Source organism: Lithobates pipiens, unplaced genomic scaffold, assembly GCF_037356315.1.
Source record: "Lithobates pipiens isolate NorthernLeopardFrog02 unplaced genomic scaffold, aLitPip1_a1.2 Scaffold_18, whole genome shotgun sequence".
NCBI lineage: Eukaryota > Metazoa > Chordata > Amphibia > Anura > Ranidae > Lithobates > Lithobates pipiens.
In genome coordinates this window covers 348,422,730-348,558,261 of record NW_027507758.1, presented here as the reverse complement: position 1 = coordinate 348,558,261, position 135,532 = coordinate 348,422,730, and the positions used below count along the sequence as shown (strand labels likewise).

Sequence of the window (135,532 nt, the reverse complement as noted above, 5' to 3'; positions counted from 1 at the left end):
TACACTAGCCCTGAGGGTTTCAGTTTGCTACCAGTCTGTTTTCTGTGGTAGCCTTTCGTTTTGTAGCATGCCTGTCGTAGCATTTCTGTTAGCTAGGGCTCACATCCAGGATCTGTCACGTCTACGGATCCATATGGGCTGAGGTTTCGTTTTTAATTGATTGTCGTCCCACAATCTTCTCACCCGTATACCATACGTCACACATGCACTTGCACCGTTACACCTTTACTATTAACCACCACGATCTGTGGGTACATCAGCCCTGAGTGTTCGTTTTTAATTACCTGTATTGGCGCTACAGGTTGCTCGGGCTCGCTTACTGCATACATTAGGGTGGTTTCATTAGGTTCACATTCACGCGCTGTTGGTCTGGTCATTTCTGCACCTACATCCTCATACTTGTCAGGTACGAAGGAAGGGGTGTTGTTGTTCATGGGTTGGTTGTCTGTTCTCTTTTCTCTAGTTTGTGTTTCCTTAGGTCAGGGCATGATGGGAGTTCTGGAAGCAGATAAATCCCCTTCATCGCATGGGGGTTCAGTGCATGGTAGCACCCCATCAGGTAGGGGTGGGTATATACCAAACTCATAGCTGAGTTTATCACTGGTGTACTCCTTTCCTGGGCTTAGCTGGGGGGGGGGGATCAGTATTCCTAACTTCGTCCCAACCTCTTCCATCCGCTAGCGCAGAACATGTTTCATGCATGATTCTTAATCCAGTTTCATGCGGTAGTTATGCGCTCTTAAGGTCCTTGCTACAATTGTTAGACAGAATGGAGGGGATCCTAGCCCGTTCGGCTAGAGCAGAGGTGTCAGCTGCGACACCGGCTCCTGCTCTTATCAGTACGCCGGGAGGCGATGTTGGTATTTCTTCACAGTGGCATGTGGAACTAGGGGCTAGTCTTGTCAGGCGATCAATCTGGCCAATGGTTCTTATCCAGAGTATTGTAGGGGCTTCTACCAAGGGTGGGATGGTTTCATAGGTTCATGTCTGGCTTCACTGCATATAGCCTCTGCAATTTGGCCATCTGCCAACATTATCAAGTTTCTAACAGGTGACCAACATTTCAGGCCCCTATAAACTCCTGTCAGTCTGTCCATTTTTTGCAGCTCACCCTCTAAGCTGTGTTAAGGGTAGTCAGGGATGTTCTCTTGGCATGACTACCAGTTAATGTCCAGGTTTTCATGATGTTGACTTCCTGTCTCCTACCCTTGGCACAGTTACCAGTTAGTGCTCTAGGCAATTCCCTTTGCTACGCTTACAACTTCGCCATGATTTTAATAAGGGGATAAGCCAGGGGTTTCGTGGTAGTTACCGTACCACAGGAATGGTATCGCTTTAGTTACGTCCTGTTCTGCAACATTTCTCTGGTCAGCTCTTCTCCCTTTCCCCATGCATCCTCTCACCATGAATAGTTCGTTCTCATGTCCAGGTATACCCTCCATATTAGGCTCATATCCTAGACCCCTTTCTGGATATTCGTTGAGATCGGAGGCATTTTGTGGGTCCCTTCTTTCATCATCGGGTACATGGGGCGCTGGAGTTCCTCCGGTTTTAGCTGTTGCATACATAATCCCCTTTTGTAGTCATCCAGGCTTTCGCTATTTTCTGGTCAGATGGCTATGCTGGCCCCTTCATTGAAGCTTCACATCACACCTACTTTGTGTCTCTTTTGCCCTCTTTTAGGCATACTGACCAGCCAGGTCAAGGCACACCTCAGGTCTTGGTAGTTAGGATTATCGCATTTCCAAGTGAAGACTCTGACTACAAGTTAGAAGGCTGGCCGCACCCACCCGTTCCCCCATACTTTTATTATTTCATTACACATTTCATTCATATTCAATCAGGGTATGCCCTCTTTTAGGCATACTGACCAGCCAGGCTAAGGCACACCTCAGGTCTTGGTAGTTAGGATTATCGCATTTCCAAGTTTGGACTCTGACTACAAATATATATATATATATATATATATATATTTATATATATTTTTTTTTAAATGCTTGTAAACCCTACCCATTCACTAAAAAAATGTGTCAGCGGGGAAGCCCATTGACAACTGACTCATCTGTTCTTAAGGACACCGCAGCCGGCTTCCCGGCCCCCTCCTTGACAACCAACTATTCACTGTGCCCTGGGCTTAGAATGCACTGTGCAGCATGCAGTGCATTGTTAGGTGCTAGACGGTCGAACATCCCGCCGAGCACTCTGCAAATTCTCTGGGTGTAATAGGCGATGTTCGAGCCAAACTTTTGCTCGGCTCTAACTGTTTGTCCAACTCTACTGTATAGCCTGCCAATCAGCTCTCAGCTTTTATGTGATGGGAAAGTGAAACAACATTTGGTTTGATCCCTTACCATAACCATATACCGTATATACTCGAGTATAAGCCGAGATTTTCAGCCTCTTTTTTGAGGCTGAAAGTGCCCCCCTCGGCTTATACTCGAGTCATCGCTGTCTGCCTGCTCGATCAGCGTGTCGAGCAGACAGACAGCGGCCATTCTATTCTAATTCAAAAGCCGCGCCTCCGGCTCCGCCTTCGCCTGTGATAGGCGGAACACTGAATTTCCCAGCAGCCTGTGTTCCGCCTATCACGGACATCCGCTCATCCTCGTACTACGGACGAGGATGAAAGGATGGCCGTGATAGGCGGAACACAGACTGCTGGGAAATTGTGTTCCGCCTATCACAGACAGGGAGGCGCGGCATTTGAACAGGAAAATGGGCGCCGACGAAGAGCGGTGATCCTGGGACGGGACCGGACGGAGGCTCGGCTCGGCTCGGGACGGGACGGGACGGAGTCTCGGGACGGGACGGGACCGGACCGGACGGAGGCTCGGCTCGGGACGGGACGGGACCGGACGGAGGCTCGGGACCGGACGGAGGCTGGGGACACAGGTAGGCTGGACACACAAGGCCTCACACACACACACACACACACACACACACACACACACACACGGATGGACACACACACAGGGATGGATGGATGGATGGACACACACACAGGGATGGACAGGCATATCTCACCCTCGGCTTATACACGAGTCAATAGGTTTCCCAGTTTTTTGGGGGTAAATTGGGGGCCTCGGCTTATACTCGGGTCGGCCTATACTCGAGTATATACGGTAGATGTACATCAGTATCAAAATAATACAAGCTTTATATAAGAAAAGATTAGTAATAATACAATATACATCCAATGTACAAACACGTATTATCAGTAAAGGGCCCCAGTAAAGTCTTGGTGGAATTGTGCACATATACCCTGATATATATATATATATATATATATAGTTATTTAAAGTGGAACTTCACTCTCCCAATCGAAATTGATTATTTTTAATCCTCATGCTACTAGCATTAGTAAATGGATGGGAAAGTATACCATATTTACTTGTTTTAAACTTTTTTTACATTTCTTCAGTTACTTCTTGGTTTCTTGCCTAGGCAAATTATGTTATACAGAGGGGAGTAGAGAAGGAGGAGTTTTCTCAGCCATGGCCATTGTCAGTAATAACAACTATTGTTTGTATTAATATTACAATTCTGATGTTATAAAATGAAAGTGTATGCTGTGACCATAGATTTCCATTAAAAGAGAAGTCCAGGATTCAGACTTTAGATCAGTCCAATGCTGCATCTGTCCCCCTGGCTCTAAGACCAAGAACTGAGTGATCAAACACAGCTAATCGTTCAGCTTTCAGTCTTTAGGCTGCAGAGAGCTGGTGACTGTCAGTCTCTGCCCCTCCAGCGCTCACTGGAGCACTGGATTGCAGAGGGGGCGGGAGCTGCTGGCTCAGGCTCTCAGAGAGGATGAGCTAGCTGCCGATCCAGGATGGATATAGTTTTTTTTTTTTCATATTCTTGACCGTCTCTGTGATGTCAGCCAGGGTCACAGGAGTGCAGAATGAACTACACTTTTGTGAACCATAGGAGAAGTACAGCCAAAAAAGCTTTGGCTATACTTCTCCTTTAAGTAATTACAGCAAGTTATTTTCCCTTTTGGATAAAGGCTTTGTATAAATAAATAGTTTAGTTTAGTTTTGGATAGAGTGGACAGGGATTAGAACACCTTGTTTTTTCGCTGTCTGTCCTCCCCTTATGGAGATTCACGCTCTATTTGTCTTGTTTACCATTATCATTGAAAGTAAAAGTAAAAGAAAATCCCACATTTTGGGTTGTCCCCAGAAAAGTAATGAAGGGAATGAACAGGGATTTGTGTGGTTACACACACACACACACACACACACATGTCCCTGTTCTGGCTCTTGTGCCCGCGATCGCGCATTGCCGGTGGTCATTGCGACTGCCAGGTAAGCGCATCGGTTCCCCTGCAGTGCTATCCCTGCTAACAACGGCTTGCGGGAACGTGCCAATCTGCCACAGTATAATGACGTTGGCTGGTCGGCAAGCAGTTAAGAAAAATTTTACTGGGACTCTGAAGTGGGGTCTATTTGCATTTATGAAGGCAGGTCAGGCCATAAGAAGCTATCTAGCTAGCTAGAGAAGGAGGGCTAGTTGAATCCCAGGAGAGAGTTAACCAACACACCTACAAAACGAATGCAATATCATAGTAGGCAATTGATAAGCATCTTTCAAATGTGTAACTATAACCACAACAGAAACTACTTTATGGAACAGCATCTATGTAAGATTATTATTATTCCTGCAACAAAACGTTGTGTAATCGCCCACTAGTTTCTTCTGTTGCAGGGTTTTCCTTTGGAGGAGTTAAATGCTCCCCTGTGCTTGGCAACTCCTAGCCCTATAATACTTGTTTTTTATAGAGAAGATGCAACCTGCAACACAATTAATGTAAGTATACTGTATGTACCCTAGCAACAATGACATGCCTTTTAAAAGTAATAAAACTACCTTTGAAGTGTATAGCAGTCACCTGCATTACTTTTATATAAGGTTGCATAGTTTGGGTTTGAAATCCTGCGTCCGGGTTTCAGACTGCCTGAAACCCAAACACATTATTTAGACTGGACTATGGCCCCCTAGCAGGGTTGTTGGCTGCAGTTGTCTAAGCTGAGAGTGTGTGTTACCCTCCTTCACACTGCCCAAAGCCAACACTAACAACCCCCCCCCCCCCAACACACACACGCACAGAGGAGAGAGGGCTCGATTTGCACCTCTTCCCCCCACCCCTACTCCTGTGTCTGCCCGCACTCCAATCCCCAGTGCTGATCCTTTAGAAAAGGAGAGTGCGAGACGGAAATTTGAAGACCAGCAGCCTCAGCTAGATCTGTATGAGAGGTGCTGACTGGCAAGGGTTGAGTGAGCTCACCATCCATCCCTGTCTGTGACTGAAGTCCCCCCCTTTTCTCTCCTGCCTCTGAAGTACACTAAGGTAAATTGGGGTTCTCAGAGCACCCCTTACATCAGAGTTGCCCTTTACATCAGAGGTCACAGTGTTTCCCCTTACATCAGAGCCTTCTCCGTACATCAGAATTCTCAGTGTTCCCCCTTAAATCAGGGTTCTCGGAGTACCCCTTACATCAGAGTTCTCCTTTACACCAGAGGTCCCCGTGTTTCCCCTTAAATCAGAGTCTTCTCTGTAAATAATAGTTCTCAGTGTCCCCCCTTAGATTAGGGTTCCCAGAGCATCCCTTATGTTAGAGCTCTCCTGGACATCAGAGTCTACAGAGCCCCCCCATACAGTGAAAGGGAACTCTGCGAGTTCAAAAGTAAAAGGGGAACTCTGATATAAAGGGGGATGCTTGTTATTAACTTCATATGATTAGAAATGTTATTTGAGAGCAAAATATATGTATAGTTTATACAATAAAAAAAAAATTGCCATGTGCCGCTAAAGTGTTTGGGTTTGACTTGAAGAAAAGGTGGCAACCCCACTTCCATACCTTTTCACATCACGGTTGGTCCATTTAATGAGATCTGGAACTCAAGATGCTCAATTTGCAAACCTTATCTTTTGTACAGAATGTCGGGCTCTGGCCTGCCCCCTAATGCACCTCACTACTTGTCATTTAGAGAGACCGACAGCATTAATGACTTCAGTATGGCAAAGCACACAGCAATCTGGTGCTAAACTTTTCATATGGCATTGTTTAAACCTACAGTAGGTGGGGGGGGGGGGAGGGGGGGGGGGTTGGATATGTAAAAACTTGCAGGTGAACCATGCCTTTTATTTGCTGCTGTGATGACTTTCTGTTAGTGGGTGGCTATGTTAATTCTTCATGGTCCCACAGTTGGTAGGAAGGTAGCCACCCTTTCTTGTTACCTGAGATGGACTAGGGACTATGGGCTAGGAACTATGGTATTTGTAGTGTGTATAGAGCAGTACAAATGTTACATATACAGGAGGCAGAAAAACACAGAAGAAACAATGAAAAATAGATTACAGGGCCATTAAGTAGTAGATGTGTATGGATTATATTTGGTGTCACGTTAACCACTTAAAGCAGACCTCCACCATGAAGTGGAAGTTCCGCTCATCTGATCCCTCCCCCCCTCCGGTGCCACAATTGGCACCTTTCAGGGGGGAGGGGGTGCAGATACCTGGATAATCCAGGTATCTGCATCCACTTCCCGAGACAAGCTAGCCGCAGCTAGCCGCAGCTAGCCGCAGATGCCCCATCCCCCCCCCCCGTTGTGTTCTGGGAAACACACAGTTCCCAGACACAGCGGAGACCAGTGGAGACGCGCAGCGCGACTCGCGCATGCGCAGTAGGGAACCGGGCAGTGAAGCCGCAACGCTTCACTTCCCGATTCCCTGACAGAGGATGGGGGGGCAGTGGAGAGACGTGCGATTGCTCGTCATCTGCCGCCGACGTCGCTGGACCCTGGGACAGATAAGTGTCAATTTATTAAAAGTCAACAGCTGCAATATTTGTAGCTGCTGGCTTTTAATATTTTTTTTTAAAGGTGCAGCTCCTCTTTAAGGACCGAGCCTCTTTTTGAAATTTGTTGTTTACAAGTTAAAAAACATTTTTTTTCTAGAAAATTACTTAGAACCCCCAAACATTATAAATTTTTTTCTAACACCCTAGAGAATAAATTAGCGGTCGTAGCAATACTTTCTTTCACACCGTATCTGTGCAGCGGTCTTGCAAGCGCACTTTTTTGAATTAAGACAACAGTAAAGTTGGCCCAATGTTTTTTATATTGTGAAAGATAATGTTATGCCGAGTAAATTGATACCCAACTCGTCACGCTTCAAAATTGCACCCGCTCGTGGAATGGCAACAAACTTATTATATGTATTCCTATTACAAGGAATGTAAACATCCCTTGTAATAGAAAAAAAAAAAGCATGACAGAACCTCTTAAATATGAGATCTGGGGTCAAAAATACCTCAGATCTCATATTTACACTAAAATGCAATAAAAAATAAATAAATAAAAAATTGCCATTTAAAAAAAAAAGAGCTAAGAGCTATTGGCGGAAGTGACATTTTGCTGTTGCTTCCACCCTGCAATGGTATGGAGATGGGTGGACATCTTCCCCTCACTCGTCTCCATACCGCGCCAGCAGAAGTACCCGATCGCCTCCGCTGCTGCCGACGGCTCCAGAGCGCGGCGGAAGGGGTGGCCGCTCTCCCGCCGCCAATAAAAGTGATATTGCTGCGAATCCGCCGCAGAGACCACTATTATCGGAAACCGGACCGCTGACCAAAGCTAGCTGCTGCTATAACAAAGATATCCCTCTTAAAAGTTAGGACGTATATCGGCGTGTGGCAGTCCGGAAGTGGTTAAGTAAAGGGACCTGGAGGTGTCTGCTGTGCCAGTCAGAGTTTAGTTTTATTACTTTATATTAAAAAAGACACCGTTATAACATTTTTCAAGCTAATCACATACATTTATTCAGCTTGGAACAGGTGGTCATGTGGGGCTTCAAAGGACCGGTTATGTGCTGACGTGAGGATGGGCCAGAAAAGGAAAATTACGGTAAGTATTTGATAACAATTTTCCGTTATATGATTTTCCCTGCATGGATTACCTGGAGCTTGCCTGTATGGGACAAAGCCCACCGGATCCATATGAATCAGAGGGGTAAGTAAAGAGTTAAGCCTGGTGGCCACACCTTAGCTATGAGCTTGATATTAATATTAAGCAGGGATACGGGGCTGTCAAAACTATTTCAGTTAACCGCTTCAGCCCCGGGAGATTTTACCCCCTTTCTGACCAGAGCACTTCTTTGCGATTCGCCACTGCGTTGCTTTAACTGACAATTGCACGGTCGTGCGATGTTGCACCCAAACAAAATTGAGCTTTCTTTTTAGTGGTATTTGATCACCTATGCGGTTTTTATTTTTTGCGCTATAAACAAAAAAAGAGCGTCATAAATAACCCCAAAAATATATATAAAAAATATTTTCCTCCTCAGTTTAGGCCGATATGTGTTCTTCTACATATTTTTGGTAAAAACAAAAAATCGCAATAAGCATATATTGATTGGTTTGCGCAAAAGTTATAGCGTCTACAAAATAGGGGATAGTTTTATGGCATTTTTATTATACATTTTTTTTACTAGTAATGGCGGCAATCTGCAATTTTTATCGGGACTGCGACATTATGGTCGACATGGAAAATTTTGACACATTTTTGGGATCATTGGCATTTATACAGCAATCAGTGCTATAAAAATGCATTGATTACTTTAAAAATGTCACTGGCAGGGAAGGGGTTAACACCAGGGAGTAATCAAGGGGTTAACAGTGTTCCCTAGTGTGTGTTCTAACTGAAGGGGGAGTGGACTGTGTAGGGGAAGAGATAGATCGCTGTTCATACTCTGTATGAACAGATGATCAGATGATGATCAGATGATCTGTCTCTTCTCCCCTCAGATAACCAGAAACTGTGCATTTACACACACAGATCCCGATTCTCCGTGTCCCCCGAGCGAGCGCGGGAGCCCGGCGGTGATCGGGACCACCAGGCACTCGCATCAGCTCCGTGGGCAAGCAGGGGGCGCGCCCCTAGTGGACAAATAAGGAAGTGACATAACATGCCGGGGAATTCGTGCAGCCGAGCCATGTTGCCGCAGTACATCTGCGGCGGCTGGTCGGCAAAGGAGCTAAAAGAATTAATCTATAAGGTCTGTTCATGTTACTTTATACATGATACCATGAACATTTTGTGCTGTTTATAAAGAGGTTAAATTAAGTCCACTGTCTTTAAAACAAGAAACCATCATAAGAAGGTTTTAAGGGCCTCACCATACATTCTACCAAGTTGTAAATTCGAAATACCTGACAGCCATATGAGATAAGAGGCAGATTATGGCCAGTGTTTATACTAGAGCGAAACTAGTGACTTACATTTCAAATGAGCTGAAAGACGTATTTTTATTCTCTTAACTTAGAAAAGGGAATGGGGCTCACTGAAAAACTGTTTTACAAAATAAGCCTTGTTAATTAAGAGTAATTTTATTAGCAATGATTTATATTATATTCTCATTACATTATACTGGAGAGATTATATGCTACTTGAGTGAATAATTTTACATATATCTTTAGTTTATGTATTTTTATAATTTTTTTTTTTATATTCATTATATGTTGTTGGATATACTCATAAAATATGAGGCCCAAGAGGTGAGAAAAAAAACTGATGTTGGTGGGAATTGGAAGCAATATAATTAACTTTAATTATCTCCTTATTAAAAACAGAACCTTTTGGAAGCAGACTCAGTCCCCCAATGTAGCCATCTGGTTGGCCAAAGTCGAGCAAGTGAATAGAATTGAGGCCTCATTTCAACTGATCAAGGTACTCAAGACAAATTTCTAAAGAAGAGGTTTTATTGGCATAAATTTACGTTCTCCGAGTACTAATCCATCTTGAAACATTCAGAGACCAGTCTGCTGTCAGAGACAGAGACAGGACGCTAGGGGGAGGAGTACTCTTTCCTTTGTCGTTACCTCCTCCTTTTCCCCTTGCCCCCTTTTCTTACTCTCCCTTCCTGGTATTTTCAAAGCCTCCCAATTACAGTAGGGACAGTTCTCGTTGGCTGTTTTTCGCACTTTTTGAGTCTGTTTTAAAACACAGTAAAGGGTTTGTGGGAGGTACATGCCATTCTCCACGCAATTGTATCTTTACTGCAACATGCTAACTGTTGATTTTACCTAGATAAAAAGTTATGCATATTAAGCATATGCCTTAACTGTACCTATGTTGGTTCCTTGGTTTGTCCCACTAAATAGGCTGTATGTATTCTTATGAGCTGATATTTGCCTGTTACACATTATATGCCTTGGCATGTACTCCCTTTACTTATAGATTAAGAATTTACACAAAAAAAATAAATAGAACATTGACGCAAGATATATCTGCGAGTGGGGTCTGCAAGTTCTAACCTGCATACTATTTTGGCATGATGGGAAGAGAAGTGGTTAAAAGGCATTTCTACATTGTGGGAAATAAGAGTAAAATTAGAAGGTGCCATCATGGGAGTTTGGAGAGTGGCTGATCTAGTGGATCACTGGTGAAAAGTAAGGTAATGGTTAGCAACACTGAACTCTGTCAGCCAGGGGTGAGGGTGGAGAAGGACAAGGGTGGGGTAAGGTAGGTGAATGAGATAAAAAGAAAGAAAAGTAGGGAAGAAAGAGGAATAGACAAAATCACTACATTAAAAATAGTACTTCCAGAAAGCGGTAGTACACCCAGGCATCAACATGTGTGGGGTCGCCGGTGATGCCCGGAAGCAAAGTGTGTATAGAAGGTGAGCTAGTGGTGAGTAAAGAAGTAGTATTAAGAGGAAACCAATATTAAGGACTCAGATGAGAGCGAGCACCAATAAGTAGACATTGGAAATATCAAATAGGATACAAAACATTATGGAAAACTGTAACAATAATCTAGGTGTGGACACGTGAACCAACTAGTGAAAGCTAGACGGATGCTCAGTGAAGATGTCAGGCTGAGTGTCCATACCGAATAAAAGATAGCTAGAACTGAATTCATATAAACCCAAATGGATATATGGGAAGGGGACCGCCATGGGGCCTCCATGGCAGAGTGTGGGATCTCAGCACAGTTAAGGCCACTGATTGGGCAAAATAAGGCTGAACCCACTAAAAGAGGAGAGAAAGGATTTACCCCAATGGTGACCAAAAGAACACTGAAATGCATTTTAGGGAGAGAGATAGGGAAGCATGTAATGAAAATGTATGCAAGATACCCCATATTCCCAAGGACACCCCATCATGTCGATCAGTAAGATTAACATAGTAACTCAAACGAAAAAGTTAAGCAGCTGTAAGAGGGAACAAAACAAGCAGCAGCAACCCCCCCCCATGAAAATCCTAAATTTTGAGGGCAGTAGTGGTAAAGTGAGTGTTAAAGGGGTCGAAAAATCACTGTCTTGCATATATAAAGGCAACAAAAACAAAGCACACCCCATTGAGGCAAGCCACTCAGAAAGAAAAAGGCAGAGGTCATGGAGAGCTCTAAAACTTTGTCGGTCGGATATTCCGATGGAAAAAGTCAGATGGAACCCACACACGGTCGGATTATCCGACAACACGGTCCGATCGGACATTTTCCGACAGAATGTCCGACCGTGGTGTACAAGAGTTCAGATGAAGAGCAGCTTCCTTTTTTAGGAAGTTCAAAGACACATCAGGACAGTTCACATGTACAGAGAGGATACATCAGAACATCCAGGTAGATTCTCATAAAGAGAGAGACCAAATTGGAATAGGGGTAGTGTGAGGGAGAGTGTAGGGGTAGCCCGTTTTCCTGAAAGCTGTGGCTTTGTGCAGGTCATCTTTTCCCATGAAGGGGTCAGGTGAAGAGAGCATTGGGAGCTCGGTGGAGAGCCCAAGGTACCCGCTATGCCAGGAGGTGAAGATTGTTAAAGAAACTATGGGCCTCCTCCAGGAAAGAATGTGCATGGTTTTCGTATACAAATAAGAGTATAAAGGAGAATGAATACCCATTTACATTTTATCCTCTTGTTTTGAAGGATAGTAAGAGAAGGTTTTAGTGCCTTGCATGAGGGTTTGTTTTAATATAAAATTTCTCTTTTGGGTTTGTGATGTGGTGGTTTTCGCTCAGTGTTAGTGCTTCCCAGTGAGTTCAGTACACTCCAGAAATGCTGTTTAAGGGCTTGCTGGCCCTCTTTTATTAACAAAATAAATGCAGGGGTTTCCACCATCAACATGAACATAAATTACATTAAGCCTCCTAGCTCTCTCTAGCAGTGCCACTGCTCAGGCCCTTTGCCCTGGTCCTACAGACAGCCCCTAAAACAGCCCCTTGCTGCTCTGTCACCGACTGCACCTGCACGACATACAAGCTTTGGCTGCCCCATGCAGCCTCTCTGACTCCTGTGGAAGTACTGGAGTCCTCCTGACCCCCTATGCAGAAGCCTCCTGTCTCAAATGGAGCCCCAAATTATTGTTAGGTCTTAGATTATAAAGGCCATGAACACACTCAGCCTGCTCATTTCTGGCAAGACCTGGACACAGAATTGGAGATTCCTTCCCTCCTAAAGTACTTAGAAAGAAAGAAACAGGTCAGAGCTTTTCTTGGTATAACGGCTTATCATAGGATGTTTATCCCAAATTTTGCAACTCCGGCAGCCCTGTTGACTGACCTTACAAACGGGAAAGACTCAGTAATGGTAAAATGGTCCCAGAAAGCAGAAGAGTCTTTCAAAGTCCTAAAGAGGGCCCTCTGTGCACAGCCAGTGCTGTATTCCCCCAACTCTGTTAAGGATTTTGTGGTTCACAGATGCATCTGATGTTGGCATTGGGGCATTATTATCACAGGGACACAGTGGGGGAAGAACACCCTGTAGTATACCTGAGCAGAAAACTTATAGGATTTGTAAATGTTTGTTTAAAAACAAAAAACAAACATGTCATACTTACCTCCTCTGTGCAGTTTGTTTTGCACACAGCGGCCACAATCCTCCTCTTCTGGGGTCCCTCAGCAGTGCTCCTGGCTCCTCCTCTTCTCGAGTGCCCTGTGGGAGAGCCACTCTCCCTTGGGGCACGCGTGCGGACACAGCTACCATGTCCTGCTGCTGCGTCCATTGACAGACAGCAGGACTCGGCCCCGCCCCCAGCTCCCGCATCATTGGATTTGATTGATAGCAGTGTTTAGTGATAAAGTGGGCCTTGGAAGCTCTAAGATACTATGGGTGGGATATACTAAAACTGGAGCGTGCAAAATCTGATGAAACACTGCACAGAAACCAATCAGCTTCCAGGTTTTATTGTCAAAGCTTAACCACTTCAATACAGGGCACTTAAACACCTTCCTGCCCAGACCAATTTTGAGCTTTCAGCGCTGTCGCACTTTGAATGACAATTGCGCGGTCATGCTACACTGTACCCAAATGAAATTTTTATCATTTTTTTCCCACAAATAGAGCTTTCTTTTGGTGGTTTTTGATCACCTCTACGGTTTTTATTTTTTGCGCTACAAATAAAAAAATACCGAAAATTTTGAAAAAAAAAATGTTTTTTTTTGTTTCAGTTTCAAAACTTTGTAAATAAGTACGTTTTCGCCTTCACTGATGGGCACTGATGGGGCTACACTGATGGGCACTGATAAGGTGGCACTGATGGGCACCAATGTGGCACCAATGAAGTGGCACTGATAGGCGGCACTGATGGGCGACACGGATGGGCGACACGGATGGGCGACACGGACGGACACTGATAGGTGGCACAAATTGGCACTGATAGCTGGCACAGATGGGCGGCACGGATGGGCATGGATAGGCGGCACAGGTGGGCATGGATAGGCGGCACAGGTGGGCATGGATAGGTGGCACAGGTGGGCACTCATAGGCGGCACAGGTGGGCACTCATAGGCGGCACAGGTGGGCACTCATAGGCGGCATCGGTGTTATAGTAATGGATGCCAATCAGTGCCAAACAATAATGCATGCCAATCAGTGATGCCCATTGTGGCCACTGATTGGCATCCATTATGGGCACTGATTGGCACCCATTGTGCTGACTGGCACCCTGGTGGTCTAGGGAGGATTATGGATTTTTATTACCTTTTCCCTGGTGGTCTAGTGGTGTCCCTGGTGGTCCAGTGTGGGCATCCTCGGGGGGGCTGTGCTGATAATCGATCAGCACAGACCCCCCCTGTCAGAGGAGCAGCCGATCATCTCTACTCTACTCGCGTCTGAAAGACGCGAGTGAGGGAAAGCCGATCACCGGCTCTTCCCATTTACACTGTGATCAGCCGTGATTGGACACGGCTGATCACATGGTAAAGAGTCTCCGTCGGAGACTCTTTACCGAGATCGTAGTTGCCGGGTGTCAGACTGACACCCCGCAACAACGATCGCCGCGATGCGCGCCCCCGGGGGCGCGCAGCGGCTCATAATCCTAATCACGTCATATGACGTCCGGTTAGGATTATGAAACCACTTTGCCGCCGTCAATTTGTAATAGGGCGGGCGGCAAGTGGTTAAAGTGGTTCTAAAGGCTCAAGGTTTTTTTTACCTTCATGCATTCTATGCCTTTTGTGTGCAGCCCCACTAATACTTATCTGAGTCCCATCTTGATCCAGCGGAGGCAGCGACTCTCTCGGGTCTCTTTCTTTGCCTAAGACAGCACAGAGAACCATTGGCGCCCGCTACTGTCAATCACAGCCAGTGAGCCAATGAGGAGAGAGTGGGGGCAGGGCCAAGCCACAATGGACACATTAAGCAGCGATTTGGGAGTGATCCTGCTTGGGTACCCCCATAGCAAGCAGCTTGCTATGGGGGCACTCGGCAGGGGCCAGGATCGTCAGCAGGGGACCCGAGAAGAGGAGAACCATTACACAGAGCACGTAAGTATGACATGTTTGTTATTAAAAAAAAAAATCTGCCTTGAATATCACTTTAACTGAACAAGCTGAAGTTAGAAGCTGATTAGCTACCATGCACAGATGCACCATATTCTGAGCGCTCCAGATTTAGTAAATCACCTAAAAAGACAGATGGGTGAACCAGTAGTTTCTGGCTCTACAGGATTATTCCTTCATGGTAAAACATGTAAATGCCCTATCCCAGGTTCACTCTTGTTGAGCTCTGTTTGGATCACTGTACAACACAGTAAATAGCACCAATAAACACACCAATGTTTGTCACTGTATCACTGGACTGGTGTCTGTGCCTGAAAGTCTTCTCCCTCCCAGGTAGTATTGTACCCGCTACCTTGCCCCATCTATGCACACACACATACAAATGTTTTGCCTTTCATTTCTGTTTTAAATTGAATTGGTTGCTTTACAAAGTAAGGGTTCACATATACTTTATGTCCTAGATGAGTAATAAAACTAATTCTTTTCCCACTGGCAGGAGAAAGCTCTTTAGGGAAACCTATATGCCTACCCCCCCCCCCCCCCCCCCTCCAAAAAAACAAAACAAAAACAGATTCTGTTCCTTTAAAGCATGTCATACAGCACAGTGCTTGTGCTGTGTCATGTGGCCCCCTGTAAGACCTGTAATAACTGGCTGATCCTGCCTGGCTGTGCCCTCCCCCCCGTAAACTAACCACTATAATCAGGGCTGCTGAGCTGTTTATGCGATTCCGTCATCCACAGCTCTGCTCTTCTGTGTCTGTGTCTCTTCTGTCCTCCTCACCTCTCTGCCTTCTGCGTGTCAGTGCCCACCCCCCACCCGCTCCTGCTGCTCTCATATTTCATATAAAGTAATCCCATCCATGCTGTAATATACCAATAAGTATCCCTGTGCCTGTGTTATGTAAAAAATATACTTATCTGTATATAGATCAACGCAGCTCCCAGCGATCAGCTGAAGCTTGGCTCTCTCTCTGTCCTTATCTCCCTGGCTGACATCAGTGGTGATGTGGAAATTTCCCTATACCCTGCGACTAATCCATGTCTCCTGCGCTAATAAAGCGCCCTTTGAGCCTTTTGGTATAATGCATCTGTGTCTACCCAAATCTTCCCAAGTAACACAGCCATGACCACCATCCTCACATCCTCCACCAACAGCCTTGCTGATAACGGGAGCAATCTTTATTTATATAACAATAGAGCTTGGTTGCTTCACAATCAGCCAATCAAGCACAGGCATTCCTTCAAACAGGAGGAGTTATACAAATCTCAACCAATGAACAGGGGAGTCAATGGGTGCATCTGGGCAACGGCAGTGTGTACGATTTCCTGCCCTCTGTCTCTGTAAGGCCGCGTACACACACGGGGACTGTTCGCCCAACTTTGTCCGCTGAACAGTGTTTCGGCGGACAGTCCGCTCGTGTGTGGGCTTTCAGCGGACAGTTTCAGCGAACAGTCCGCTGAACAAGGTTTTTCGGGAAATTCCGTAAAACTGTCCGCTGAAACTTTGTTTCAGCGAACAGTCCCCTCGTGTGTAGGCTTGTTCGTCAAACTAAGTTCCGCGCATGCTCAGAAAGGATTTACACGCCGAAAGTTATAATGCAGTGTATAGGACGTTGTATTTTTCGTCCCGTCGTACGTGCCGTTCACGTCATCGCGCACGGTTTCAGCAAACTGTTCGTTCGTCGTGTGTGGCCATGTCCGTCCATGCTAATTTTGAGCGGACTGTTTGCCGAAACTGTTTGACGGACAAAGTTGGGCGAACAGTCCCCGCGTGTGTACGCGGCCTTAGCCATCATCTTCAGCTAGACAAAGAAAACCACATGGCTGGCCTTGAAATCATGAACACTACCCCCGACCACAACGCACCCAAAGACTCCCGTTGTTTTCCTTTGGTGTGAATCCTTATTCTGCAATTTTCAGAGAACAACGCATACCCGAATTATACTACCATTCCTGAGGATGGGAGATTATCTGAAGGAACACGCCATAGCCTCCCTACGTGCTGATCAGACACACAGGGCGACACGAGTGCACATCCCCCATAACCGATAATGTCTTGCAGAGTGAACACATCCCCCCCAGACGATAGTCTGTGCATTGCACAGGGGCCCTTCGCTGGCGGACATATCCACTCTCTGCAAATACTTCTTTACATCTTACAGGAAGATTTTCACTACCAAAACAGGTCTCAACTGGCGTCAGATTGCCCCACTCCGCGCTTTAAAGCAGGCTGCAGGAGAACTAACACTGGGAGACACTGTGACATCTTAATAAAATTTCCACAACAGTGGGAGCGCTCAGCCTCGCCCACTGGAACTGTGAGCCGGAAAGGGAAAAGAGCAGATGAGTCAGCTGAGCACTGGGAGCACCGATATAGATAAGAATATTTTTTTTACATAACACGGGCAAAGAGACATTTATTGGTATATCACAGCATGGATGGGAAGTGGGTTAACAACCACTTTAAGCATTTCACATGCTTTCCGTTGATGTTATCGTGATTGGCTGTGATAGTGATCAGGAGCTGGGACTACCAGCTCCCGATTGTAAACAGCGACAGGAAGCCATTATTGACAGAAAAGTCATAGTGAGGGGGACCCTGAGCTAGCATGCTTCCAGCAAAAAAAGACAACACCAGCTGTACACATATATGTGGCAGCTTTGTGTTAAAGCCCAGCGCTGTGCTGCCACATATATGCATACAGCTAACAGGAAAGGGTTAATGCTTGTAAAAAATAAACAGTAACATTTGTGTAATAATAACATATCCACAAATGTGAACTATAGATTTGTCAATGAAAACCCCTCCTTTATTTATGATAAAGCAACAGGTTAACCTAAAGGTAGCCTTTCTGAGGGATGCATCGTTTTCCTTCGCTCCCCTACCTTATCCAATAAGGCACAGCAAGCAGAAGAATATACCTCTCACTTCCAGGTATGCATTGAGAACCATGTGACAGCACTAGGTCAGTCAATCTGGTGACTTAAAGACTTCAAAAAAGGTGAATATTTGCTGCTTGGAAGGGTACCTTGAATCTGATGGTTTGCCCTGCATGGCTAAAACAAAGGTTCACTTTAAGCTGCCAAAGAACTTTTTAAAAATATTTTTAAAGCAACTTTATCCATCCACCAAAAAATGCAATAAGTTTATTTAACATTACATGCAGTTCTATATAATCCTACAGGTCAAATGCACAAGGCGACAGGCATGAACCCGCACAAACGTCTTTGAAATTGTGCGAGTTCAGATGAAGTCACACAATTTCAAAGCCATGTTCAATGTGAACGAGGGCTTAGACTGTGGAAATTATTGGTCAAAGAAAATCTACCCCAGCACTGCCAAAGCCAATAAAGCAAATTACATCTTGACAGTGGCTGAAAATGTTGTTCGAGAGGAATACGCTGTCAGAAATTCTCCCCAATAAGTGAAGCGCCCACTGTTGGAGAATAAAAAGAGATTTAAGTAGGAAGGCATGTTTGCAAGTTGATTTATTCATAACCAGAGCAGTTGGTACAGTTTTTGTACTGACCTTCCTGGAACCCCCCCCCCCCCCCCCCCAAAAAAGGCATATGTGGTATTTAACACAGCACACTTAAACCTGCACACGTAGTTTCATCAGTACTTTCAACATTCTGTCTTTCAACGAACATAAATCCAGTCTGCAATCCCGGCAGGGAGATGGGACATAAGCTGCAGCTTTATCCAGTAATAGGCGTCTACAGGGTTGTACCGTGTATTGGGGTATTTAGAGCATAATGCATGTGTGATTGAATCGAGAACAGCAGTCATATCTTTCTGACCAGAACTAACAAAAGCTTTCATTCTGGCAACCTGCTGAGAAAAATGAACGCTCCCATAATCGGCACGTACAATTTCTGAAGCTTGCTCCCACATCTCTTTTCCACGTCTTTCTACTCCTTCTTTGGTGAATATTCCAGTAGCAGCTATAAAGTTTCCAGGTTCAATAGCAATGACCTTCACCCCCCACTTGTACATCTCTTGTCGTAGACAGTCAGAAAAGCCCTCTACTCCATATTTGGAAATGCAGTAGCTTGACCGGGATGGGCTGCCCATTCTTCCAAGCATACTAGCCATGCATACCACCCGACCTTAAAAGAAAACAAAAAACAAGAACAAGTACGTTTGTAGATGTAGTTTTCAGCAAAAATAATACATAATGGTAAAAGTAAAAGTATTCATAGTATCAGGAGATTGTCACCAGATCCAGTCAGTTTTGGGAGGATGATGCTATTAGACTTCACTAGACTCCAACTAACGTATCTCAGGGGATGGTAATCGGGCATGTTGGGGTATTAAACAATTTATATTATTCCCCCTTACTTATCTGGTGCAAAAGGTATGACTGCACTTTAACCTTCTCACCTACAGTGAAAAAATATACATGCATGGCCAATCTGAACATACGGTTACTCAAAAATCCTCCAAAAAGATCGTCTGGTGGTTGAATAATTCCTAAACATCCAACTATCTTTTGATACGCAAGACCAAGTTGAATAAGCAGGAACCGACATCAGACAGTGGGGTTGATTTACTAAAGGCAAATATACAGTGCAATGCAAGTGCACTTGCTACAGAGCTTAGTAAATTAGTTAACGCTTCACTTCGCAAATAATACTCAATCCCATGCAAGGAAAAAAAAAAAACATTTTTGCTTGCACGTGATTGGATGATATTAATTAGCAGAGCTTCCCCTCATATCTAGAGCAACTGCACTTGCAAAGTGAAAATGCTGGTGCAAATGTGTATGGTAGCCGATTAGCTTCTAACTTCAACTTGTTCAATTAAGCTTTGACAAAAAAATGCAAGCTGATTGGTTTCTATTAAGAGTTGCACCAGATTTTGCACGCTCCAGTTTTAGTAAATCAACCCCAATGTCTTTTGGTCAAGTTTGGGTCATAAAGAACTATTGGTCAAACACACATTCTTGATTATAGCTTTGCAGCAGGTACAAACCACTGGCAGTTTCATGCCAGCTCACCATAAGACAAACAGTACGGAGTGAATGAGGTTTTCTAATCTGTTTCAGTGCTTTCTTCCTGCACAGTTGTTTGCCAGGATTGGCCAAAGCCTCTCCTAGAAACAAGATCATCTCATGATCTGACCAATCACAGCCAAGTTGTAAATTGCATGTAGCTCAAAGAAATTGATAGGCAGAGATACAAATCCATATAAAGGAAATGTTTTACCTAATAGGATTTGTATCTCCATCTGGATTGTTACCTTTGTCTATGGGATTGTTATTGATTGATTGCACCAACATGTATTATAATTCAGTTTACAAGGCACGACTGTTGGTCCTTTGGAAAGGTTAGGGGACAAGAGGAATATGTATGAGGGCTAGTCTAACACAGAGGATAAAATTAGCCATGCTGACTATGTTTTATCAAAATTCTAGCTAAATTCTTATATAAAGCAATAGCTTGATGGGGAAGGGGATTAGAGCTCTTCCAGCTTAATGTTTTTTTTTTTTTCCAAAAAACAAGATGGAGCAATTCCTTTTGTGCTGACCCATGGCTTCATTTTACCAACCAGCACAGTGATGGATAACAAACATTGGACATAGAAAGATTTTCAGAAATAAACTCAGGAGTTTCAGACCAGAAAGATACATTTGGGGGCTCTTCCATTCCATTATGTATAAAATCACCAGCCTTAACTTTGCATTTATGGCATAAGAGAGTCAGTTCTTTCCACGTTAGCCAGCTTATGTAGGGTATTTATATAACAATAGAGCTTAGAGCAATAGTATATATTTTAATTTAAAGCGTAACTCTACTTTTGTTGAGAAAAAAAACATTCCCCCCTGGGTGATCTATGTACATTGCAAGGATTTTAACTAACTTTATTGTAGATTCTTACCTTTTGTTATTCTGAAGAAACCCTTGAGTGTTTCTCTGTGCCCACGTGGGAAAGTGAGTCTAATGCCCATTTCACATGGGCTTTCCGATCAGGTTCACCTGTCAGTTTTTCAAGCGGACCTGATCGGACACTCCTTTCACCTCTATGGAGCGGCGGATGTCAGCGTTGACATGTCCACCAACATCTGGTCCGATCCTGTCTGTGAAATCCAGGCGGATGGTGACCCTATTTTTCATCCATCTGGAGGATCAAATCAGATGAAAACGGACAGACGGTCCATTTTCATCTGATCTCCCCATAGAGGAGAGTGAGGCTGACAGGTCTGTCTCAGCACAGTGAGCCAACTACACAAGCAGGAAATTATGTTTCGGCGGGGCGTTGTGTACACATTCTGTGTACAGAACACATCCAGGTAGCCATATTGCATTGCATTTTCTGAAAATTACGGTGGCTGCAGATTGTAAAGAAAATTACTATTTTTTTTTTTTTATAACATTCAATTTCAATATGATTTGTTTTGCAATTGTACACACTATATACTTTTTCTTTTTATATTTGCTATTTTTTTCCCCCACAAAAGTGGAGTTACCCTGAATCAAGCACTAAAGGAGAGGGCTTGATTCAGATATTAAAGTGTATTCTCCCAGAAGTTGTCATCAGCCCTGGTCAGTAATTCTTACCAAGGATATTCCATTTGTAGAACATTGCACAGACTGAATTATGTTTATCTGTGTACTTAAAGCGGAGTTCCACCCATTTAAAAGTCAGAAGCTACGAAAAGTGTAGCTGCTGACCTTTAATAATCAGACACTCACCTGTCCCATGGTCCAAAGACGCGGGTGCAGGAAGCCTCTCTCCTCTCCCTCTCCTCTCTGAGGCGCCGGCATTCTATCTGTGGGCGCCCGGCTGTGGCTTTACAGCCGGCCGCGCACTGCGCATTTATGAACCGTGCGCTGTGAATGGCCGGGCAATCTTCTGGGATCTGTGACATGTCCCAGAAGAATGCAGGGAGGGAGGGGGGAGAGGTGAACTTCCTTCTGGCGCCGCTGAGCCAGGGGAGGAAGTGGAAGCCGGGTGCCTGTAAAAACAGGGTACTCGCTCCTCCCCCCAAAAAATGGCATGCCAAATGTGGCATGTCAGGGGGTCACCAACAGTTAAAGTGGAAGTTCCATTTTTGGGTGAAACTCTGCTTTAACCATTTGCCTGGCGTACAGCTTTAACTGTAAGGCTAAGGTCAAAGTAAATAATTTGTTTAGAAAACAGGACTTTTAAATATTCTCTGGAAAACTCTTCATTGAAACAAAGACATAAACGTTCCATTAACATATATATGCACAAAGAACCAAGTGTGCTGTACGGTTCTATATTTTGCTCAGTAGTTTTGTAAGTGGCCTCCTGTGGTACTTTAGTTCCATTGACTTTAGAGATACGCCTCGGCAAAAAAATGCAACAACACACGGTGCAGACGTATTTTGCCTGGAGTCCCCACGTCAAACAATTATTTAGGGATAAATTAATCCTTTAAATCCTGTGACATAAGCATTGAAAAAAATATTTTATTTTGGCAAAATTCTATTTTTGTCGATAGTTAGATTTTGATGAAAGCACATACCCTTTACAATGAAATGTCTTACTCCCACTAGCCTTTTATTTCTAACTGGGTTGATTAAATACAACCCTTTCATTCAACTCACAATAGAAACACTTGATCATGTTGTTGGCTGTACTGCACAGAGGTTTTCTCAGAGGCAGTTTTATTTTATACTATGCCACACTATGGTGCCTAAACACATCTTCTAAAATTAAAGCAAGTCATATTATTACTACTATGTTGGCGTCAAATATTTCCCAAGAAAGCCATGTTATATCAATGAGAAAAGCTGAAAAAAGGAGAATAACTGCCATATTCAATTAAATCTTGGAAAACGGAAGGCTCCAATTTGCAAGAGTCCTCTGTGAAATATCAGCATTACTTACCACACGTCTCCTCTGAGAAGGTTGATTCTTTAAAGTGGTTGTAAATGCTCAAGGTTTTTTACCTTCATGCATTCTACTAAACCTTCTGTGTGCAGCAGCGACCCCAGGCCATCTATATCCAGCCAGAAAAGGAGATGAGGGCACTTTGGTTGAGGTGGATAGCTGGTCTAGGGGGGTGATGGTGAATGGCACATCAGGCAGCACTTTGATTGAGAAGAAGCATCTCTGAAGACATATAAAGGAAGAAGGCACCTCTAAGTGCAGTATTAAAAATGTAACTAAGTGCACAAGGGGTTAAAAGCACTTACAAGATAGTTGAGTATTAAAAGCATGTCAACATGGAATCCTCATCTGTTATCTGGGTCCGTCCTCAGTCCGCGGATGGAGAGCAGGGTGGAACCGTCCAGCAGCTGTCAGGTTTCTTCCATACGTGCGGGAGCGAGGAGGCAGTGAGGCGGCCTGTTTTCCGAGTTCACACTGGGACACATGAGGCTGATGGCGTCAGTGAGGAGAGGTGGGGGTAATGCGTTTTGAAGCATGCGCAGCTCCTTCGTCAGACCTCAGTGGTCTGACAAAGGATCCGCGCATGCTCTGAAATGTGGAATGGAAGAAATACTGCACTTAGAGGCGCCTTCTTCCTTTACATCTCTATCCAGCGATGTACATTAGAGCCTTGGTTCTCCCTGGTATTTTCCTCCTCATTGGCTAAGACAGCAGTGGTAGCCATTGGCTCCAGTTACTGTCAATCACAGCCAGTAAGCCAATAAGGAGACAGCATGGGCAGGGCCTAGTCATGCTCTGTGTGTGAATGGACACACAGAGCAGCGGCTATGGGGGCACTAGGCAGGAGGGAAGGGCCAATGGAGGACCCCTGAAAAAAAAGGATTGCGGCTGCTTTGTGCAAAACCACAGCACAGAGCAGGCGAGTATGACATGTTCATTATTTAAAAATAAAAATAAAAAAAACTTTAATGTCACTTTAAGCCATACCTGACAACTTGTGAATATGGCCATTGGTGTGAAGTCTTTAAATACAAGCCAATTTGAATGCAAAATTAGTTTGAAGCAACTCAAAGCAGCTCATATGCAATTTAGAAGCTGGTCAAAGAAGCTCAAGGATTACAAGTAACACAAACCTACCCCTGAGTCTGATCACGTCACATAAACTGGTCAACAAGGTTTACTTGTTAGCGAGTCACTTGCTAGCCACAGCAAGCACACACTAGGAAGATCCACTGTATGACTACATAACAGCAGTTCACAAAGTGTTAGTAGTCTGTTAAGACCACAGTTTGGAAAATGGTTTCTAAATAAGTCTGTGCCTTCCTGTCTTGAGACATATTGGAGTTTACATTGCCTATAAATGCTACTTGCCTGACTGTGATTGGTTTCACTACTTGTTCCAAGTTTCTAAAGCATTGACCGGACTTTGATGGACTTGGTCCGGCGGACAATCCGACGGACTTTGCAGCTGAGGTCTGCTGGACTTGGCCACACACGATCACTTCAAAAATCCGATGGATTCAAACGTGATTACGTAGAATAAGGAAGTTCATAACCAGTAGCCAATAGCTGCCCTAGCATCGGTTTTAATCCGTCGGACTAGCACACAGACGACCGGATTTTTCGACCGGACTCGAGTTCATCGGAAAGATTTGAAGCAAGTTTTATTTCTAGGTCCGCCGGACTTTTGGGAAGAAAAAGTCTGCTGGAGCCCACACATGATCGAATTGTCCGACGGATTCCAATCCGCCGGACCAAGTCCATTGAAAAGTCCGGTCGTGTGTATGTGGCATTAGTGTAACAAAAAGTGTTGTGATTTCTTATCTCTACACTTATTCAAGGTAAGTAAATCAGAAAATGCCTATTACAAATCTTCAGCACAACAGCCAGGGAACTTACTTTCTCAATGGCCAGGTCTGCAATGGCAGGCCTCATACATCTTTCATTGCACCTGTATTTTAAGTAATCATGTGGCTATTTTGGGCACAGGCATCTGCTGCTTTTACGATAGTACAGTAAGCTCCTGATGTACAGCCATTTCATGATGCATTCACTTTAACTTTTTCTGTAAAGTGACTGTGAGCTGTACTAGAGGAGAAAGCATCTATTTTTCTTCCTAGTTGCTGTGTAGTCTACTTCACTTAGCTTACCCCCTATTAGAGTGTGATAGAACTAATAGGGAAGTGGGAGGAGCAGGAAGGACACTGTCACTTTTAACTCTATTACAGTTTCTACTTTTGTTTAAGGTAAGATGGTTGTGCTCATTCACCATGACGTAGGTTGAGGCAGGTATCAGACAGAACAAAATTAGACGCATCAGATCATGGGACAGGTAGTCTTACAATACCCCTGTTGGCTGGGTTTAGGGCTTTCCTCTTAACAGGCAGAGCACATGGAAGCATGCCCTGCACATGTTATCATGAACATTTTTAAAGAGTAATATTGAAACTGCTATTGCTGACCTCCTGAAAATGCTAGTTCCAATCCATTGACTAGAATAAGCATGCATAGCAGAAACATCAGACTAACGTGAAAAATCCTTCTGTATATACTTGTTCCAGGACAGCGATTCAGTTTAGAATATAACTGGGTCAGGATAACAGCCTGGCAACAATCCTTTTCAAAATAAGATCGCAGCTTCAATGTTTTCTCAGGAAAGGTTTCCTTTAAGTAATGGCATAGCAGCAGTCTTAACACATGGAACCATCACTCCACTATGTCTTTTTTTCAAACATGACAGACTCTTACGCCGTGCACCAGCACTCTTTTGTAACAAGGACGTTTTTTCCTGAGTGTGCAGTAGGGATATACGTACAAAATCCAACAATATAAACATATAAAACATTTAAATACACAGCCTTAAAAGAACTCCCACAAAAAAAAAAAAAATCACTGAGCCTTATTGTCCATATAACGAACTATACTGCAATTACTTAAATTAGGGGGCATAAAGTTTAAGGCTAGGCATAAGTAGCTTGACCGCGACCCCATTCTGGGGACTCGATGCAATTAGGCCATTTAGGAATACCATAAGGGGCAATAATGAGCACTTTTGACTACAGAAAGTACTTGTTCTGAAAAGCTAGCACCTCAACGTGTGGATGCTCTCAGCCAAGTCACAAGGTTGACTGTAGTGAGTCTTGGTGCTCCTGAAGACCAGTAGATGTCTCTGCCTATAGTTTTAGGCAGGAGTGGACTCATATGGGCAGTCTAATTTAAAAAAAATTAAGCTTTATGATAAAGTGTATAATTGAAAAAAATAAAGGTCTAATGAGTTTTTATACTTGACTTGTCTTTGTTTCTAGGGTTAACCTGGTATCTCATCTTGTATGTGGTAGGGGTCATGCTACATGGATATTTGTAGGACATGAGGATGCATCTGTGTACTGGCAGTTAAAAATTATTCTTCATAATACATATTATTGCATAATATCCAACTGCCATTGAATTGCAGAGTAATTTATTGCAAAATAATGCTACCCAGCCTGCTACTACTGTAAATTAAAGATTATAGTCCTAACAACTTACCTTTACTGTGACGTATCAGAGGCAAAAAAGCTTTTGTCACTCTAATAGTTCCCCATAAATTCACATCTGCAGTTTCTTTATATGTGTCAATACTTGTAAATTCCACTTCTCCAAATGTAGCAATGCCAGAGTTATTAACCAAGCCCCACAAACCTGAAATGCAAAATAACCACACATAAAAAGAAAAAAAATCGGGCACATGCAATAGACACCTTTAATATTCTAGCCACATTCTTCGCTATCAAAGAAATGTTTCCACACAGATTTACTTCTACTCACTGCACTTAATTTGGCCTAGGTTCAGCTTACTTTACATACATTTCTACCTTAGTAGACCAGGCCCTTTGACTGGATGTTTCTAAATAGTTAGTTTGCTACGACCATCTTGGAAGAACATTTATTTTACACATACTCTATATGTATTGTAGTGCAGTATTTGGAAGGATGCCTACAATTTGGCCCCAATATCTATTTTAGCAGGGCCATATAGTAAGAAAATTTGCACCCATTAACATTGCATAATAGTAAGTGATTGTGTTAATTATGTAACAAACTCACAGGTATACAAGAGGGGCAATGCATGGCACAAAGTTAGCTGTAAGTTGTCATTTTAGAAATACTTTCATAATGTTTATTGCTCTCGGGTTTCCATTAACTTGTTTGCATTATCAATAGTTATTTTCTAAAATTCTAGTTGACTTATTTCTCTCCTTTGTGTCTTGAGTTACTGATTTTACAGTGCATTCTTTCCACTTTGGCAGCGTCACCTTACTGGCTTACCGATTTAGATCCTTACAGTCACATAAGAACTCAGTCTTAAGCACAAGCAGTGACCCTGTGAGCATCTAAAAACAAATCAGAAATGCCAGATTCTTATACAGCAACTGGAACACTAATGATTGCTATTCGCAACATGGTTCTCTTTTTAGATACGTTTTGTGTACGAGGGGAAAAAAAAGCATTGAGTTTTTTCACTCTTACCTTACAAAATTTAGATGTCACTTTTACAATTGCATTATTTCATGACCAGAGCTCATTGATGTGTAGATGCCCAGGCCAAAATTTAGGGGTGTCAGTATCCTAAAGTTAAATTGATTATAATCCTGTAGGCAATAGCTACCTACATAGACTTTTATCTGGCACACTTATAAAAGCACTGTGCTTTGTTATTCTTTGTATAGGCCAATAAATGGACAGGAAAATGGAACTTGCAAATATGCTGTATACTATACAAGTACAAATGTGTGCCAATACAGAGAAGCTTGAGAATGGGTTTATTTTTATGAAAAACATCCACACTGCATGTGCTCACTAGCAGTTCACATAGTGATCACACGATTGGAAACCAGAGATTAGCCTCCAGTTGTTTGTGAGGACTAGAGCTACTAATATTTGGTAGTGCTCCCACTAGATGTAACCTGTTAAAAAAAAGTGGATCAGAATTTGTGCTTAAAAAATCATGTCCCAGGAGAAATACATGGGGTGCCTTTGCTAGCTTCCCAGTTGCCTGGCTGATCCTCTGGCTTTAATTCTTTCTGCATCACAGGTAGAACATAACTACCTGATTAAGGATGAAAGGGACCTACAACACGATGTGGTCAACAGAAAAAAAGAAAAAAAAATATGGGGAAAGCCTCCAAGAAAACCTATGACCTGGTCTTCAAGAAAAAAAACAGCCAGTATACATGGAAGGACCTAAGCCCACAAAGTCAGCCTAAATTAAAGGATAGGGTGCAAGTGGGACACTTCTGAAAGGCTTCGCAGTGATGAAAGCTATAGCACAACCCTAAAATGGTGAGCGGGTACACCAGAAAAAATGCGGGTTAAAAAAAAAAAAAAAGAAAAAAAATCCACTTTAACACTAAGCCCTTGTACACGCGGTTGGACATTCCGACGGAAAATGTCCGATCGGACCGTGTTGTCAGATAATCCGACTGTGTGTAGGCTCCATTGGACTGTTTCCGTCTGAATATCTGACGGACAAAGTTTTAGAGCTGGGCTATAAAACTTTCCGACATCATGATCCGATCGGACTTTGTCCGATTGTGTGTAGAGAATTATGATCGGACAAAGTGCCACACATGCTCAGATCAAATTCCTAGACCAAAGCTATTGGCTACTAGCCTGAACGTAGTCCCGTCGGAACGAAATAATGTCATCACATTATGTACGATCGGATTTTCCGCCAACTTTGTCCGACCGTGTGTATGCAACACAAGTTTCGGACAAAATCCGTTGGACAAAATCTGACGGATTTTGTTGTCGGAATGTCCAACCGTGTGTACAAGGGCTTAGAGGTGTCTCTGTGGTGTGACAGATGAACTGCAGGATCTGCCTAATCTTAAACAGTGAACATGTTTATAAAAAATTTCTAGACCTGCCCGGTCCAGAGAAGTGCCATAAGCACTGAGTGAGGAATAGACTAGGCATTGCTGCTAATGACATTCACATGATTAAGGGCAGAACATGTGATGGCATCTGGAGAAACTTCTTCAAGAAGCTGCTGATCAGCCAGAGCAGGAGGATCCCTAGGTAAATCCAGTCCTGCAAAGGCCTTCAGACGTACCCTATCCCCAACAGAGTGTCCCTTCAGCAGGATTACCAGCATGTTCTTTCTGCTGACAATCCTACGAGACATAGAGCTTCCTGGTAGAGGAGAACTAGATCCCAATGCATTTAAGGAAGACAGTGCAACAAAGCGCAGTACTGTTAGCTTTGTCCAATGTAAGGACAGACTATTTGTCCTGTTGAATACTGAATTCCACACCCTCCTGGAGAAGGCACCACCAACACCCAAGAAACTGACTCTTGGCATTGTCTCCAACAAAGAGAGAACTATCTTGCATGTGACCCTTCAGAATGGTACCAACTGCACTGATCCAAAAGGGTTATCCAAACATTTCTCAATGGGAGACCAGGAAAGGCCACTCGGGTAAACACAAGGGCCACCGCCTCAAGAAGTAGCAGGAATTTGAGGAATGTATGTAGATAAGAGACAACCATAACTGGTTTTAGTCGACCTTGTAGGTTAGGAAGTCCATCAGGAGAGGAGAGATGCTGATGAGTAAAATGTACCATGAGGGGCTTAACAGGACCAAGGGACAGAGGATGCTTCAAGGAAGAGAGTACGTGTCCAGCTGGGGTACAAATACAAAACCCAAATTCCTATGTGGGTAGGGACAAAGGGTCCTGGAATGCTGAGAACCCAGGGAGATTGGGGAGGTTGCATTAATTTGTGCAATGCCAGACTCTTCAGGGTGCTTTCATTCTGCATAGAGGAATGTTTCAAACAGTAAGTGAAGTGGAAAGGTGTTTGCAGCTGTTGAAGTTCTAGAAGGCCCAATGCCTGGAACAGCAGGTTGATCATCTAGTTCTGAAACAACCCCTTGTAAATCGGAGGTGACGTGAAAAGACTGCGGTGCCTCATAGACAGTCTCTTCAAAGATAGACTGCTGGGTTTCTGCGTCAAAGTTAGAGAATAACAGGGGCAGACTTTGCAGTCAAAGGTGCTGGGAGCACATTACAGGCAGGGTACCCCAATAACTGAGCACATACAGCCAAAAAGTACCTTGGCCGGACAGGAAATTACCTCAAAAATACTGCAGGCTGGGAGAAAGCCACAATGCTCACAGGAAGGAGGCTTGAACCACAAGCAAAACAGTTGCCATGACAATGCGTTTTGCGGTCTTGCCTCTTTTTGTCATGGCAACAAGGTCACACCTGGGGCTCCATCTGGGCTCTTGAACAGGGACAAACTCCATTGCTAATTAAAACCATATACTAAGGTATGGAACATGCCACAATAAAGAACCCAATGCCTGAAGGTCACATTCCAGGTTAGCCCCAAAATCTCTGGTCCGGTGGGGTCTAGGTACAGTCTCCAAAGCTAGGCTGAGCAAATACCAATCCAGATAACTTATATGTAGAGACCAGCTCAAGCAGCAGTGTAGCGAGGAATTGTGTTTGAAACCAGAGGAAAAATATACAAAGAGAAAAAAAATGGGTATAGCAGAGGTTATAAGGAGGCTGGCTTCCAATTTTTTCTGTTTGCCACTATCCAAACATTATTCAGGCCGCAGTATAATCAACTGTATCTGAATCTGGGTCCTTTAATGGACAATATAGAAAACACCTTTATAGGCTCCTGTAAACATACTGATAATTAGAATAAAGTCGGGCACATGGCAGATTTTTGGATCTATTGTCCACCTTTCTCAGAGTCCTCAAGGTGCTCCTTCACAAATTCCACAGCATGGGCAACTTCTTCATCACTGCAGACATTCATCTGAAGGACTTTCATGCGCTCGCTTTGCAATTTTTCCAGCTCTTGAGCTCCTTCTCCATTCTTATCCTGGAAGTATTGCAGAAAAGGGTCTACTGACTACAGTAATATATATTGGTAACAATTAAATAAAATTGGAACACACAGCAAGATATTTGCATAAACAGGACACAATGGGATCAGAAACATAGAGATGAATTATACAGATGGAAAGCATGGCAGTTAGCAATGTGTCTAATACATCTTATCCAACTTTTCGAATATGAAGTTGCAAGAAGCCCACCACAACCCATATCAAATTTTAGCTTTCACTGCTTTAAAGAGCCATCATGATGATTTTTTTTACATTGTTCTGCCCCATGGGACAAAGTACATGTAGTACCTTGTCCCCTGTAGCTAAGTGATTCCAAAGTCTACTTATGAGTCCAACTTGCTCCTTCACTCCCCACGCATCAATTCCAACAATAGTTTGAAGACAAATCCATCGTAACGGCAACTTGTCTAAGCTCAGAGCACATTCCTGAGACAAGCTACGGCAAGAGCAATGCAAAGAGATAGGAGGCTGACACATCCCACTCTCCCTCTGAATTCCTCTTGTCTCAGTGCTCGGAGTCAAGACAAGCTGCATGGATCCAATAGATAGTTCCAGTGGATACCGGTTAACATCAAAGCTGTTGTTAGATTTGTCATTCAGGGAGGGGGGCAGGTCGGACTTCATAACTAGACTTAGGAAGAACCTGGCTACATGGGACAAAGTACTACATGTATTTTGTCCCATGAGGAGCAGAACAATGTAAAAATAAAATTATATTTCTTTAATCCAGTCAGAACAAATGGGCTGCTATAGGTTACTGTTCTTTACACCATATTCTTGTCTTTGGCTTCTTGTTATAAATGTTAAAAAAAATAAAAAAGGTAACTTTTGGTGCAATACTCACCTCCTTCTTCAGCGCTGTCTTGCACGATTCTGCTCAATCCTTCACCTGGTGCTGCTCTTCCTGGTTGAATGACATGGGCACACCCCCTGGTGCATGCATGATCAGTGTAACCACCCTTCTCATTATTAGCTGTAGCCTCCTGTCTTCTGCTCACATCCTGCTGCATTGCTCTGTAAGCTGCACCCAGTTTCCACTAGCAGGAACCATTGGGAGACAAAAAGGAAGGAATTGTGCATTAGGCTGAATGAATACTCCTTATTGTCCAAGAACTGCTACTAGGGGCAGCTGGATTTTTCATTACAGCATGGAAATGGAAGGCAATGGGAAGAACACAATTTGAGTAAAGAGAAGAATCCTGCCGGGACAATGACACTTAGGGAGCATTTAAAAGACAACAGTATGGCCACCCGATGTGCATTAATCTTGGGATGAATGAAAAGGATAAACAGTTCTGTGGTTTTCAAATGTGCTTCAGGATTCTGCCACAACTGTGTATTTCGTAAAAAAAAGTCAGGAGAAGGGGTTAATATATGATGCTACTCCTAACATTGAGCGTTCTTTGCAGCTTTACACAGAGAACAATGCATAGAATGTTCCACATTGTGACCTGCATTTTATGAAAGACCCGTAAAATTCAGGCGCAGTGTGCGAAAAGCAGTATCTGGTCTCCATTACAGATGGACAATTATCTGAACATTACATTTCACGAATCGGAAAGCCAACTGTTTACAGGTGTGCACCTTTAGGGTAACATTTAATATGCAATTATCATTGCACCCCAACATTTAGAGGCGAAATGAATTGCACTTTAGAACTTACAAGCTCATGTACTACACATATAATATATATACAGTTGTGCTCATAAGTTTACATACCCTGGCAGAACTTACAATTTCTTGGCCATTTTACAGAGAATATGAATGATGACACAAAAACTTTTCTTTCACTCATGGTTAGTGTTTGGGTGAAGCCATTTATTATCAATCAACTGTGTTTACTCTTTTTAAATCATAATGAAAATAGAAACTACCCAAATGACCCTGATCAAAAAAGTTTACAAACCCCAGTTCTTAATACCGTGTATTGCCCCCTTTAACCACTTCAGCTCCGGAAGGATTTACCCCCTTCCTGACCAGAGCATTTTTTTGCAATTTGGCACTGCGGCGCTTTAGCTGAAAATTGCGTGGACGTGCGATGTTGTACCCAAACAAAATCAACGCCCTTTTTTCCCCCCACAAATAGAGCTTTCTTTTGGTGGTATTTGATCCCTCTGTGGTTTTTATTTTTTGTGCTATAAACAAAAAAAAAAAAGGCTGACAATTTAACTTTTTGCTACAATAAATATCCCCCCAAAAAAAAAATATATATATATATATATATATAAAAAAAAAATTTCTTACAGTTTAGGCTGATATGTATTCTTCTACATATGTTTGGTAAAAAAAAAATAAAAAAAACCTAAAAAAAAAAAAAAAACACGCAATAAGTGTATATTGATTGGTTAGCACGCAAAAGTTATAGCGTCTTCTACAATATAGGGCATAGATTTATGGCATTTTTATTATAATTTTTATTTTTTTTTTACTACGACGGCGATCTGCATTTTTTATCGGGACTGCGACATTATGGCAGACAGATCAGACACTTTTGGGACCATTGACATTTATACAGCGATTAGAGCTACAAATAGCCACCGATTACTGTATCAATGTCACTGGCAGCGAAGGCGTTAAACACTAGGCGACAATCAAGGGGTTAAGTGTGTTCCCTGGATGTGTTCTAACTGTAGGGGGATGGGCTCACTACAACATGACAGAGATCACTGCTCCTGATGAGAGGGAGCAATGTTGCTAGGCAGAACAGGTTCTGCCTCTCCTCCCCACAATTGTGGGCCGCCGGCGAACATAGAGTTCGCGAGACCCGCAGGCATGCTCCCGCAGCGCGTGCCTGCTAGGCAGAAAAATGTAAAAAAGGACGTACAGGTACGCCCCTTTTGTCTGCCCAGGCTATTCTGCCGACGTAAATCGGCGTGCGGCAGTTGGCAAGTGGTTAACATCAATGACAGCTTGAAGTCTTTTGTGGTATTTGTGGATGAGGCTCTTTATCTTCTCAGATGATAAAGCTCCCCATTGGCAAAAAGCCTCCCAGTTCCTGTAAATTCTTGGGCTGTCTTGCATGAAATGCAAATGTTCCTCCAGTATTTTTTGATAACATACTGCATTCATCTTGCCATCAATTCAAAAACATCAGCGATTCACCACTGTGTTTCACAGTAGGAATGGTGTACCTTTCATCATAGGCCTTGTTGACTCCTCTCCAAATGAAGCGTTTAGGGTTGTGGCCAAAAAGCAAAATTTTGGTCTCATCACTCCAAATGACTTTGTGCCAGAAGGTTTGATCCTTCTCCCTGTGCTGTTTGGTGTATTGTAAGTGGTATACTTTTGCATAGCAATGACTTTCTTCTGGTGACTCGACCATGCAGCCCATCTTTCTTCAAGTGCTTTTTTATGGTGCATCACACCACGTTTTCAGAGTCCTGTATTTTACCTGAAGTTATTTGTGGGTTTTTCTTTGCATCCCCAACAATTTTCCTGGCAGTTGTGGCTGAAATTCTAGTTGGTTTACCTGACCGTGGTTTGGTAGACCTAATTTTCCACTTCTTGATTAGAGTTTGAACACTGCTGATTGGCATTCTCAATTCCTTGGATAACCTTTTATATCCCTTTCCTGTTTTATACAGTTCAACTACCTTTTCCCGCAGATCCTTTGACAATTCTTTTGCTTTCCCCATGACTCAGAATCCAGAAACGCCACTGGAGCACTGGATGAAAAATGCAAGGGTCTATCAGGAGTCAAGAAACACACTGACATTTTATACATACACACTAATTACAAGCAAACAGATCACAGGTGAGGATGGTTACCTTGAATAGCCATTCAAACCCCTTTGTGTCAACTTGTGTGCATGTTATCAGGCCAAAATCACCAGGGTATGTAAACTTTTGATCAGGGTCATTTGGGTAGTTTCTGTTGCCATTATGATTTAAAAAGAGTAAACACAGTTGATTGATAATAAATGGCTATAGCCAAACACTAACCATGAGTGAATGAAAAAGTTTTTGTGTTATAATTCATATTCTCTAAAAAAGACAAAAAAAAAATCAAATTCTGCCTGGGTATGTAAACTTATAAGCACAATTGTGTGTATATATAGCTCTTAAAAACTACGGGATAATGGTGTTGTGGTAACTTCCCCAAAAAAGTAAATAAATAATAATATTATTCTTAATATCACTAGAAAAAAAAAAGCCTTTGAAAATTTGTTTGCAATAACTCCATCAATATCACCAGCAAAGCAGCTTCATTATCATCCCATTAAAAAAGAAGAGAATGTGCGCTGCATTTCGAGATTTCATAATTTGCCACATCACGAATGTTAATTCTCCATTATGAACGATAGATTACCAAGACCAACAGCTTCTGGCTCATCCTTGCTTCCGAGCATGTGTGTTTGTACTTTAGACTTTTGTCCGAAGGACTTGTGTACACACACTTGGAAACTCCAACAACAGACATTTTTTAAAACCTGCTATCCAAACATTTGTCTCCGGAAAATCTGACAACAATCGGCTGATGGAGCATACACACAATCGGATTTTCCGCCAACAGCCTGTCATCACACATTTCCCTTCGGAAAATCCAATCGTGTGTACGAGGCTTACATGACATTTTTACAACCTCTCCTGAATGATTTAACTTGACAAATAGTAACCCACGTTTAAAATGTCAGTTTTGCTGCGTTTACATGCCGCGTTTAGCAGCGATTTGCAGTGTTTGTATTTAGAAGAGTTTGAAAAAATATATATATATATATTTTTTTTTTTCAAAATAGCCACAAAACCAAAAACGCCTGTAAACGCAGCTAAACTCGCCAAACACAGCTTCTGAATGCATTTTTTGGGGTTAAAAAAAAAAGCCTCTAAACTCAACTAGAAACACTATAAAGACCCTGTGTACATCTACTGTACATCTACTGATAAGATAACATAGGAGGGTTCAGGAGCAGTTGAAAAAAATGCTCAACTGCTCCTAAACAACCAGCAGCAGTGTATATGAGGACTTAGATCTACAACTTTTTCTATGTACACAAAAGGCCTATTTCTCTCAAATAATGTTCACAAATCTGTGTTAGTGAGAACTTCTCCTTTGCCGAGATAATACATTCCCCTCACAGGTGTGGCATATCAAGATGCATGATTATTGCACAGGTGTGCCTTAGACCCCTTTCACAATGAGTCGCCCCGGGCGTCAGCAGTAAAGCGGCGCTATTTTTACTGGAGTTTCAGCCGCGCTATTCGGCCACTAGTGGGGCGGTTTTAACCCCCCGCCAGAAAGGGGTTAAATCTGCTTGAAAAACGCTGCTACATCGGTGCTTTGCCGGCGGTATCACAGCGCTGCCCCATTTGTTTTCAATGGGCAGGAGCGGTGGAGGAGCGGTGTATTTACCGCTCCTCCATGGCTGCAAAGAAGCTACTGGAAGAACTTTTTGTGACGCCCTGCCAGCGCAGCGCCCCAGTGTGAAAGCACACGGAGGGGAACCAAAAAACAGTCAGTATCTGGTGTGACCACCATTTGCCTCAGACAGTGCAGCACATCTCCTTCGCATAGTGTTGATCAGGTTGTTGATTGTGGCCTGTGGAATGTTTGCTCATTCCTCTTCAATGGCTGTGTGAAGTTGCTGGATATTGGCAGGAACTGGAATACACTGTCATATACGCTGATCCAGAGCATTCCAAACATGCTCAATGGGTGACATATGTGGTGAGTATGCTAGCCATGCAAGAATTGTGATGTTATCAGTTTCCAGGAATTATGTACAGATCCTTGGGGCCGTGCATTATCATGCTGCAACATGAGGTGATAGTCGTGGATGAATGGCACAACAATGGGCCTCAGGATCTCGTCACGGTATCTCTGTGCATTCAAAATGCCATCAATAAAATGCACCTGTGGTCATTGTCCTTAGCATATGCCTGCCCATACCATAACCCCACCACCTACATGGGCCACTCGATCCATGATGTTGGCATCAGCAAACTGCTCACCCAAACTACGCCATACATGATGTCTGCCAACTGCCCTGTACAGTGAAAACCATAACTCATCCGTGAAGAGAACACCTCTCCAAAGTGCCAGACACCATTGAATGTGAGCATTAGCCCACTCAAGTCAGTTACGACAACGAACTGCAGTCAGATCAAAACCCCGATGTGGATGACAAGCATACAGATGAGCTTCCCTGAGATGGTTTCTGACAGTTTGTGGAGAAATTCTTTGGTTATGCAAATCAATTGTTGCAGTAGCTGTCCGGGTGGCTGGTCTCAGACGATCTTGGAAGTGAAGATGCTGAATGTGGAAGTCCTGGGCAGGTGTGGTTACACATCTGAGGCTGGTTGGTTGTACTGCCAAATTTTCTTTGGAGACGGCTTATGGTAGAGAAATGAACATTCAATTCAAAGGCAACCATTCTGGTGGACATTCCTACAGTCAGCATGCCAATTGCACGCTCCCTCAAAACTTGCGACATCTGTGCCATTGTGCTGTGTGATAAAACTGCACATTTTAGAGTGGCCTTTAATTGTGGCCAGCCTAAGGCACACCTGTGCAATAATCATGCTCCTCCACCGCTGCTCCCCATTGAAATCAATGGGGCAGCGCTGCGATACCGCCGGGAAAATGCCGCTCCGGCGACATTTTGCAGGCAGATTTAACCAACCCGCTAGTGGCCGAATAGCACCGCTGAAACAACGGTACAGAGACGCTAAAAATAGCACCGCTTTACTCGGTGTGAAGGCCCTCTAACAAAGATTTTAACAGATTTGTGAAGAATATTTTCTGTACATAGAAAAATTCGTAGATCTTAGAGTTCAGCTCATGATAAAAGGACAAACACAAAAGTGTTGCGTTTATAATTTTGCTTGGTGTATATATATATATATAATACATACACACACAGTATATAATCATAAATAGGCTGCAGTTAATTGCAAACAAATAACCAGTGGGGGAAACAAAAAAGCATGAAAGGTTAATCCAAATCGGTTTAGATATTTACAAGGCAGCTACTGATTAGCAGGCCAGCAGACAAAGCCTTGATTCTCTTTCACTACTCCAGCAGTTATCTGCTTCGACTGAACAAATGTCTACTGCTTTAGTTAATAGGATGAATATTTAAATGCCCATACTATCAAATCAAGTAGAGTGTGGTTATGGGGAGACCAAAACCCAGTATAGAACACTTGTATAGAAGAAAATCAATCAGCAACCCTAGACTTTTAAAAAAGGTACCCACACAGAAAAAAAAATGATATATAACGGAAAATTTATATCAAATACTTACCGTAATTTTCCTTTCCTGATAGGCTCCATGGCAGCATACGTGTGGGTAGCCCCGCCTCCACGATTACCCAATAGGACCCAACTCCCATAAATCTTTGCTCCTGGCCACTATCAGTGTTCCGTAACTAGCCGACTCCAGACATTTGGGAGGGAACTCCTGCTGCCATGGAGCCTATCAGGAAAGGAAAATTACGGTAAGTATTTGATATAAATTTTCAGTTTTCCTGAAAGGCTCCATGGCAGCATACGTGTGGGAAATAACTCGCCAAACACACCCGGGTGGGCAAAATGTCGAGCAAAGAACAAAAGTTTATTTAGCATTGTCAACCGACAAAACTTGCAAACCAAAATTAACAGAAGACAGAGCCGCTGGCTCTACACAGTAATGAGAAATAAAGGTATTAATAGAAGACCAAGAGGCCGCTCTGCAAATAACTTCAGGCGCCACATGGCGAGAAGCTGCCCACGATGTTGAAATACTCCGTGTTGAATGAGCCGTTAATGCCTCAGGAGGAGCCAAGCCCTTTGCTCTGTACGCCCTCTGAATGATCTGAACGATCCAGGTAGAGATAGATCTAGCCGAAGCTCGCAATCCTTTATTCTTGCCATGAGGGAGAACAAAAAGAAATTTTGTTTGTCTAAAGGGAGCTGTGACTTCCAAATATTGTTTCAGCGCGTGTCCTACGTCCAGAGGATGAACATCCTGACTCTCTGAGTTTTTGAAAGTGGGAAGCACAACTTCCTGATTCTCATGGAAGACCGAGGTTACTTTGGGATGCGATCCCAACATGGGAATCAATACTGCCCTATCTGGAAAGAAAGTCAGAAAGGGTTCTTCCGAACCTAGATTCCTAATCTCAGAAACTCTCTTGGCTGAGGTTATAGCTACCAAGAAGATGGTCTTGAGAGTGAGATCCCTTATGGACAGAGGCTCCGTAGAATCCTTTCCAAGGTTTGAGAGAAAATCCAGCACTAAAGGGAGGTCCCATTTAGGAAACCTTGGTTTTCTTTGGGGTCTGAGCCTAGTAGCTCCCTTGAAGAATTGTTGTACCAGTGCATGGTTTGCCCAGGAAATACCCGTAAAGGCTGAAATAGCCGATACTTGGACTCTCAATGAACTGATAGCTAGAGGTAAATCAAGGCCTGTTTGAAGAAAGCTTAGTATGTCTTGTATTGTTGGAGAACTGCAAGAATTTTCTCTGGAGGACATATGGGCCGAAAACTTGGACCATATACGCTCATATACCCCATTAGTACTCCCGCGTCTGGAATTGAGAAGGGTTGGGATGACCTCTTCCGGACAACCAAGAGCTTCTAGCCTTTCCCTCTCAAAAACCATACCTTGAGGTTCAGACATGATGGGCATGGATGTAACCTTGTGCCTTGAGATAGCAAATCCGACCTGAGAGGCAGGGGAACTGGCTCTTGATAACTGAGGAGCAGCAGTAGAGGGAACCAAGGTCTGTTGGGCCAGAAAGGAATTACTGCGAGAATCTCCGCCTTCTCTGACCTGAGTCTCCGAAGGAATTGCAGGATCACCGGAACTGGAGGGAAGGCGTAAGCTGTCTGAAACTTCCAATGTTCTGTGAGGGCATCTATCCCATATGCCTGGGGATCCCTGAACCTTGAGTAATATTTCGGAAGCTTCCGATTGCACGGGGAAGCGAACAAGTCGACTTCCAGGGACAATCCTAAGGTCAGGAGCCAATCGAATACTTCCCGGTGTAGAGACCACTCGTTGTTGTCCAACTCGACACGCGATAGGAAGTCCGCCTGAACATTCTGCACCCCTGGGATGTAGACTGCAGAAAGGTTGGACAAATTCTTCTGAGCCCAATTCATTATTGGCTCCGTCTCCTGTAACAGGGACCAGCTGCGAGTTCCCCCTTGCTTCTTTACGTAAGCCACCGCGGTTGTGTTGTCCAACCTTAGCATGACCGAGGCATTCGCTGTCAGATGATGGAATGACCGAAGCGCCTGGAAGGCCGCTCTTAGCTCCAGAACATTGGAGACGACTCTCTGTGATGGAAACGTCCACCTGCCCTGAGCGACCTCCGAAAGGCAGTGAGCGCCCCATCCTCGGTTGCTGGCATCTGAAGTTACCGTGACCCATGAGATGGGAATGATTGAATGGTGGTTGCGCAGGTTCTTCCCCTGTAGCCAAAGAAGAGACGTCCTCATGGCTGGAGTGAGGAATATGCGCTGTGTCTGGCTGGATAAGTCCCACTGTTGTAGAAACCCCTTCTGAAAGGGACGAGTGTGCCACTGGGCCCACTTTACCATGGGAATGGTGGCTGACATTGTGCCAATCACCCTCAGACATTGGAGAGCCGAGAGATGGGATGCTGCAAGGGCTGCATGAATCCTGTCTCGTATGACTCCAACCTTCTCTTCTGGAAGGGCGATAGTACCTTCTGCTGTGTTGAACTGCGCCCCTAGGAAAACAAGAGACTGAGTTGGATCTAGGTGACTCTTTTCTAAGTTCAGAAGCCACCCGAACTCCTGTAGAGTGGAGATGACTAGGTCTTTGTGCTCCAAGAGCTGATCTTTGTTCTGGGATAGCAGAAGAAGGTCGTCGAGATAGTGATGGAGACGAACACCTTTGACTCTGAGAAAGGCCACAACTGCCAAAAGAACTTTGGAGAAGACCCGTGGGGACGTTGTTAACCCAAAGGGAAGACATGTAAATTGAAGATGTTGAATGCCTACTGCAAAGCGGAGGTATTGTTGAAACTCCTTTGCCACGGGAACATGGAAGTAAGCGTCCTTCAAATCGACTGATATCATCCAGTCCCCCAGATACACGGACTGCTGGATGGTAAGCAGAGATTCCATCTTGAACTTCTCTTTGCGAATGAAGGAATTGAGATGGGTCAAATCTATTACCGGCCTCCATGTGCCGTTTTTCTTTTGAACCAGAAACAAAGGGGAATACATGCCCTCTCCACGTTCTTCTTCTGGAACGGGAACGGCTGCGCCTTGATCCAGTAAAGAGTTCACGTAGGTCAATAGGACTTGTTTCTTCTCTTTTGATTCTGGAAGATTTGTGGGAATAAATCTTAGCTTTGGGGTGCTGATAAAACCCCACTTGTGACCTGAGGAAATTGTTTTTACAGTCCAAAAATCCCGAATTGAGGCCGCCCAAACATGCCTGAAGTGGAGAAGACGAGCCCCCACCTGACAAGTTTGAGCGGGCCCAATTTCAAAAGGATTTCGCGGAATCCTGCTTGCCGGACGAACCCCCTTTTGAGGTATTTTTGAAAGAAGATTGCCTGGATCTCCATGACCTTGAGAATTCTCGACCAGGTCTATAGCTCCGCGCCTCCCTGGCACGATCAGGGCCTTGTCTTCTAGGAAATGGACGCCTTTGATTTTGAAGACGTCTGTCCTGGGGAAGAAACCCAGATTTCCCACCTGTAGCCCAGGATATGGCAGTATCCAGCTTGTTACCAAACAAAGATGATCCCTCAAAGGGAATACGGCACCAGGCCTGTTTGGATGCTGGATCCGCCAGCCATGGACGGAGCCATAACGCACGGCGAGCTGAGACTGCTGCTAACATATCCCGAGATATCAGGCGGATAACATCAATAGATGCCTCCCCCAAAAAGGCAGACGCCATCCTGATTTCTTGAATAGGGGAGTCTTTTGCTGATTCAATAGAAATACCCCTCAGGAATTCCTCTACAGAATCAGCCCATGATTCTATGGCCTTGGATACCGCTGCCATTGCAAGCACTGGTTTGCAAGCCATTCCAGAAGTCAGATATATCCTCTTAAGGTCTGAATCGATCCGCCTTTCCAAAGGATCTTTAAAGGATACCGTATCCTCTAAGGGTAGGGTTACATATCTCACCAAACGCATGAGCGCTGCATCCACCAGTGGTGCTGACTCCAGGTGCTTCACATCCTCTTCTTTAAAGGGATATAATTTCAGGATTTTTGACTGCATGGAACCCTTTTTATCCACCTTGCTCCATTCCTCGGTAATAATGTCACCCAACTCTGAAAGGAAGGGAAAAAATTGTCGCTCCTTATTGAGCTGTTTAAAGAACTTTCTCTGCTTTGGTGGGGAAGTAATAGGGTCTTCCCACTTCAGAGCCTCTCTCACTGCTTTGACCAACGAAGGCACCAGTCCATAGTCAAAACCTAAACTAGGATCCTCACAGTCAGATTCACTATCTGAGATGGGAGCAGATAGGCGGCTTGGCTGAGAGGATTCCCATGTCTCCTGCAATGGGTTCTCTCCAGGTGGAGGAGCCAATAATTCTGACGGGGATTCACACAGCTGTAGAGCATCCCTCTCCTGCAGAGACTCCTTCACAACCCGTCTTACTATTGACTCCAAACGCTGGTCTGCACCATCCCTTTCATCTGCAGCTTTGGAGAAGCAATGATCGCATAAGGATACGTCCGAAGGAACAGGCATCCTGCACCCCCAGCATGATTTTTCCGTACGCTTGCTGGAGTGAGCAGCAGGGGGGTGAGAATAATTCTTATTATGCTGTTCAGATCTTGACCTATGCTGGCTAGATCTTGAGGAGGATTTATGGCGGTGTGATCTTGATGATCCACTGCGTCTAGAAGTGTTAGGTTGTGGATCAGACCCAGAAGGGCTGTAAGGGTAAAACAGACAGAGAGAGAAAAGGATATACAGTCAATCCTACCTATGCCAAACACTCTCTCCAATATATAAAAAGCATAAATACTAAAAGACCTACCTAACATGAGCGGGCTGGCCACTAGGAGGCAGTAAGGCGTCCATATTCACAATAAACCCACAGTTTAAGAAACACTGCAACCAAAGAGAAAAATAAAACACACATTTTTTTTTTTTTTTAAAAAGCATTTCCCCAGCCTAAGGGACACGCTCTTACCTTAAACCGCCGCGCTGACAGCCCCGGGAAGTCGCTGCGACCACTGCAAACATTCCCAGGGTTCTGACAGCTTCCAAAGCCTTTTAAATTTGGCGCCCGTGACGTCATCGCCGACGTCAGACGCGAGGCGCTCGCGCGCATGCGCGGGAACCAAGCCTCGGTCTCATACCGGGTTCGCACATGCGCAGAACGCCTGCATAACCCGGAAGTAGGAGAGAGGTTTGCTGGAACGCGGAAGCGAACGCAAACGGCATGGAGGAGACCGCAAGACAAACAAAAGAAATACACACAAATACAATGCTGCCATGGATAGATAAAAGGCTCACCACTCCACCAACGATCACCTGGCCGAACGGACTGGAACACACACGCCATACCTCCAGCAGATAATGGTCACCCATAACAACGGGACACAGACCGTGCGCACTCAGGTAGGAAATCCTTTCTTCAGCGCTACTCTGCAAATACTCTCCATACCCTGCTTAACAGTCAGGGCCTATCGGAGGAAAATTTCTCAGTCAATCAGCCAATCGATCGTCGTGAAGTTTTATTTCCAGGAAAGAAACCATCTGGTCCTACTGGGGAGGACAAAAAAGGAACACTGATAGTGGCCAGGAGCAAAGATTTATGGGAGTTGGGTCCTATTGGGTAATCGTGGAGGCGGGGCTACCCACACGTATGCTGCCATGGAGCCTTTCAGGAAAATATTTTTTTTCTCTCTACATTTTTTTATAATTATCGCTATAAACATTTCTTACAAATTCATTGCTCATAAGTACATTTTCATAAGTTACAATACTTCAATATACTTTTCCCCAATTCAGTACATCTATGGGGTTTGCATATCTTTCATATAGTCAGAAAACTCACTGCAGTAATGTATATTTTTAGTTATCATTAAAAGAGTGATGGAGTAGAGACCTCTCTCAAGATGCTTCTCAAAAATAAACTCTGCATGATTGAGGCTATTTTTTCGTACATGTAACTGTTTCCGAATATAGTTCTTAACCACTGGAGATCCGCGCTATAGCCGAATGACGGCTACAGTGCGGACCTGCTTTGCCGGGACGACGTCTATTGACGTTGTCCCGTGCACGAGCGGCCTGCGCGCCCCCTGAGTCTGAGACTCGCCTGATCACAGAACGGAGCAAGGGGTCGATCCCGACCCCTTAACACATGATCAGCTGTCAGCCAATGACAGCTGATCATGTGATCACAACAGAGCCGGTTATCGGCTATAAGAAAGCCGGTCACCGGCGGCCATGAGAGGGACTTCAGTCCCTCTCACGGCCAGCTCATCAGTGCCCACCTGCCAGTGCCACCTAAATATTAAAAAAGTGCCACCCATCAGTGCCCACAGTGCCACCTATCAGTGCCCACAATCTGCCTCAACAACAGTGCTGCACCTCAGTGCCACATATCTGTGCCCATCAGTGCCGCCCATCAGTGCCACCTATCACAGCCACCTATCAGTGCCCATCAGTCCCATCTATCAGTGGTACCTATTAGTGCCCCTTAGTGCCACCCATCCGTGCCACCCATCCATGCCATCTTATCTGTGCCCATCTTTGCCCATCAGTGCCACCTTATCTGTGCCCATCAGTACTGCCTTATTTGTGCCTATCTGTGCCACCTTATCTGTGCCTATTAGTGCCGCCTTAACTATTAAACATTATTTTTTATTTTTATTTTAGTTGCATCTTTTTTTGTTTGTTTAGCAAAAAATAAAACTCCGAGCTGTAATTAAATACCACCAAAAGAAAGCTCTATTTGTGGGAAAAAAATGATAAAAATTTCATTTGGGTACAGTGTTGTATGACCACACAATTGTCATTCAAAGTGCATCAGCGCTGAAAGCTGAAAATTGGTCTGGGCAGGAGGGGGGTTTAAGTGCCCAGTAAGCAAGTGGTTAAAAAGTATCTCCTGGGCAAGCATAAGGACATAAGTTAAAGAACCTCAACACTTGAGGTCAACTGCAGACCCTGAAATACATAGGACTCTAATGGTCATCATACAGCATTTGCACTCTATAATGCCCTGTGCACACGATCAGAAATTCCAATGCAAAAGGACCAATCGGATTATATTGTCGGAAAATCCGATCATGTGTGGGCTCTATTGGACCTTTTCGGTCGGAAATTCTGACGGAAAAAAATTTGAGAGCAGGATCTAAAATTTTCAGACAAAAAAATCCGATCAGACTTTTTCCCATCGTTTGTAGAGAATTCCGACAGACAAAATGCCAAGCATGCTCAGATTAAATTACGAGACCAAAGCTATTGGTTACTAGCCTCTACGTAGTCCCGTCACCTCGTTCCGAACGATCGGACTTTCCGACAACTTTGTCTAACCGTGTGTATGCAACACCAGTTTCGGCCAGAATCCATATGAAAAAATCTGACGGATTTTGTGGTCGGAATGTCTGACCGTGTGTACAGGGCATTAAGATCAAGAGTTCTAATGTGGAGCGTCCCTGGCAGTAAATACCTTTTAAAGAAATGTTACTAACATTCTGACAGTACTAATGTCCTATGGGAGAAAAATATTACTAATGTGGGAAGTGTAGGGGTGAGGAGGTATTCAAACAATACTGTGTGTTTTAATAGACTCTAGCCAGGATGGTATGCTACATCCACGGCAATGTCATCAATATAGTACAGGAAGAAAGACTATGCGACCTTGAAAGAAAGTGCAAGGAGAGTAGTGTAAATGTAGTGGAAACTCTAAATACACTACACTTCCTAGTAAAATACATTCTACTATACTCACAGGGGCGTTTCTTAATGAATAGCAAAGTCTTTGTGTAATATGTGAATCAGTATCCCTTCTCCTAAAGGGTGTGTAGCGGAGATATGCATGTCTTCATCCAAGGCCGCATTTGCTACGTATTTTCAGGAGTAGAAATTGAAGAATCCTTCGTTCGTTCAATAGTTGGTTTATTTTTCAGAAAGATAAGCAAAGATAAGATTGACATCTGGTAACATATGGCATGGTTTTGGCTTCTAAGGTGGTACTTCTGGTGTTACATTTTCCAAAGTGTAGAGTTCCTTCTCTTCCCACCGATCTACCCTACTCTAATAATCTTACTCCATTCTTATACTGTTTCATGATGTTATGTCAGCATATCCTAATAACTCCCATATTTGCATATATACCTAATATGGTTCAGTCTATAGATAAGTAGCATAACTCCACCCATTGTCCTGACATAGTAACTCAAAAATAGAAATACCTACTCAGCAAAACCACTCCTCCCTGTACTCTGTTGTTCTGTGACCTTCAGAAACCATACTTATTACCGTATATATAACTTAAATATATTTTCAGAAACTTTTATCACTTAAAATATTAATTAACTCAAAAACTTCTAACAGACCTCCTCACTCCCTCTCGCAAGTCTACTGCATTGGATATAAGTACATTGTGGTGCTGTAGTATGAGAATTTACACTATATTGTCAAAACTATTGGGATGCCTGCCTTTACACGCACATGAACTTTAAAGGCATCCCAGTCTTAGTCCATGGGGTTCAATATTGAGTGAGGTCAGGCACTGATTTTGGACGAAAAAGCCTGGCTCCCAGTCTCCGCTCTAATTCATCCCAAAGGTGCAGGCCAGTCAAGTTCCTCCACCCCAAACTCGCTCATCCGTGTCTTTTTGGACCTTGCTTTATGCACTGGTCCAAATCATTTGGTGGAGGGGGGGGGGGGATTATGGTGTAGGGTTGTTTTTCAGGGGTTGGACTTGGCCCTACTTAGTTCCAGTGAAGGCCCCTTTCACACTGAGGCGTTTTTCAGGCACTACAGCGCTAAAAATACCACCTGTATAGCGCCTGAAAAAAAAAAAAAACGGGCCCTTTCACTCCAGTGTGAAGGCCCGAGGGCTTTCACACTGGAGCAGTGCGCTAGCAGGACGGTAAAAAAAAGTCCTGCTAGCAGCATCTTTGGAGCAGTGAAGGAGTGTGTATTCACTGCTCCTACCCATTGAAATCAATGGGGCAGCAACGCTTTGCGGGCGGTTTTAACCCTTTTTTAACCTTTTTTTTAACCCCCGCTAGCAGCCAAATACCGCTGCTAAAACGAAGGTAAAGCACCGCCGACGCCCGCACCGCCCCAATATAAAAGGGGCCTTAAGGCATCAGAATACCAAGACCTTTTGGACAATTTCATGCTCCCAAATTTTGTGGAAACAGTTTGGGGATGGCCTCTTCATGTTCCAACATGACTGCACACCAGTGCACAAAGCCAGGTTCATAAAGACATGGATGAGCGAGTTTGGGGTGGAGGAACTTGACTGGCCTGCACAGAGTCCTGACCTCAACCCTATAGAACATCTTTGGGATGAATTAGAGCAGAAACTGCAAGCCGGGCCTTCTACTCCAACATGAGTGCATGACCTCACAACCGTGCTTATGCAAGAACGGTCAAACATTCCCATAGACATACTCCGAAAACTTATGGAAGTCTTTCCTGAAGAGTTGAAGCTGTTATAGCTGCAAAAGAGTGGGCCAACTCAATATTTAACCCTACGGTCTAAGACTAGAATGCCATTAAAGTTCATGTGCATGTAAAGGCAGGTGTCACAATACTTTTGACAATGTAGTGTATATATCATAATAACAGTTCAACAATAATATGTTGTCTTTTTTTTTTTTTTTGATGGCCAGATCACTGGGACCCAACTGTTATGGTGTACTTATGAGCAATTCATTTTTTAGAGATTTTTATAATGTGACGTTCCTAAAAATTATATCATTCTATTATAAAGTTTTATCTGGGTACTTTAAAATGTCCATTGTTGTTGATTAGTTTCTCTATAAGATGTACACACTAGTAAATATTATACATATTATATAATCCTAGTCTCCATTTTCAAAGTATGTACTGCTACAGGTAGATGATGTGTAAGTGGCGCCAAAACAATGGAAAATTATAAAATCAAGTGGATTCGCGTTTATCGTATGTCTAGCACTACTAATATTTGTCTTTTCCTCTCAACAAGTCTCCTAGTCTTCCTGATTTTGACCAATTAAAGCCAGGCTGCCCCTTAAACTGGCTTTAAAAACACTACAGTATATGCAGTTTTTTTGCTTTTTTATTTTTTGAAAAATAAACAGATTCCTGTATCCACACAAATGAAGTGGATGGAGGAATGGGGGGGGGGATCTACTATGGGGGTCCCCTATCTACTGATGAATGGCTGCAGATTAAAAAAGGATTTCCAACATGTCCCTTCGACAGAAGTCGATCAGTGGATGAACTTCTGTCTAGCAGGCATGGCCACGCATTGATGGAAATTTGGCTGGTCCCTGCTGAACTGGCCAGATTTCAGTGTATAACCAGCTTGAGGCTGGGTTCACAATAGTGCAAATTGGCATGACAAGAAATTGTGACCGGCTCCCGCTCCACAGCCATGTCGGCTGTGGAGCGGCTTGCACAGGAGACCTGTGCGTCTTTGGCTCAGTTTCAGGGCTGAAAAATTCGGCCAAGATTCATCCCTGAGATGGAGAACAGGAATGCACCGGACCCCCTGCTGCGAGCCGCATCCAGCATCAGTGTGAACCCAGCCTTAGAAATATTGTATACCTTAAAACAAACTTGTCTAGAGGCAAAAAGAAAGCCTCACACCCCATTATTCTATACTAGGCACACACTACCCTGTTTCCCCGAAAATAAGACATAGCGTGATTGACGGTGATGGCTGCAATATAAGCCCTACCCCCCAAATAAGCCCTAGTTAAAGTCCTTGTAGGACTTATTTTCAGGGTAGGGCTTATTTGGGGGGTAGGGCTTATATTGCCGCCATCACCTAAACTCACGCTAGGTCTTATTTTTGGGGAAACAGGGTAGTGCCTTATTTCTATTTTAATGCCGGTGCCATCACTGCAAATATCCTGTGAAAAAGATAACTCTTCTTGAAAGCAAGTTTTTGCATACTGTTAAGCATGTCCCCACACTCATATGACACTTTTCAGGCTTGGAGATTGGCTACTCAAGCACAGGCCATTACACTGGGGACAGGGGAAGGGTTATGCGTCTCTCCCCGTTCCTAGAAGTACTTAGATGTTAAACCCAGTGGTAATGTGGACTAGGGTGGTGGGCAATGCCACTACTGGTTAAACCACCAGATATTACCTAATAATCTAGGGTTGATAAGGCAGGTTTACTTAAAGTGAAAATTTAGACTTACATAGTTAGTCAGGTTGAAAAAAGACACAAGTCCATCCAGTTCAACCAAAAAAAATAAAAAATAAATAAATAAATAAATAAATAAAATATACTATACATACATATATACATATATATATATATATATATATATATATATATATATATATATATATATATATATATATATATATATATATATATATACACACACATACATACACACATACATACATATACCAGCCCATATACCCAATTCTATACCCACAGTTGATCCAGAGGAAGGCAAAAAACCCCAGCAGAGCATGATCCAATTTGCTAAAGCAGGGGAAAAAATTCCTTCCTGATCCCCCGAGAGGCAATCGGATTTTCCCCGGATCAACTTTACCTATAAATTTTAGTACCCAGTTATATTACGTACACTTAGGAAATAATCCAGGCCTTTCTTAAAGCAATCCACTGAGCTGGCCATAACCACCTCTGCAGGGAGTCTATTCCACATTTTCACAGCTCTTACTGTGAAGAAACCTTTCCGTATTTGGAGATGAAATCTCTTCTCCTCTAGACGTAAAGAGTGCCCCCTTGTCCTCTTTGTTGACTTTAAAGTGAATAACTCGACACCAAGTTCCCTATATGGACCCCTTATATATTTGTACATGTTGATCAAATCCCCCCTTAATCTCCTCTTATCAAGAGTGAATAAATTCAGTTCCTCTAATCTTTCCTCATAGCTGAGTTGCTCCATGCCTCTTATCAGTTTGGTTGCCCTTCTCTGCACTTTCTCCAGTTCCCCGATATCCTTTTTGAGAACTGGTGCCCAAAACTGAACGGCATATTCCAGATGAGGTCTTACTAATGATTTGAACAGGGGCAAAATGATATCTCTCTCTCTGGAGTACATACCTCTCTTAATACAGGAAAGGACTTTGCTCGCTTTGGAAACCGCAGCTTGGCATTGCATGCTATTATTGAGCTTATGATCTACCAAAACCCCCAGATCCTTCTCCACTATGGATTCCCCCAGTTGTACTCCCCCTAGCGTGTATGATGCATGCATATTCTTAGCCCCCAAGTGCATAACCTTACATTTCTCAACATTAAACCTCATCTGCCACATAGTCGCCCAATTAGACAGAGCATTGAGGTCTGCTTGTAAATTGGTGACATCCTGTAAGGACGTTATTGCACCACATAGCTTGGTGTCATCTGCAAAGACGGAAATGTTACTCTTGATCCCAGACCCAATATCATTTATAAAGATATTAAAAAGTAAGGGTCCCAGCCCTGAACCTTGGGGTACACCACTCATAACCTTAGACCATTCAGAGTAAGAATCATTAACCACTACTCTCTGAATTCTGTCTTTTAGCCAGTTTTCTATCCATCTACAAACTGATGTTTCCAAACCTGTAGACTTTACCTTACACATGAGCCGTGTGTGCGGAACAGTATCGAATGCTTTTGCAAAATCCAAATATATCACGTCCACCGCCACCCCTCTGTCCAAAGTTTTACTTACCACCTCATAAAAAGAAATCAGGTTTGTCTGACAACTTCTGTCTTTCATGAATCCATGCTGTCTGTTGCTCAAAATATTTTTTTCCTGCAAGAACTCATCTATGTGGTCTTTTATTAATCCCTCCAGTATCTTCCCAACTATAGAAGTTAAACTAACGGGTCTATAATTACTTGGTAAAGACTTTGTTCCCTTTTTAAATATAGGCACCACATTGGCCCTGCGCCAATCCAGTGGTACTATTCCTGTCATTAATGAGTCCCTAAAAATTAGATACAATGGCTTTGAAATTACAGAGCTCAATTCTTTTAGGATCCGTGGGTGGATGCCATCAGGTCCAGGTGCTTTCTCCACCTTTATTCTGTCCAAATATTTCTGGACCATATCACTTATGAGCCATTGTGGATTAGGGGCTGCGTCAGTACCACCCCCATTGTGGACATGAGCTCCCCCATGCTCCTTTGTATACACAGAGCTGAAGAAAGTATTTAATAAGTTAGCCTTCTCTTTGTCCCCAGTCACCCACTCCAGATTATTTTGCAAAGGGCCTACATGCTCAGACTTAACCTTTTTACTATTAATATATTTGAAGAATTTTTTGGGGTTTGTCCTACTGTCTTTTGCAATCTGTCTTTCATTTTGAATTTTTGCATCCTTGATTTCCTTTTTACATATTCTGTTAAATTCCTTGTAACATTTAAATGACACTAGTGTTCCTTCATTTTTATATTTTTTGAAAGCTCTTTTTTTATAGTTTATAGCTTTTTTAACTTTGGCCGTGAGCCACATCGGCTTTATTTTTAACCTTTTAAACTTATTGCCCATGGGAATATACTTTGCCGTGAGATCACAAACAAGCTTTTTGAAGAATTCCCATTTCTGTTCTGTGCCCATTGGTGCCAATATTCTCTCCCAGTCTAAGTCCTGGAGAGCAGCCCTCATCCTTGGAAAATTTGCTCTCTTGAAATTAAGTGTTTTTATCTTTCCCGTATGTGATTTTTGCTTACAGCTAACATCAAATGAAATCATGTTATGGTCACTGCTACCCAGATGTTCCTTTATCTGAACATTAGTAATACGTTCTGCATGGTTTGAGATTACCAGGTCCAACAGAGCATCATTCCTAGTTGGGGCCTCAGTAAACTGTACCATAAAATTGTCCTGTAATAGGTTTACAAATTTTTGCCCTTTAACTGTCCCAGCAGTGCCATTACCCCAGTCTATTTCTGGGTAGTTAAAATCCCCCATTATTATCACTGTCCCAGCCCTTGCAGCCCTTTCTATCTGTGCAAGGAGCTGAGTCTCCACCTCCTCATTAACATTGGGTGGTCTATAACAAACTCCAATGATTAACTTTGAACTACGCGCATCTGTATGCAGTTCTACCCATAATGCCTCAGACTCATCACACTCTCCGCCCACCAGGTCCTCTTTCTCACTTGCTTTGAGATTATTTCTCACATACAGACAGACCCCTCCACCTTTCCTTTTTACTCTGTCTTTCCGAAAGAGTGCATAGCCAGGAATATTAATAGCCCAGTCATGTGAGGAATGAAGCCAAGTTTCAGCAATACCGATTACATCATAGCTCTCCTGATGCACCAGAGCTTCCAACTCGCCTATTTTGCTTGGCAGACTTCTGGCATTGGCAAACAAACATTTTAATGTATTAATATATTTTGACCGGTCACACACTATCCTCTTGGGTGTTCCAAGATTACAACTAGGACTTGCTACTATATTTACCTTGGGTTTATGTGCTTCGGTTACCCCACCACTAATGCCCCTAATATTACCCTCTGGAATATGCTCCACGCTGACTATCTCTGTCTCTGAACCCACCCCCCCATCACCTAGTTTAAAAAACCCTCTAACTTTTTGGCCATCCTCAATCCCAGCTGATCTGCACCCTCCTCATTTAGGTGCAGTCCATCCCTTCTATAGTACCGGTTGTCGACTGAGAAGTCGTCCCAGTCCTCCAGGAACCCAAACCCCTCCTTACTACACCAGCTTTTGAGCCACTTGTTTACTTCCCTAATCTCCCTCTTCCTTTCTGGTGTGGCTCGATGTACTGGTAGTATTCCTGAGAATACTACCTTGGAGGTCCTTTTCCTCAACTTAGCTCCCAAGTCCCTAAAATCATTCTTTAGGACACTCCATCTGCCTCTGACTTTGTCATTGGTGCCAACGTGCACCATGACAGCTGGGTCTTCCCCAGCCCCTCTCAGTAATCTGTCCACCAGATCCGTGATGTGCCGAACCCGAGCGCCCGGCAGACAACATACAACTTCGGCACTTCAGGTTGTTGTTACAGATTGGCCTCTCTGTCCTCCTAAGAATTGAGTCCCCTACCACCAGAATCTGTCTTTCCTTTCCCTTCTCTCCCCCCCCACTCTCACTGGAGGAGTTCTTCTCCTGGCAGCTAGGAGAATCCCTCAGCTCCAGCAGTGCTGGTCCCTGACTGGGATCACCAATGTCACTCAATGGAGCGTACTTATTGGGATGCTCCAGCCCTGGATCGGCCTCCCTGGCACTTGCCCCTCTACCCTTCCTGACTGTCACCCATCTACTCTCTGCTACTGCCTGCACCTTCTCGTCTCCACCCACCTCTGTGCTGGCCCCTGCCGGCACCTGCCGTGTACTATCCTGGTTCTCATTTAGGGTGGAGGGGCCTCTCAGTGCTGACAGTTGCTTCCCCAGATTCAGAACCTGGGCTTCCAGGGAAACAATGTGCTTACATTTTGCACAGCAGTATTCACCCTCGATCAGATGATCAAGGAACGCATACATGCCGCAAGATGTACACCGAGTCGCCTCTCCACACCCGCCAGTCATCGTACCTATTAATTTAATGAGGATTAGAGATTATACCCAGTCCAAATTACATAACAACTAGCTTCCTGACACTAATACTCAACAAGACAGTACACAGGTACTCACAGACCACTGTGCACCCACAATACACAATTACTAATGATACACACACACTACTCAGACAACACTCAGGTACTCACACTACACAGGTACTATGACCCCTGTTATAACCTCCTGTTTTCAACTCTGGATTTTAACTCACCACTTTGACCAGTTCTACTTAGACAGAGTTCTCACAAGCTCAAGATGAGCAGGCTCAAATGAGTTCAACCCAAGCTTATATAGACCTCAAGCACCTGTGCCCAATTAAACCCTCCCCTTAATTAGTAGGCTGAAGGAAGGAAAGGAAGAAAAAAAAACAAAAAAACACTATTTAAAAAGTGACAGAAAAGGGTATAAAAGCTACAAGAAAAAGCCCCAAAAGAACCTAAAAATGCAACCCAGCAGTCACCAGCAGGCAAAAAGCAAACTTATTCACACTCCACTCAAGGCTCCACTGTTCAGCTTGCAACCAGCAGCACTTGCAATAATACTCCTTGGAAGGAAGCCCGTTTTGCATGTTCTCTGGCTAATAGTTATTACTGCAGAACTATCTTGTGTTCTACCTATCATCAGTAAAATAAAAAGATTAAAAGATTACGTTGATGAAAGGAAAAAAAAAGCAAAAAAAAAAAAAAAAAAAAAAGGAAAGGAAAGACTTACATAGCCACCCTTCAAAACAATGTATGCTTAGTCTGTTCCCGACTATGGGATAATGCAACTAAGACATATATATATATTTTTAAAACAGATCTGTTCTGATTATGTAGTTTTTGTCATTTCTGGCCTGTGACCCATGTTAGGGATGCCTATTATGGGCTCTAACAGCACTCGGTGCTCAGATGCTTTTTGCCGTGTCTTTATCATGCATGCAGCCAGCCAACAGAAGTGGATGAAAACGCGGCAGCTGCGCAGACACAATCGCATTTTAAACTTGACATATGAGCAGTAGTGGACAGTGCCGCTACTCATGCCCATATGCCAAGTTTTGATATGGGACTGGTCGTGCAGCCACTACATCTGCATCCACATTCATGGGCTGCCTGTGTGCAGCACCAAGGTCAATGCAGAAGCAGCAAAATGCGGCTCAACATGGAGGACAGGTCTCAGAGCCCATCTAAATGTGCCCTTACAATTAGAACTCTGTTTATTGTAGGAAAATATGAAAATAAGCAGTGCCAAGTTTTTTTGTTTTTTTTTTGCTTAGTGATATTTAGTAGCAGGCCAGATGTAGAAATTGTTACCATAATTAGGTTAGCATTAGAGTATCAATATTACCTGTGATTGAATGGTAGCAACAACAGTGCCCAGCACTGAATTTCAGGATATCACATCATTTTACTCCTCACCCTCACAGAAACTGGGGATTGAAGGGAAGAGAGAAAAATCACTGTTTAAGAAAAATTTTACTGGGACTCCGAAGGGAGGTCAGGCCATTTCAATTTATCAGGCAGGTCAGGCCATAAGCATTTAAGAAGCTATCTAGCTAGCTAGAGAAGGAGGGCTAATTGAATCCCAGGAGAGTTAACCAACGCACCTACAAAATGCATGCAATATCATAGTAGGCAATTGATAAGCATCTTTCAAATGTGTAACTATAACCACAGTAGAAACTACTTTATTGAACAGCATCTATGTAAGATTATTATTATTCCTGCATAAAAATGTGGTGTATTTGCCCACTAGCTTCTTCTGTTGCAGGGTTTTCCTCTGGAGGAGTTAAATGCTTCCTTGTGCCTGGCAACTCCTAGCCCTATAATAATTTGCTGGAGCAAGCAGACCACAAAGGGTTTTTAATAGAGAAGATGCAGGAACCCAATTAATGTAAGTATACTGTATGTACACTAGCAACGATTACATGCCTGTAAAAAGTAATAACGCTACCTTAGAAGTGTATAGCAGGCACCTACAGTCTTCCCTACCCTTTTCACATCACGGTTGGTCCATTTCACGAGATCTGGAACTCAAGATGCTTCAATTTGCAAACCTTAACTTTTGTACAGAATGTCGGGCTCTGGCCTGCACCCTAATGCACCTCACTACTTGTCGTTTAGAGAGACCGACAGCATAAATGACCTCAGTATGGCAAACCACACAGCAATCTGGTGCTCAACTTTTCATATGGCCTTGTTTAATTCTACAATGGGGGGGGGGGATATGTAAAAACTTGCAGTTGAACCATGCTTTTTTTGCTGCTGTGATGACTTTCTGTTAGTGGGTGGCTATGTTAATTCTTCATGGTCCCCAGTTGGTAGGAAGGTAACCACTCTCTCTCTCTCTCTCTCTCACTACCTGAGATGGACTAGGGACTATGGGCTAGGAACTATGGGATTTGCAGTGTGTATAGAGCAGTACAAATGTTACATATACAGGAGGCAGAAAAATAGATTGCAGGGCCATTAAGTAGTAGATATGTATGGATTATATTTGGTGTCACTTTAAGTAAAGGGACCTGGAGGTGTCTTCTGTACAAGTCAGAGTTTAGTTGTATTACTTTATATAAAAAAAAAATACACTGTTATAACAATTTTCAAGCCCATCACATAAATAAAATATTTTAAATTAGCACATACTGGTGCTACCCTTGCTACAGCAATAGCACCTGCCGGGAGTTTTCTTACACTTTTAGCAGTATCAGAAGCTTTCTGTGGTAGGCTTTGTACTGGACCTGATGTCATCAAGATGTCTGGCTATTGATTACGAAGCTTCCAAAGCCTGAAGCTGTGTATGGGTAGGTATCTGCACATGGGAGCAGTGGGGGGTGTCAGAGATTAAAGAAAACTACATTACTGGGGTTAATCTACTACAGCCTGGTACAGCCTGGTACACACTCAGGCCGCGTACACACGCGGGGACTGTTCGCCCAACTTTGTCCGTCAAACAGTTTCGGCAAACAGTCCGCTCAAACTTAGCATGGACGGACATGGCCACACACGACGGACGAACAGTTTGCTGAAACCGTGCGCGATGACGTGAACGGCACGTACGACGGGACGAAAAATACGACGTCCTATACACTGCATTATAGCTTTCGGCGTGAAAATCCTTTCTGAGCATGCGCGAGACTTAGTTGGCCGAACAAGCCTACACACGAGCGAACAGTCCGCTGAAACCTTGTTTCAGCGGACAGTTTTTCGGAATTTCCGTAAGACCTTGTTCGTCCAACTGTCCGCTGAAACTGTCCGCTGAAGCCCCACACACGAGCGGACTGTCCGCCCAAACACTGTTCAGCGGACAAGGTTGGGCGAACAGTCCGCGCGTGTGTACGCGGCCTAACAGTTTTTTTCTTTCAGCTCAGTGGGTTGAACAAAAAAACCTGACAGTTCTGGTCAGAGCCGATGTACTAATGATCCGACGTTAGTACAGCGATCTCCCCCACTGTGCTGTTGTGTTCTGACAGGGGAATGCCGGGGGACATCCCCCAACCAGAACACTCCAATCAGCGCTGAAAAGTGCTGATCAGGACCCCGGCAGTTGCTTGTTTTCCAGAATGCTTGTCCAACAGAAGTCGGGCAAACGCCTGGCTTCTGTCAGACCGACCGAAATACACACGGGGCGAATGTTGGCCAGTTTTTATTGAATCGGCTGAAGCCTCACGCATTCGGCCTGTATGGGGCTTAAAACTGGAGTGTGCAAAATCTGGTGCAGCCTAGCAAAGAAACCAATCAGCTTCCAGGCTTTTTTTTTTTGTCAATGCTTAATTGAATAAGCTAAAGTTAGAAATTGATTGACTACCATGCCAGCTGCATCAGATTTTATACTCTCCAGTTTTAGAAAACTGTTGCAGATAAAAGGCATAATAAATTTTTATGCAAAGGTAGCGTTAGAAAGCACTAAGTGTAAGCATTTATGTGAGGAGCCTGCAAACACAAGTTTTTACATAATATTGCCTCATACAGGACTCCTCTGGGGTGGTTACTTGAGAAATTGCTCCATCACCCACTTGTGTTTATGGATAGGGCAGGAAGCACAAGAACCGAGGGCTGGGGGGTACTGGAGGGCTTTTAAACTCTTCTTTTGGAAATTTTAGGTGTTCTTTGATCCCCAGGCCTGGAGCAAGCATGCTGCAAACAAGTGCCAGATTTGCTTATTCAATCATTTCAAGGCAGGGACACGAAGCAGTGATGCCAATGAATCAGCATGGCAGTTAGGAAATCCAATGTTCTTATAAGAAGAGGCCAGCAATGGTGGCCTCAAACATTCTTCTATCACATTGCTTTAAGTAAGGTTCTTCACTACACAAAGTTTCTGATTGATTCCTACAACTAGAAAATACTCTAATTTTCATTTCAACAAATTGATAAAAAGTGAGGATGATTAACCATGTCTTTAGTACTCACCTTTAATAAACAACCTGCAAAAACTTTAAATCCCAATTTGTGCAGATGCTTTGCCAAGGCAAATCCAAACCCTTTGTCACAGCCAGTGATCAGTACTGCCTTTCCTTCCACCTAGATGGAAAAAAGTGAGAGAAAATAAAAACTTAAGCTTATATATTTCAGCTCAGTTTTATTCAAAATGATAGCTTCTTCTACCAGTTCTTGAGAAGCAATTAGGTGAAGTACTGTTCCTTAGTCCACAAGGTCTACAAGTCTATCAGGACACCTTTAAAAAAGAATTTCCCTGTGTGAGCGAAGTCAATGAGAAGCCTTCAGATATTCATAAAGGTGTTTATAAACTTTCGAAAGCAGATATGGGCAGAGGAGAAGTGATGCATTTAGACAGGTACAAGGATTACTTTGCTGTTTAAAGCTCATTTAATATTTCCAAGGTGAACACCCTCTTCAAACCCACACAATAGAGGGTCAGTAAATGGCACTCATTATATATTTGAGAGTTTTCATGTTAATGGAGATTTCTTCTACTTTAGAGGTTTGTGAAAGCAACAAAAAGTTGGTACCCATGATTCAGAACCTGTGCCCAGATCAAGCACACATTTACATATCCAGATGCTGTAAAAAAAACTTTAAGGTCCGGTTCACTAGTGTGCCGTGAATTTTTAGCATGTCACATTTTTACATGTTTTTTTTAACCGCGCTAACCATTAAACGCACATTTTGATGAAAGTGCCTGAAACACCTGCATGCTGCATCTTTGATGCACTTTCATTGAAATGCACATTCTAATAAAATTCAAAGGTAGGATGCTTTGAAACACGTGTAAGCCCTTGTACACACGGTCGGACATTCTGACGGTAAAATGTCCGATCGGACCATGTTGTCGGATAATCAGACTGTGTGTGGGCTCCATCGGACTGTTTCTGTCGGAATATCCGACGGAGAAAGTTTTAGAGCTGGGCTATAAAACTTTCCGACAACATGATCCGATCGGACTTTGATTGTGTGTAGAGAATTCCTGAACCGACAAAGTACCACGCATGCTCAAATCAAATTCCTAGACCAAAGCTATTAGCTACTAGCCTGAACGTAGTCCCGTCGTAACAAAATAACGTCATCACGTTACCTACGATCGGATTTTCTGACAACTTTGTCCGACCGTGTGTATGCAACACAAGTTTGACAAAATCCGACGGATTTTGTTGTCGAAATGTCCGACCGACAAAAAACGCACCACACACACACACACACACACACACGTGAACTGCCCTTAACCTGCTTTCAATCATCTCTGTATCTATAAGAATTGTGAGAAAATTTGTTTTCAAAGTTCACAACATATGCATGGTTTTTCTATGAAAACAGATCTTGGCAGCCTGCAAGTGCTCTAATGTTTAAAAAAAAAAAAAAAATAATAAAAAAAAAGCTGCTATAAATTGATTGAAACCTCACTGTAAGGTCCTTGTTTTTGATCTTTAAGAATACATATCTTCAGATTTAGTGCTCATTCACACCAGATGCATTGGGGCTATGCTGGCCGCTATTTCCAGTGCAACCCAAATACATAGACAAGGAAAATGCCTTGTTGCAATAGAGTCAGTTCACACCACAACATTGTGTATGCAGTAGGTTTGTGATGTGAACCGCGGTACCAAAAATCTGCGTCGCGCCGATTGGGACAGTGCCGTTGTCGGCAATAGCCTGCGATTTGGCATGTCAAATCATGCCGATATTAATAGGGGCTCTGCTGTTTTACCTGCCAAAAGATTTGTAGTTATGTTATATCAATCTTGTGTTACACTACCCACTATTCTGCTCAGCTAGGCAGGAAGGAATTGATGGTTAACTCTGAGAAAGCAAAATGTATGTACATTAATGTTAATCTGTTACCAAAAGAGTTGCATACAGAAAAACTATTAATACTACCTACCCACTGTCATTGACTCTACATCTGTTATCTGCGGGGATGGCTCTTGTGCCAACCACAGAGATGGACACATTCTAAAACACAATACAGTTGCAACTTTAGGTGCCATTTTACATGATAACACAATATGGGGAATTTATCAATTCATCGTTTATCAGAATCTGAAGCAGCTGTACATGGCAACCAATTAAGCTAACTGAACAAGCCGAAGCTAGAAGCTGATTGACGTCCAGTTTCTGTCTGCTCCAGTTTTGATAACCCCCCCCCCCCCCAAATAATTTTGGCAGCCACAAATATGGCAACAAAACATGATCACAAAACAAATGAAATGGATCAAAGCATCAGACCTCCAAACAGTTGTCACTGAACAGTGATGCAACCAAACTGCTGGGGGAAGAATTGCTTTATCTATTTATATGTCCTGGTTGAAAACCAGTTTACATTTCCAGACAATTCCCCAACAGGGAAAAATAAAAACCAGGAGGGCAGGGGTTTATGGAGGACCAAACTGTAATAAAGTATAGAATGCCTGAGAATTTCAGTTTTCTGGGCATAGAATTCATGAGATCTTCGAACATGCTAATGTATTTGTTTTTAGATTATTTTGACATGAAAACTGAAATTTTAGGATTACAAGAAGTGCATCTCGTGTTCCTTGATCTCATCAGAGAAGTGGCAGTAAGCAGGAGCCTTGGCATAAAAACAAGCTCAAATGACCTTTCAAAACAGAATAAATGTTATATGACACAGCTTAATACTACACTTAAGAAAAAAGTGATTGAAAAAAAAAGAGGAACGTAACTGAAATCCCCTTTGCAGGCCATGAGTTCAAGTTAAGCCTCTTTGCTGACGACACTCTTCTGACCTTGACTAATCCCCTTACTACTCTCCCCAACTTGTTACGCCTCTTGACACATTTCTCATCCATTTCGGGCCTCCGCATTAATTAATCTGTAGCTTTAAATCTCTCCCTAGACCCTGACCTGGTCGAACGCCTGCAGTCCCACTTCCCTTTTCGTTGGACAACCACATACATTGAATATCTGGGAGTTCGGCTTACCCCCACTTACTCCTCTCTATTCTCTGTTAATTGCTATCCCCTGCTTAGATCCTTGACCACTCTTCTGCAGACATGGCAGTTTCCACACCTGTCCTGTTTGGGTCGAATCCACTCTGTAAAGATGACGGTCTTACCAAAATGACTGTACTTTTTCAGCACCCTACCAGTACGGGTCCTTCCACATTTTTTCAACCTACTCCAGAGCAGGATCATGCGCTTTATCTGGGCTAATAAATGTTTTTTTTTTTTTTTTTATAAATGACTTCTCTGTCAAGATCAATGGCACATCTATCAGTCCGCCCCTACATGCCAGGGTGTTAGGGGTAACCTTAGACTCTGAATGAATGACTTGTATAGTGCTGCAAATGCGAACTGAATTGCCTCAAGGCGCTTGATCCGACCTGCGCTGAATCCTTCTTAAAATAGGTGTGTCTTGAGTTTTTTCCTGAAGGCCCGATGGTTTCCTTCCTAGCGGATGTTCGTGGGTAGAACGTTCCATAGCCGTGTTTCTTGGGCTGCGAATCTTCGTTCTCCCCTTGATTTGTACCGGGACTTGGGGATAAGGAGGAGGTTTTGGTTGGTTGATCGGAGGTTGCGATTGGGAGTGTAGTGTTTTATTTTTTTCGCATAAGTATTGAGGAGCGTCTCCTTGTGTGCATTTGTGAGTCAGGCAGAGGGTCTTGAATGTAATCCGATCCTTTATGGTTAGCCAGTGTAGGATCATCAGGGAGGGGAGATGATTCCCTGGGTTTTTTTTTTCTGTGACCAGTCTTGCTGCCGTGTTTTGGACGACTTGTAGGCGTGCAATCTGGAATTTAGGTAGTCCTATGTAGAGGGAGTTTGTGTAGTCGAGTCGTGAGTTGATGATTGTTCCTACTACTATTGCTTTCTCCTCTTCTGGAATGAAGGGGATGAGTCTACGTAGCAGGCGTAGAAGATGGTAAGATCCACTGACTACTGATCCTATTTGCGTGTCCATTGACATCTCTGAATCGAAGAAGACTCCCAGACTTTTGTGCTTAGGAGTATGGTCTGTCCAAGGATGGTGGGTGGGGTGCATGGGGTCGTAGATTTAGTATTTTGGTTTGCGTTTAGGAGATTTTCTGTCTCTGAACTGTCCTTTCAGGCCCACGTATAATCCCTGTCCAAATCATGCCGCCTTAGCCTCTGCAACATTTCCAGAATACACCCCTTTTTAACTAATGACACCACCAAGCTTCTAATTCACTCCCTGGTTATCTCTCGCCTCGACTACTGCTACTCTCTCCTCATTGGATTACCTTTACACAGACTATCCCCTCTTCAGTCCATAATGAATGCCGCTGCACGACTCATCCACCTTATCAACCATTCAGTGTCCTCCACCCCTCTCCGCCAATCCCACTGGCTTCCACTCACCCAATGAATAAAGTTCAAAGTACTGACAATTTACAAAGCCATCCATAACTCTGCCCCCAGCTACATCACTAACCTAGTCCCAAAATACCAACCAAGCCGCTCTCTTTGGTCCTCTCAAGACCTCTTGCTCTCTAGCTCCCTCGTCACCTCATCCCATGCTCGCCTCCAGGATTTCTCCAGAGCTTCTCCCATCCTTTGGAACTCCCTACCCCAATCTGTCTGACTGTCCCCTAATCTATCCATCTTTAGACGATACCTAAAAACCCTTCTCTTTAAAGAAGTTTATCCTGCTTCTAACTAACACTGTTTTACTTCCTCCATCAGCTAAACCCCCACAACTATTACCTTTTATATCAACTGACCCTTCCTTTTTAGATTTTAAGCTGTAACGAGCAGTGCCCTCTGATTCCTCTGGTACCAAATTATAATGTAACTGTAATGTCTGCCTTTATTTTGTCAAGCACTGCGCAAACTGTTGGCTTTATATAAAACCAGAATAGTAATAATAATATTAATAATAATAATAATAATAATAAACGCCCTAGAATGTATAAGGTTACCCTTTTTATACATTTATTGCAAGGTGGTTTGGGGGTTCCTCATGTCTCTAAGTACTATCTGGCAGCTCAGATCTCCCAATTATGACTGCCACATACTTCCTCCAATGTCCCTCTATGGGTGCTCCTGAAGCTCCCCAATTGTGCCCCTCTTTCTATGCAAGCGCTTCTTTGGCTTCCCCACAAACTTCGGCCGACATCATTGAGCCCTCTCATGCTACTTAGCTTTGCTGTGAGACCAAGACTCGGGTGATCACCGATCCGAATAAGGGGCCAGTCCCACATCTGCCTCCTCCTCTGTGCCTACAAGTGCCACCGGCCATTGCCCACAGTGCCCACCACTGCCACCTACCTATGCCTACGAATGCCACCTATCAATGCCCACCAGTGGTGCCAATCAGTGCCACCTAGCAGTGCTGCCTTTCAGTTTAGCCTATCAGTGCCCATCAATGCCCTTCAGTGCCACCCACCAGTGCCACCTCTCAGTGCTGCCTATCAGTGCTCACCAGTGCGCCCATCGGTGCCCATCAGCGCATCCCATCGGTACCCATCAGTGCAGCCTCATCAGCGTACATCAATGAAGGAGAAAAATTACCCTTTTGTAAAATTTTATAACAAAATCGAAAAAAATAAATTTTTTTTTTTTTTAATTCAGGCTTTTTAAATTCTTTTAACAAAAAATAAAAACTACAGAGGTGATAAAATACCACCAAAAGAAAGCTCTAGTTGTGTGTGTGTGTGGGGGGGTCATTTGGGTACAGTGTTGTATGGCCGCGCAATTGTCATTCAAAGTGCATCAGAGCTGAAAGCTGAAAATTGGTTTGGACAGGAGGGGGGTTTAACCACTTAAGGACCGCCGTATTGCCATTGTACGTCATTGCAATGGCACAGGCAGGCACAAGCACGTACATGTACGTACATGTACGTGCCTGCCTTCCAGCGGGTTGAGGGTCCGATCGGACCCCCTCCCGCTGTATACGGCGGTCCGGTTCTCTTCAGGAGCCACCCCCTCTGGATCGCTCCTGGCCAATGAGAAGCTTCCTCCCACTGTGTATTGTATACACAGGAAGGAGGAAGTGATGTCATTCTCCTCGGGGCGGTCTTTTTGACCGGACTACGAGGAGAAGACAAAAAGTAAGTGCACCAAAAACACTACTCTAACACATAGGTACACAAACCCCCCCCCGATCCCACCCGCCCCCCCCCCCCCCAGTCACAGTGTCACTGATTGCATTGATCATTTATTTACTGATCACTAAGTGTCAGTTGTAACAGTAAAAACTGTCAGGGCAGTTAGAGTTAGGTCCAGGGTAGCCCCCTACCCCCCCCAATAAAGGTTTAACCCCCTGATTGCCCCTAGAGTTAACCCTTTCACCCCCTTTTGCCAGTGTCACTAAGCGATCATTTTTCTGATCGCGGCATTAGTGTCGCTAGGTAGCTAGTTTTTTTTTTAGGTTCACTGCCAGGTTTTTATAGCGATAGGTACCCCGATATACTACCCAATAATGGTTTTAACCCCCTGATTGCCCCTAGTTAACCCTTTCACCCCCTTTTGCCAGTGTCACTAAGCGATCGTTTTTCTGATCGCTGCATTAGTGTCACTAGTGTCGTTAGGTAGCTAGTTATTTTTTTAGGTTCACTGCCAGGTTTTTATAGCGTTAGGTACCCCCATATACTACCCAATAATGGTTTTAACCCCCTGATTGCCCCTAGTTAACCCTTTCACCAGCGATCACAGTATTAGTGTCACTGGTGATGCTGGTTAGCCAGTTAGTTATTTAGGTTCCCCGTCAGGTTTTTATATAGCGCCAGGGACCCCCATATACTACCTAATAAAAATTTGAACCCCCTGATTGCCCCTAGTTAACCCTTTCACCACTGATCACCGTATAAGTGTTACGGGTGACTCTGGTTAGTTTGCTTTTTATAGCATCAGGGCACCCACCATTTATTACCCAATAAAGGTTTAACCCCCTGATCACCCGGTGGGTGATATCAATTAGGTTTTAGGGTCAGGGTCTGCGTCGCCCCAGGCAGCGCTAGGTTAGTGCCAGTACCGCTAACACCCACACGCAAAGCATAAACCTCCCGTAGTGGTATAGAATCTGAACAGATCCATATCTGATCAGATCTATACTAGCGTCCCCAGCAGTTTAGGGTTCCAAAAAAACGCATTGTTAGCGGGATCAGCCCAGATACCTGCTAGCACCTGCGTTTTGCCCCTCTGCCCAGCCCACCCAAGTGCAGTATCGATCGATCACTGTCACTTACAAAACACTAAACACATAACTGCAGCGATCGCAGAGTCAGGCCTGATCCCTGCGATCGCTAACAGTTTTTTTGGTAGCATTTTATATTTAAATCCGGAAGGCAGTGCTTGGTTTTCGGGGTCCCGTACGTGGCTAGGCTCCCAAAAAGTCCCCCACATGTGGTATAGCCATACTCGGGAGAAGTAGCGGAATATATTTTGGGGTGCAATTCCACATATAACCATGGCATGTGTGAGCAATATATCATTTAGTGACAACTTTTTTTTTTTTTTTTGTCATTATTCAATCCCTTGGGACAAAAAAAAAAAATATTCAATGGTCTCAACATACCCCTCAGCAAATAGCTTGGGGTGTCTACTTTCCAAAATGGGGTCATTTGGGGGGGTTTGTGCCATCTTGGCATTTTATGGCCTTCAAAACTGTGATAGGTAGTGAGGAGTAAAATAAAAAATGTATGCCCTTAGAAATCCTGAAGGCGGTGCTTTGATTTCGGGGTCCCGTACGCGGCTAGGCTCCCAAAAAGTCCCACACATGTGGTATCCCCATACTCGGGAGTAGTAGCGGAATATATTTTGGGGTGCAATTCCACATATAACCATGGCATGTGTGAGCAATATATCATTTAGTGACAACTTTTTTTTTTTTTTTGTCATTATTCAATCCCTTAGGACAAAAAAAAAAAAAAATATTCAATGGGCTCAACATACCCATCAGCAATTTCCTTAGGGTGTCTACTTTCCTAAATGGGGTCATTTGGGGGGGGGGGGGGGTTTGTACTGCCCTGCCATTTTAGCACCTCAAAAAATGAGATAGGCAGTCATAAATTAAAAGCTGTGTAAATTTCAGAAAATGTACTCTAGTTTGTAGACGCTGTAACTTTTGCGCAAACCAAAAAATATACGCTTATTGACATTTTTTTTTACTAAAGACATGTGGCTGAATACATTTTGCCCTCAATGTATGACTAAAATTTAGTTTATTAAATTTTTCTTATAACAAAAAGAAGAAAATATCTTTTTTTTCCAAATTTTCGCTCTTTTTCCATTTATATCGCAAAAAATAAAAATCGCAGAGGCAATCAAATACCATCAAAAGAAATCTCTATTTGTGGGAAGAAAAGGACGCAAATTTTGTTTGGGTGCAATATTGCATGACCGCGCAATTACCAGTTAAAGCAGCGCAGTGCGAAATTGGAAAAAGACCTCTGGTCCTTAAGGTGTTTATTGGTCCGGGGCTGAAGTGGTTAAGTGCCCAGTAAGAAAGTGGTTAAAGTTGTGGGACTTGGTAAGATCCTCAAGCTTCCTCATGAATGAATGAATAATTTGTATAGCGCTCAAAGCTAACTGAATCGCATCAAGGCGCTGTGCTGAGCTTTGTTGTCCAGTTTCTAGAAGAGGAAGGTCTTGAGTTTTTTTCTGAAGACCTGGAGGTTTTCTTCCACGCGGATGTTAGTTGGTAAAGCGTTCAATAACCGTGGTCCTTGGACAGCGAATCTCCGTTCCCACTTAGATTTGTACCAAGATTTGGGAACGAGGAGGAGGTTTTGGTAAGAGGATCGAAGATTGCGGTTGGGTGTGTAGTGTTTTAATTTCTCGAATAGGTATTGAGGAGCGTCTCCATGCACGCATTTGTGGGTGAGGCAGAGGGTCTTGAGTGTGATCCGATTCTTTACGGTTAGCCAGTGTAGGTTCCTCAGGGTAGGGGAGATTGATTCCCAGGGTTTTTTCCCTGTTATCAGCCTTGCCATCGTGTTTTGGATAAGTTGTAAGCGCGCAAGTTGATATTGGGGTAATCCTAAGTAAATGGAGTTTGAGTAATCAAGCCGTGAATTAATGACTGTTCCAACTACCACTGCTTTGTCCTTCTGTGGGATGAATGGGATTAGTCTACGTAGCTGGCGGAGCAGATGGTGAGAGCCACTGACTACTGCTCCTATTTGGGCATCCATAGACATTTGCGAGTCAAAGATGACCCCAAGACTCTTTGCCTTGGTCTTTGGGATGACGGTCTGTTCAAAATGGTGGGGGATGTCCAGGGGATCTTGGTTCGGGACTTATGGTTTGTGCGGAGGATGAGAAGCTCTGTTTTTGATTCGTTGAGTTTGAGGGAGTTAGTGGTCATCCAGTCTTCTATCAGAGCGAGGCAATTTTCTAATTGCTGATGCTGGTCTTTTTGTTCAGTGATATCAAAGTAAAGTTGCGTGTCGTCAGCGTACGAGTGGAAGCAGAGGTCCGATGATCTAATGATATTGAGGAGTGGGCGGATGTATATGTATATGGATGAAGAGCACTGGCAACAAGGGCGATCCTTGGGAGACTCCGCAGGAGACTGCCTTGGTTACAGAGGTGAATTCTCCTAGTTTCACTGTCTGTGACCGATTTCCTAGGAAGGATGCGAACCATTGAAGATCTGAGCCTGTGACTCCTGCTACTTCTGTGAGGCGGATGAGTAGAGTATTGTGGTCCACTGTATCAAATTCTGGACTGAGGTCCAACAGTACCAGGAGACATGATTCTCCGCCATTCGCTGCTTCAAGGGCGTCATCCCATATCTTGAGGAGTGCTGTTTAAGCTCCATGGCCCGGGTGGAAGCCTGATTGCAGCGGATCTAGGAGCTTGTGTGTATCCAGGTGGTGTTGTATCTGTTGAACTACCGCTTTCTCCATGATCTTGGAGATGGTGATGAGGCTTGTAATCGGCCTGCGATTGTTTGGGTTCTTAGGGTCAAGGTTAGGTTGCTTTAGCAGGGGTTTGACGATCCCTTGTTTGAGGGCGCCCGGAACAGTCCCTTCTTTAAACGACTGAATTATGAGGTGGGTTATGGTGGGTTCCCCCTTCCCCCTTCCATGTCCCCCTTCCTGCCCCTGCTGCCTATAATAAACCATCGTTCCCCCTGGGTCTTAACCAGCCTCAGGCGTTCGCATGGTGGACCTCATGGGGCCTTACCCAGGTACGCTATCTGTTGACTACTCGTACTCCACTGATGTGGTCTTAATTTTGTGAATCCTACGACACACCCCAGGTAAAATTCTTTCGTTTTCTTCAGATCCAGCACTGGATATCTGCGCTACAACATACCTCCTCCTACCCGCTCCAGACATCCACATTCAAACATAACTACTACATGCCCTGGGTTCCCGGCCTTATCGCCACCCTCTATGTAGGTTTGAATAGTCGATCATCTCTCACCTCACTCTCCTATGTGGGAGTGAGATTTGGGACATGGGATTGATCCGGCAGACTGGAGCAAGGCCTGGTCTTCTGTAGCTAAATGTTCCTTTAATACTGCCATCTTAGAGACAGCATACAAAGTGCTGTTGCGGTGGTATTGGGTTCCAGCACATATTGCCAATGCCAACCTGACCTCTAGCAATCACGGTTTCCAGTGGATGTGGCCATCGTGGGGATGTAATTCACACCTGGTGGGCCTGCCCACGATTTGTAGGAAAATTCTCAGTACATCTGATGACTTGACGAATGTCATTCAAGCATTGTTAATTTTCAACATTCGATTCTGGAATAAATGTATTTTTCTGAACGAAAATAACATACACGGTTATGCCACGTACACACGATCAGACTATCCGGCAGACTTTCCAAACGAGCGGACCTGCCCACACACAGCTGGACTTTTCTGGCAGACTAGGTACGGCGGACAATCCACCGGATTATGGCAGGAGGCCGTTGTACTTTTGAAATGAACGGACTTGCCTACACATGGAGGAAAGTCCATTCATCTTGAACGCGGCTCCAGGTAGCCGGGACTAGCGAAGAAAGTCAATGTCGCCACCTTCGTCGGCGAGATTGACACGTCACTGGCCCCACCACCTGGTATGGACTTAAAGGGGAAGCCCTACACGAGAAAAAAAAAGGCGTGGGGGTCCCCCCAAGGTCCATATCAGACCCTTATCCGAGCACGCAGCCCGGCCGTTCAGGAAAGGAGGTGGGGACGAGCGAGCGCCCCCCCTCATCCTGAGCCTTACCAGGCCGCGTGCCCTCAACATGGGGGGTGCTTTGGGGGAGGGGGGCAAGACCCCAAAGTCGGAAGAAGACCCTCGGGCGGCGACAAAGAAGAAAACCGGGCTCCTCCGCTAGTAAAAGAGCTAGCAGAAGATATCGAAGGAGTCCGACGGGAAGACCCCCCCTGAAACGGAAGACCCCGGAGCTGTGCAATAAATTATTTTGAAACCTTGTGTTGTGTTTTATTTACATTTTTTTCACCAGGTGAATGGGTAGGGGTTCATTGTACCCTATACTCATTCACATAGGGTGGGGGGCTGGTATATGGATTCCGATAAGCCCCCCCCCCCGCCTGCAGACCCTGACAACCAACGGCCAGGGTTGTCGGGAAGAGGCCCTTCTCCTCATCAACATGGGGACAAGGTGCTTTGGGATGGGGGGCCGCAGAGCCCCCCTTCCCCAAAGCACCCCCCCATGTTGAGGGCACGTGGCCTGGTACGGCTCAGGAGGGGGGGCGCTCGCTCATCCCCACCCCCTTTCCTGACCGGCTGGGCTGCGTGCTCGGATAAGGGTCTGATATGGACCTTGGGGGGGACCCCACACCGGTTTTTCCGGCGTAGGGCTTCCACTTTAAGTCCATACCAGGTGACGCGGCCAGCGACGTTTCAATCTCACCACCGAAGGTGGCGACATTGACTTCCTTCGCTAGTCCCAGCTACCTGGAGCCACATTCAAAATGAACGGACTTTTCTCCGTGTGCGGGAAAGTCCTTAATTTCAAAAGTCCGGCGGACTAGCACACAGACGGCCGGATTGTTAGTGTCAAAAGTCAAAACTTTTTTTTTGAGTCAAAACTACTTTCTAAGGCCGCGTACACACGGGCGGACTGTTCGCCCAACTTAGTTCGTCAGACAATCCGACAAACAGTCCGTTCAAAATTTGCATGAACGGACTTGACCACACACGATGAGCAGACAGTCCGCTGAAAGCGTGCGCGATGACGTGAACGGCACGTACGACGGGATGAGAAATTCGACGTCCAATACACTGCAATGCAACTTTCGCCGTGTAAATCCTTTCTGAGCATGCGCCAAACTTAGTCTGTCGAACTAGCCTACACACGAGCGGACTGTCCGCTGAAACCAAGTTTGGACGGACTGTCTTACGGAAATTCCCTAAGACTTTGTTCGTCAGACTGTCCGCTGAAACAGTCCGCTGAAGCCCACACACGAGCGGATTGTCCGCTGAAACACTGTTCAGCGGACTAAGTTGGGCGAACAGTCCGCCCGTATGTACGCGGCCTTAGTCCGCCGGACTTTTGGGGAAAAAAAAGTCCGCCGGATAGTCTGATCGTGTGTACGCGGCATTAGAAATTTGTTTGTTGAATCCTTCTTCGAATATTCTTGTCACTGAGGTTGATACAAAACTTCAATTTGACCCCCACTAATGATCTAATAATTCGAAAATCTAATAAATTTTCTTTAACAAAAAAAATGAAAATGACATTCTATTAGTGTTTGGCCAGCTTAAGCCTAAACCTTCACAGTCTGCTGAAAAGGAGTGTTTGGTAGACATTTCTGACTAATTCCATGTATCCTCTACTCACTGGGTCCAACAGCGCGCATAAAGCTGGCCAGAGATGCGTAGAATTTCAAAAGAAAATTCTTAGGAAAAGAATGGTCTAAGAAAGTTTGTTCATTTTGCTAAACATTAAAGTAGTTGTAAACCCATTACTACTAGGCTTTTACCTACGAATGAAATGCTGCCCCCCCCCCCCAAAAAAAATCACATCCACCAAAAGGCCCCCACATTCATTATTTTATATAATGATAACTAAAATTAAATATATCAGAAAATCTGATTAAAAATACCATACATCTATTCGCTTTTTTGTAGACGCTATAACTTTTACGCAAACCAATCAATATACACTTTTAGTGATCTTTTTAAACCAAAAACATGTAGCAGAATAGATATTGGCCTAAACTGATGAAGACTTTTTTTATAGCCAATATCTATAGGAGGGGTTTGCACCATCCCTGCTAAGTTTCATTATATATAGTATGTCTTATTTTCAGTCTGATGTGCATTATATGTGAAGTTGCGTTGCAGAGACCGGTATTGTCTTAATATTGAAGCCTACTGAAATTTCCATACATTCCACTGTTATTGTTAAGTTATTGATTAGTAAGTTAACGCTGCACTTTTTTTTGTGGTTTGGGAACACATAAAAGTGCTTAGCGGCAGGCTTTTTACTGACACTTTTTTTTATTTTACCTCCAGTAGTTTATTGTAAATAGTAATGTGGTGATTACCTATTATACTATAGGCACTGATAGGCAACACTGATCAGCACTAGTAGGCAGCAGTGATAGGCAGAACTGATTGGCAGCATTTAGTGGCAGCACTGAAGGGAACTGATTGGCAGCGTGGATGGGCACTGATAGGCAGCACTGATGGGCAGCACTGATGGGCGCTAATAGGTGGTACTCGTGGGCATTGATTGACAGCACTAATAGGCAACACTGATGGGCACTGCTTGGAAGCACTGGCACTGATTGGCACTGGTAGGTGGCACTGATTGGTAACATTGGCACTGATATTAGACGGCACTAATTGGCACTGACAGGTGGCACAGATTAGCACTGACAGGTGGCACTGATTGAAAGCACTAATTGGCAGACAGGTGGCACTGATTGAAGGCACTAGCACTGACAGGTGGCACTGATTGACACTGCCACTCACAGGTGTTAATGATTGGCACTGATAGGTGGCAATGATTGGCACTGACAGAGGAGATAGAGTTTCACACTGAGCTGATAATTATGATTGCCAGAGCCTCTGAGTGTGTGAAACTGTCATGGAATGCAACTTCATGCATAGAGAGACCAGTTGTCAAAATTCAGCGGTGATTTTGGGGTGGGCGGGACCCAGCAGCTATCAAACAACACCCAATGATTGGGCTGCTTAAGAAAGGGGGCGGGGCCACATACACATAGCGGCCCGCCCAGACCCCATCCTAGTGGCTGGTGTTTGATAGCTGCTGGGTCCTGCCCACCCCCAACATCAACGCAAAATTTTGAGAGCTTGTCTCTCTCTGCATTCAGTTACATTACATGACAGTGTCACACACTCAGTGGATCTTACAAGCAGAACGATCTGCTCAGTGTGAAACGGTCTCACAGACAGCATGGACTACACACTCTTTGGATGCAGCCTCTCACAGCAGTCCCACAGGCAGATCTCGGGAGACTTCCGCGCCTCTTAAAATGCCGCTTGGGACCATGGGCCCACTGGGTCCCATGGTAGGGCTGGCCCTGGGTAAGCTTATAATAAGGCTTACCTGTGGGTACCGTGAATATTTCCTAAACTTGCACCGTTTAGAAGATATTCAGTATATGCGCTGCTGCTGATGTCAGCATGTGCACAGAAGAAACGGGCTGTGACCGGCGGCTCCCGCACACATGTGAAGGTGTGACCTCATCACGGCTCTGGCCAATCACAGCGCCGGAGCCCGCAAACCCAGAAATAACTCTGGGAGACATGTCGCCAGGCACAGTAGTGTATGGGGACAATTGCAACAGCTTCGGTCTAAGGTAAGTATTTCATAATGAGCTAGAATGCTATGCATACTATCTCACTATGTCTTTGTCTTGTAGGTTGTTGTTTTTTTTGTTTTGTTTTTAGAGAGTTTACAACCACAACAAACTGTTACACCACTTTTAAATACAGGTAAGCCTATAACAAGGCTTACCTGTAGGTACCTTGAATATCTCCTAAACTTGCACAGTCCAGGAGATATTCAGTATATGCGCTCCTACCATCGGCGCATGCGCACTGGTGCTATTTCTTCAGGAGTCGTGCCGTGACCGGCGGCTCCCGTGCACATGGGAGTGACGTCAACGTGGCTTCAGCCAATTACAGTGCCAGAGCCACAAACCTTGAAGTAACTCTGGTGGAAGATGTCTGCGCTGTACTCGGAGGGCCAACGCTGATCTAGGGCATCGTTCTAAGGTAAGTATTTCATAATGAGCTAGTATGCGATGCATACTAGCTCGTTATGCCTTTGTCTTGCAGGGTTTTTTTTTACTTTACAACCTCTTTAATTGGCCAAATTGATGTTCGATTTTGACCACAGTGATAAGAAAATCCAAAGGAGCAGCATTTGTGTGTTTGGGAAAAATTACACTGTATGGGGTTTTCATTTCGGAAAAGTCCATTTATTACAAAATGAAATTTTAAAAGCAAACAAAATCATTCAAATGTTCTGAGAATTTTTGTACAAATTTTCCTAATACTTTTCCTAAGAATTTTAGCTCAACATTCTATCCATCTATGGTCAGCTTTAAGCTAATCAGCTCAGTGCACACTTTCATATTCAGCAAGCTTTGCGTAGTTTCCCATTGACTTGAATGCTGCAAGTAGACTACAGCAGACTAATAAAATGTGTATCTAAACCCAATAACATATTGCAGCTTTACACTCCTTACTTAGATCAGCCTTTCTCAACCTTTTCAACACAGAGGAACCCTTCAAATAGTTTTCTGGTCTTGGGGAACCCCTGCTAAAAATTAGAAATCTACAACTCATGATTTCATGGTGTGATGGTCAGTGGTAAGAATGGTCCTTACACTTGTGGTCATTGGGAAGAATTACCTTCTTACAGATAGCTAAAAAGATCAATGGTGTGAGTGGGAACTTATCTGAGAGGCAGAAATTGCCCAATGCTGAAGGAACCCCTAGCAACCTCTGGAGGAACTCTAAGGTTCCATGGAACCCTGGTTGAGAATCACTGCCTTAGATGTTAGTTTTAATGTATCTCTTTCTACATCAAGTACCCTTGTAGAACCAGTCCATCTAAAGTGCCACGTTCTGTCCTCTAATCTCTGAGTGATAAACTCTGAATGTTTCTTAATGCAAGCAGGCATGTTAAACATACAAACTGTAACTGACCACTTCTTAATGGTAAATACAGCCAGTAGTGTATTTAGGTTTTGTGCTGCCCTAGGCCTGACTAAAGTCATGCACCCCCTAATTTAAATATGACACACCCCTTCCTGTTGAGGTCACACCCCTTGCTGTTTAAGACCCACCCTATAATTTTCGAGTGGGGGCACTAGTTCTGAGGGCCTTGGGGGGGGGGGGGGGGGTGGCAATGGATTCCCTTAATCTGCATAGATTTCCTCTCACTTCCTGTTTGACTATGGGGCAGGAAGTGAAGGGAAATTTCTGCAATGGGACAGGGATGGTAAAAAATAAACTTCCAAAATGGAAAAAAAGTGTTGCCTACAGTTCTACTTTAAGCACAAATTTCTGATATTTTTATGGAGAGGACTAAGAAGATATAACCATGCCAATGGTGCAGCAGAAAACATATAGCACAGTGAGGAAGGTTTGTGGTTCAGGGTGATAGGACAGTCAAAATTAGCAGCTTTATGGGGGCACAAGACTAATTTGCCTCTCAGCCAAGTCCGTGTAGTGCAAGTGGTGGGGACTCTTTCCGTGCTGCCCTAGGCCTGAGCCTAGGCCAGGATACAGCGTTGCAGCTAGGAAGCTAGATTTCTTGTGCACCATTCTGGAGAGTGCTGGATGGGAGTTTAGCTTTCATATTGTTTCCCTAAGATCCTGTATATAGAGCAATGTGTTGTCAATCAAAAGTTGGCCATAGGTGGATCAAAATTCAGCTGGACTTTCAAGTGGATTCGATCTAGTAATCACCTCCTCTCAAAGGGACTATTGGTATATTTTTGTACAATCAGCTGTATCGCTGATCAGTGTATTCTGACAGCAGAGGGGTCCCACTGTCAGAATACTAAAGTGCAGCGTGGAGGATTCCCCCATCCACCTCACTTGTGTGGATGAGGGAATACATTCAATTTTCTTCAGAGTAATCTATGGCCAGCTTAAACGATTGTGACCGAAGTTAGGGTCACCAACCTGCCATGACTGCTCTGCAGAAGGAAGAGTGTTGTCACCCTATCAAAGGAAGTGCCTATCCAATGGTTCTGGCAGGATTCTTTGGTATTTACAAAATGTTTTTGGGGGAAAATAGAGAACCAATCTTACTGTTATGGGAGCTGTATATGTATTCTATAGTTTGACCTTTTGGATCTGCAGTTGCCATAGGGTTGCATGTGATCAGTTATGACACCAGTCATTTGAGGGTTTACAGTTCAGATGAGAGCACAAGCATCTGTGACAGTCAATCACAGCACACCTTGAATGTTATACTGTGTACACACGATTGCACATTCCAACAACAAAAGCCGTGGGATTTTTTCCGAGGGATGTTGGCTCAAACTTGTCTTGCATACACACGGTCACACAATGTTGTCGGAAATTCCGAACGTCAAGAACGCAGTGACATACGATGAGCCGAGAAAATTCAAGTTCAATAGCCAGTGCAGCTCTTCTACTTGATTCCAAGCATGCGTGGAACTTTGTGCGTTGGAACTGTGTACACACGATCAGAATTTCTGACAACGGATTTTGTTGTCGGAAAATTCGAGATCCAGATCTCAAATTTTGTGTGTCAGAAATTCCGGTGGAAAATGTCTGATGGAGCCCACACACGGTCGGAATTTCTGACAACAAGCTCCTATCAAACATTTTCCATCGGAAAATTCGTCCATATGTACGCGGCATAACAGTTTTGGGAAACAGTGATCGTTTGGTTTAGTTCCACTTTAACACTGAACAGACTTGCTGGAAAGGTGTGCCGCTGCTCCTTCACTGTTCAAGCCACAGGGATGGGAGGGCCTAAGAGAACCATGACTATGAACTTATGTTAAAGAGGAAGTAAACTCTGTGGGAAAAAAAAACATTTTCTCCCTTCTCTGCAAAGTAAAGGAGATATTTCCAGTACCTCAGGGCCTGATTGGACCCTGGGCAAAACTTCTCTTGCAATGCCGAGTTGACTGCACTCATTCACATGTGCATAAAATTATGTCATCTCAGCCCGGTCCAATAAAAGGGTCGGGGATCGATACCCAGAAGTTCAACCAGGCTGAAGATGAGCTCGGGTAGACTGCAGTGCTGGAGTATAGGTGATTATAGTTCCACTTTAGGGCCCTTCCTCAATGCTCTGTAGCAAAAATCGCAGTAAAAACGCATATGCAAATTTTCTGCATTTCAGATGTGTTTCCTGTGCGTTTCTGGGTTACCTGCACCTGTAAAAAAAAAAAAAAATGTGTGACTCAAAAATGCACCTAAAACGTGGTGCGATTTTGATGTGCTTTCCATTAATTTCAAAGGGGAACTGCATTTTTGCTGCAGTTTTCAAAAGCAAACCAAAGATGCAGCATGCAGGACTTTTCAAAACCCACCGAACCCGTAATGCAGGATTTAAAGGGAAACATTTTTCCTGCATTTTCCTTGCAAGATAAAAACGCAGAAAAAAAAAAAAACTTATCAGTGTGAAAGGGCCCTTAACCACTTCAAGACTGCCCACAGTACATTTACGTCATTACTTTGACGTTAAAGAGAAAGTAAAGGGAAAAAAATATAAAAATAAAAAACACACCCTGCAAGGCAAAGGCATAATGAGCTAGTATGCATAGCATACTAGCTCATTATGAATGACTTACCTGAGAACGAAGCCCCGAAGCGGTCCTCTGTCTTCCTCTTCGCCGCTGCCATGGATCCCGGAGCGACTTCCGGATCTCGCGGCTCCGGCGCTGTGATTTGCCGGAGCCATGATGACGTCACTCCCACGCATGCGCACGGGAGCCGACACTCGCGGCATATCGCCATGATCTGCGGCCTGCCCAGTGCGCCTGCGCGCCGCTGTCTACGGCGCATGCACCGTAGACAGCGGTGGCTGTCTTTGGGTAAATATCTCCTAAACCGTATAGATATTTCTTGGACCTACAGGTAAGCCTTAATCTAGGCTTACCTGTAGGTCAAAGTGGTTTGTAAGGGTTTACAACCACTTTAAATACCGCTAGCAGCCATAACCCTGGTATTTTCTTGTACTACGGCGATTCTGCGTCTAATAAAAGTGGTCCCGGCGGTGGATTCCCAGTCGTCTCCGGGCTTGCTGACCTGTGGGTTAGCCTTGAGCCGATCCAATCCTTTCTGTGGCTGGTCAGAAAGCCGAGTGAGGGCAAGATAGCCCCCACTCAGCTCTATGCTTTTGGAGGAATGGAGCAACGTCCGACATCACTTACACCTTTCAGCCTTAAAGGGATTATTGTTTTATCTCTTAAATGCAAAATTACTTTTTTTGTTGTTGCTTTTAAGTGTAAATGTGAGATCTGAAGTCTTTTTGACCCCAGATCTTGCAATAAAGAGGCCCTGTCAGGCTTATTTCTATTACATTTCTTGTAATAGGAATAAAAGTGATCTAAAAAAAATTAAGGGACAGTGTATAAATGAAGAACAAAATAATAAAATAAATAATAATATATTTTTTTAAAGTGTACCATCCCTCTAAGCTGGCACATAGAAGCAAACTCATACGTAAGTCACACCCACATATGTAAACGGTCTTTAAACCACACATGTGAGGTATTACAGCGATTGTTAGAGTGAGAGCAATAATTCTAGCATTAGACCTCCTCTGTAACTCTAAACAGGTAACCTGTAAAAAAATTTAAAGTATTGCCTATGGAGATTTTTAAGTACCCTAGTTTGTTGCCATTCCACGAGTGTGCGCAATTCTAGGGCTAGGGCTGCAACTAACGATTATTTTCATAATCGATTAGTTGGCCGATTATTGTTTTGATTAATCGATCAATCGGTTAATAACCTTAAAAAAATAAAAAATAAATAGTGGGTCAAATTGACGTTCATTTTCAACCACAGTGACGGGAAAAATTGGAAATAGAAAACTTCCCTGTCAAAGTAATTTGCAGACAGTTTATGTGGTTTTTGTTCAGAAGTGAAAATTTCAAACAAAATTCTTTCAGTGAATGTACAAAGATTTTTCATCTGAATATTCTCACCTGAAAATTGATCTGTGAGGTCAGCATAAGGCTCGGTACACACCTATGCAGGTTTTGCTTTTGATCTGTTTCTGCAGTGCTTTTTGCTGTGCGTTTTTGATTTTGCGTACGTGATTTTACTGCAATTTGCATTTTTTTGGGCAGATTAAAAAAAACACAACTTGCTGCAAAAACGCATTACATTCTTTTCTGCAGCTTCTCCATTGAAGTATACTGAACCGTTTTGCATTAAAAGTCCCTGACCCTTTCCAAATATGCAGCGGCTGAAAAAAGCACAAATATGAACGTGTCCCATAAGAAACCATGTAAATGAACTGTAGTGCGTTTCTGCAAAAAGCACCAATAAACCTATAGACGTGAACCAGGCCTAAGACGTTTAGTAACATAATGGGGTTAAAAAGACTAAAATTAGCCCTTTATAGTACAAAAAAACCAGATAATCACTACTGGAAGGGTTCATTTTTTTTACTGTAGAACAGTGAAAGTAATATTTAAAGTAGTGATAATATTTTTGTACTCTAAAGGGCTCATTTTAGTTTTTTGGGCTAACTTTACTGTTTGGGGGGTTTTTTTTTATTCAAAAAAGTGTATTTTTTCCCCCAAAAAAGATTGTGTTTGTAGGACCGATGTGCAATAACATAAAATATTGCAATTTTGGGGGTTCTAAGTAATTTTTTAGCAAAAAAATACAAATTTATATTTGTAAGCAAAAACTTCCAAAACAGGCCTGGTCTTTTAAGATTGATTCACACTAACGCGTTTTTTGATGCATTTTGCAGCAATGCAGGGACCTTTTTTAACATGGGTTCCTATGGAACATGTTCACATCAATGCATTTTTGTGCCTCTGCATTTTTGGAAAGGGTCAGGGACTTTTTTTCATGCAAAATGCAGCGTTTTGCATGTAATAGAAGTCAATGGACCTGCATCAAAAACACAAGTACCGCGTTTTTACAGGTTTTTTTTTTCATTTTTTTCCACAGTGTAAAAAAAAAAAAAAAAAAAAAAAAACACAAAATCGCGGTCCAAAAATGCGTCAAGCACAGCAAAAAGCACTGCAAAAATGCTCAAAAGCAACATGCATAGATGTGAATCGAGCCTTAAAGTAGTTTTAAAGAGGAGCTGCACCTAAAAAAAAAAAATATTAAAAGCCAGCAGCTACTAATATTGCAGCTTCTGACTTTTAATAAAATCACACTTACCTGTCCCAGGTTCCAGCGATGTTGGCGGCAGATGACGAGCGATCGCTCGTCTCGCTGCTGCCACCGCCGCCATCCTCTGTCAGGGAATCGGGAAGTGAAGCATGACGGCTTCACTGCCCGGTTCCCTACTGCGCTTGCGCGAGTCGTGCTGCGCGTCTCTTATGGTCCCCCGCTGTGTGTTTCCCAGAACACAACAGGGGGGGGGGTCGCGTCTGCGGGGGTTCTGCGGCGGTCTGGCCGGAAGTGTGTGCAGTTACCTGGATTATCCAGGTAACTGCACCCCCCTCCCCCCCGAAAGGTGCCGATTGTGGCACCGGGGGGGGGGGGGGGGGATCAGAATAGTGGAACTTCCCCTTTAGGGTGAAGAACCGCTTTAAATTAGATGTCTGGGCTCATACTAAGTCTAAACCTGCTCCCACACCCATTCTAAGCCCAATACTAACTATAATGTAATGGAAAGATGAGCATACTTATCTAATCTCCAGTTCTGTCACGTGATTGGCTCCCAACCTGCACCCTAAAACGCACATGCACTGGTGTGCGCTGTGTAGGGGTAGTGAGCGGCGATGTGCTGGGTTGTTAAAACGCTTTGCAGTTTACTTTTTTCTTTTCAAATTTATTGATGTGCCACAACTTGATGACACTTTATTCAAGTGGATGTACCGTAGTATGTTACAACATGCAGTATGATGAGATGCTCTGTGTAAAATTGCACATATGCTGCACTTAGGGCTCATTCTACACAGCTTCTGTTTGTTACCGAATAGAACACAGGTTCTTCCTAACAGAAGGGAGCACTAGATCCTGTGTCCCTAAAGTACTACCATTTCTCATTTCAACAATTAATGACTTTTCACATTTCCACATGTGCGTGTTTACATTTACACATGTAAAAAGCGCATATATGCATGAACCTGGATGCAGCTGTGGACAAGGCATTGAGCCTTTATCTGAACCTACAATTCCATAGATTGTGTCAAATTCTGAGAGTTATCACATGCTGGCATCCAGGGTTCAGGAGTTAGATAAGCCAATTCCAGCCAGGGTTCCTCCAGAGCTTTCTAGGGGTTTTATGGGCTATTGCCTGCATATTTCCAGGTCCAACCCCAATGGAGAGAACCAGAACTGCTGGAAACCAATGATCCCTTTAGCTGTTCTTAAGGGTAACAGACCACCAACATAAGGAACATTCTTCCAGCCAAATAGGAAGCACTGTTCCCACCAATGTAGGGGAGGCATCCTTCCCAATCGGCCACCAATGTAAAAGGGGCATCCTTCCCACCAGTCACCAATGTAAGGGGGGGCATTCTTCCCACTGACCACCAACTTAAAAGGGACATCCTTTCCACCGACCACTAGTCAGTGTAGGAGGGCAACCCTTCCCAGCAAACAATGTAAGGGCCACACTCTTCCAACCAACAACCAATGCAAGGAGCACATCCTTCCCACCGACCACCAGTGGGGGATCTTTCCCACTGACTAATGTAAGGGGAGGGGGGGATTCTTCCCACTGACCACTAAACGTAAAGGGCAAATGCTTCCCACTGATCACCAATGTAATGGGGACATCCTTCCCTCTGACCACTAATGGAAGAGGGCCACCCTTCCCCCTGACCACCAATGTAATGGGGACATCCTTCACTCTGACCACCAATGTAAGGGGGTGGGGGCATTCTTCCCAACAAACAATGTAAGGGGCTCACTCTTCCCACCAGCCACCATTGTAAGGGGGCATTCTTTGCACCTGGGGTAAAAAGGTTGAGAAAGGCGGAGTTTTAGGGTTAATGGCACTTCTAGTTTTCACCAACCCCCCTCTCCCAGGTCCACCAATAAGCAGTAACAGAACTCAATTTCCATGACTATTCTATGCCAACACAGCTCCCATCCATCCCTCTCTGCACAGGCTGATCCCTATCATATGTAGTACCTACCTAGCTGTGCCCTGGAGATCCAACGTTTGGAAATGAAGAGGACAATAAAAGTATAGGGATGTGCTCCCACACATTGCCTAGTAAAGGAGTAGTACTCACTGGAAGTGTGCCCCTGGGTATAGATGGCATGGCCACACACAGCACAAACACAAAGTACAGCACGACAATGGCATGTGAGGCATGGTCTGCAGGAAAGCCCAGAACCCTGAAGAGCAGCTTGAGGATCTCGGGGAGTCCGAAGCCCAGAGCCAGGGTCAGCCCGATAGACAGCAGCACCAGGACCACCGTACTACGACTGGCTATAGGGAGCGCCATCCTTCTATCCTCCCCGACACCAGCAGCCAGCCTGTTATAGAGAGGGGGTGGAGCCGGGACACTGTATATCACTTCCGAGAGAGAAAGACACGCCTCCCTCCAAAACTGTCATCCTCAACTGTAAAGTCAAGGGCAGCGGAGAGCGAAGCCGGGGGACGGTGAGCTTGGTGTTCTCTCTAATGTGTAGTCCCGATCCTTCCTAGGAGTGGGCATTTTATAGATAGATCGGGGTGGGTGTGCCCATACATGGCACGATCTGTCAGCTCTGCTGGACACGTGGCGGGCTCTGATCAATTAGTAATGAGATGACAGGGACAAGTGTCAGGAGAATCATTGCCAGAGATCAGTGAAGCGACCAGTCCTCCTGGATACAGCTCTGCTGATTAATGAAAACCTTTCTATATGGGCAAACATCCATCCACAGCTTCAAGTGTCATCTCTGTCCTTCGGGTTTGGGGCTCATTCACACAGCCGATTACAACCATCTGCTTTATTTCTAAAGAGGGTACGGCCAGGTGTTCCCGGTCGGCCACCTGTACAAATCAATGGACCATGTCCATATGGAATTGCGTGTGGTGTGATTATCCATGGTTAGGAATGGACACGCACCCTTGTGCGCAAACAATTCACATCCACAGGCGCACATTTGTCCCTAACTGCAGGTAAGTGCTCCATGAGCGATCACACATGGACAGTATCAACCTGTCATTAATTTGTACAGGCATCCTGTCCACAGCTGATCGGCAACAACTTACCGTACCCACCGCAGAAATACGCTGATCTGGGCTGTGTATGGCTAGAGCACTTATTCTTAACCAGGGTTCCTCCAGAGTTTGCCAGCAGTTCCTCATGCTAGGGGTCCCTAACCACAGGTAGAGAGTGAGAAATGTCACCAGTGCACCAATATCTCTAAAATGGGTCCAAAGCTTTATTCAGAAATCACATCATTACAGCAAATCGCAAAGTTTCAGAGTCACATGCCTGATGAAGGGGTCCTGGGTGGCTTCGAAATATTGCAATTTTGGTGTGCTGGTGACATCTCTCTCTCTCCCCGATTATTCACAGTGGTCGCTTCAGCACCCACTTACATACACAGCTATCTCTACAGGAACATGTGCAATGGGAATAGTGCGTTGGAACCTAACCGTAGGTAAGTGCTCCATGAGAGATTACACATGGACAGTGTCAATCTGTCATTGGTTTGTACAGGCTTCCTTTCCACAGCTGATCGGCAACAGCTAGCCGTACCCACTGCAGAAATACGCTGATCTGGGCCATGTATGGCCCTAACTGGCTGTGAGTCCCCACTATAGGTTTATGTGCTCCCATTCACACATCATACCTAAAAGTAATTAAAAAATGTTTCTTACATCTTACACCACCCCTCAGAGAAGTAATCTGGCGGATTACTTTTTAGCGGAAATATGTCACCTCCTCATCACCTCTTTTAACCCTGTAAAGCCCACACCACCACACCGCATTGCACACATTTGCAGGGCAGTTTCAGCACAACCCCATTAACTTGAATGAGTCACATTTAGTGTTGGTACAGCGCACCGAATGCAGCAAGGGGTATCATTTTTGTCACGGCCACAAAGCATTGTGTGCAAACCCATCTGGCTGCCTTTGCAGCTTTAAAGGGGTGGATAAAATGTGGCTTAACCTATTTTTTATCACCCCACAACCACAAGTGTAAACTAATCCTTTTAGTTCTTTCGCACAGCTCCTTTCACTTGGTCAGGTCCACCTGTCAGTTTTTCAGTCAGATCTGACCGAAGGTCCATTCATCCCTATAGACAGGCAGGTGTAAACTGATTTGTGTCCATTTATACCCACCTACCCCTGGGTCAGATTGGGTCTGATAAAAACAACAAGGATTCACAGGAAATACACTTTAAAAATAGAACACGGATTCCAATGGACTGCAATGGGCATTATTATCCGTATATGTTCTAGCCTGAAACACCAAGGTGCCAGTGTGAGCTATGGGTCGGGGTCCCTAAGTTTCAGTCCTAGGTCCCAGTCTGAACTATAAACTGGGGTCTTAAGGTTTCAGTCCTAGGTTCCAGTGTGAGCTATGAGCCGGGTCCCTAAGTTTCAGTCCTAGGTCCCAGTGTGAACTATAAACTGGGGTCCTTAGGTTTCAGTCCTAGTGTGAACTATAAACTGGGGTCCTTAGGTTTCAGTCCCAGTGTGAACTATAAACTGGGGTCCTTAGGTTTCAGTCCTAGATTCCAGTGTGAGCTATGAGCCAGGATCCCTGGGCTTCAGTCCTAGTTCCTAGTGTGATCTATGAGCTGGGGTCCCTGGGTTTCAGTCCTAGGTTCCAGTGTGAGCTATGAGCCGGGGTCCCTAAGTTTCAATCCTAGATCCTAGTGTGAGCTATAAGCTGAGGTCCCTGGGCTTCAGTCCCATTCTCACTGGTCCATACTTCACACCCTATTCCTATGATCTCCCTGCAGATAACAGGCTCTCTACATTATCTTCTGTTCCTAATACCAGGACCCTCATAACCTCTTTTCCGCACAGAACCCCTTCTACCTTAAAGTGATTGTAAAGTCAAATTTTTCCCCCCTAAAAATAACAAATATGTTATACTTACCTGCCCTGTGCAGTAGTTTTGCAAAGAGCAGCCCAGATCCTCCTCTTCTCGGGTCCCTCTTCGGCACTCCTGGCCCCTCTCTCCTGACGAGTGCCCCCACAGCAAGCAGCTTGCTATAGGGGCACCCGAGCTGAGCCACAGCTCTGTGTGCCCATTCAGACATGGAGCCCTGGCTAGACCCCACCCTCTCTCTCTCCTCATTGGCTCACTGACTTTGATTGACAGCAGCGGGAGCCAAAGAGGAGGAGAGTCCCGCGCAGCCGAGTCTCTCGCTCAACATCGCTTGATAGAATGCATTAAGATAAAAAAAAAAAACCTTCTGTCTTTACAACCACTTTAAACAGTATGTCCCCTTTAGGTGCAAAATCCTGGTGTTTTTCCATGCTCAGGGAGTCATAGGTTGCAATATGCTTGCTTTCAGGGAATACATCTTACATGGGCAAACGATACACAAGAGCAGGGTCTCCAAACTTTCTAAACAAAGGGCCAGTTTATTGTGCTTCAGACTTTAGGGATGCCAGACTATGCCCATTGGGAGTAAACAATGCCCCATCTTTGGTATTAGGGGAAATATTAGTGCCCCATCATTGGTCTCAGTGGTTAGAATAGTGCCCCATTATTGGTGTCAGTGGGAGGAATAGTGCCCCTATGTTGGTCTCAGTGAGAGGAATAGTGCCTCATCGTTGGTGTCAGTAGGAAAAATAGTGCCCCCGTCATTGGTGTCTGAGAACTAATAGTGCTCCATCGTTGGTGGTGCCAGTGGGAGGAATAGTCCCCTGATGTTGGTGTCAGTGAAAGGAATAGTGCCCCATCGTTGTTGTCAGTGTGAAGAATAGTGCACTATTATTGGTGTCAGTGTGAAGAATAGTGCCCTATCATTGGTGTCAGTGTGAAGAATAGTGCCCTATCATTGGTGTCAGTGTAAAGAATAGTGCCCCATCATTGGTGTCAGTGTAAAGAATAGTGCCCCATCATTGGTGTCAGTGTAAAGAATAGTGCCCCATCATTGGTGTCAGTGTAAAGAATAGTGCCCCATCATTGGTGTCAGTGTAAAGAATAGTGCCCCATCATTGGTGCAGTGAGAGGAATAATGCCTTATCGTTGGTGTCAGTGGGAGGAACAGTGCCCCACAGCCAAGGAAAAGGCAATCAAATGGCCGTATTTGGCCCCCGGACCTCAGTTTGGAGACCACTGCATAAGAGTGTTTACCAGAGTACAGCCATGTATAGGTTTCAGTTCTATCAGCCAGCCGTAAAAGGTCTACAAATCGGCAGACCTTTTACGGCTGGCTGTAGAAACCATCTGCAGCTCCCCGGGTGGTAAAAACCCTGAGATTTTACACTAGACTATATTTGCTCCTGAAATGACCCGTGTGCCTGAAACCTTCATTAAAGAGAAGAAATCGGCTGCATGCTTGCCAAAGGTAGTCACAAATAAATCCTGTAAAGAATTAATGTATAACTAAAGCCAACATGTTTATTAGATAGAGTGGTGAGGGTTTAGAACGACTTTTTATTGTTGTCTGTGTCCTGGTTAGGGAGGTTATACTGTAGTTGGCCATACATGATCAGATTTTCCTGCAGGCTGAATGGGAGAAAAACAATCGATTCCCTCATCCTCATCAACACTATACTGCGTGGATTCAGGAATCTCCACTGCTGGTTATTGCATTCAGTACCCATGGCTGTCAGATTTCATTGATGCCACTGATTAGATACAGACAATCATTTCTCACCTTGCTCAGTCGACCTGATTTTTGTCCTCCAGACAGGTTCACCCACAGCTTAAACTGGCCAAAGTTGGAGCCATCTATGACCAGCCTTACTCTCTAAATGTCCTGATCACCAATGTCAGTAATAAGCATGAATACATCTAAAGTTTTGAGTTGCCAGCAGAACAGGAATAGAGAAGAAATCTTCCAATGGGGTCATATCCTTCGCTTTGGAAAGATATCCCCTCACTTCCTGTTGAGTCTACAGGACAGGAAGTGAAAGGAAATCTGCCTAATGAAACACAGATGGCAAAAAAAGCAGATTTACCCCTTCCCTGCTCTTGCTTTAGCTGTAATTTAGCTTTGTAAAATGTCCCTTTTTGCCATTTGTTCTCAATACTAAGGTGGTTTTATTTGGGAGTTCCTAGGTGAGAGATTGCCTTAATCAACGTACTAAATACACAATTTTATCTGGTAACTGACATTGGAACTTGCAGAAGCCAAACAGTACATACACTGCTGCCACCTGCTCTGCTGTGCAGAATATTTGGAATTATTCAGTTTTTACAATTGGCAAAGGGACATTATTATCAAGTATGTATGTTTTTATTAAATTAATGGGTGATATGCGTTATTAGCCTGTTCAAAACATATAAGAATTCCCCTGGAGGTGTTTAGTCCAGAGAAGCCATTGAGCTTGACATATGTGACATTCCAGGAGACAATTGCTATGCTTGAAGGATTAGTCTAGGTAAAAAGTTTTATGCCTCGTACACAATACTAGTTTTTTTTTTTTCCGTTCAACTCAGCGGGCTGAACAAAAAATAAAAAAAACTTACCGCTCAGGTCGGAGCCGCTATACTAACTATGCAAAGTTATTACAACCATCTCCCCTGCTGTACTATTGTGTTCTGACAGGGGCGGCACCCCCCCCCCCTCCCGCCAGAACACTCCGGTCAGTGGTCTCAGCCATTGGCTGAAAGCGATGATCGGGAGCCAATCAGCAGACCTTTTTAGTTATGCCTCTTCGACCAAAGCCCCTGTTCTGTCCAAAAATGTCTGCCTGTCGAATAGTGTCTGCTGTGTATAGCGCAGGTGCAGCGCTTGCACAGTACAGGGCCCAAGTAGATTCGGAAAATCTCCGAAGATGAATGGCGCCTGTGTTGTGAGTCCAGGTGCAAGCCCTACCATCCAAGTGGACATAGGGCTGCACATAGTTAAAGGGCCCCTCGTGGGCTCGCTTCGCTCGCCACGCTTCGGGCATGGCCTCGCTTCGCTTGGCTCTTTTTATTTTAACTCTATGTCCACTTGGAAGGTGGGGCTTGAACCTGGACTCACGGCGCAGGCGCCGTTCATCTTCGGAATCTGCTTGTCCTGTGTACTACGCCAGCAGACAATATCCGAAGGGTGACACTATCGGACATGACACCGGCTTCCATACACATTCATCTGGTTACTACTGAACCAGTTGATGCTGCCCGACAATCGGCCCGTGTGTACTAGGCTTTAGGGTAACCATACATTATACAATTTTCTTGTTCAATTTTCCTTTAGATGTACCAAAATCATATAATATGAGGTCAAATCTAAATACTTTACATACATACATAATTTAGGGTATATCTAAAAGGAAATTGAATAAGAAAATTGCATAATGTGTGGGCAGCCTTAAAACTGATCATTGGGTTTACCGTAAGTGTATTTCAATACTTTCCTGGCTTTTATAGTTCAAGAATTAAAGGCTGGCATACATGACCGCATCCCTGTTTAACCAATTACCAGAAAAAAACTGCTTTCCTGACACAAGCATGACAGTATATACATGTATTGGTAGGCTCCGCCCCCCTGCCCAAGTCCAGGAGCGGTTATACTATTAAAGTGGCAGCATTCTCTTTTTTTTTTCCCTCTCACTGCTCAGCCGGTCATGCCCTGTACACACAGTCAGAGATTACAACAACAAAATCCATTGGATTTTTTCCAACAGATGTTGGCTCAAACTTGTCTTGCACACACACACACACAGGGTCACACATAGTTGTCGGAAAATCAGATCGTCAAGAACGAGGTGACATACACCACCTACAACAGAACTATAAAGAGGAAGTTCAATAGCCAGTAGCCAATAGCTTTCATCTCGTAATTTATTCTGAGCATGCGTGGCACTTTGTGCGTCGGAAATGTCTACACACGATCAGAATTTAAACGATCAGATTTTGTTCTCGGAAAATTTTATATGCAGATCTCAAATTTTGTGTGTCGGAAATTCCGATGGAGCCTACACATAGACGGAATTTCCGACAACGCGCTCCGATCACACATTTTCTGACGGAAAGTCTGACCGTGTGTACAGGGCATTACACTACTGTTTGAAACAAGACTCCCCCTCACCTTGCCAGATTTATCTGGCCAAGCTGCATGGGTTCAAGCCCCTCCTGTGACGACGCTCCCCGCTATAAAGCTCCTATATAGAGGAAGCCCCCCCTATTCCAGGTATGAGGGGTTGCAGGCGGCTGGTTCTCTAGGGATTGCTCCTTCATCATGACTCCATGGATGGACGTTCATTGGACTTCCTGTTGGCCATGAGGTGTGCAGGTGGTAAGGCACCACATGGTGCACATATTATTCAGTTATGGTTATGTGGTTAGAAGTTGTCTGTGGGTATATGCTGTTAACTTGCACCACTGAAAGCAGATATCACCCAGGCTGCCTTGTCCATAATTTCAATCTGTTTATTAAAGGGTAACTAAAGGTTTGGTTATTTAAAAAAAAAACCCTGTCATACTTACCTCCTCTGTGTAGTTGGTTTTGGACAGAGTGGCCCAATCCTCCTCTTCTGGGATCCCTCAGCAGCACTCCTCCTGTTCTCAAGTGCCCCATTGGAGAACCGCTCTCCCTCGGGGCACTCATGTGGGCGCACTCCTGTGCCCTGCTGCTGCGTCTATTGACACAGACAGCAGGACTCAGCCCCGCCCCCTGGCTCCCGCATCATTGGTTTTGATTGGCTGCGTTGCTATCATTCTATCCAATCAGGAATTGAGACACCGGCTGGAGCTGGTGTGCTTGTCCCCGTCACTGGAAAGACTGGGTTCAGTACAAGGGGGGCTCTTAGAAGCAGCTGCAGCTGAGGAAGTTTTTCACCCTTATGCATGCAATGCATTAAGCTGAAAAACCTTGAGGGTTTACAACCCCTTTAATGCCCCACAGGTTGTGGTTTGTGTCTGCAGTACTGCTAATGCTTAGACTGATAGCAGGTGGTGCTGTTTCTGAGCTGAGCCTATTCTATTTATCTCAGCAAGACCTGGCCCTGCAGGTTTGACTTCCTGTGTATTATTGCTTGGTTAGAGGTATTGACCTTTGCAGTACATTTGTCTAAGGTAGGTTTGCCTGTTAGTGCTAATTGTCTGATGTCTATTAACCCTTACTTCATGCCTGTGGTTATATTGCCTTTACAGTCCTAACAATGGCTATGAGTTTATATGCTGATGCTAAAGTGAAATTCAGTCATCTGCTTGACTGCATTTCCTTAATCCTTTGCTTCTTTGGTATCAACTGTAATTGCTTCTGCCCGAATTGCCCCAGACTTCACTCACTCTTGCAGGGAGGTCCGTGTGCTGCTGTCGTCTAGGATGCCTTAGGCGCTGCGACTGGCTGTGGATAGCTGGGTTGGGGGTTCCTTGGGTCTCGGCAACTGGTGGCGGACGGTGCTTTTTCACAGTTGTGAATGGCAATCTAAGCCTGCAGGAGGATGTGTGGTTTGCTACCTGTGGTAGACTACTGATGAATGGGTGGTCTGCTACTTGGGGTACACCACAGTTGGATATGTGATTTGCTGCTTGTAGAGTTTTACTACTGGTGTTTTTAGCAACTACTCTCACGTATGTCTCTAGTCTTTCAGCTCATTTGTGAGCCAGTAGCAATCAGTTTTTCCTAGAGACCAGCCGTGTTCATTAATAAGGAGGAGCTGAGACGTGTTCGCATGGACCACATGCAGAGCCCGCCAGGGAGTCGGCGCAGCACTGCGCTAATCACAGGCGGTGAGACATTGCCCCGATGTGCGGCTGCAGAGATCGGGCAATGTCTCACTGCCTGTGATTAGCGCTGCGCCGACTTCCTGACGGACTCTGAACGTGGTCTATGAGAACACGCCTGAGCTCATCCCTATTCACTAACGCAGTGGTCATCAACCCTGTCCTCGGGGCCCACTAACAGGCCAGGTTTTATGTATTACCTTGGGGGGATGCAGACTAGAATACTGCAATCACTGAGAAGCAAATGATATCACCTGTGATGTATTTCAGTTATCTTGCAAACCTGGCCTGTTAATGAGCCCTGAGGACAGGGTTGATGACCACTGCACTAAGGTGAGGGCAGGTAGGTATATTTTATCCTAAAAGTGTGCACATTATGAGCATATTTGATTGCAAATCTCTCCAGCCCGCAACCCCAGCATCACTTCTCAGGAAGTGGAGAGGCGACCTGCTCCTGCAACAGGGATAGGCCCTCTTTAGCCCTGAAGGAACCACTATATATTTAACTGGCAGGAGATGAAAACTAAGGAAATCTTACTACATTAATCGTCTTTAGCGATAGTGGGCTGGTGGTAGCTGGCGTGATGACCAAAATGTGATGCCAAGTTGCAGGCCAGAGGAAGCAGCAAAGGTTTATAGTCCCATACCAAGCCTAATCAAACAGCTGTGTTTATTTAAAGGCAACCTCTACCTTAGAAGTAAGGATGAACTCCTGCATGTTTGCATACTCCACATGCAGAGCCCGCCAGGAAGTCGGCGCTGCGCTAATCACAGGCAGTGAGACATTGCCCCGATGCGCGGCTGCAGAGATCGGGAAATGTCTCACTGCCTGTGATTAGAGCAGCGCCGACTTCCTGGCGGGCTCTGCACGTGGAGTGTGCGAACGCTCCCGAGCTCATCCCTACTCAAAAGCAGTTGGCCAGGGAGGCTTTATCAGACTCGCCTGATGTGTCGCCCTTAACTGGTAGTAGCTTGCTTCTGGGAAGTTGCTATGGCAAGTTTTCATATCAGAAGCAAGGGTGTTTTGACTATCCAAACTGACTGCGTGGATCTCTGATAAATAATACCCAGGTACTAAGCTAATCAAACAACTAAACGGTACCTCTGCCTCAAAAGCAGCTGGCCAAACAGTCGTCAAATTAGCCAGGGGTGCCATTCTGCCAGAAGCAATAATATCCTCTGCAGAGGCCCTGGAGCAGCGAATGGAAATTAAGAAGGTTTATACTACTAAGTAGTGTTTTGTGTCCTGCTGTTGAGCTCAGCCAGGCTGTTTGGATCTTAGACAAGATGAAGGGCAGGTTTTGGCCAGTAAGGCTCGATTCACACCTATGCATTTTTAATACTGTTTGCTTTTTGCAGATTTGCACTACAGTCCATTTAACGTGGTTTCCTATGGAACGTGTTCTGCAGTGCAAATCTGCAAAATGCACAAAAAATGCATAGGTGTGAATCCAGCCTTAGGCTCGATTCACATCTATGCATGTTGCTTTTGATCATTTCTGCAGTGCTTTTTTGTGGTGTTTGCCACTATTTTGGGCACGCGTTTTTACAGCGATTTTTTTTTTTTTTTTTTTTTTTTTTTTTTTTTTTTAACTTTATGTAGCTGGATGCTAAGAAGGGGGCTGGGCCCTTGGGTCTAGTATGGATTTGGAGGGGATCCCCCATGCCAAATTTTTTTTAAAAGATGGTGTGGGGGTCCCCCCAAAATCCATACCAGACCCTTATCCGAGCATCCAGCCCGGAAGGTCAGGAAAGGGAGGGGAAGAGCGCATCTCCCCCCGAACCATACCAGGCTGCATGTCCTCAACAAGGGGGTGGTGGGGGCTTTGGGGCACCAAAGCACCCTGCCCCCATGTTGATGGGGGCTTATCGGAATCTGGAAGCCCCCTTTAACAAGGGGAGTCCCCAGATCCCGCCCCCCATGTGAATGAGTATGGGGGTAGTACCATTGTACCCCTACCCATTCACTAAAAAAAAGTAGTGTAGAAAAAAATACAGTAGACCGTTTTTAACAAGTCTTTTATTAAAAATCTTCTTCTCCACTTCTTCCTCTGGTCTTCTCCTTCTCCCCTGCTTCTTCTTAGGCTCTTCTGTCTTTTTTTTTGCCCGGTGTTCTTCTTCCTCTCCCGCCGACGACCCTCCTCCAATGCTGCGTCCCACTGATCTGTCGGCGCTGATGTCCTGCAATTCTTAAATTATGATGGGGGCGTGGCATTCCTGCCCCCTTGTGACATCACAGGCCAATCATGCCCCAGGTGGTGATTTCACAATGGGCGTGGCCTCCAGATTACTTCATCCAATTGCCACGCCCCATCATTATTTAAGAAATGCAGGACATCGGCGCCAACAGATCAGCGGGATGCAACATCAGAGGAGGGGTGGTGGCAGAGGAAGAAGAACACCGGACAAAGAAGATCGGAGGATGAAGATGTGGGAGAAGATGAAGGAGGAAGCGGAAAAGAAGATTTTTATTAAAAACGTGTCCAAAACTGTCTATTTTTTACACTACACTACTTTTTTTTTGTGAATGGGTAGGGGTACAATGTACCCCATACTCGTTCACATGGGGGGGCGGGATCTGGGGGCCCCCTTGTTAAAAGGGGCTTCCAGATTCCGATAAGCCCCCCCCCCCCCGGCAACCACCAGGCAAGGGTTGTCAGGAAGGGGCCCTTGTCCCCATCAACATGGGGGCAAGGTGCTTTGGGGTGTTGGGGGGGCGGTGAGTTGGAGAACGGATCCGCCGGCCCTGGATGTTTACCATAGAGATTTCCAGTTCTTTTTGTAAACTGCCCAAATAGCCCAATAACTCAATAAATTACCTTCATGGGGTTACTTCACTCCTGCCAACAGAGGAACCGTTTAACCTCTTGCGGTCCGGGCCATAGCTGAATGACGGCTACAGCGTGGACCTCAATTTTTGGGAGGCCATTATAGGATGTCCTCCCCTGTGCATGCTCCCTGCGTGTGCCCTGCAGGGAGCGCACTGTGATCACTGAGACTCGGGTGATCATCGATCTGAGTAAGGGGCTTACTTACCATGTGATCAGCTGTCAGCCAATGACAGCTGATCACATGATGTACACAAAAGATCGGCAGCATGAGGAGAAAAAAAAAGCAGATCACCGGCTTATGTTAAAGGGACATCGGTCCTGAAGAGGAAGGATCACAGGCACCTCATCTGTGCCACTTGTTGCCACCTGCCAGTGCCCACAAGTGCCACCTATCAATGCTCACCAGTGGTGCCTATCAGTGTAAGCAATCAGTGCCCATCACTGCCACCTCATCAGCGTACATCAATGAAGGAGAAAAATTACCTGTTTGCAAAATTTTATGACAAAGTTTGTTTGATCAAATACAACCAAAAGAAAGCTCTATTTGTGGGGAAAAAAGTATAAAAATTTAATTTGGGTACAGTGTTGTATGACTGCGCAATTGTCATTCAAAGTGCATCAGCGCTGAAAGCTGAAAATTGGTCTGGACAGGAGGGGGGTTTAAAGTGGTTGTAAACCCTTACAAACCACTTTGACCTACAGGTAAGCCTAGATTAAGGCTTACCTGTAGGTCCAAGCAATATCTCCTAAACCTATATGGTTTAGGAGATATTTTCTCCGAAAACGGGCACCGCTGTCTACGGCGCATGCGCCGTAGACAGCGGCACGCAGGCGCACTGAGCGCGGCATTTCCAAGAATGGAGCTGCCGCGCGTGTCGACTCCCGTGCGCATGCGTGGGAGTGATGGCTTCGCCGAATGACAGCGGCGGAGCTGCGAGACCCCACCAACAAGATGGATGCGGCAGACTACAGGGGACAGCGGCGACTTCGCTGGCTCCTGTGTCAGGTAAGTGACACATAATGGGCTACTATGCAATGCATAGTAGTCCATTATGCTTTGCCTTTGCAGGGAATGAAAGAGGAAGTAAACTCATCAGGGTTTACTTCCTCTTTAAGTGCCCAGTAAGCAAGTGGATAATAAAGAGGCCAAGCCCTGCCCCCTGGAGGAGTCAGCATGGAGAAGAGAATCGTTTGATACACTTGATTGCTTCAGTAGGCTCCCTCCAGTACTGGTTCAGGTCCCCAGCAGCTTCCCTGTAAGCTGTGACCGATTCCCACTCCGGCCTCCTAAAGGTACAATACAGGGTAGTTGTAAATGCAGAAGGTTTTTTTATTTTTTATTTTAATGCATTCTCTGCATTAAAGTGGTTGTAAACCCTTCCATATACCCAGTGAAGGGTCTGACCTTGGCTGATACAGAGATGAAACAAATACTCCTACATAAGTTGTACCTGTCTATCTGCAGTCTTTTTTTACTCTCTACATACATTCAAAGACCAGAATTTATAAAGCTTGTCTGAGTTGTCAGAAAAAGGGTGCAGAGAGCTAAAGCTACCCTCTGCAGAGCTTGGAGAGGAGGGCTCTGAGAGCTGATTGCAGGGAAGGGACACACCCACTTCAGCCAGCACACAGGAACAGAGCTGAGGCTGTCAATCAGCTGGAGGTCCATCCCCCTGTCACCTTTTTTTCTCTTGGTGTCAGGAAAACCTTTCAGAAGTGATTCTCGTAGATAGTAGAGGAATTGCACTTAGGGGATGATTTACTAAAACTTGAAGCTTGCAAAATCTAGTGCCATTCTGCATAGGAACCAGTCAGCTTCTAGGCTTTATTGTTAAGAATCACAATTTTTTTTTTTTTTTTGCTTTAGAATAAAAAGATCACGATCCTCGCAATGTAAAATCTTTCACATTTAAAAAAAAAAAGGCTAACTTTACTAGTTTGTGTGTGTGTGTGTATGTGTGTATATATAATATATAGTATTTTTATTTTTTTGATGATTTTAACTTGGAACCAACAAATGTCATAAAAAGGTTTAGTGGTTAAACTTGTCAGAGTTTTACAATGCCTCATGGGATAACAGCTGGAGGGCCTAGTTTGAGGATCCCTGATCTATTCCATTGACAAATTGTTACAATGTTTCTAGTTAAGAGTGTTATGATTCTTGGCAGACTGCCTGTGTTTTTTTTTTCTCCCTTTCTTTTGAGGGCTGTGGCTTCAGAAGAGCAGAAAATAATTCTTTGCATGGACAGAATCCTTTTGTGAAGATTGCAACTGGGAAGAAAATTGCAATAACAATTCTTGACGATTAATCAAGCAGCTCTAGTACACACTATAGAAGGGTTTGCTTTGTTCATATTTCATGTCTGCAGTTTACAACTATTTTAACCACTTGCCGCCCGCCATATAGCAAAAAAAAATGAAATTTTTAAATTTTGTTTAGCAAAAAATGGAAAACGCAGTGGTGATCAAATACCACCAAAATAAAGTTCTATTTGTGGGAAGAAAATTATTATAAAGATTTTGTTTGGGTACAGTGTAGCATGACCGCGCAATTGTCCTTTAAACAGCAACAGCACTGAAAATTGGTTTGGGCAGGAAGGGGGGAAAGTGCCCAGTATTGAAGTGGTTAAGGTAAAAAAACAAGCAAGCAGCCCTCCTATTTACCTGAGTCTGATCTGGATCCAGGTATGTGCAGCGTCTCTCTCGGCTCTCGCCCTCCTCACTGGCTCAGATATACTGTAGTTTCACAGACAGCGAGGAGGGAGTGGAGGGGGGGGATCTTATTGTCGCACGGAGCCAGCTCAGGAACGAGAACACACAAGTGCCCCCAGAACAAGCGGCTTGCTATGGTGAGCACTCGGTAGGGGGGTAGGAGCCAGAAATGTCGGCGGGGGACCCCAGAATAGGATTGAGGCTGTTCTGTGCAAAACCACTGCACAGAACAGGTAAGTATGACATGTATGTTATTTTGATTTCAAGTGGAAGATGAATGTATCTGAACGCTTGCTGCCCTTGCCCATCTACACAAACCACAAGCTGTTTTCTGTTTACCACCCCAGAACCAGCTTAACAATTATGTAGTCCAAATTTAAATGCCAGTTTATATGCAGTGTGCGCCAAGGATTTCTACACCCTACTGATGGCCAGGGTGAGAACAAAAAGTCTGTGATTCTAGTTTTTAGCTACCTAATGATCTGGGGCATCTTGGATCAATAAATGGATTATTCCATAGAATGAATGTTATCTATAAGAACAGTAGAAAGTATTTCCAGATGATTGAAGTAGAGGCGTGTTCTGCTCTGTTGTAGAAGTCAAGGTGAATTGGAAGTGACAGGAGAATGCTGGCTGCCAGGACCTGCTTTTATTTCCCAACAAGGACATTGCAACTGAAGGATCATGCCAGTCATGTGAGGTATGCTACATAGAGAATATATTCAAGGGCCTGTTATGCTTATAGACAGCTGTGTGTCCATGGTGGATCATGACTTTATTTAATAAAATACTGTAGCTGTAAGTGACAAAATAAATATCACATTTATATATCAGTGTATGTGTTTGTGTTCTGACTGCCACAACCTTTGTGCAAATGAATGCATTATACTGTATGTTATTGCATACAAAGTAACACTTCTTAATGATTGTTTTGTTAGGGCTAAACCACATGGGTGATCCTATACCACTAAGCACTTTAACCCCTTGTTGGCAGGTACTTCTTTGCAACACTTTAAATACACTTTTGTTAATGAGGTGACTGAAAATAAGTGGTCAACTAGCTCCCATGTAGCCTTTTAAGTCGGCTACAGTTTTGATCTGATACTTGCTTACAATTTACCTTCATGCAACATATTAACATCAGTGTGCTGTAAATGATATTGCTGACATTGGGGTGCGCTACATAGTTAGATAGTAGGTGAGGTAAAAAAAAAGACAGAAGTCCATCAAGTCCAACCTATGTGTGATTATATGTCAGTATTACATTGTATATTCCTGTATGGTACGGTCGTTCAGCTGCTAATAGTTTTTTGAAACTATCGATGCTCCCCGATGAGACCACCGCCTGGAATTCCACATCCTTGCCACTATTACAGTAAAGAACCCTCTACGTAGTTTAAAGCGGTTCTTCACCCTAAAGGGGAAGTTCTGCTAATCTGTTCCCCCCCCCCCTCCAGTGCCACAATCGGCACCTTTCAGGGGGGAGGGGGGTGCAGTTATCTGGATTATCCAGGTATCTGTACCCACTTCCGGGCAGACCGCCGCAGACCCCTGCAGACGCCCTGCCCCCCCCCCCGTTGTGTTCTGGGAAACACACAGTTCCATCCACTTGCGCATGCGTAGTTGGGAACCGGGCAGTGAAGCCGTGATGCTTCACTTCCCGATTCCCTGACAGAGGATGGCTTCGGGGGCAGCAGCCATACGAGCGATCGCTCGTCATCTGCCGCCAACATCGCTGGACCCTGGGACAGGTAAGTGTGATTTTATTAAAAGTCAGCAGCTGCAATATTAGTAGCTGCTGGCTTTTAATATATTTTTTTTTTTTTTAGGTGCAGAACCACTTTAAGGTTAAACCTCCTCCTTTTTTTTTTTTTTTCTTCTAATTTTAATGAGTGGTCCTGAGTCTTGTTAAACTCTCTTCCACGATAAGTTTTATCCTTATTGTGGGGTTACCAGTGTGGTATTTGTAAATTGAAATCATATCCCCTCTCAAGCGATATGACCATGCTTACATCAGTATGCTATACATAACATTGCTGATAGCAGTGTGCTGTACATGACAATGCTAACATCGGTATGCTGTACATGACATTGCTAATATCGGTGAGTGAAAGAAGGTGCTGCTCTCCCAACAAGCCAGTTTGACAGATGGTAAAGAATGGCTTCAGCCTCCATGTCTCCACCAAGAGGTCACGCCCCCTGCAATGTTTTGCCTCGCACACCAGGGCCTTGGGGCTCTTTCACATGGGGTGGATCAGTGATGATCCGCCCTGTGGATATCCACTTTGAGCAGGCAGATGACAGGTCCATCCCTGCATACTGCACAGGGACGGACCTGTCAGAGTGCCGCTCTACCCTATGGGAGATCGGATGATGACGGACCGCAGTGTCCATCGACACCCGATCCGATGATGGATGGAAAAGTAGGTTTTTCCTCCGTCACACTTTTCCGGAGCGAGTCGGATGTCAGCGGACATGTCACCGCTGACATCCGACGCTCCATAGACCTCCTATGGAGCATCCATTCAGGTCCGCCTGAAAAACTGACAGGGGGACCTGAATGGATCGGTCATGTGAAAGGGGTCTTAGTCATAGGGTAGGTGCCTCGACCAGGAAGATGGTGCTGATATTGGTGTGTTCTACATGACAATGTTAACAGCTTTATGCTGTGCATGACATTGCTGACATCAGTGTTCTGTAAATGGTATTACTGACATCAGTGTGTTGTACATAACATTACTGATATCAGTGTGCTGTATATGGTATTACTGATATCAGTGTGTTGTACATGACAATGCTGATTTAACGTTATATTCACTAGGCGATTTAGCCAGCAAGTCTGTTTATTTTTCAACTTCATGTAACAGACCAAATTATCCAGCGAAAATGGCAGTTAGAAGGTGTGGAAAAACCATTTAACACTGACAGGGGTGCTTACAATGGTCAGCTTTTAAAAATTAAAATTTATACCAAAGGGAAAATGTTGCTGTAACTGCTTAAAGTGTTAGGTTCAATAGAAACTGGCCAACATTCACCCGGTCTTTCTTCTGGGTTCTGTGTCTGGTTGTGCTGCGATTATGTCACTCTTGCGCATGCGCACAGAGTCACAGTATTGCGGCATAGTTGGGGGTCCTGCTAATTCACGCTGAGCTATGCACGTGCAGCTCAGTAAACATTAAAGCTGACAGGTAGGTGAAGCATTTATATACCCTCAAGGGAAAACTGGTGTATAGGCGCTGCAACCTTCCCATATAACAGCACCAGTGCTCAGACCTTGAGGCTGCTGATGCCTCCAATATATTAGAATAAGGAAAGGTATAGTCGGCACTCAGCATGACATCCAAAAAATTGTAATTCTGTATTAAGTAAACATGTACAATGCTGGAAAAACAACCTACGTGTTTTGGATGTTAGTGCTTAGTCATGGCTGTAAAAAAAAAAAAAAAAAAACCTGAATAAGTAACCCTTAAATAGTATATAAAAATAACTTGCAAAATTTAAATTGGGGGGGTGGGGGATGGAATTACAGCATGTTTAATAAAGAAATTCTACTTTTTAGATATCATCCTGAGTGCTGACCATTCCTTTTCTTATTTATAAGCCCTACCTGTCAGTAATTAAACCTTTTTTTTTTTTTTTTTTTTTTTTATACCACTGTAAATGTATCATAGGTTTGAATTGCTCTTCCTTATCAAACCGGTATGGAGGAAAGCAGTCTACATTAATAATTACTACCTGCATTGTTATCGAAAGTGCTTGCTCTGCACCCCAACTTTATATGCCTGGGATTGTTGATTCCCGTAGAAAACTAATCTCAGTCTTTGTTTGATTATTCCATGCAGCTCACGGAAAATATTTTAATGACTTTAAATTTAAGAAAAATACAATGTTTAAAAACCCCAATCTGACATCTCTCTGAATCCTTGTTGATGTCTATGGTAAAACAAAATGTATGAATCAAAGTCCACTTTACCTGGCAAAACTCAATAGTGGAGCAGCCAAGGAACAGATAATGGATAACCAAGCAGATACAGTTCTTTTGACATTTTATTTACATCAACCATGAAATTCGTCAGTCTGCTTCTGTAAATATGGGGGGGGAAGAAGTGTATATTTTTATATAATGTTCCCTCAAAACTAATATATAAAAATAAAAAAGCCTGAGTGCTTTCACACTGGAGGGGTATGCTTACAGGACGGTAAAAAATCCTGCAAGCAGCGTCTCTGCAGCACTGTAGGAGGGGTGTATACACCGCTCCTAAAGCACTCCTGCCCTTTGAAATTAATGGGGTAGCACCACTGCGGCGCTTTGCGGGGGGGTTTTAACCCTTTTTCAGCTGCTAGCGAGGGTTAAAAGCGCCCCGCTAGCGGGCAAATCATGCCACTAAAAATAGCGGCACTTTACTGCTGCGCCCCAGTGTGAAAGCACCCTGGGTGCAAAAAATTGCTTTGGATTCTTTGAGAAATCAGTTCCTAATGTTTTCTGTCTCTGCTGCACTGTCATTAGCTAACATTGTTCCCAGTTCTCCTCTGGGGACTACAGAATTGGGGAAAATGTTAGATGAGATGAGGAGAGATTCTGTAGTCCAAACACAGCTCTTGTCCTGGTGTACCAATGTTGATTCTCCATAGATAAAGTACAGTGAGTGAGTGTTGTCACCTTAGGCAGAAAGTGTGTTACTGGGAGGATCATGGGCAAAAAACAAGAGAAAAAAAAAAGGCCTGAAACAAGACAGATACAGCCAACACTTCTAAAGACTGGTAGACTGCACTATATTACAATTATAAGAGAATCAAAATGATACCCTAGCTCCACTGCCAATATGATTATCTATGAACTGTGGACCGGTGCTCTAGCCAGGACGTTCAGGCTCCAAAATGCAGTACTTGAATCAGAAAATGGCTGGCGACTCGGATGCTCTTGAATAAAAGTCCTTTATTTGGTTACCTGGGTACAGGCTACGCTGACACGTTTCAGTTAAGAAGCTTTCATCAAAGCTTTGAAGGCTTCTTAGCCGAAATGTGTCAACATAGCCTGTACCCGTATAACCAAATAAAGGACTTTTATTCAAGAGCATCCGAGTCGCCAGCCATTTTCTGATTCAAATATTACAATTTTGTTCTTGGGTTTAGATACAATTAAACTATGATTTACTAAAAGTAAAAAAACTGCACTTTTTCAAGTGAGGTTGAACTCTGCAAGTGAAGTTGCTCCAGGCCTTGGAAATAGGCAGAGCTTGCCAACATTTATATCCAATCAGGTGCAAGCAAATTATTATTATTAATAATAATATTCATTTTTTATTTATTTTTAGATATATTTTCCATGTGATTGGGTACTCTTTGTAAAGTGAAGCTTTACCTCACTTACGAAGCTCTGGAGCAACTGAACTTGCAAAAGTGCACAGTCTCTTTGCCTTTAGTAAATCAACCTCTTTTTGTATATAGTATTCATTACTGATGGGGGTTGATTTACTAAAGGCAACGAAACTGACAGCAGAGCTCTCCAACGTTTGCAAGTGTATTTGCTCCAGAGCTTGGTAAAGTACAACCTCACGTCCAAAATTGCACTGTCCATAGGCGTGTGTACAGGCCTGAAGCATTTGATCACGATCTACCGGTCAATAACAAGCAGGTGACAGGTAGACCGCGGATCTTTGTTGCCAAAGGGGGGGGGAATTAATATAATAATAAAAAAAACGACTGACACCAATTTCTGCTGTACTAACAGTGTTCACTGCTCTGCTGACACAGCCCTCTACCTGCCTGACACCATCTACTGTACTACTGACATGCCCACTGCTCTATTGACACCATCCAATATCCTACTGACATGTCCACTGCTCTGACTCCATCCAATGCCCTACTGAATAATATATATAATATGAGTGTTTGAGCTTTGGGGTGCACACCTATGGCACAGTGTATTTGCTCTTAGTAAATCAACCCCATTGTGTTGCACTGAGATGGTTTGGAGTCATGCTATTTCCTCTGCGTCCAACCAAAATTTTTACATTGGAGTTAACTGCTTGCTGACCACCCGCTGCAGTTTTAGTGCTGCAGAATAGCACAGCTGGGCGAAACCTATGTTGCCTTACATTGCTTTCACCTAATGGCCACTAGGGGTGCGTACCCACAGCGTGTGCCCGGAGCCGATGCGAGTTCACCAGGCAATGACCACCGGGCAACCCGCGATCGCTCGAGACAGAGGACAGGAGACAGATCGTGTGTTCATACAAAGTATGAACACCAATCTCTTCCTCCTAATCAGTCCCATCACCCCACAGTTAGAACACACCTAGGGAACACAGTTAACCCCTTGATTGTCCTAGTTTTAATCCCTTCCCTGCCAGTGACATTTATACAGTAATCAGTGCATTTTTATAGCACAGATCACTGTATAATTGTCAATGGTCCCAAAAATGTGTCAAAAGTGTCCAATTTGTCCGCAATATTGCAGTCCCGATTAAAAATCGCAGATCACGACCGTTACTAGTAAAAAAATAATAATCATAAAAATGGCATAAATATATCCCCTATTTTGTAGATGCTATAACTTTTGTGCAAACCAATCAATATACGCTTATTGCGTCTTATTTTTGGCTTAAACAAAAAATGTAGAAGAATACATATCAGCCTAAACTGAGGAGAAATTTGGTTGTTTTTTTTTTTGTTTGTTTTTGTTTTTTTTTGCAAAAAAAAAAAAAGTTGGATATTTATTATAGCAAAAAAGTAAAAGTGTTTTTTGAAAAAAAAATTGTCCCTCTTTTGTATATAGCGCAAAAAATTTAAACCGCAGAGGTGAGCAAATACCAATAAAAGAAAGCTCTATTTGTGGAGAAAAAAAGGACATTTTGTTTGGGTACAGTGTCGCATGACCGCCCAATTGTCAGTTAGAGCGACACAGTGCCGTATTGCAAAAAAAAATGGCCTGGTCATTCAGCAGCCAAATCATCCGGGGTTGAAGTGGTTAAGAGAAATAACTGTATATTGTTGAACTTCTATAAAAAATTCTATGGATAACTTAATTCTCATCTTCATAGTATCAGGCAAAATATTTACGTTTCCAGTAAAAGAGAATTAATATTTCAAAAGCCTAGGCAAGACTGACAAAAGAAATCAAATCTGTCACAATCCTAACTGAACATATAATGAAAAATACATAAGCAGGGGTCACCTTCAATGAAAGCTGCATATCGCATTAATCTGGAGTGAGATATACCTGGACTTTTCATGAACAACATTGAACTTAGTTTCACCCCCCTTTTTACCTCCTGTTGGTCTGAGGCCTATTACATTAAATAATTCATTGTTTTGTCAAGGGGTTTCACTTGTCTTTTCATGCATTGTACTTGGCCTCATGCCGAGTACAGTAAGATGCAGAAAATATGCTGGCCATAAAATTCCAAGTGTTTTTCTGCACCTGGGGAGCCGCGGGTGTCGCATACAACCTGCCATACGAGTGACTAGCTGCACACAGCTGCACTCTTGTAAATGGTGATGGTTCTGCGAATCGGCAGATATATTCCCTGGATGCAAACATCTGTGACCAGGAAGTACGCTGTACACACATGCGCAGATAAACTTTGTTTACATGAGTACAGCCACATTTAACTGTTCACTTGTATGGCATCCTGTATGTGGCAACTGCTGCTCCCCGCCCTGAATTTCACGCCCACTTGCCCAGCATATTTTTTAAGCTTTCACCATCCATGAGATGGCAGATATCTCGCTGTCTGACATTCTCTGGGAGATTTCTGTCTTTTTTCCCAAGTGTTCTTCCAGGACAGCCCTTGAGAGATGGAGCTCCTCCCATCGACCCAGGAAACACATTGCCACAGTTCAAAAGGCGGTCCCTCAGGTCCCTGGTCAGTCATTTGTGTTTCCTCCGTCGGAGGAACATGTTGCCAGGAACCTGAAGGCCCCTCTCAGGGGCTGCCTGAGAACCTGTAGCCATGAGGGACCGGGTCCTATTCCTTGGCTGCAGTTTTGGGTCCATACCTTTTTTAAACGGCTCGGGTACCGTCCAGCTGATTCGGAGCAGACCCGTTACCCTCCTCCTTCCAGTGCCGAGGTGGCCAGGGGCAGAATGGCGCTGGTTTCCCCCAGGAGCGGTGAGTGGAACCTCCATCTCAGCTCCTTGTTGCGGTGGGGTCGGAGACGCCGAGCGTCACTTCCGGCGGAACCGCGTCATCACTGCGTGCCGAGACTTCCGGTTCCGGGTCTCTAAAGGTACAAGGAGGAGAGGGAGAGCCAGCGCTGTGCCTGTGAAGCCCGACCAGCGTCCAGCAATACCGGACTAGCGGCGGGATCGGGAGCATCAGAGGGGGACCATGGAGGCTATTCCCCAGGATACTCCGGCGGAGACAGGCACCAGCCAATCCCAGGTAGGCTGCTGGGCATGCTATTACTCTGGTGGAGTGGTGGTGTTTGTAGGCTGGGTCCTGTAGTGCCCCACGGTGGCGGTTTACTCACAGTGAGATTGTTTGCACTTGGTGATTGAAGGAGGGACATGGGGCTGACGCTAAGAAATCCTTTGTCTTCTTATTTCAGGCTAAAGATATCCCAAGGGAAGACAAGACAGGCCGCAAAAAGTGTCCTAATTGTGGGAATAGGTTGTCCTCTGGCTCTAACAAAGCCCTATGCAAGCAATGCATTGCAAGCTTGCTTAAATCTGAGGCAGATTCCCCTTTAGCAAAGTTTTTGGGCTCCTTTAAAGAGGAAATGGCGTCGACCTTTAAGTCCCTCCGGGAGTTAATCACTGACGTGGGATCAGCTGCAGCTGCCTCCACGAGTAAAGCAACTATAATCTCTTCCTCACCATGCCTTACAACACCCAGCTCAGGGGAGCCCCGTATGATCAGGGAGCCTAGCCCCACGTTGATTAGCCCCGATTCCTCTGACACTGACTCGGGTCAGGAAGAGGATCAAGTAACATCCAAAGCCTCAAAGTATAGATTGTCTCTTGAGGAAGTAGATGAGCTAATGGGGGCTATCTATGATACGCTGGAAATTGAGGAGGAAGAAACTCAGTTATCTAGACATGATCAAATGTATGAGGCTCTGGGGAAAAAGAAAGCAAGGGTTTTCCCTATACATAAGGTGCTTTCTGACCTTGTCCTTAAGGAGTGGTCTGAACCAGATAAAAAGGTTTTCTTTCCTAAATCCCTTAAGAGAAGGTTCCCTTTTGATGAGAGCCCAGAGGCGGTCTGGAATAAAAATCCTAAACTAGACGCCCCTTTGTCCAAAATCTCAAAACAAGCTGATCTGGCTTTTGAAGATATGGGTCACCTGAAAGATCCAATGGACAGGAGAACTGACATTGTCTTAAAGAGGGCCTGGGATGCCTCTATGGCAGGCTTAAAACCAGCTCTAGCCACTTCTTGTGTAGCTAGAAACCTGGAGTTCTGGTTGTCGCAACTTCAAGAACATTTAAAAGCAGGCACTCCTAGGGGGGAGCTTCTGAAATCCTTCCCTATGCTTTTTAAGGCCACCAGTTTCATCTCTGACGCCTCCACGGACTCCGTAAAATTTGCGGCTAAGTCAGCAGCACTTTCAGTGGCAGCAAGGAGGTCAGTATGGATGAAAACCTGGGGGGGAGACACGGCGTCTAAGACCCGCCTGTGCAGCGTCCCTTTTACAGGAGACTTAGTCTTCGGGCCTGAATTAGACTCCGCCTTAGAAAGGACGGCGGATAAAAAGAAAACCTTTCCCGCAAAAAAGAAAAATTTTCAAAGAAAAATTTTTCGTCCCTTTAAAGAACCCTCTAAACCAGAGAAGAGTTCAATCCCCAAAAAACATTGGTCGGGGCATAAAGGGAAAGGAAAAGGGGGCATACTGTTTAGCCGCCCCAATCAGGATCCCAAACCCCAGTGATGCCAGGGTCCCTGTGGGAGGAAGATTAAGCCAATTCCTTCCACAATGGGAAGAGACAACTTCAAACGAATTTGTCTTAAACATAATAAAAAGGGGTCATGCGCTGGAGTTTCACAGCCGCCCTCCTTCAAAGTTTGTAGTGACAAAACTTCCAAGTCACTCAGAAAAGGCCAGGGCCTTACCCTTACTGATAGGGGAGATGGTGGATCAAGAAGTATTGACACCAGTCCCTATACAGGAACAAGGAGACGGTTTTTACTCTCACATTTTTGTAGTAAAAAAGCCGTCAGGAAGATTCAGATTAATTATGAATCTCCGACCATTGAATCGCTCCATCCGTTACAAGAGATTTCGGATGGAGTCCATTTACTCCATAAAGAATCTCCTGCAGAAAGAGATGTTTATGGCTACCCTGGATTTAAGGGATGCTTATCTGCATATTCCAATAAAGGAGGAATGCCAGAAATTCCTTCGAATGGCAGTACAGATAGACACAAGGGTTTACCACTTTCAGTGCCGAGCGCTTCCCTTCGGTCTGTCATCCTCCCCAAGAATCTTTACCAAAGTTCTCGGAGAGGCTTTAGTTCCACTGAGGCTTCAGTCAGTCTCAATTATTCCCTACCTAGACGATCTACTCCTAACAGCACGCTCGGAGAGTCGTCTTTCTCAGGATCTGGAGTTGACTCAACTCAGCCTGAGTCGGTTAGGGTGGATTGTCAGCCAGGAGAAATCCAAGACAACCCCAACACAGGAGATCCTGTATCTGGGTTACTGGATCAAGTCAGTAGATCAAAAAATTATACTGCCGGAAGAAAAGATTTTGAATCTGTGGCAGAGAATATCTTTTCTTCAATGCAGCCCCAAATGTACAGTGAGGGAAGTAATGTCGGTCTTAGGTCTTATGACAGCAGCCATTCCAGCCGTACAATGGGCCAGGTTCCACCAAAGAGACCTTCAGGGGTTTCTGCTAGAACAATTAAGGGGCAGAGATCTGGAGGAGGAAGTTTTGATCCCCTCAAGGATAAAACGCTCCCTCTGGTGGTGGAAGGACAGGGAGAACCTGAACAAAGGGGTTCATTGGGTCCTTCCTATCACTTCAACACTGACAACAGATGCGAGCAGTTGGGGCTGGGGAGCCCACCTCGGCTCAAGCTGGGTCCAGGACAAGTGGACCCCGGAAGAGAAATGTTTCTCTTCCAACTGGAAAGAGCTAACAGCAATCCTGAGAGCGGTCTTAGCCTTTCACCCCACAATACAGGGTCACCATCTACAAGTCCGTTCAGACAATATGACGGCTGTAGCATACATAAACAAACAGGGAGGTACCAAAAGTCCTCGTTTGATGGTAGTAGCCAGACGCATTTTCCAGTGGGCAGAAGCCAATCTGGAATCCATTTCTGCAGTCCACCTGAAAGGGGAGCTGAACAACACGGCGGACTTCTTGAGTCGACAAAAGATTTCGAACCAAGAATGGTCCTTACACCCAGAGGCATTCAATCTCATAACAAATCACTGGGGAAAACCAGAGGTAGACCTTTTTGCGAACAAAAACAATGCAAAGGTTCCAAATTTTTTCTCGCTAAACCCAGGAGATCGGCCCCTGGCTGTAGATGCCTTGCAAGCTCCATGGTCTTTCAGTCTGGCGTATGCTTTTCCCCCTCTTCATCTCATTCCGAGGGTCCTAGCAAGATTCCTCAAGGAAAAAACCTGTTTGATTCTAGTAGCACCGTTTTGGCCCAGGAGACCATGGTTCACAACGTTGCTACAATTGACAGATTGTCCACCTCTAAGGCTTCCCTACAGACAGGACCTCCTGTCGCAGGGACCTCTTTACCATCCACAGGTCGCCACACTGAAGCTTTCGGCGTGGTTACTGAGGAGGAAATCTTAAAGAGTAAGGGCCTGACAGATGAGGTAATTGCGACCTTACTACAGAGTCGCAAACCAGTCACGAGGGCTATTTACAAAAAAGTCTGGCAAAAATTTAATAGCTGGTTGAATAGCCGTGACATAAACACGGCTAATATTCTACAGTTTTTACAGGAAGGTGTAAACAAGGGTTTAACCCTAAGTACCATTAAGGTACAGATAGCTGCCTTAAGTGTGTACCTAGATGAACGTTTACAGGAAAATCCTTTTGTCGCTAGATTCTGTAAGGCAGTCGCTAGACGCAAGCCAGTCAGAGTCACCAAAGTCCCATCCTGGGATTTAGCAGTTGTACTAAAAGCTTTCTTGGGGTCACCCTTTGAGCCTATCTCGGAGGCCTCCTTAAGGCTTGTTACATTTAAGACAGTACTCCTGGTGGCAATCACTTCAGCCCGTAGGGTCAGTGAAATCCAAGCCCTTTCCATCAGGGAACCTTTTCTACAGATCCTAGAAGACAGAGTCATTCTAAAGACAGACCCTGGGTTCTTACCAAAGGTAGCATCTAGCTTCCATAGGTCCCAAGATATTGTCCTTCCCTCATTTTGTCAAAATGCAGCAAATGAGAAAGAGGAACGTTTTCATTTATTGGATGTGAGGAGGTGTATTCTAGAATACCTTAAAGTAACAAATCCATTCAGAATTTCAGACTCCCTTTTTGTCCTTTTCTCCGGACAGCGTAGGGGACAGAAAGCTTCAAAAGTAACCATAGCTAGATGGATTAGGCTAGCTATAGCAGAGGGGTATAAGGCCTTGAATAGAGATCCTCCTGAGGGTGTTAAAGCTCACTCCACAAGAGCGTTGTCTGCATCCTGGGCAGAAAGAGCTGGTGCCACCCCGGAGCAGGTATGTAAAGCAGCCACATGGTCAAGCTTTTCCACCTTTACAAGGCATTACCGACTGGACTTAATGTCTAGTCAGGATCAGGCCTTTGGGAGGAAAGTCCTCCAGGCCGTGGTCCCCCCCTAATCTGGTAAGTACTTGGGGATCCTCTCAAGGGCTGTCCTGGAAGAACACTTGGGAAAACTGGAGTTAGTACTTACCGGTAACTCCTTTTCCGGTGGTCTTCCAGGACAGCACGATCCCACCCTTTATTTGATTATAATGATGTACTAATGTTATTACCTGTTATGGTTTATATGTTTTTCAGTTCCATCCTTCGGTTCTTGGTGAATGACTGACCAGGGACCTGAGGGACCGCCTTTTGAACTGTGGCAATGTGTTTCCTGGGTCGATGGGAGGAGCTCCATCTCTCAAGGGCTGTCCTGGAAGACCACCGGAAAAGGAGTTACCGGTAAGTACTAACTCCAGTTTTTCCGCTTTTTAGATATGATTATGCTGTTAGAGGCGTATCAGTGTGGGTGTGTAATATGTCTTTCATATGAATCTGTTACCCAGGATGGGTTAAAGTGGTTGTTAAGCCACTATCTCATCTTTATATTATCCCCTTTGTCAGATAAAAAAAAGCTGCATCCTAGTGCCTGTTCATATTATATATAAAAAAAAAAATATATATATATATATATAATATTTTCTCAAATCGCCTTTCAGGACAACCCCGGAGAGAGTAGCTCCACCTTGCAATCAGGAAACACATGCCCACTTTAAAAACACCTCCTCTTCCTCCATGGCTTCAGTTATTGTGTTTCCTCCTTGGAGGAAGCATGTGCCTGAACCAGGGAGAGCTACACTCTCTGCAGGGGAGTAAGGCTTACCTTTTGTTGCAGGTTGTTTCTCTTTGACCCCCAGCAGCATCTCCACGGGGAGAGGACTCCTGGAGCTCCTGGTCCCGCCATCTCACAGGAGTAAGGACCCTCGGAGTGCCGGCGTCGGGTGCCCGGTGTCCGCTTGTTAGCACAGGGAGGGCTCTGTTGCTGGCGGAGGCCGCTGCAGGTCAGCGGCATGGCTCCGTTTTCGGCGCCGGGTCCCGGGCGGCGACGGCGTCGTTTACGGTGACGCGCGGGCGCTCTGAGGGGGCGTGGCGCCGTGGTTCAGCTCCTGGAACGCAGGGGTCATGGGGCGGGTCAGGTGACCGCGTGCTTCCGCTTCCGGCCGGCCTTGATGACGCGGCGGCCGGGAAAATTTAAAATGAGAGCTGTTTGTAAAATAGCTGCCTCACTCAAGCGATGGAAGAGTGCAAGCCAGCTATGGCGGAGACAGGCGCCCCCAGCACCGGTCCAGCCCAGGTACGTAAGGTGCACTGGCACCCTCTGCTTTACTGTGGGTTATGTCTTTGTTTTGTTCCCCCCTCTTGGGGGGCCTGTCGCTGCAGGTCTGAGGTGGACTTCGCTCTGACCTTTTGCAGCCTAGTTCTGGGGTCTCACTAGTGGTCTGTTTGGTGGTGGGTCTCTGCACTGGCTTGGTGTTAAACAACTGGTTGTTGAGAGCTTTTAGTGAGTTAAACCTGTATGTCGTTTCAGGAAAAATCACTAGGAAAAGCTAGACCAGGTCAGAGAAAATGTCCTTCTTGCAAAACCCCCCCTCAGAGATTCATGGCAGAAGGCAATGTGCAGAAATTGTATCAGAGAATTGATGGAAACATCTCAACAATATAAGGATTTGTTTTCTTCGGTTAAAGAGCTGACAAACTCCTTGAGTTCAGTCAGGTCCATCCTGATACAAAACCCTCCCGCACAGACCGAGCCTCAGAACTTACCGCCCAGCCCCAGGGCGTCGTCATCCAGACAGGTGGAAACTGAAGAGTCTGGAGACGAAGGGGGTAGTACTCTCATCTCCTTCAGGGATTCTGAGGAGGAGGAAGAGGAAGAAGATAGCAGGGGCTCCAAATTCAAGCTATCACTAGAGGAAGTAGATGATATTTTAAAAGCAATCTACACTACTCTAGAAATTCAAGAAGAAAAAGTACAACTGTCAGTTTATGATAAAATGTACCAGGGGTTGGACGAAACAAAACGGCGAGTTTTTCCTGTCCACAGGGTCCTCTCAGATTCAGTGAGAAAAGAGTGGAAGGACCCAGAAAAAGCCCCTTTCTTCTCTAAAGCTCTCAAGAGAAGGTTTCCCTTTGAAGATAAGGACTCAGAGGTTTGGAACAAAAAACCCAGAGTCGATGCAGCTTTCTTACAGGTATCCAGACGAACGGATCTAGCCTTTGAGGATATGGGGATCCTTAAAGACCCAATGGACAAAAAAGCTGACTCCATCCTTAAAAAAGCTTGGGATGCCGCGTCAGTCAGTCTAAAACCAGCAATGGCAGCTACGGTGGTGGCCAGGAATCTGGAATGTTGGGTAGAGAAGCTGAAGAGCCATATTGAGGCGGGGACACCCCGCAAGGATCTCTTAGAGTCCTTTCCACTGATCCTGAATGCAGTCAAATACATGGCGGATGCATCAGCAGAATCGGTTAAACTGGCCGCTAGGTCTTCGGCTCTTGTAAATTCAGCCAGGAGAGCAGTTTGGCTGAAAACATGGTCTGGGGACACTGCTTCTAAGGTCAAGCTGTGTGGTCTTCCCTTCTCGGGTGACTTGCTCTTTGGTCCCGATTTAGAGTCTGTGCTGGATAGAACAGCCGATAAAAAGAAGGCTTTTCCAGTTAAGAAAAAGCAGATTGCTAAAAAGAATTTTCGTGCTTTTCAGCAGTCCCATAAAAAAGACCAGGAGCACAAGAGCAGATGGGGTTCACAGAAGGGCAAAGGCAGGGGTGGAGTCCTCTTTAGATCTCCCCCAGAGCAGTCCCCTAAGAACAAGTGACAATATCTCCCCAGTGGGGGGGAGACTGTCAGCTTTTCGCGAACAATGGGACAGGCTGTCTCCAAATCTGTTCGTGAAGAGCGTTGTCGATCAGGGGTACAGGTTGGAGTTTTCAGAACTACCCCCAAGCAGGTTTTATGTGACAACATTGCCAAGGGATCAGGAGAAGGCCTCTGCAATGAAGCTGTTGTTACAGGAGCTGATACAGCAAGAGGTTCTGATTCAAGTCCCAGTAAACCAGCAGGGCGGGGGTTTTTATTCACATATTTTTCTGGTGAAAAAACCCTCAGGGAAGTACCGTCTAATCCTGAATCTGAAATTCCTGAACAGGTTCATTCGGTACAAACATTTCAGGATGGATACAATTTTCTCCATCACAAAGCTGTTGACCCCAGAATGCTTCATGGCATCCCTGGACCTAAGGGATGCCTACCTTCATATACCAATTCATCAGGCATCGCAGCAGTTCCTGCGCCTGGCATTGAAGGTGGGGAGTTCGGTATGGCACCTCCAATTCAGGGCTCTGCCGTTCGGACTCTCATCCTCTCCCAGGGTCTTTACGAAGATTATGGCAGAGGCCTTGGAACCCCTGAAATTGAAGGGGATTCCAGTCGTTCCTTATCTGGACGACCTTTTGTTTTTTGCAGACTCCAGGGAGCAGGTCCTAGTCAATCTCCAGAGGGCCCAGTCTCACCTCGAGGGCCTGGGATGGCTTCTAAACCTAGAGAAGTCAATCCTGACCCCCTCACAGGAAATGAAATTTCTGGGGTATACCTTAAATTCGATTCTCCAGAAAGTTTTCCTACCGTTGGAAAAACAGGAAAAGTTACAGCTAGCTGTACAGCGGATACAGAGCAACCAGACAGTCTCAGTCAGGATGGCTATGGCAGTTCTGGGCCTGCTTACGGCAGCAATCCCGGCTGTTCAGTGGGCCAGGTTCCATTCCAGACCCCTTCAGAGGGAGGTTTTGTCAAGCTGGTCCCATCAAGATCCTTTGGAAAAACAGCTAAAAATTTCGTCAAAGACGAAAAGGGCTCTTTGGTGGTGGAGAGACCAGGCAAACCTCTCAAGGGGCCTGGTGTGGACCTTTCCTGTGGACAAGCGCCTTACTACAGACGCAAGTGCCTGGGGCTGGGGAGCCCATCTGGATGGTCAGACATCTCAGGGGGTCTGGTCCAAACAGGAAGCTCAAAGATCATCCAACTGGAGGGAGTTGAAGGCGATCTTTCTGGGTTTAGTGGCATTTCAGCAGAGTTTGAAAGGCCACCATGTCCAGGTGTTGTCAGACAACACAACAGCGGTTACCTACATTATGAAGCAAGGGGGAACCAGAAGCAGGAGCTTGATGGAGCTGGCCAATCTGTTGTTAGCCTGGGCAGAACAGAACACAGCCTCACTATCGGCAGTGCATCTGAAGGGCTCTCAGAATTTGTTTGCGGACCTCCTAAGCAGGTGCAAATTACTAGAGGCAGAATGGAGTCTGAATCAGGAAGTGTTCCTGATGATCTCCGAGGCCTGGGGGGTTCCACAGGTAGACCTTTTTGCCAGCCAGCAGAACTCAAAGGTGGACAGGTTCTTTTCTCTTCACCGAGGAGATGCAGCAATAGGGTTGGATGCATTCGCTCACCCCTGGCATTACCAGCTGTGCTATGCCTTTCCCCCCTTTCCTCTAATTCCACTAGTACTGAGGAAATTCAGGGAAGAAAGGACAGACTTAATACTAGTCACTCCTTTTTGGCCAAAAAGGCCCTGGTTCGCGGGTCTTCGAAACCTAGCCTCGAAGCCCCCATGGAGGTTACCACTCAGAAAAGATCTGTTATCCCAGGGGACAGTAAGTCATCCAGAGGTGGAACTCCTGCAGCTAACCGCCTGGTTTCTGAGGAGGACCTATTAAAAGCCAAAGGTCTCTCAGATAAAGTAGTAAAGACTCTGCTGTCCAGTAGGAAGGCAGTTACACAGGCAATTTACATGAAGGTCTGGAAAAAGTTCAACTCCTGGTGCAGTTCTAGAGAACTCAAGGTCAAGAGCACGGTGTCCGTCTTGGAGTTTCTCCATGAAGGAATGGAGAAGGGTCTCGCAGCCAGTACCCTGAAGACTCAGGTGGCTGCCTTATCAGTTTTCTTTGAAAAGACTTTATCTAAAGAAACTTTAATTTCTAGATTTTTTAGGGCTTATGCTCGAAATAGACCAGTAGCCCTTAAAGACTTTCCCAGTTGGGATTTGTCTACAGTTTTACAGGGTCTCTCGGGAGCACCGTTTGAACCCTTACAGGAAGCTTCTTTACAGAAGGTGGTTTTAAAAACAATCTTTTTGGTGGCCATCACCTCGGCCAGGAGAGTCAGCGAGCTACAAGCTCTAGCTATTACAGAACCCTTCCTTAAAATTTATCAGGACAGGGTGGTACTGAGGACGGATCCAGCATTCCTACCGAAAGTATCTTCAACTTTCCATCGATCACAGGAAATAGTGTTACCTACATTTTCTGCAACCCCAGCAAATGCAGGAGAGGAAGTTTTTCACACATTGGATGTGAGAAGATGTCTTTTACAGTTTCTGAAAGTTACTAAGGAATTTAGAAAATCAAACGCCCTCTTTGTGATATTTTCTGGATCACGCAAGGGGGAGAAAGCTTCTAAAAGTACGCTGGGTAGATGGCTTAAGTTGGCTATAACAGAAGCCTATAAAGCAAAAGGAGAAATACCTCCCTCAGGTATTGCTGCCCACTCTACTAGAGCCACGGCAGTTTCCTGGGCTGAAAGGGCTGGTGCAACGCCTGAACAAATCTGCAAGGCTGCCACTTGGTCCAGTTATTCGACATTTCTCCAGCACTACCGGTTAGATCTACTGTCTGCAGCAGATCAGGCCTTCGGCAGGAAGGTTCTGCAGGCAGTAGTCCCGCCCTAGGGTAAGTTTCTCGGTTATCCTCTCCGGGGTTGTCCTGAAAGGCGATTTGAGAAAGACTAAGTTAGACTTACCGGTGACGGTATTTCTAAGAGCCTTTCAGGACAACCGTTACTTCCCTCCCTAGGTTATGCTTAGTAAATGTATTAAGTTCTACCATGGTGTTGTGCTTTCTGTGCTTTGTTTTCCAGCGTCGGAAGGCCACAATAACTGAAGCCATGGAGGAAGAGGAGGTGTTTTTAAAGTGGGCATGTGTTTCCTGATTGCAAGGTGGAGCTACTCTCTCCGGGGTTGTCCTGAAAGGCTCTTAGAAATACCGTCACCGGTAAGTCTAACTTAGTCTTTTTTTTGTTCAACTGTCTTGCAGCGATAAGATGACTCCAGGCTCTCAGCTCTCCCCTTCTGCTATCTCCAGTGGGCGGGGCCGAGATTCCCCTGCTGATGTCAGCCAGGAAGGAGGCGAGGAGCATAGAGCCTGGAGTCAAGTGATCGCTGGAAGACACTGTTAAAATGGGTAGAAATCATGTACCTCCTTTTTTTTTTTTTTTTTTTTTTTTTAAATAAAAAAAAAAAAAAAAAATGGGCACTAGGACTTGGCTTTTTATCTGACAGAGGGTATGATATACAGATCAGTTGGTATTGAAGCAGTGGGGAGAGGAGCAGATCAGCGATAGAGAGATGACCGGCTAGGAGGGGGAGGAGGACAGAGGGAGACACAGGAGAATTGTAGATGGAGGCAGGTACACTGACCATCAGCAGCCCTGATATATATTGTGTACAGAGGGGAGGGTAGAAACTGACAGGATCAGATGGGTGTTACAGGGGGCCAAAATACACAGCACAGGTACTGTGCTGTATAACGCTCTTTAATGAGATATATATATATATATATATATATATATATATATATATATATATATATATATATATATATATATATATATATATATATAATATTCTGGGTTAAGTTGCCAGGAGGCCATATTCTAATTACTAATCTTGTAGGTCAAAAGGCTTTTCGCAGACACTTTGGTGCCTAAGCTCGTTTATCTAAACAATGGGACCCAAACTTTTTTGTTCTACAGATATTCACTTCAAAGGAAACCTTCATTTTAGATATGCAATGAAAGTGGCCAGCCCACCATCAATACTTAATTTCCCTGAAAATGTCATGCACCTTAAAGTTAAGTTTCCCACCTCAAAATAGTTTGTGCCAAGGATTTACATTAAAGGGGGCTGACTTATGCAAAGTATAGGGATTGACGATTTAGCCAATCCTTAAACAGGAATAGGGAGGCCCACCAATCAGAACCACGCCATGTCAACCAATGAGGCACAGGCCTGTAATGATATACACAGACTAGACTGGAGGGGAGAGAACACTCTGTCTGGTAGAGCTGTCATGGAGCCCTCACATGCAGTAGCATGGTAATTGCAAAATATCTCTCTTGCACTTCATCTAAATGTTTGTTTTATGTATTTTCTGTCTTGCTGTTTGTAGATTAAGGTTTTGAGTATTTTATACTCTGTATTCCTTCATGTAATGTGTGATTTTATTTTTTTTTTTTTTTTATTTTTTTACCCTTTTCCTGTACGATAGATAGATTGCTGTGTATTTAATTTAGGCCTCCTTACTATTTACCAATAAGTTTTTGTTCTTGTGTTAAAGCTTTCATTCATGGTCAACAAACTTTCATTAACCCAAATCATATCTGAGAGATATTAAAGCGGGGGTCCACTCGAAAAAAAAAAAAATTAAAAGCCAGCAGCTACAAATACGGCAGCTTCTGACTTTTAATAAATGGACACTTACCTGTCCAGGGTGCCCACGATGTCGGCAGCTGAAGCCGAGCAATCGCTCGTCTCTCGGCTGCCCCCGCTGCCATCCTCAGTGAGGGAATCAGGAAGTGAAGTTTTGCAGCCTCACTTCTGGTTCCCTACTGCGCATGCGCAAGTCGCGGTCCTGCGGAGGGGGGGGGGGGCGCTAAGGGGGTATTATACAGGTATCTGCACCCCCCCCCTCTGAAAGGTTGCAAATGTGACACCGGAGGGGGGGAGGGTTCCAAATAGCGGAAGTTCACTTTTTGTGTGAACCTCCGTCTCCAAAATATACCTTTTGGGTAACCACAATCTATCTGCATGCTTGTCTGAATTTTTTTGATTTCTAAAATGTAGGATTTATTATTATAACAAAATTAAGGTAGACTATATATATATATATATATATATATATATATATATATATATATATATATATATATATATATATATATATATATATATATATATATTAACAAAAAGGGGCATACATGGCAATATTATACTGTGAGCTTTAGCCTTAGGCTCGCCATACATTATACAATTTTTTTTTTTTTTTTTTCTTTACACTTGCCTTCAACTGTAGTGACAGGGTCTGCCTTATTGCATACAAACTGAAAGTGTTTTTGATTAGACCTCATATTAGATGGTTTGGTACATCTAAAGGAAAGTTGTTCACGAAAATTGTATAATGTATGGCCAGCCTTACTCTAACAAACTTTTTTGATTTAGGCTTCTGCAGAGGCTGTCTTCAGCTGCTACCTTAGCTGCACATCGCTCTTATGCAAGTCACACAGATGGGGTATGTGATATTTGGTATTTAAATATGTACTGTACTATGTGTACTTACTACTCACTCATACTAAACTTTTGTATTGTACAGGGCAATAAAGCTGTGCTCGTCACAGGATGTGACTCAGGATTTGGGTTTTCAATAGCTAAGCATCTACATGATAAAGGATTCTCAGTATTTGCTGGTTGCCTGCTCAAGGTATGAGGTTAAATCATCATTTTAAAACTTTGTATATCATTTTAAAAAAAGTTGCATCTGTTTCCTCTCAACAGTATTGGAGAATTTATAAACACATTGTAGGGATTTAAAGTGTTCCTAAAGTCTAAGAATCCTTTCACACTGTGCTGCCTAGGGCGTCGGCAGTAAAGCGGCACTATTTTTAACACCGTTTTAGTGGCTCTATTCGGGCAATAGCGGGGAGGTTTTAACCCTCCATTAGCAGCCGAAATGGGGTTAAGTCTGCCTGTAAAACACTGCCGCAGCAGTGTTTTGCCAGCGGTATAGCAGCGCTGCCCCATTGATTTTCAGTGGGGAGGAGCGGAGAGTTCACTGCTCCAAAGAAGCTGCTGGCAGGACTTTTTCTGACGCCCTGCCAGTGCACCGCTCCAGTGTGAAATCCCTAGGGATTTCACACTGGAGTGAATGGAGCAGCTGTTTTAGGGCAGTTTACATGCGCTATTTTTAACGCTATAGCGCCTACAAAATGCCCCCAGTGTGAAAGGGGTATAATTGTGTGGAGTTTTTTTTTTTTCCTTCATGCATTCCTTGAATGCATTCCTAGTCTTGCAGGAGACCCTGAAAGCTGCTGCTGTCAGTCGAATCCTGTGAAGAAGGGAGCCACGCTGTGGGGGCACCTGTAGAAAGGAGATGCGGAGAGTGCCAGCGGGGGACTCCAGAAAAGGAGGGAAGGGACCGTAAGTTAAGTATAACATATTTAGGTGTTGATCATCTCATCTTCATGGGTACCTTTTTTATGTTTGACCATGAGAAGCAGCCAAGTCAACTGATTGTGACTACATTTGCAACCCATCTAACTGGTTTTAAACTTTACAGGTTTTTGTTTACTACTGTAAACAACTATATATATATATATATATATATTTATATTTAGCCTATAATAATGCTTGCCTATAGGTACTGTAAATATTTCCTAAATGTGCACCGTTTAGGAGATATTCACTGTAAATGCAGCCAGTGACTGGGGGGGCCTGTGCCATAAATGGTGGCTCCCACTCGCATGTGTAGGCGTGATATAATTGCGACTCCGGACACTCGTACAGCCAAAGTTCGCAAACCCAGGAAGGAAGACCAGGTGAAGATGGAAGCACCCCCAGCTCGTCGCTGGAAGGCTTCATTCTAAGGTAAGCTGTGCATACTGTGCTAGTATGCATATAAAATATATATTCAGGTGAAAAGGATGGTGGTGCAAGACAAAACAAACACCACTGCATTGGATCACTACAGGACAATGCAGGATTTTCTAGACAGGTGAGTGTGTATTTGTCATTTAATCCAGTATAACGGGTAGGTGGCTATGTTGGGGAAGAAAAGGTCAGTTAAGTGCCTCTTTAAGCTTTAATGTATTTGTCTGGGCACATGGTATTCTGTTGCAGCATATGGAAAATTATACTTGCTACTTTCCAACTACAGGACAAGGGAGATGCTGGTGTGAAAGAACTTGACAACATGAAGAGTGATAGAATGAAGACTGTTCAGTTGAATGTGGTAAAGCAGGAAGAGATCGATAGAGCTGTGGAAAACATTAAAGAAAATTTGAAGGACCCAGACAAAGGTAACGTTATTTACATAGTCCTGTGCTTCATATTTCTGTTTCTAAAATGATTAACTACGCTATTTATTTATTTATTTTTTTATTTATTTATATGGTTTGCCAGGTGGCTCAGGAAAGTTTAAGCCCAGGTTCACTTGTGCAATCTCAAACATCGCATGTGAATTGCACCCACACTGCAGGCGCCGATCACATGCGATGTCTGTATGATGGGAGTTCAGTCATACAGTTGTATGGCTGAACTTGCATTGGATTCACAGATAAAAGGTCCAGAGACGTGGTGTGTTTCTTCCTGCACTGGAATCGGATTGCATGGGTGTTCTCACTCATGCAATTTGATTTCTGTCCCAATCCACAGTTTGCACTGCGATCTGTGAACCTATCTGGGGATGTCATTAACATTGTATTGACACCCGCAGCGGTTCACAAAGGGCAGTGTGAACTGCCTGCAGGAAAGATGTTATGCGGGAACCGGTGCTGCAATTGTGCTGCTTCCCGCATCGCCTATGTGTGGACCTAAGCTAAAAGTAGTCTCAACTGCCTGTTTTTGCAGCCTGACAGTGCCCATGCGAAAAAGGCCTTAACCACTTCAGGACCGCCGTATTGCCAATGTACGTCAACACAATGGCACAGGCAGGCACAATCGCGTAGATGTACGTGTCTGCCTTCCAGCGGGTGGGGGGTCCGATCGGACCCCCTCCCGCTGGATACGGCGGTCCGGTTCGCTCCAGGAGCGCTCCGTGATGAGGGGATGGCCGTTGGTTTTCGGCCACCCCCTCTGGATCGCTCCTGGCCAATGAGAAGCTTCCTCCCACTGTGTATTGTTTACACAGGAAGGAGGAAGTGATGTCATTCTCCTCGGGGCGGTCTTTTTGACCGGACTACGAGGAGAAGACTAATAGTAAGTGTGCACCAACACTACACTGACATGTAGGTACACATAGGTACACAAACCCCCCCCCCCCCCGATCCCTCCCCCCCCCCCCAGTCACAGTGTCACTGATTGCATTGATCATTTCTTTACTGATCAATGCATTCAGTGTCAGTTGTGACAGTAAAAACTGTCAGGACAGTTAGTGTTAGGTCCAGGGTAGCCCCCTATCACCCCCCAATAAAGATTTAACCCCCTGATTGCCCCTAGAGTTAACCCTTTCACCCCCTTTTGCCAGTGTCACTAAGCGATCATTTTTCTGATCGCTGCATGTGTCGCTAGGTAGCTAGTTATTTTTTTAGGTTCACCGCCAGGTTTTTATATCGCTAGGTACCCCGATATACTACCCAATAATGGTTTTAACCCCCTGATTTCCGCTAGTTAACCCTTTCACCCCTTTTGCCAGTGTCACTAAGCGATCGTTTTTCTGATCGCTGCATTAGTGACGCTACAGTCGCTAGGTAGCTAGTTATTTTTTTAGGTTCACCGCCAGGTTTTTATAGCGCTAGGTACCCCGATATACTACCCAATAATGGTTTTAACCCCCTGATTTCCGCTAGTTAACCCTTTCACCCCCTTTTGCCAGTGTCACTAAGCGATAATTTTTCTGATCGCTGCATCAGTGTCGCTAGTGTCGCTAGGTAGCTAGTTATTTTTTTAGGTTCACCGCCAGGTTTTTATAGCGCTAGGTACCCCGATATACTACCCAATAATGGTTTTAACCCCCTGATTGCTGCTAGTTAACCCTTTCACCCGCTTTCACCAGCGATCACAGTATAAGTGTCACTGGTGACGCTGGTTAGCCAGTTAGTTATTTAGGTTCCCCGTCAGGTTTTTATATAGCGCCAGGGACCCCCATATACTACCTAATAAAAATTTGAACCCCCTGATTGCCCCTAGTTAACCCTTTCACCACTGATCACCGTATAAGTGTTACGGGTGACTCTGGTTAGTTTGTTTTTTATAGCATCAGGGCACCCACCATTTATTGCCCAATAAAGGTTTAACCCCCTGATCACCCGGCGGGTGATATCAATTAGGTTTTAGGGTCAGGGTCTGCGTCGCCCCAGGCAGCGCTAGGTTAGTGCCAGTACCGCTAACACCCACACGCAAAGCATACACCTCCTGTAGTGCTATAGAATCTGAACAGATCAATATCTGATCTGATCAGATCTATACTAGCGTCCCCAGCAGTTTAGGGTTCCAAAAAAACGCATTGTTAGCGGGATCAGCCCAGATACCTGCTAGCACCTGCAGTTTGCCCCTCTGCCCAGCCCACCCAAGTGCAGTATCGATCGATCACTGTCACTTACAAAACACTAAACACATAACTGCAGCGATCGCAGAGTCAGGCCTGATCCCTGCCATCGCTAACAGGTTTTTTGGTAGCATTTTATATTTAAATTCGGAAGGCAGTGCTTGGTTTTCGGGGTCCCGTACGTGGCTAGGCTCCCAAAAAGTCCCCCACATGTGGTATCCCCGTACTCGGGAGAAGCAGCAGAATTTATTTTGGGGTGTAATTTGACTTCTGCCCATAGCATGTGTGAGCAATATATCATTTAGTGACAACTTTGTGCAAAAAAAAAAAAAAGTTTGTAATATTCCCGCAACTTTTGACAAAATATAAAATATTCCATGGACTCAACATGCCTCTCAGTAAATAGCTTGGGGTGTCTACTTTCCAAAATGGGGTCATTTGGGGGGGTTTTGTGCTATTTTGGCATTTTATGGCCTTCGAAACTGTGATAGGTAGTGAGGAGTTAAATCAAAAATTTGCACCCTTAAAAATCCTGAAGGTGGTGATTGGTTTTCGGGGTGCCGTGCGCGACTAGACTCCCAAAAAGTCCCACACATGTGGTATCCCCGTACTCAGGAGAAGCAGCAGAATGTATTTTGGGGTGTCATTTCACATATGCCCATAGCATGTGTGAGCAATATATCATTTAGTGACAACTTGGTGCAAAAAAAAAAAAGTTTGTAATATTCCCGCAACTTGTGGCAAAATATAAAATATTCCATGGACTCAACATGCCTCTCAGTAAATAGCTTGGGGTGTCTACTTTCCAAAATGGGGTCATTTTGGGGGGTTTTGTGCTATTTTGGCATTTTATGGCCTTCGAAACTGTGATAGGTAGTGAGGAGTTAAATCAAAAATTTGCACCCTTAGAAATCCTGAAGGTGGTGATTGGTTTTCGGGGTGCCGTGCGCGACTAGACTCCCAAAAAGTCCCACACATGTGGTATCCCCATACTCGGGAGAAGTAGCGGAATATATTTTGGGGTGCAATTCCACATATAACCATGGCATGTGTGAGCAATATATCATTTAGTGACAACTTTTTGTAAAAAAATTTTTTTTTTTTTTTTTGTCATTATTCAATCCCTTAGGACAAAAAAATAAATATTCAATGGGCTCAACATACCCATCAGCAATTTCCTTGGGGTGTCTACTTTCCAAAATGGGGTCATTTGGGGGGGATTTGTCCTGCCCTGCCATTTTAGCACCTCAAGAAATGAGATAGGCAGTCATAAATTAAAAGCTGTGTAAATTCCAGAAAATGTACTCTAGTTTGTAGACGCTATAACTTTTGCGCAAACCAAAAAATATACGCTTATTGACATTTTTTTTACTAAAGACATGTGGCTGAATAAATTTTGCCCTCAATGTATGACTAAAATTTAGTTTATTCGATTTTTCTTATAACAAAAAGAAGAAAATATCTTTTTTTTTCAAAATTTTCGCTCTTTTTCCATTTATATCGCCAAAATAAAAAATCGCAGAGGCAATCAAATACCATCAAAAGAAAGCTCTATTTGTGGGAAGAAAAGGACGCAAATTTTGTTTGGGTGCAATATTGCATGACCGCGCAATTACCAGTTAAAGCAGCGCAGTGCGAAATTGCAAAAAGACCTCTGGTCCTTAAGGTGTTTATTGGTCCGGAGCTGAAGTGGTTAAAGTGTTACTAAACCCACAACAGTAAAATCAGTGTGTATATACAGTAAAGCATGTTTGTTATACTCGTTGTGGAATCTAAGGGGTTAATCATGTGCATTGTATAAAAAGGCTGTTTGCTCTTGAATGCACAGATCCTTATCTACTGATTCCAAAACGGGTTCGGATAAGACAACTACTGGAGTCAGGCTGAACATGCTCAGTTTGGTGTGTATTGCTAGAGAGTTATATTTTCTTTCTTGGAAGCATGAATGTGATCAGCACAGGGCCAATCAGCACTGTCCAGACAGAGGGTCAGGGGTCCTGCAGCCTGATAGGACAATTGTAGGAAAATGAAACCACCTTCTACAAGCTTTAACCAGACTCTCATAGAAGTCAGAAGACTGGTCTGACTGCTGATGAGAAAAGGTATTTTGCCATTTATATTTACTAAAATAATTGGATTTCCATGTTCTGTTTACTGTAGGCTTTTAACCCCCGCTAATGGCCAAGGAAAGGGTTAATAGCAGCCGAAAAGCGCCACTGCCAAAACTCTTTGCAGGCACTTCAGCAGTGGTGCCCATTCATTTCAATAGGCAGGGGCGGTGGGGAAGCGGTGTATACATTGCTCCCACACCGCCCCAAAGATTCTGTTTGCAGCACACATTTTTTTTTTCCTGTCCTTCAAGCGCACTGCCCCAGTGTGAAGGCACTTAAGCTTTCACACTGGGTCTGCAGAAGAGGCAGTTTTAAAAAAGGCCCGTAAAACACTTCCAGTGCTCCCAGTGTACAGTATATCCAATAAAGCTACTGAATAACTGGACTCATTCTGGAGACAGGCCATATGGCACAACGTAACAAAAAATACCCATTTTAGCTTTAATTTCCATTTTTATACACTTTAATTTATATGGCATTTGCCAATTTTATAGGTTTTTGCTTGTATGATTAGTTCTGATGCTAATGGCCTCAAACACAATGGTTGTGAATGTAACATTATTTTTCCTCTTGCCTAGGTTTATGGGGCGTAATTAACAATGCTGGAATATCAACATTTGGAGAAGTGGAGTTCACCAGTATGGACACTTATAAAGAAGTAGCTGAAGTGAACCTTTGGGGCACAGTTAGGGTTACCAAGACATGTCTCCCTCTTATCCGCAGAGCTAAAGGTAAGAGACTGTAAGACCTTTAAAGAAGAACTTTACTTGTTTTTTAAATATTAAAAGTCAGTAGCTACAAGTATTGTAGCTGCTGGCTTTTAAGGAATTGACACCAGCTCATGGAGTCCAGCACTGTCTTCCTTGGAGCTGATTCTTTGCTGGGGTATGGCTCTCCTGGCACCGCCATCTTGCGTATGGGAACTTGCTGACTTCCTGAAGTCGCACAACTGGCGCTGCGCTGCTCATGTGCAAGGCACCGCAGCACTGTAGGACTGGTCCTGCTGCCTCTTGGGATGTGTGCAGTGCCCCAGGAGATTACAAGCAGGAGTCGGAATCGGTATTTGTCACAAATGATGGTACCCGTTCTCAGAATAAAGAAACCTATTGTAGAGGATGGGGGATGGGTGTTACTTTTTACTTAAAGGAGAAATCCAGCCAAAGCTTGTGGTGTGTGTGTGTGTGTGTGTGTGTGTGTTTTTGTTTTTTTTTCCTTTCTCTCCTGTCCTGCAAGCGCACCGCCCCAGCTGTATTTCTCCTATGGATCACAGGAGTGCAATTCGTTTTGCACTCCTGTGACCCATTTTGAGCACAGAGCGGTCTGAAGTCTGCTCTGCTTATGTCTTTCCAGACACCGCATCATCCTGACAATGGAAGTCTGGTTCAGCCAGGTGCCTGGACTGACACCCATCTCAGAGAGCCGATGAGAGCCCGAGAGGGCGGCTCCGCCCCTCCACAGCTCAGTGCACTTCTCCCTCTTCGCTCATTAGAGCAGAGACTGTGATTGACAGTCTACAGCTCCCTATTCACGGAGCTCTGAAAACCGAGTGATTGGCAATGTTGGATTGCTCGTTTCTCAGTGCAGAGGTGCCGGGGGACAGATGCAGCATCAGACTGGGGGGGGTCCTTTACTTCTTTTAAGTGAAGGCCCACTTTAAAGTTATATTCCAGGCAGATGTGAAAGACCGACAAAATACAGCTATGTATTTATTAAAATATTCAGTGACGTTTCCAACTGCAGCTAGTGTTATCACCTGAATATGTCCTCCTATCTGATTGCAATCCCATGTACAAGAGGGACAGAATGGGTGAAGGACTATCGTGCTATGAACCAAATCAGGAGTGCTGCATGCTAAGGTAATGGCAAGCATATATGAAGGGAGAGTAGTGATCAGAAGGCTAATATCAGTCTGCTGCAGCTCCTCCTTCACTCTTCAATAATACAGTGGGCCATACAAGTATTTAGTCAGCACCAATTGTGCAAGTTCTCCCACTGCAAGTAGACACCTGTGTGGCTGGGTCTTTCAGTATGACAATGATCCCAAACACACCGCCCGGGCAATGAAGGAGTGGCTTCGTAAGATTTCTAGGTCCTGGAGTTGCCTAGCCAGTCTCCAGATCTCAACCCCATAGAAAACCTTTGGAGGGAGTTGGAAGTCTGTGTTGCCCAGCGACAGCCCCAAAACATCACTGCTCTAGAGAAGATCTGCATGGAGGAATGGGCCAACATACCAGCAACAATGTGTGGCAACCTTGTGAAGACTTACAGAAAACTTTTGACCTCTCATTGCCAACAAAGGATATATAACAAAGTATTGAGATGAACTTTTGACATTGACCAAATACTTATTTTCCACCATAATTTGCAAATAAATTCTTTCAAAAATCAGACAATGTGATTGTCTGGATTTGTTTCCACATTTTGTCTCTCGTAGTTGAGGTATACCTATTATGACAAAGGCCTCTCATCTTTTTAAGTGGGAGAACTTGCGCAATTGGTGGCTGACTAAATACTTTTTTGCCCCACTGTATGTATTTCAGCTGTTTATTTAAATGTCTGTCTGGAGTTCAACTTACATATTCAAATTGACTGTCTTGCAGATATTAAGGTAGTAAGTAAGATATTAAGGTCTGCAAGTAAGATCCTTCATCCCGACTGCACCACCAGCGGAGGCTATTGGGTTGATTTACTAACTAGAAAATTTTGGTGCAGCTCTGCATAAAAAACATCAGCTTCCAGTTTTTCTTTTTGTCAAAGCTTGAATGAATGACCAAGCTGAAGTTAGAAGCTGATTGGCTACCCTGCACTCTCCAGTTTTAGTAAATCAACCCTATGTGCATTTTGTGTAAAGTCATAGGGATCTTGTACCCTTGAAAATGTTGTAGCGAAGGAAGACTCCTGTGCCAACAGTATAGCTCGTTCCACTTGAACCTGAGAAAAGGTGAACTGCAAATCTTCTTCCCAACTACGTATGCATGGTGGAATAATGCCTGCTACTAGTAGTTTATACAACTGAGATAAAACTGGGTAAGTGGAATGTGTCCAAGCACAGGTCTTCAAATGAAATGGCATTGTGCAAGGTGTACTGTCTTTGGTGATTGATGGATTTCAAAAATTGGTATATCTGATACTCTGACCAGTTGTCCAAAAGGGACTCTAGTGAATGCTGGATGACTGCAAGAGGACACCTAGTCTAAGCATATTTTAATTAATATATTTTGAGTAGGAAGGGTTACATCTTCTTCTTTTTTTCTTCCTCCTTTTCTTTCTTTCTTTCTTCTTTCTTTTCATAGGAGAATATCGCTTTAAACTGAGGGACATCCATCACGTGTCTCTAATAAAATCCTTTCCCTCTAAGAATGCTGATGGGGATTCTTAATTCATTAGGCTTGCCATACACCAGGCATGTCCAAAGTCCGGCCCACGTTCCGGTTTTCGGATGGCCCGCCTAGTAATTTTTACATTTTATATCTTTTGTGGCCCCCAACGAATCCCCGAGCGCCGGGGCCCACAAAAGATATAAATGCCTTGGGGAGGATGGGACAAGCGCCGCACAGGATACAGGAGTATTTCCTGTGTAAAAGGAAGTCCTGTCTCCTGCGCTGACATTGGACAACTGTTCTGTCCATCACAGGAGGCAGGACTTTCAATTAAAGAGGCAACCGAGAAAACGGGAGTTTCTCCTGTTTGTCTGTCGGCGCTTGTCCCGCCCCCTCCCTGTCTCCTCAAGGCAGCAGATGGACATGAATCAGGCTGCACTGTCAGCAATGGGGAGTCTACATTAATGCTAATGTGGGTGCTGCATTCATGGCAATACGGTGGATGCTGCATTCATGCCACTTGTGAGTCTGCAGATGGGCACTGATTAGGCTACATTGATGGTCACTGATCCTTATTTTGCTTCACAGTTCTTTATTTAAAATGTAAGATTTCTTCCTGAAACTTACTTTGTAAAGTTAAGGTGCATGTTTTAAGCCGATAAATACAGTATATCCAAATAAAATGCCCAAGCTCATCTCTTCACCACACACACAGCCACAAAGGCAAGATAATTCTTGTTGAGCAGTGTATTGGTGCTCGAACGAACACACTTAGACCGAATTTTAATGGTTTAAAGAATGTCAGGCAAAATGGTCAGCCCTCAAGCATGTTCACTTCATCAAATCTGACCCTCTTTGAAAAAAAGTTTGGACATCCCTGCCATACACTGACAGATTTGTTTTCATTCAACCTGCAGGCTGAATGAAGACAATAGGCTCAATTCATATCAGTCTAAGGGATTCTGCTTTCACAGGACACGTGTGTATAAAAACAAGTTAACGTAAATACAAAAGATCTTTATAAATGTCAAATATTGAATGAAAATATTATCAAAAACTACACACCTATATAAATGCCCTTCTTCCACCAATAAAAAAAAAGATTACTTTTGTCATTAGGAGGTTTACCTTTTTCCTTTCCTATAAACAGGAAGTGAGAGGAGATGCCTTCAAATTAAAAGAACCCCAGGTCACCAGAACTAGTGTCCCCATTGGAAGTTTTCCCCTCCATTACTTTTCTAGGGAGAACCCAAAATTTGGGATTTTCTTTAACTTTCCATTATAGTATTTCTACATTCCTTACATTTTTTTTTTATTTCGAGTGGTTGTACTGGGATGATGCCTGCAGCTGCAGGTCAGCTCTCTTGTAATAGCTTTCCGCGGCTCTTCCAAGTGCACTTTCAGTGCAAAGTGGATTTTCCTTTAGTAAATAACCCCCCTTGATGCATCAGGCCTACTATGCATAAAGTAGCAGAGCAGCTTCTAAGAGAAACATTGTTTTCAAGATTGAGGTCGCACTGGGCTGGGGTAGGCAGCACTACCATTAAAGCAATTCTGTATTTAGAAGAAAGTGAGAGAAGAAAGTGATAAATTAACAGTACAGCTTTGTCGCAGGTGCTTGCTCTTATATATGCATCACTCCTCCTGTACGTTTATCTGCTGACCCAGTTCCCTGAGAAGTTCATGCCAAAACACGCTTTCTGAAAGGTTAGGCAGAAACCTCATATGATTGTGCTTATGCCTGGTGCTTGGCCATTTAGGTAGAAAGTGCCACATTGTAGAAGTTAGGATAGTGTATATGTGCTGCATACATTGAATACTATTTTTTATTTTTGTAGTTCTGGACCATGTAGCTGTTTAAAACAAACCAAACGTTTTATGCCAAAACACATAATTGTCAACACAGGTTACAGAGAGACAGGTTCCTCCGGATCATCTTCAGCTAGGTTTAATGGGTGGTCAGATAATGGCTTGAGGTTTGTAGATGAAGTTTATCAGGTTTTTTCTTTTTCATTGGGAAGGTGGAGGAACACACCTCCATCACTGAATGTATGTAATGGCAAGGCATGCTGGGGTGTGCTGCAGGGACTATTGATGTTGGCTGCTGGGGGATCTATTATACCTGGAAGGGATATATTTTTGCGAAAGGGGGGGGGGGGGGTCCAGTTAGTGCTGGGAGAGATCTGCTGTTGCGGAAGGGGTCCATTGTTGCTGGCTGCTGGAGGGCCTCTTGATGCAGGGGATCTATTTTACTGTTTTTATTGTTTCATCACAAAATTCCATACTTAATTACTTAACACCACAAAATGATACTATTAGTTCTATATACTCTAAAAGGGGCTGTACAGGAAGGTGGGTAGGGGTGGAACCAAGGAATGGTGCTTGGAGGTGGTTAGGTTGTGGCGTCAAAGGGGTGACTCAGAAAAGGGAAGTTTCAGCACCCATTCGCTGAGGGGAAAAAAAGCTCTAATCATTTACATTCTACCCAAAATCAGATGCTGTGGTTGATTCTCTAAAACTAGAGTGCAAAATATGGTGCAGCTCCTGTTGTTTTTTTGTTTTTTTTTTGTCAGCTTAATTGAACATGCTGACGTTAGAAGTTGATTGGCTACCATGCACAGCTGCCCCAGATTTTGCATTCTCCAGTTTTAGTAACTCAACCCCTGTGCACTACCATTCCTTCTATATTTTAAGTTCTATCCTAGCGGAATACTGCATAGATTAAACAGAGTTAGACATATTGGTGTAGTTATACTACAGTATAGATATGATGACCAAGTCTAACATGTTTGCTTGTAATACCTGAATTATGGGCATGAATTATAGTCTTCCTTGATGTCTCTTTTCAGGACGTGTGGTGAATATTAGCAGCATGTTGGGGCGCATGGCAAATCCAGCTCGTTCCCCCTATTGTATCACCAAGTTTGGGGTAGAAGCATTTTCTGATTGCCTGCGCTATGAGATGCACCCAATGGGAGTGAAAGTCAGTGTGGTTGAACCTGGAAATTTCATTGCAGCCACAAGTCTGTACAGTCCAGAAAAGATCAAAGCTATCGCTGATAAAATGTGGGATGAATTACCTGAAACTGTGAAGAATGATTATGGAAGAAAATACTTTGATGAGAAAATCGCCAGAATGAACACATATTGTAATAGCGGCTCAACTGATACCTCACCTGTCATTAACGCTATCACTCATGCTCTAACTGCTAAGACCCCTTACACTCGTTACCACCCTATGGATTATTACTGGTGGCTTAGAATGCAAGTCATGACCCACCTGCCTGGTGCTATATCTGATAAGATTTATATTCATTAAGGGAGATCATAACATTTAGGTAGTTTATAATCAAATACTTTTTGATTTTGCCTGCAGCGTTTACTACCTCGCTTCACATTGTTGCCAACATTTAGAATGTGCTACTTCTATGTCCTGTGCCTTTGGTCATAGGAAGAACATTTCTTCTAATTGTGTCTGTGTAAAGCTTATAACATGTAGACAAGGATTTTTCCTGTTTTTTAGACATCTGTAACTGTTTTCCCTCTTTCATTATAAGGGCTATATTAATAACTGAATTTAGAGAAGGCTGTCAAAAACTTCAGGTTACTAAACAACCTTTTATGATGCTAAAAGAAATAGAAAACACTATATATATATATATATATATATATTTTTTTTTTTTTTCTAAATGCTGACGTACAATGCTAAATTAGTCACCCGCTATGTGAACACCTACCTCATTCCTGGATGTGTGACAGCAGAATATTAATGGAATGCTTGCTGAGTTGTGCAGTCTTTTCTACTATGCTCCTCAGGGAAACGGCCATTTGCCTTTTTATTTCAAATTTTTACATTAAAAATATCAAGTTGTTCTAAACGTAATACTTGGCTGCATATTGCTTCTACAAACCTTAACGCATTTTATATAATTTTATAACTATATATTAATGTTGAAACATGTACATCAGCAGTAATCTTTTCTGTAGCATAGCTGAATGTTGTAATAAAATTATTTGTAAGCAGAAAGGTTTAACATATTTTTTTGTGTGTGTGTATATAATTTTATTTGTTATATTGCATATAAAAATGCCATGCACAGCTGTGGTTTACATTTCATACTTTTGACTACTCCACTCTAGGTACATTATATACTTTGTAAAGTTAAGCCTAGTATACACGGGCTGAATGTCAATAGAATCTGGCTGACGTTCGGCCAGTGTGTACTGCAGCTGGTCAGACAGAAGCCAGCTTCTGTCGAGGGGGTATGACCGAAAAAAGGTCTCTCAGCCAATGAGAGAGCTGACCAGAGTATTCCAGTGGGGGAAGCTGTCTCCCTGTCAGAACACAATAGAAGAGCAGGGGGGAGATCGTTATACTGACATTGACTGGTTAGTACAGCGGCTCCCCTGGAGCTGTCGGGATTTTTCCGTTTAGCCCTGCTAGATTGAGCGAAAAACAAAATCCATGTGTACTAGGCTTTAGGCTGTGTGTAGAAAAGTTTATGTAATGGAACAGATTAATTTCATTAAGATCAATGTGATGAGAGATGTATTTGTCTGTAACACCACTGTCAATGTTAAATGTTTTGGCTCAACCCAATAACTGTCACTTATGCTGGATATCTTGGTCTGTTAACCACTTGAGGTCCCGGCCATAGCCGAATGATGGCTACAGCGTGGACCTCAATTTCCGGGAGGACGTCATAGGATGTCCTCCCCTGTGCACGCTTTCTGCGTGTGCCCTGCGGGGAGCACGTTGTGATCAGAGTCACTGAGACTCGGGGTGATCGCCGATCCGAGTAAGTGGCCGGACCAATGACAGCTGATCACATGATGTAAACAAAAGCTTGGTAAACGTTTTCCTTTTTTTTTTTCTCCTCACACTGAGGAGAAAAAAGCCGATCACCAGCTTATGTTAAATGGACATCGGTCCCAAAGAGGAAGGAACACAGGCACCTCATCTGTGCCAATCAGTACCCCCTGCCAATGCCAACAAGTGCCATCTATCAACGCTCACCAGTGGTGCCAATAAGTGCTACCTATCAGTTTAAGCCATCAGTGCCCATCACTGCTGCCTCATCAGCGTACATCCAATGAAGGAGGAAAAATTACCGGTTTGCAAAATTTTATGACAAAATTAAAAAAAAATAACAAAAGAAAGCTCTATATGTGGGGAAAAAAGTTATAAAAATTTCATTGGCTTACAGTGTTGTATGACCGCGCAATTGTCATTCAAAATGCGATAGCGCTGCAAATTGGTCTGGACAGGAGGGGGATGCCCAGTAAGCAAGTGGTTAAAATAAATAAGATGGCGTGGAGCGCAAACACTGGCGTACACTGCTGCCGCGGGTTGACGTCACTTCCGGGTCGGCGGGGAGAAGCTCGCGTTCGGGACATGTGTGATGAAGGGACACACGTGTCCTGAACACCAGCTCCTCCCACCCGACCCGGAAGTGACGTTGGCACGCGGCAGCAGTGTACGCCAGTGTTTGCGCTCCACACCATCTGGAAGCATCGTATCCCAGCGGTGTGCCCGGTCCAGGGGTCGCTCTCAGAAGCCTCTTCCACTGCCTAATCCACAGCCTATGGCCTCTCCTTCTCTCCTTCCTGATCATCATAGCAGATGCTACCACTACATGCCTACCATTGTACTACGTTTATGAGTGGATTTGATTTTACTTTTATTAAACAAAGCTTTTTATACTGCACTTAGAGTGTGCTGTTCCTTTTGTTTGTTTGTTTTACTGGCCAGATCACCAGATGAAAATAAGGGAAGAAATGCTAAAAAATAAAAAATAAATGCAGCCGTCACATCTAAGAATTTTTAAGGTGCAACATATTACATTTTTGCTTTTGGGTAAGGTAAACTGTATTGCAGAGAAACACAAAATTTTACATTATATGTCTAATAATTATACTAGTACATACTGTATTTTTAGTAAAGAAACATGCATACATTGCATAGCACTCAGTAATTGTGTATATAAAACATTTGGACCATAGTGTCCCTTTTTTCTGCTAGATAGGAGGTACCATAATCCTCAGCGCTGCCAGAGTCTCCTGAAAATGGATAATTTCTGGTAATGAGGAGTTTAGGCCCACCCCATCCCACAATGCAGGCATTGGTTCCTAAGTGACTTATGTAGACCTGAGCATTGTATAGGAATGATAGGTGCTTTCTGCGACCTTAATGGCTCATTTAGACCTGTGGTTGGGGGAGGTGTAAAAATACGCCACTGAGAGGCGTTTTTGCCAACCACCTCCTTAAGCTGCAATAAATGGGATGGGGCTGTATACATACTATGGACGTGATGCTTTGCTTTGGGCTGCAGCAAAATCGACCTGATATGTAGCGATTGGCTGGCAGCATCCCCTCTGAATCTAACACATTCAGGTGAATGTGGAAGCACTACAAACATTCTGCACAAATGGGGTTAAAACAAGGGCGGGATTTGGAGGAGTCACATCGCTTCCTTGCCATCTGTCACCTCTGAAGTGTGATTTGAACGCAGATCGTGCTTCAGAGGACAGGTAGAGTTAGAAGTAGGAAAAAGAAATGTGAAAGGTGTAATACACTGCGAGAAACCTCCCAAGCCTGGATAAATCTTGAATCCTAGTTTGTATACCAAGCAACTGGAGAATCCACTCTGTTGGTTTGTTGGATGCCGTTTGGCTTTAGGGTTCCACATTTCTTTTTTTCTCCCTACGCTCCTGATGAAGCTGCTATTTGTGAAACGCGGTGAGACACAGCCTCACATCCTTCAATAACCCACTGGTACTTTAGAAGATGATGCGAGTTGTTAAATTTTATGCTACGCTAGGAAAAGCTGTTGAGTTATATGGGATGCTGTAAGGTTAAAATGTGCTTGTGGGAACATATGATACTTTTATGTAGTGCATCTTGAGGTGCATTTTAATCTTGGTACAATAAATGATTGCTTTTATATAATTTGTTTTAAGTTCTCTTCCCTTAAATGGGTTGGAACCTCTAAAGTCCCATTCTGTGTTTCTTGTTTTTTCTATCATGTATCATACTGGGATGTGATGCATAATCCATGCCCTCCATCGTAGCACCCTAGATATTTTCTGCTATATGATTAAATACATGCATGCATAAATGTGTGATTGAGCTCTTTATGGCACTACTGTATTCTATTATAGACCGTTGTGGCGGTCGTGGGACACTGGCACCCCAGAAGTGTCCGTCCATTTTCCAGTGTACTTCAGACTTGTGTTCCATGGTGGTTGCACCAGGGAAGGTATTTAGTAACTTATTTCACAGTTAACATAGAGTTTCAATTAAAAAAAAAAGTGAGAGTGTTGCTTTAGAGAAGATTCCATTTCAAGACTGCACACCACTGTGTGACAAACCATTTTAAAACAATAATAAACTGTAAGTGACATGGGCAATTTATTTGCATACAGTCTACTCTGTGAGTTATCTTTGCTTTTGGTGATTAGATAGTGCTCTTATCTCCAACTTGCCCTATTGGAGAAGATAACACTGGGATCTCAGTTAACTGCAGTAAGTCACATTGATTAAATTACTTCCTATTTGCAGTACATCTGGATTCGAGTTGAGCTCTGTTTAGGCCATGAAGTCATGTAAATTAATTGTATAAGATGTATAAAAGCTTGTAAATGGACACAGGTTGCCTCTCCATAAATATAAATCCTGTGTTTGTGGAAATATGCGCTGAGAATATGTTGGCTGTAATTTCTAGCTTTTCTCTGAAAATGCTAATTGCCTGGCTGTGGGTGGGGTCTAACGGCGCCCGTGGGGTAACACCTCGCTCAAAGGCATTCTCATAAATGCCCTGGACCAGGTAGAGGCTTTGGTCATGTGAAGAATCAAACAATAAGGCAGTCCCAAACTGAAAGATTAACCACAGCAGAACAAATATACGGAGTTCCTCTATTAAAATGTTTTGACCCGAGTGACTACACACTTGTACTGATGTGCTAGTACTTGTAATGCCACTCTAAGCAAAAAAGTAATTGTATATAGTCCCGCTGGTACTCGGGAATAGGGTGCTAGCAAAAAGTATCACCATCCAGTAGTGTATAGCATACTTGGGGGAAAAAATCGCCGCTCAACAAAATCGAGTCTGTCGTTAACACGTATAAGCTTGCCTCAGCCTTGCACCACTGCACATGACATGTCCCCTACATGTTTTGCCCCAGCCATCGGGGCTTAGTCGTACAGTTCTATAACTAAGCCCTGGTGGGTGAGGAGAAACATGTCAGTGGACATGGCCTGTGGAGTGGTGCAAGGCTAAGACCAGCTTATATGTTAACCACATAGACTGGATAGGGTTGAACGGCAATTTTTTTTTTTTAAGTATACGCATTTGTACTGACCTCCCAGTAAGGAAGTGAAACTCTGGGTAACACAGTGTGGGTCTCATGCATGTCCTAGGTTAACTCTTTCCTTCCTGTTCATAGTGATCAGGTCTTGCATCCCTGTAATGCTAGTCTGCTCCTGATGACTGGAGAAAATGGACAGCTAGGAGTCAGAGCACCCTCTCGACACTGGAGGACCTGTCAACTAACCAGGTACCATGCCAAACGACTGGTTGCTGTAGCTGTTCTTCACTTTGGTTATCCATGGCAACAACCTCTTTTCCTTTGCCTTGCGAGTCAACCTTTTTTAGTGCTGTTACACGTACCCCATAGTGCTATTACAGACCCCAGGTTCTTTAGGAATACGTCAAGACCCAACATGCACCCCTTGAAGAATTTCAGACCAAGTTGGAAGCAGTTGAAACAACTTTTACTGAAATCTCAGCAGAAGATGTATAACATGAATAAAGGTCCTTTTTCTAACTACACCTAACTGTTTCTGCCCCCAGCATACCAGCATAGGTAAAGTCATTTTGGGTGAAATCCTTGTTTGAAAGAACTCGAGTAGAGATGTCCATGGTTACAGGGACACCGATGAGTAGGTTCTGTGATGGTAGACAAGTCCCAGCAAGGTTCCCATTTTTGTTCTCTCTTTCCAACCCCCTGGGACCTGAACCTTTTCTCTTTTATATTACACAGGAAGGGAGGCTGGACCCCATAAAAAGCCCACAAACATGATCAAAATGGCAAAAATATTAACCCCTTCTCCCTGACCTGGGCCTCCAAGTAACTAACTAAAACACACAGTACAGTAGGCAACCTGTCCATGTGCCTGTCAGTGGTTTCTGTACTATTTGATCAGCACGCAGCAAGTAAAGCCAGAATACCTGATAAAAATGATTGTTTTAGGTCGATACTAAAGCAAGACAGCATTGTCAAGAGAGTTATGCAGTTAAAACCTTTGTATTTTTTATTTTATCTTGTGTGCAGGGGCTATACCTATGAATTTGTGCAAAGTGATGTCATTACTAAAATAAAATATAATTTTTGTTACTAAATCACTGTAACATCATGTTACTTATAGAAAATAACCTGAGCTTTTACCTGACCGAATCAAGTTACTCTCTCTTTTTCCATCCACTATAATTAATGTTCTCCTCATGGAGCATACCATTATCAGAGCTATAACCATTAAGCACTTATTCTGCTTTTATAGCTCCGTCATACACATACCAGGGATTTTTTCCTGCAGAGTGTTGTGTAGGGCTCAGTAACAAACATGGAAACCGTTTCTCGTGTTTAATTTTATTATGTTTGTTAGCAGGTACATAAATGTTTCAATAAAAGGACAGCAATTACATTTATGATAGCTAATACATCCAATATGTTTCCACATTTCCATAATTAGTTTCTTGTTACCAAATTATTATTATGCTAACAATCAGTTCTCTTATTTTCATGTGCTCACATATGATATAAAGGTTTGTAGCCGCCGTGAATGAGCAGTGGCACCCTTAGGGCTCGTTCACAAAAGTTGGGGGGGTGGTGATAAAACCCTTTAAGAAAGTGCACCAAACCCACAGGATATAATAGAAGTCAATTGCCGCATACACACGATCAGAGTTTTTGATGGAAACATTTTGAATGGTTTTTCCGACGGAATTCCGCTCAAGCTTGGCTTGCATACACACAGTCACACAAAAGTTCTCTGAACTT

At 44.1% G+C, this 135,532-nt stretch overlaps 2 protein-coding genes across 2 annotated transcripts; one reads left to right on the top strand and one right to left on the bottom strand.

Moving 5' to 3' along the window:
• Positions 1–17,898: 17,898 nt before the first annotated feature.
• Positions 17,899–81,161, bottom strand: LOC143988133 (D-beta-hydroxybutyrate dehydrogenase, mitochondrial-like). Its single transcript, XM_077487457.1, has 5 exons — positions 80,946–81,161; positions 57,603–57,713; positions 30,380–30,521; positions 26,171–26,323; positions 17,899–18,891 (listed from the first exon to the last, which is right to left on the bottom strand). The coding sequence occupies exons 1-5, from the start codon at positions 81,159–81,161 to the stop codon at positions 18,422–18,424; spliced, it is 1,092 nt and encodes a 363-aa protein (XP_077343583.1). The 3' UTR covers positions 17,899–18,421.
• Positions 81,162–81,232: 71 nt separating this feature from the next.
• Positions 81,233–131,181, top strand: LOC143988134 (D-beta-hydroxybutyrate dehydrogenase, mitochondrial-like). Its single transcript, XM_077487458.1, has 7 exons — positions 81,233–81,319; positions 95,642–95,745; positions 116,004–116,073; positions 116,155–116,262; positions 117,715–117,856; positions 122,732–122,884; positions 128,323–131,181. The coding sequence occupies exons 2-7, from the start codon at positions 95,672–95,674 to the stop codon at positions 128,790–128,792; spliced, it is 1,017 nt and encodes a 338-aa protein (XP_077343584.1). The 5' UTR covers positions 81,233–81,319; positions 95,642–95,671; the 3' UTR covers positions 128,793–131,181.
• The last annotated feature ends 4,351 nt before the right edge of the window (positions 131,182–135,532 follow it).

Excerpts from the sequence above, each read along its gene's own strand:
- LOC143988133 (XM_077487457.1), bottom strand. The coding sequence starts at position 81,161 with ATGGCGCTCCCTATAGCCAGTCGTAGTACGGTGGTCCTGGTGCTGCTG. Across the intron at positions 57,714-80,945 it reads TACCCAGGGGCACACTTCCA|GTGGAAGGAAAGGCAGTACT; the intron begins GTGAGTACTACT and ends TTTTCCATCTAG. Across the intron at positions 30,522-57,602 it reads TTGCAGGTTGTTTATTAAAG|GATAAGAATGGAGAAGGAGC; the intron begins GTGAGTACTAAA and ends CAATACTTCCAG.
- LOC143988134 (XM_077487458.1), top strand. The coding sequence starts at position 95,672 with ATGCTGGCTGCCAGGACCTGCTTTTATTTCCCAACAAGGACATTGCAA. Across the intron at positions 95,746-116,003 it reads GATCATGCCAGTCATGTGAG|GCTTCTGCAGAGGCTGTCTT; the intron begins GTATGCTACATA and ends TTTTTGATTTAG. Across the intron at positions 116,263-117,714 it reads TTGCTGGTTGCCTGCTCAAG|GACAAGGGAGATGCTGGTGT; the intron begins GTATGAGGTTAA and ends TTCCAACTACAG.